Source organism: Netta rufina, assembly GCF_964035555.1.
Source record: "Netta rufina genome assembly, chromosome: 16".
Lineage (NCBI taxonomy): Eukaryota > Metazoa > Chordata > Aves > Anseriformes > Anatidae > Netta > Netta rufina.
Window position 1 is genome coordinate 14374491 of NC_140140.1, and position 142292 is coordinate 14516782.

The window sequence follows — 142292 nt, forward strand, 5'->3', positions numbered from 1 at the left end:
ATGCGAGCCCACCATTGTCACCGCTGGACTCTCAACCAACTATACAGAAAAACGAAGATTAATATTCTCATTAGATCTTATAATTCGGCGTGCGCATAATGGGAACCTCATTGCCCATTAGTTCATGTTTACCAGAAAATAATGGTGCTTATCAGAAGAGACCACTTTGTCCTTAACTGGAAGAGCAAATTATTTCAGCGGAGTTTGCTTTATGTTTCGTACCCCTCCCTCTCTCCTTCGAAGGCACACACATTTACGGGCCCATTATCTTCTTGTTGATGCAGGGCGGTTATGTGTGTAGCTACCATTAACGGTAATGAAAATGGCTCTTGTTAATCTCCCATGCGCTGATAGTAAGATAATGGCCTACTTATTAAGTATGAAGGCCAGAATAGGAGTTGCACCGAAAATGAGCAGCATATAGTCTCCGTGGGATTCATATGTAAATGTTAAAGCCTTGCTCCGGACTGTCTACAGTTGATGATTAAAATGAAATTAGTGATTATTATCTACGTGCTCTCTGGGCACAGGCCTGCAACCATCACAAAGCACTTGCACGTTCCCTTTTCATATCCTCTCATTCCCCATCACCTTCAGAGCATCGCTGGATGGCAACGAAAGGAAATCTTCCTCTGGGAGCGCTCAGCCTTGGGTGCAAGCCCCCAAAACCCCCAACCTTGACAAAATTCACTTGTGTGGCACCCCACGGACCTGCAGCCCCGGTATCGTTTGGGATCTGAGCCCCCAGGTTTTCAATTTAGAAGTAAATGTCCAGAAAAGACTGAAGCCTGTGGACAAGGCTGGGCTTGGTTTTGTTTGGTTGACGCAATTCTGTTTCTCTTCCCTTAGGAAAAGTATAACATAAAATGATAATGTAACATTTTTAAATATTTCCTTTACCAAAAGCAGGATTTGGAAATAAAGAGTCGTGGAGTTTAATTCTGATGAGCAGCTTTTATTTGAAAACACACACACAAAACCTTCACATCAACACAGAAGGCCTGAGGCCAGCCCTCCGAAAAAGACCATTTCCCACTATTTCCTCCAACATTTCTTCTTCCCGTTTTTTTTTCATCCACTTTTCACGTCACGATTTTCACCCCAAGCCCATCGGCGGTTATATTTTTGCCTTAACACCCCAAAACCAGGGCAGGCAGCCTCTCCCATTACCCTAAATCTCAACCCCAGCCCACTCTCCCCACTCCGGCCCAGCAGGACCGGCGGCTGCCCCCTCACACCGGGGCCCCTCGGGGGGCTCCCGGCCCTCAGCCGAGCCGGTCCCCGGCCACCCCGGCCCCATTCCGGGCTGGGTCCCGGTCGTGGTCCCGGTCCCGGTGCCGGCCCGGAGCGGGTTAATGCCGGCGCCCACAATTCCTCGCGGCCCTGCAACGTCGCCGGCCTCGCTGAGGGCAGCGGCTGCGCCGTGAGGCGCCGGGCGGGACCGGGGCTACCGGGGGTGCCGGGGCCGGCTTCCCGGTGCGTTTCCCGGGTCTCCCCCGGGCCCTTTCCACAGCTTTTGGGCCGGCTTCGGGGCTCCGCTCCCCCGGCAGCGAGCGGTGGGCAGGGGCGTGGGTGGGGGGGGCGGCGGGAGCCCGCTGGCGTGGCAGGGGGAGGCGTTGTGGTGCTGGGAGCGGCGTCCGGTTTTCATCTCTTTTATCTCTTTTATTTATTATTATTACTTTTATTTTTTTCTTAGAAAGGAGAAGCCGCCGTGCTGGCGGGGATCCTGGCCATGTTCTGAGGCAGCGCTCCGGGACTCGCCGCGGATCCGGCTAGCTGGGTTCACGGTCAGCCTGAAAATACCCTGCAAATATCCTGTAAATATCCTGTAAATATCCTGAAAATATCCTGCAAATATCCTGCAGATATCGCCAGCCCCTTGGCCTCCGTGAAGCTTAGGGTAAGGTGGCGGTGGGTCTGAGAATACAGGGCTGCAGGCCTCTGGTAACGGATTTACTGCCACGTCAATGCCTATATATGTGAATATATAATATATACTGAAGTGGACTGTTAATATGTAGATAGATATGTGTGAGTGAATTGTGTTTGCTCCATGGAATTTGGTTAAAAACTTCCTTCAGGCAGCAAAGCCCCTGTGGGCTTTTCTCCCTGTGGGACCTGCTGGGATCCCTGCGGCACACGAAGTCACCACAGGCATCGCTTGGTGGGTCACGGAGCTCCTTGCAGGCCAGCTATGTGAATTTGTTGCTGGATCAGAGGAGCAAAGTCCCTTTACAGCTCATTTCAACCTACGTGTATAGTGCCACTCCTGCTTTTCTGCATGCTTTTAGGGAACTAGACACATCGAAGCTCCTATGGTGCATGTCTAGTTTTGCTCTGGAATTGTAGAGTCATTAAGGTTGGAAAAGACCTCCAAGATCATCAGGTCCAACCATAATCAGGTTGTTTGACGGAGAAGTAACAGCATGAGACCAGTCTGTCTGAAGCTGGATGTTTCCACCTTGTAACCCTTAGTTTCAGATACTGACATTTTCAGTGAAAACTTATTCCTAAATTAAACATTTTGTTTACTGCTCATGAGATGGAAATGCTCAGTGCTTATTTAGGCTGTCCATCCAGTTGTTACTTGGACGTTTACTGCCTGAAAGTTAAGCTGCTGTTGAGGGATGATGAGCCCAGTAGGCTACCATGGCTCAGGTCAGCTGTGGTAATTTAATTGCTTATCGTGAAATAAAACTGAAAGTAGACTAGGCTCTAACCCAGTTACATGTTCTTACAAAGCTTAGAGCTTGACTTTTTTTTCACCCCACATCCTCGTCTTTCAATTCCGAATGACTAAGAGGAAGAGAGAAGGGCAAGAAGCTGGTGGCCGTAGTTATCCCCTCCTTTTCATGGATGAAGCGGTCTGGGTGAAGCTCCTGGGGGCTTGGTTAGGGAAGTTGGTGTTCCTGGGGTGGGCATGTGTTCAATCTGAAGTTAGATAAAAGGATTTCATTCAAAAAAGCAGGTATGGCAGCCCAAGGGCAGTTGTTTCCTGTGTCAGTTTGGAGGGTAATTTTACTCATTAACCATTAGTTACAGTAACCTTTTCCATCTAAACTGATCCTTTCACAGTTTATCTGGTTTTGTTTAATGTGAGTTAATTGAAATAGAAAGGCAGCATTATCTAAACTTCAGTGAAAACACTGTCCCTTAAGTTATACAGAATTAAGTGCTTGTCAACAAAATGTTTACAAAGGAATTAGTGCTTCAGATAAAGGCAGGGAGTTCTGCCGCAGATAACTTCCGCTTTTAATTGTATCCATGCGTAGATAAAATTTTGAGGATGTTTCTTTCCAAACCGTGTTGTCTTAGCTGGCGATGCGTATAATTGTATTTGCACTGTTCTGTTGCACTGCTGTGGCTGGGAATCACAGGAAATCTGTTTTGCTTTAGAGATGTCTAATAAATTGCCACTGTCACATTCCATAAATTTAATGGTAGTTTTCGTACTTGTAGGGTTTTACTCTTTTTTTAAAGTCTTCCTTTTCTAAGTAAAGATATTCTCCCTCCTCTGCTGGGTTGCAGTAATTGTTTGCAACACTTCATCATTTACCTTTTAAAATGACTTCACAGTTACCAATCCTTCTTATAATTTGAGGACTTAGGACTTTAGTTAAAAAGCACAGTGAACAAATGCCAAACACTTGCGTAGAAGTGAAGATGCTTCTGCCTCTCAGACCAGGATTTGATAGAAATGCTGTCCTGTTATTTTTTGCATTGTGTCTTGACTGACCAATACGCTTGGCGTTCAGTAGTTGGTGCTGTTTCTAGTTAGCCTGGTGACTTCTGCGTGTTTTATTACATCCTAGAGGGTCCTTTTATGGAGTAGAAATGGAAAAAAAATCAACTGGAAGTGAAAAGGAAGAAGAGATATTTAAAATTAATTTAAATGTTGTACTACTGAATAGCTGGAAACGTGATTTCATTTTTTTATCTTAACTTGCAGTCTTGTGCTGCATCCTACACTGCATTTCTTCCAATCAGGGTTGTTTTGTGTCCTTTGTTTTTTCCAGGCTATATGCTGTGAGTCGCATCTCTTTCTTAATGTGAATTTTATCTGTAGCTTGCTATTGCTCCAGGCTGCTGCATTTCACGCTTTGTAACAAATAGAGTAAGATGATGTGGTCTGCCAGCCAGAGATGACTTTGCTGGAATTAAAATTCTGTTTTGTGTAAGAGACCCCAGTAATTGCCTTATTTTGTCAGAATTTCCTTGATAAGGAAACTCAATACTTATGGTAAATCAAGTTGGTTTTTTTTGTGTGTGTTTGTGTCTTCTAATAGAGTGTTCTTTTAGCACTGTATTCAGCACTATTAAGTGCAAGAGTCTCTGTTATTCTATGCTTAGGTCAGTTTATTTGTATGCATATGAGCCCATGTAATCATGAATGATAAAAAAGCACGTTCAGAAAGGGTGATGGATGGCTCTGGAAGCAGCGTCAGTGTCTGTTTTGGTGGGACATATGCCATAGAAGGAAGAGTTTTCACGTTTATCCTCTCCCTGCCCTCAGCTATGGCTGAATTATAGCTTTCCAGCGAGGTAGGATGACTAAAATTCCCCAAACTGTATGAAGTAAATGGAGAAGTAAGATTGTGGGTTCTTTCTTTTTTTCTTTTTTTTTTTTTCCTATTTTTCCTGTAATTGATTATGATTCAGTGGTTTTGTTTGTAAGCTCTTTTCATCATGCCTGTGTGGTGCTGAACATCTTACCAGTATCATACCCTTTAACGTGACTCACATCTTGTTTTTTTACTTGTAGAATCATGGCAAGTCCAAGAACAAGGAAAGTTCTTAAGGAAGTCAGAGCACAAGATGAGAATAATGTGAGAAAATTATGATCTTTAGTTTCCTATAATTAAATTTTCTTTAAATCTACTCCAGGTGTATGTTGCTGTCCATAAAGGTTAACCCATTTATAGCACTTGTATGTCTAACTAACGGTAACATACAGAGATGTGAATATTTCATATTTGTTAGTTCTAGCAACTTTTATTCATATATGTATTGTAATGCATGGCTGTACATTTGGCACAAGTCTCTCAGAGATTCTAGGAATGCTGTAACCCTTAGTTTCTGAGCAAGTGATGTCTTGGGCATAACTTAATTAAAACTATCTGTTTCAAGTGGCTTGATAATCCCTGCCCACAGACAGGTTCATTTTTGTTTATGTATTAAATTTTGACTGGTGATTGCATTTGTAAGAACTGAGGTTATTGTGGTGTATGAGCAAGAAAGCTATTTAAAAAAAAGCAAACTCCATTCTGATCTGCTATTATCTTGCAATTTACTGCCATGCTGTAGTACCTCTGAATGAATGTTTTGAACTTCAAATGTTTGCATTTTGCGTAGTAAATTTCAAGAACTCAGTTTGGTTAATTTCTTATCCTTCAAAACAGTCTGACTATGATATCAAGATGACTTTTTTTGTGCATTAATTTCAACCCACTTATTTATATTTCCCTACTGCTGTTTGGTACTTGGTAGAGTAATTTTACAGTCCCGTTCGGGTTAAGTTATGAGTTTTTCTTTCCATTCAGCATAAATAAATATTTAAAGAAAGCTTATACTCTAAGGAGAGGTGTTTCCAAACATGAAGAACTCTCCCTTCTGAATATTCCCTGCGTGTGATGTTTTCATGACTTGACTTTTCAAGTTGTACTTTAAAAACTTCACGTGGGCATTGCAAGTTAGAGATGACTTTATTTCCTCTTACAGGTCTGTTTTGAGTGTGGTGCGTTTAACCCCCAGTGGGTGAGCGTGACCTATGGAATTTGGATCTGTCTCGAGTGCTCAGGAAAACACCGAGGCTTGGGAGTTCACCTCAGGTCAGCCGTCAGGCTAAGTTGGGTTACCTTGGGGTGTGCTATGGCTGTGAACAGAACGGGTGGTTTGGGAGGGGTGTAAAATGTCTCAGTTTCAGCATTCCACAGGCAGTTTTGCCTTGTGCTCCTCTCCAAAGTGAGCTTTAGTGTCTGGGCCTTCTCTGTAATTAGTTGGAGCACACCCTGCATTGATGCAGCTGTGTTGTGCCCAGTTCTAGAAAGTATCATCTCCAGCTACGTCTTGTGGGTGTGCTGGTGTGTTTGGCAACATTGCACTAGTCCTCCTTTTTTTTTTTTTTTTAAATTTTGTATAATCTTCATCAGTTAAAACTGAAGTAGTACTAGAGCAGCTTGAGAATTGTGCAAAGAAAGTCACAGCATGGTTGCAGAATGCTTCTGTACTGTATACAAGTGTATAAAATCATTTTGTTCCATTCAAGAGATATTTTTTTGTTAATATAAATGATATATATATATTTTTTTTTCCAAGAAACATGCTTCACTGAGCCTGGATACTGTGGAATAAGAACTGTTAAGTGTTGCAGGGACTCACAATATGTAATAGAGGCAGAACATGGCATAGCTTCCCAAGCAAGAGAGATATCTAAGTCCAATAAGGAGACCACCAAATTAAGGAGGCCATTCAGAATTATGCACTTTGCTTTTCAGGGAGGTGGTCCTGAAGCTAATTAGTGAGTACAAATAGTGTAGGAAATGAGAGTGTGGGACATACTCCATGCATTATATGAAAGAAAATACAAGTTACTGAGACAAAGATATGATGAAGGGTATTTTGGGACAAAAAGAAAAAAATTGGTCAACTTTCCAGTTTCAAAGAGCCTTGTTGAGGAGGATGATTCAATTTTTTTTTTTTCTCTGTGACTTGTATTTAACAGTAGGGCTTTTTTTTTTTTTTTTTTTTTTTTTTTAATATAGTGTAATGAGCAGTAGGTAGCAAAAATTTATGCCCCAAAGCAGAGCTGGGAAGTTAACTGCAGTCATAAATGCCTGGGATGAGGTCATGGTAAATGTTAGCGTAGGCTGTTCGAGACAGCTGAGTTGTCAGTACCTGATGGTTATTATGAGCAGAAGCATGAAATGGGGCAGGAGGTGTTCTTGCAGATTACCTGAGTGTAACTGTGAAAACATGAAAACAGACAGGAAAAGGAAATTTCAGAGTAAAGAAGTCTGGGAGAAGTTTTCTTTTATATAGTGCGCTAGGTTTCCAAGCTTGTTGGAGAAAGTGTTTTTTCTGTTTCTTGCCTTCTCCTGACAGTCTCCTTTAAGTGCCAGAAGTTTATTTTTGTTTATTTCGGTGAGGGTTTGAGCACCTTTTTAAGATGCTTTCTTTCTTTACTTTGAGAGTGTTCTTTTTAACATTTCTGTACACCCAACCGTTGATATAGATTGCAGTGAGCTTTTTTTTTTTTTTTTTTTTTTTTTTTTGTCCCAGCCAATGTAGCAGGAAATTATAACAATCTGTGATTTTTTTTTTTTAAATTGATTTGCAGTTTTGTACGCTCTGTAACTATGGACAAATGGAAGGATATTGAGTTGGAGAAAATGAAGGCTGGAGGTAACAGCAAATTTCGAGAGTTCTTGGAGTCGCAAGATGACTATGATCCCTGCTGGACCATGCAGGAGAAGTACAACAGCAAAGCTGCAGCTCTTTTTAGAGATCAGGTAAGTTCAGAGGTGTGTGTCCTCATCCTGTGCTGTCTGAAAACCTCCAAATATTTTGTCAGCACTTGGTCTTTAAAGGTTGCTGGTAAGTTGTCTTATGTGTGTAGTATATAAAAAACACAAACAAAAAAGACAAGTTGAACTCGTGAGCTTAGAGACTTAGAAGGATACTGCATTTTTATGCTGACCCTGCCACTGAGGTGGTAGGAAGGTACACTCTGTGCTCACAGGGATACTCATACAGCTTTGAGGGAAAAGAAGTGAAGTTTGAGTTTTTTCTTTGAAGGTAGGCATAGAGAGTATTTAAATTCTGCATTAGTGTTTTAGCTTCCCTATAGAAGAGTGTAAATCCACCTTTATCTCCATTATTAGGAGATTAGAGCTTGATGTCTTTGAATTAATTTAGTCTTTGGTTTTCAGACCAAATAGTCCAGTTTGGAAGAAGGTGCTTAAAGTCACCTGAAGTAGAATCAGTGTTCAATTTAACATTGCTAGTCTAACATTAAAAAGAAAAAAATGAGCTTCTCGTGTATATCTCATGAAAATTTGTACCTGGGGTTTTGATTGTTTTCCTGCCCCTTTTAGGTTGCTACAGTAGCTGAAGGCAAGGAGTGGTCCATTGAAACTTCTCCTGCCAGGAACTGGACGCCACCTCAGCCTAAAACGTCTCTCTCTTCCACTCATCGGTATGTATTCTTGCTATTTAATGTTGGCATAGCAACATCAGGATCAAAACCTGATGCTTGAATGTCTGCTGGTTTTATTCTGTTGATAAGTGCTGGCTGTACAAACATTTCTTTGCTTCCTCATATTCCTAAACTTCAACAAGAGCTTTAATTTCTGTAATTCCTCTTCCCTCCACCTTAATCTTAAAATAAATTAAAAAAAAATGTGGCAGAGACAATTGAGTAAGAGAGGAGGACAAGACATGCTGTTTTTCCCTTGACTTGTAGTGCACCTGAGATTCATCATCGTGTCAGTCATGCACAGTGTGTCACAGCCCTACCTTAACTACAGTTCTGCTCCAGTTGGTGATTGAGTGCTGGTGACAAAGAAGCACAGGCTTTTCCTTAAGGTGCTAATTACAAATAAGAGCATCAAAGCTGGACTGCAGTTTTGTTTTTCTGCTTCTGCATGTATGTTACTCCTTGCAGAAGGAATCAAGTTAACTGAAAAAGCAATTATAAATCAGATGGACGAGTGCTTTGTGCCTGGCCATCATCCAGCAGGTTCAGTGGGCTAGCAGTGGTCTGAGTAGCGTAGCCTGTGTTGCTTTATTCATTCAATACTCCAGTGGCTTTTAGTGGTTACATTACAGTTCCCTACGTGATAGACTAAAGAAATAATCAATTTTGCGCCTGTTTTATGATGATCTATGACAAGATGCAGTGCTGAGCTAGTGGTTTTTGCTTTACACAGTTTGATTCTTTTAAATCTTTCATTTCAGTAGTTCTGCTGGACAACCTCAGAACGTGACTGCCTCTTCTGACAAGGCTTTTGAAGACTGGTTAAATGATGATGTCAACTCCTATCAAGGGTAATGCAATATTTATTAACTTTTTGTGTGCCTGGCCCTGTAGTATTACAAAGAGTGGGATGTTACACTGCAGCTGTGCAACTATGATTCTGATTCACTGGGCCATACTACTTGACAGTTCCGTCTTGCTCATGATTAAAAACATTTTGATAGTTTATGATGAGGGGAAAAAAGGAAGGAAGAAGTCTTTTAATGTATTTTTGTAACAAAAATGTTTGGATAGCATTCAAGAAAGAGCTACTAAATCCAAATATTACTGTGGTAGGCTCCAAGCTAGGGCATTCTTAGTTTGTATAGCATCTTACAGTGTTTTGGTTAAAATGAGGATGTTGATAAAGCTGACACTGTTTTCCTCCTCTTCTCGTCCCATTTTCATATATCTTCATTAAGATTTAGTCAGATTTCTGATCTGAGTTGTGTGTTGGAGAAACATTAAGAAGATATTTGCTTGCATATGAGACACCTTAATTTGCAGGGGTTCACCAGTGGATCTTTTCGGGTATTATGTCTCTATGAAGTGGGTGGTTTTGTGTTTTTTGGTGCTAGGTGACTTAGGAATTAAGTGCTCATGCAAATGTAAACGCTACCAGGCTTTTTCTTTCAAGTGTATTTTAAAGTCTGTTAAACAATTATTCTTTTATACTTTTGTTTAGCATACATTCATTAAAATCACTAATGTGGATCCTATTTATTCATTTTCTTACTGTAGTGGCCAAGAGAATCGCTACGTGGGGTTTGGAAACACGGTAACCCCTCCAAAAAAAGAGGATGACTTCCTGAATAATGCTATGTCTTCGCTGTACTCTGTAAGGAAGTGTTTGAAGATTTCTGTGACCTGAAGTAGTATTTCATTCTGTTTCATCCTCTGTTACTGGAATATCAATGGAGAAAAACTAAAGACTGCAAGTAGTTAGAGGAAGGTGTAGAGGACTGGGATTATTCTGAGTGTGAGAAAAATACTGGAGGACTTCAAAAGGTGAAAAGAAGGGAACATTTTGACAAAAGTTAAGCATGTCTGAGATCAGTTCCTTGAAATGAGGATATAGCAATGAATTAGGAACTAATACTCAACAGCCCTGCCCTTGGAGCACAGAAAAACAAATGAATAAAAGATTAACTTGACAGGATAATAGTAGTTGGGGTGGTAACGCTCCAAATAGATGAACTGTATTATGTGCAGTGGAAAACAATTGAAACATTCTGGTATATGGTGCTAGAAGCCCCGAACAGTGATAAAAACGTTTGAAATATTTCGGCAGGGCATGAAGACCTAACAGCATATGGCTGAGCAGTTGTCATGATTAAAGTAGAGATGGTGAGAGATGTATTGTTGAAAGAACATGGGGAATGAAGTCAGGTGCTTTGATGTGCTGGAAGGTAACAGCGCAGGATGAAATTTGGCATTTGCAATCTCTGAAATGTGGGAAGGTTTTCTACCAGGATTAGTGGTCGGTGGTCTTCTGTAGAACATCATCATATGATTTGGATATAGGAAGTCTTGTGTTAACGTGCTTGGAAGTTGTTATGGGTGGTTACTAATCTTTAAATTTGAGCAATTAGGCTTTGGAACAGACTTCTGGTTGTAGTTAACAGTGAGGAAAAAATCAAGATTTTTAAAGATGTATCTGGTAAAACGTAAGGGTTTAGATGCTTGTGACAGGGGACTGAACTACCCACTGGGCACACTACAGTTCTGTCTTCCTCTACAGCTGGGAGGCATGTGAGAAAAATTACTAAATTCTTGTAATTGACACAAAACTTTTAAGTAATTCCCTCAGAAGTCTTGACTAGTGTAGTGGAATACAGTCTGAATATTGAGAGCAGGCTCTACTAGAGAATAACAGAAAAAGGTAATGCCTGAGCCTTTGACCAGTATTCCAGGTGATCCTATAGTATACTTGTATGTCTGCTGAATATTTTCTACTTATGTCATAAACTGGAGGCCAGAGAGTTAAAATTAGGAAGCACATCTTTAATGGATTGCAGATGTGCTAAGACAGCAAGAGTTGGTACTGTGTTGTCTGAGTTACTGTCAACTATTACTTGAATGCATGATCTGATTGAAACTTACGATTAAAATGCCCTCTTGTGACCACAGATGCATACTACAGTGTAATTTTAAGACATACTATACATCCTAGTGATGTGTATAATTATACACATCCTTCTGATGTGTATAATTATTTTTCCCCATGCATACTACATTTACATATATACATTTGTTTTCTACTGCTATTGTATTGGAGCATTTCTGTTTTCTGTGTCCCTAATTCACAATTACTATGCTGTTCAAGTCATTCTGTAACTAACAGACATAATTGCAATTTAGATCTCGTTTGAGGCCCATGTGATTGCGCTTAGTGTAAAAACTACAAGACATTGCCTTGTCTGCAAAGAAAAAATCCTGCTGTTTCTGCATTATTATAAACAAAGAAAACCACAAACATATTAAATATTTGATGGGCAAAACCCAGAAATAAACGTGATTTATTTTCACATGCTTTGCTGGATGGTTTCTGGATGGATGTGTTGCTAACAAAACATGAAATCTAAACAGTTGAGAAATGATTTTTAATGATGTTAAAAAATTAGAATTGTTTTCCTGCTTCATTTTCTTTTAGCTGGCTTCTTAGCATCAGACAGTTGATAGTTAAAAGAAAACTTTTCGTGTTCATTATATAAAAGTCTGCTAAGAAGTGTCCACATCTTGACTGTGGTGGTAGTTTTCAGATCTTCCAAGAACCAAAGAGGCATAATAAAGTTTTGCTTATTTTTAAAGCTAAAGTTTGCAAGAAATGAGCAGTTTGATGCTTTACATGCTGCTTCATATTTTGATTGATTTTAATTCTTTTTTATTATTATTCATTCAGTGCATATTGTTGAAGTGCTAATCTTTGTTTAGTAAGGTTTTAATGTTTTTACATTCTCATACTTTTCTTGAGGCTGGAAGAATTTTTTTCATGTAGTCATTTGTAGCAGAATAACATTGCAAACTCGGGTTTCTTCAAATTGCAGCCATCAGTGTTTTGGCACGAGTAATGGAAGCTTGTTGGTCTGTTACAGACCAGCGTGAGACCACAATTTTTCTTCTCACTAGCAACTAATTCTTACAACCACGGGGCAGGCTGTATTGGAAAATATTTTGGCTTAATTTAGCGTGAAATAGGCAATAACTAAGTGTTCACTATTATTAGTATTCACATACAACTTACTTTCTTTTAAAGGGATGGAGCAGTTTTACAACTGGAGCAAGCAAGATTGCCTCAGCTGCTAAAGAGGGTGTAAGTAAATACAAAACATTTCAGTGTAATTCTTGTAAGCTAAAAGAGGTTCCATTATTGTGATCTGACTTCTATTAGGGATGTATCTTTAAAAATATTACCAAGATATATTAAATTCACCTCTATTTATCTTTGCCTGTGCCGTATGAAATAGCCGCACAGTGAATGCCTAAAATTCATTTCTCATGTTTTTGTATAATCATTTTTCTGAATTGTAAACTTTCCATTCATCTTGGGAAGGATCACAGAGCATTTCAAATGTGTGTGTTTACTAGGAATGAAACCTTTCATTTTAAAATTTGAATGTATTTATTTCTTTTTCACAGGCTACCAGATTCGGATCTCAAGCAAGTCAAAAGGTGATTATAAATATATATATATAAAACTCGGTCTTACTGACAATAATTGGCTTGAGATGTCACGCATTTGCCTGTACCGATTTATTCAGATTTTTGTGTTTAGCCTTCATGGTGCACAGCAATTTTTAGGTTCTTGCTTTTATTTCCATGGGAATTGTAATCAACTACTGTGATCAAATTAAGCAGGCAACAAATGCTGATAGTCTGGTGTATTAGTAGCTGTCAGGTGTATTCAGTAGGCAGTAGAATGAAATGCTTCAGTTCATGTTTGCGGATATGAAATACCCATATTTTTGTGAAGCTTAAATGCTGTCTGTCTTCAAGTAGTTTTCTTCTCTAGGTGGACTAATGTAAAGCAAGCCATTCCTAAATCCTAATAAGATACTACAAATGTGAACTGCTTAATATTGTTAAAGTAACTTGCTTGGGTGCATTTAAAAAAGAATTTCTAAAAATGTTTCCACGTTCAAGCTGAAGTTAAAGCAGAAGCAGCTAGACTTGAATTATGCAGAGCTGCGATATAAGCAAGATCTGTTTGCACAGAAAATATTTAAATTCTAATGGGAAAATCTGGAAAATAATAGGATTCTTAAAATTCCAGTGTTCTGAGAGAGAGGGCTTATATGTATGAATATATTTTATAGGGTAGTACTTTGAACTGTGACTCCCTTACATGTGTAGCCCTAGCCTGGCGTGCTTTCTGATCTGGCTAGGGTGCTATTGTGCAACACGAATGTGAACCTGCAGCTGTTGGTGTTCAAACAGGAGATGTATGCAGTAGGATACCAGTACTCTGCCAAATACGTGCATGTTTTTCAAGATTAACAGAAATGTCTCGTGAATGCACCCAAACTTGATACTTAGAAGCTTCTAAAATATTTGTTGCTTGGCTTACCAAAGAAAAACTGCATTATACAAGTCTGCCTTTTTCACTCCACACAACAGTTTCCCTTTTAGAAAACTGTTCTTCCTTTAGTTTTATTAACATGTAAATAAAATGTTAAGTGTAAAAGCTCATCACATCTACTGACAAGAACCACAGCAATATGGTGCCCTGGAGCCTAAGCCGTGTTATTGAAGCTTAAATTTTGTTCCTGAAACATCTGTTCTATTGCTCTGTAAACAGATTTAACATCTTTTTGATATAATGCATTGATTAGAAGTGTATTTAGTGTGCAGTGACCAAACACGCACTGTTTGTATTGTCAGTAGATGTTAAGTTGAAGAAGATTCATGCTACTTAACTTGTCTAAAAAAGTGCTTCCAATTTTTTGCTAAAAGCTGCTTCTTCTGCCTTCCTTGCTCTTTCTCTTTCGCTGTCTGGGTAAAGTTTTGGGGCTACAAGCAGCAGCCAGAGCCGGTAACGCCCTCACATATGTTCTTGTGCATGAACTCCTTGTCACTGTTCGTGCTGAATATGCTCATTTGCTCTTGAGCTGTCTTTTTTTTTTTTTTTTTTTTTTGCCTTGAGTCAAGTCTGTTTAGAACAATTTTGTGTGTTCCATCTGGTAATGTTTCTTCAAACCTATTTAAAATAGATTAAAATGGATAGAGATGTCCAGGCTCTGCACTCTCAGAAAGCATTCTGTACTTCTTTCCATGCTCCTCATAAACAGCGATTTCAGGATTTCCTTTTGCATGTCTGATCCAGGAATGCAGTATACACAGAACTACTCTGGGGTGTTGCTTGAAGGCAAACTCTTTAATAAATGCACCATTACGTAGTGTTCGTAATGGTTTGTAAGGTGCTATCCTAAATTCAAAAATAGTAAAGATAAATGATTCGGAAGGAAACAACTACCCAAACCTCCCTTTGGTGTATTTGTGAAATTAAGTGGTTGAGTAAATGGGTTTATATGAGAATTCTTCTTGATACTAGCAATCATTTTACTTAGCACAGCTCAACCGTTGGTATGTTATATTCTTTATTCTGTAGCATAAACAGTCAGTTTGGCAGGTTCAGTAGATTCCGAGGGATTTATTATTGTTGAGAAGTCCGATTCAATCCCCTTTGTTTATCTTGAACACTTTCTCAGCCTCACTTGCAACGTAGACGAGCCTTATATGATTTACATTCCCATTTCTTATTAGATAGAAATGGGATTACCTTTTTCCTTTGTCTTCTCAAATAATTTTTGAGCTGGTAAGGACCAGAAGTATTGGAGATAATGATGGTTGGGTAGAAGGGAGATCCCAGCAGTGATGGGGCTAAGGAAAGGGCTTTATAGACACCTGGGAATCGGTGGAGGAAGGAAGTTCGTTGCTGTTCCATCCTGGATAGATGAATACTCACACCCTAATCAATGTTTTTCAGGTATAGGATGTAAACTCATAAGAAATTAAACATTATTAGTCTTTGCTAATGGTTGGGAATGATGTTTGTCTGGCAAGCAAGTTGGCCTTCTTGGACTAATTACTTTAATTGAGAAATTAATCAGCTTAATGTGACAATTCTGAAGAAAACTTTAAATCAATCAAAGGCTTATTATGGTGGTAGGGAAAGGAATGGTTTCAAATGAAACATTTGCAAGCCTTGCTGTCTTTGTCAGTATCATCATTTTGTGACTTGCTCTGTGGGCTCACATTTTATAACATGCCTCTAGAGTGCAACATGCTTGTGCATCATCTTCTGGATTGGAATAGATTTCTGAAGTTCACGGTTTTCTCTCTCTGCATACCTGGAGCCTTAAAAGAGATTTTAAGTCTTTGTCACAACCTTGCCTCTTATGTATTGCTTGGAAACAATTGGGTTGTTACTAATAGATGATGACAGCAGCACTGTGAGACAGAAGAATTGGTGAAAAATGGTCTGAAAAGACCAAATTCTACAAGTAATGTCATGGAGGGGAGTGAGGAAAAAGGCAGCTGAGGTCAGTGCTTCCCAATTCTCAGCAGCAGGCAGAGAAGGGGCCCCTCTTCCAGGCTGTTGCTGGTCGAACCATTGCTTCTGCTTCCAGTGCAAGGTCAGATTTTGCTTGGGCTCTGGGCATCTCCAGCAACCTACTGCCGTGTGCATCTGTGTCTGTTCTCTGCAGCACCGTGCTGTGTGTGCTTTCAGCTCATTCTGCTTGTACAAATCAAAGCTCAAGGCTTCGTGTTCTTTTTGGAGACACTGCTGAGAAACTACCCTGTGGAAAACATTGGCTGTGTTTTTTTTTTTTTTTTTTTTTTTTTAAGGAAAATATAACTGACTGACTTTTTGTTTTTGCTTTTAAATAGGCATCAGAGTTAGGTCAGACATTAAATGAAAATGTTCTCAAACCTGCACAGGAAAAGGTAATTTTGGATCTAGTAAATTACTTACAGAACATGCTTACAATGACTTAGGCAGGGATTGTTTCCTACTGCCACAACTGCCCAAGCTGTGAAGTGTCTTTTTTTTTCTCCATATACTAGCACAGCAGTGAAGGGGAAGCATCAAATAACTCGAAGCTAGTATGTCAGCAAAGAAAAGTTAATGGATGTGTTTTCCCTTGCCAATATTTTCCATGTCCACAAGATTGTTAAATCTTTTATTATTAGATGTTCTTTTTTAGATTTCATGATTTCAAAATGGAAGGTGGGCTAAGATGAAAACACACCCCAAATGGGGAGAGAAATCAGTTTTTTATTATTAATATCTTTGAGTGTTAAGTTCTTAGTATTTTCCCCATCTTCCTATCAGCATTTCTTCACATTCAGCAAAGCATCTTTGAACATCTATAGTTCATCTGGTGCCTCGTGTTTAAGGTGAATGGGGACAGTTTATCAATAGAAATTAAAAATGTTTTTGCAACCTTTAGCATTCATTCAGAATCTTATGGTAGCTAATACCAAGTGTTCATAAGGAAAGCATGGTCTGAAATAAAACCCTCTTTAGTTCTAGTTGTGCTGTTTCTGGGAAACTGAGATAGTCGGAAGAAGTTGTTTTTTTTTTTTTAATCTTCCTCTTACAGTTGTTAGTGATCACGAACATGTAGCTAATAGCACTTCCAACAGCAGTTATGTGGAAAGCACACACACCTGGGGAAATAAAGACTGTCAGTAGTGGGCATATAAAAAAAACACACAGGAAGGTCAGTCCTCATAAGTGACTAGTGATAGCTGATACTGCCATTTTTAATCAAAGATTCACCCTGGTGTCAAATGTTGCCTTCCTGTTTCATATGTTCAAAGAAAAGAAAAAAAAAAAAAGTACATCTTTCCCATTTGTCGTGCATTTGTTCTGTGCTTCTAGAATTTTGGATCAGCTCCAAAATTTTGATGAAGTCGTTTCTGAGAATGTTGTGATCTACTTACCTACGTACCTTTTCCCAAAACGTGTTGTTTGATAAAAACAGATTCATGTTGCATTCATAAGAGAAGTGATGCCACCACTTTAAGATGTGGATCAATTTTGAATTTGAAAAGTATGGTTTAATCATTTAACAAAATAAATTCTATTGCATTACCTTTATTAATTTAATATTCTTTACATAGCATTTAAAATCACAGGAGAACACTCTAATTGGTTTTGTATTCCCTAGAATTTTCCACAATTTATTGCAGAATGTTTAGAAATGGTAATTTTAGGGTGTGTTTTCTTGAGCCGACTTATTTTATAGGACAATTTCATGAGGAACATTGGACTCTACATTTAAAAAAAAAAAAAAAAAAAAGAGGAGTTATTTCCCTTAGGAGGTTGTGCTGCTAGTTTGCAGTGTTACTGTCACTGTCTGAAGTACGTATACAGTAGTTTCTGCCTGACACACGTAGGATTACACAAAGTCACCTGCTTTGGAGCAGCTGCCATTTATTAACTGGTGACAGACACCAGTTATATTCTAGTTAACCAAAATTCAAAGCCCTTTTAGTATTTACACAAGCACGTATAAAAGATTTTGAATAAAATTAATCTAATAGGTTTTTAATCTCTCCAAATTGTGTCCTTTTGTGTAGTAAAACATACTTATAAAATGGCAAGTTGGCAGGTTTTTCGGTGTCTTTTTTATATGCTCAGCGTTAGTGTAATGGTACCTTCCTCAGGTTCAATGTATGTCAGTAATACATTCCCCCAAACTTCAAAGGACTGAGCTTTGCTCCATTGGAGATCAGTGGATTTATGTCACTTTCTTAACCTTGATAGCTTTGACTTAAGTATATTTTGATTCACTTCAGTTGTTTTTGCTTTTTGTTTTGTTTTTAACTCTGTTTTAGCTGTTACCACAAGTAAATTTGTCTTAAGGCTTCAACAGTACTTTGTTTTATGACTAATGACCAACACTTTGATTCGTGTAGGTGAAAGAGGGGAAAATTTTTGAGGAGGTCACCGTGGGGGTGTCACAGTTGGCCAGCAAGGTATGAAGAGGCCTTCTTCCCTTTAAGGAGGCCAGACAGCAAGCCAGTCTCCATATTCTTACGAAGTGTTTTTAGTGAAACAAAACCCCAGCACAGCTTCAGTCTGTACTTGTGTTGAATATAGGTAAATTTGGAAAATGCAACTTTCAACATGTAGTTCAGTATTTTAACAAGTACTACACAGATATGATGCAGTCCTCTCCTTGTAGTGGTTTCACTGAGGATGTGATGTAGAGCTGCAAGACAACCAGCATCCTAAACACAAAGAAATGTCTACTATAGAATATGGAGACAGCTTGCATTACGTTTGGATGGTTAAACTTACTAATGCTCTACCTTTTTTCTTTGTCTTCTTTTGCAATCATTGCTTGGTAACGTGGTAAGTGCTCTGTACAACTGCTAGGTACAGAAGTCCTGCACAATCTAATGCGTGTTTTGATAATTTGTACAATATTACTTAAGAAGATTTGTCTTTCAAGCACTAGAAGCTGTATTGTACAACAGTTCAGTGTCTTGAATGATAGGAATATTTTAATAAAATAAGTTATGTTACCTGTTCTGCTTAGAGCCTGGCAACTTTAAATCTGAATTCTGGGGTTTTCTTCATATCTTTGACTTAGGATAGTGACTTCCATGGATGTCACTTAAGAATTTGTGTTCCTAATCCAAAGCCACTCCAAAATAATAACCCTGAAAGGATTCTCCTGGCAGTCATATTTGTTCTAGAACTCTGCTTTTGGCCCGTTCACATGCCATTAAAATAATGTACGAAGGAAGTTTATAAAACATTAGAAATATAAGCAATAGTTAAATGAAACATCCAAACACCACTACTGTCATTAAATTTAATTTTATGTAACATGTAATTTCAGCGTTTTTGTCAAGAAATTATAGGAGAGAATTGAAAAGCTGACAAAAATGGGTGAAAATGCTGAATTTTTGCTACCTCTCACAACTTCAGCAGCATGGTTCAGTGAAATATGTTCTCTTTACATCAACCATGTAATTATCCATCAAAAATATTAGTAAGTTGAGGGAAATTTATCATGAAATAAGTTATCTTCATCTCAACAAGTAATAGAATGTGTTGTGGCTTTTGCTGTTGGGCTTGGATGTTGGCTTGGTCCAGATGAAAAGTGTGTTCTTCCTCTCTAGGTTCAGGGAGTTGGGAGTAAGGGATGGCGAGATGTCACCACTTTCTTTTCTGGCAAGCCAGATGATCATTCTGAAAGGTATTTCCTTTGTTACTATTTTCTGCATCTCTTCAAACACGTAATTTTATATTTTCTGCAACATAACAGCACTAGGTATTTTTTAAATATGAAGAAATTGTTCTGTCTCTTGGGAAAGCTTTGTACGTAGTCCTTCCATAATGTCATTCAGGGGCACATGAAGCTCTTTTCAGTCTGAGAGCAAAATAGTGCACTGCACTTTGATTTTTAAACTTATGCCAAATGCACCACTGCCTTTGTATTGTAAGCTTTTACCAAAAAATCTGTGAACTCGAATATAAGCTTATGCCATTCTGAACAGTACATCTAGTTCTGCCTTTGTAGTTTTTGTTTGAGCAAAGGGCAGTAGCATTATCGTTTTCCTTGTGGTCATTTCTGTTTCCTGTCATGTTTGTCATAACTAATTTATTTCTCCCTTCCTTTTTGTCTCCGCCCCTGCCAATAAAAGACCAGCTGAGGGAGACAGCTACCAGAACAGTGGAGGGGAGGGCTACCAGAACAATGCTGTAGATCAAAGCTTCTGGGAGACCTTTGGCAACTCAGACCCACCGAAAGCTCATAAATCTCCAAGCACTGAGAGCTGGACCTATGTGGACAATTCCACAGAGAAGAAGAGCTCCGATAGCTGGGACGTGTGGGGCTCAGGAACAGTCTCCAACAACAAGAACAGTAACAGCGACAGTTGGGAAAATTGGGAGACCAACTGGGAAAACACAGGAGGGGAGAGCAAGACCAAAAAACCTCCTAAGGCAACAAAAAAGGCATCTTCGGCTGATGATGGGTGGGATAACCAGAACTGGTAGAACTGTTAACCCTGTTTTGCACAGCTAGGAAAGGGAAACTGTGCTGGCTGATTGAGGGGAGAAAGTTTTACACACAACTGGAGTATCTTGGTTGACCTTACTGATGTGTTATTTTTTGTGCTTTCCATTCATTCTCCTTTCCTTCTATCCCAGTTTAGGGGGAAAAAAAAAAAAAGCGTCTGAATCTTTTATTACATGAAGATGTTTCTTCCAGTTTTAAGGGTAGTGATTAAATATATATTCTCCTTGCACTATTGAAGCTGGGTACACTGACTTTAACAGCAACGTTCAAAAGAAAAAAAAATCAATCAGTGCAAGCACACTTCCATGCCACAACCTTGCATGTGTAAGCTCACAGGTACCCATCCAGTCTTCATATAATTTGAGATGACCTGAGGTGTTTAATGCAAATAAAGGACGGGCTGTATCTTGAAAAGATAGCCCTTAAAGCAGACTGCAGTTGAATAGATCTAGTTCAAATGCCTTATGGATTGCTGTGACAGTGTTAGGTCTGGCAATTCAAAACGGTCTTGAAGATACTTTTTATTGGAGCTTTTTTTTAAACTTTTTGAGATTTTTAGACTTTACCAGTTATTTTCTCCCCTTAGAATTAGTAAGGAGTCTAGAGCTAGATGATTATTTGTGTAAACTCATTGTTCTGACAGCCTATCAAGGGATATTCAGAATGGCTGCTCCTCGCCCTGTGTAAACCCTTACCCCTTAAGCAAGAAGAGCAGCTCTCCTACACAGATAAAATGCAACGGTGTGTGTGCTCCTTCCTTGCCTACACCCGTCCCACAGTTTGAGTATTTTGTAGGGTCTGTCTTTTCTCTTTCTTCCTTCTACCCATCTATTTTATCTATTGTGATAAAAATGAAATCTTCCTGCTGCTCATAGCCTTTTAGACATCTGTTTGGCAACTTGGCAGTGAAATAACTTTATTTAAAAAAAAAAATCTAGTAAGGAAAAAATGCATGGAAAATATGAGACCATTGAGGAGAGAGGCTGGCAGCAAGCCCCCTTCAAGATGAGTAGATGTCTGGATTTAATAGTAAAGCTTAATTTAAGCAGATGTTTTCCAAATTAATCTTTAATATGTCAGACTGTGTCATGTACTTCTCCACGTTTTCTTCCTGGACCTTGTTAAAGAAATACTATTTTGGAAACTTCAGAAACTCCTTGTCAGCATTAAGGGATGGAATAGAAGATTCAGTTGTGTCTCAATTTTGACCCAGCAAACTGCTTTGCATGATACAAATCATAACATTTACGGAAGATCTATGACTCCTTTTAACAATAACGGTGTCCTGTGTATTCCCTTTTATTTTTGGGGGTGGATTGTAAATGTGCACTGCCTGAAAATAATCAACTCACTTGAACTTTAAATCATATCATTACATAGTCTGTATTGGTAGCAGCATGGAGTTCTTTACTGTGGACCTTGTAAATCTTTGTACTTATCCAAAAAGCCTTTCATTTTTTAAATTAGTTTATTGCTCAAGCAGTTGATTGACCCAAGTTGTTGAAATTACCTCAAATGATGTCCCATTTTTTTCCTTGTTACAGAGGTTTTCAATCATATGGTAATACCAGATGCCAAAAAGTAATGATATTCAGCAGTTAAACAACAAGCAAAAAGAGGAAAGAGAAGGAGAATCATGAATCTCTCCCAAAAGCAGCAGCTATTAAAGGCTTGCAGTCTAAGTGTCTGTAGCCTGATTCTGTATTCTTTTAGTATGATCCCTCAGACGGTTAACAAAATATTTTTCTGGTCTTCTCTAGTCCTGTCCCGTTAGGATTATTTTGCTTTCCCCTCTTGCTTCTATTGATGCAGTGGTCTCTGAAGCTCGTGCAGCAGGACGTGGTGCTGCTCATGACCCAGGCACTAGTTTAGGCTGAGCCATGCGAGTTTCCTGAGGCATCCTTGCTGACATGCTGACCCTTTGGGAGCAGAAGAGGCGTGAGAGATCTCAGTTTACAATGCTGCTTGTGGTGCCATTGCAGAAGTTTGCAGCCTTGGCTATAATACAAGGATTTTGTTCAGCTTTTTCTCCCCTTATACCTTTGTTATGACTGAATTGCATGTCAAACCTAACTCAGTATTTTTATTCATATACCTCTGTTGCCTGTTTTTCTCTTGCACAGCACGGATCTGTAATTCATGTCTCTGAGGCGGTGCTGCAGGTCCTGGCTAACAGTCCGATTCTGTGAAATGACAGCAAAATGCATCTGATGGGTTGCGTTGTCTGCCTGCTGCTGTCTGGAGTGATGCGAAGCTGATTCAGCTTCCTGCGTACAAATTCAGTGCAGTTTCTCTTTCATAAAGCTCCTGAAATAGCTCATGGCAGGGCAGGCTTTATTGCAGCCCAGCGGTGTTTATTTCAGTCGGCAGTGGTGTGACGTGTTTGCGTATGTCACAGCCTAGGAGAAAAGTGGTTTATTTATACATCACTTGTAGCTATGATTGGTGTGAGCCTTTGCTTTGTTCTTCTGGATTTATTTCTGTAGTTTTGAGACTTTATCTTCTATGTCAAGGTAAATAGCGAGAGCCCTACTAAGGTATTGCTTTGGGCAGTGATTTTTCTTCCAGTTCAGGAGGCAGTGGCCGACCAGTTGCCTGTTCTTTGCAGTCCAGTAAGAGACACAATACGGTACAGCTCCCAGAAAGGTGGTAGTGGAAGAGACTAAAACCCAATAGAATGGCAGAAAGTGTAACCGCAGCCACAAAACTTATGGACCAAGTGGTTTCAGTTTGATGGGCAAATCGGTATTTTTTTATGACTTGTCTGAATCTGAATGTTTTATGATGTCTTCCAAAGAAGAGGATGAATGAAGGCATTTTCTGTTAGAGAGCCCCTGTTTTACTGGACTTTTTTCTTCTCTTTTTTTTTTTTTTTTTTTTTTTTTTAATGTTTCTGAGTACATGGTTTAGAAGCTTCTGCAATTTGAATTTGTGTATGGAGGGAGCGTTTTTAATGGAACTTTTTAATCCCTTCTCCTCTCCCCAATTGCTTTTGTTCTTTTCTCCCGATTGTGAGCATTGTAAACAGGCAGTGGTTACAGCTTGCTGATGCTGCCTGTCTAACTGAAGATGTAGCTGTTGAATCCGAGTGAGTATGTGGATGGGCAAAGCTTTGGTGTGGCTGTGTGCACCTCACCTTTTTGGTGGGTGAGCAGCCTTGCTTTCCTTTCAATGCCACACCATTGAGTAACAATTGTAAATCGTACGAGCAAATTGCCATGGAGAGAGTGCAGTAGGTGAAATCGATACTGGTACAATTGGACATTGCAAGGTTGGACTTAAATTTCCTAATGTTTCAAATTGTTTTATTCCTTTGTATGGCTTCACCTTTGGAAAATACAGAGCAGCTGGATTCCTGCAGGTAGACTGAAATCAGGGAAACATCAAGACATTCACACTACATGCTGCTTGCAAAGGAGTGAAAGACTTTGGGAGTGTTCCCAACCAGGAACTGGGGCTAATCCTGGGGGTTAGAGATTATTTTAAAATGTTTCACTGGTGTCTTGGTGCCTCATAAGAATCACTATGTTTTCAAGAAGTGCTTGGCCAACTCTTCCTGGTGGTTTAGACTTCAAGGGTAATGCTGCTGCTTTTATTTTCCCAGACTATGTAACATTCCATGGGTTCATAATATATTTATGAGTGTAATGAGCTGTGCAATAACATAACAAATGTAGGTATAACATTTGTTGTTCAATCCAGGATACGCTTAAAGATACAGTGGTCCTCTTTGAAAATTGCAGTCAACCAAGGTATTTCAGTTCTCGCCTTGTTGTGGCGATTTTAAATTCCGCTAATGCTGTCAAGGAAGGCTTGAGCCATCAGTGATTTGAAGAGAAATCAAGAAACATGATGATGCCCGCTACCAGAGTTTGATTGTCATGGTTCACAGTGATCTCTAGTCGTCGAGCCCTTTTTCATTTTCATGCCAGCAGAGACCTGGTCAGTATGGAGTGCTGTATCTTTAATTCTCCTGATGTGTTTTATGTGAAGTTCACAGGAACGGTGATTTCAGTGAACACTAGTCATTGTTCTGTAGAGTGGTACCAGGCTTGTACTGCAGTGTCATCTTTTCAAGAGCATTACAATAAAGCAAAAAGATATGGAGCAGAGTGGTGTTTAGCCCTTTTTCAGGAGACTTCGAGTACTTTTTAAAACCTCAGAAAACTTATCAATTTGCATTATTAATGTAGCTCATGTGGCCTTCTGAATGAAGCAGTTCTCAATATAGTGAGCATCACAAAGTCATTTCAAAACAGGGTGCTTCATCACTAAGACGTCAGCAAAGGATTGCGCCAATATCAGCGTGGAATTGTGTTGGAGAGAATCACTGCTGCCATTCCGCTGGCACGCTGTGTCCGTTCCTGCCCTACTATCCTGTGTTGGGGCTGCTCTGAGTGCTGCATGCAAAGCGTCCAGCAGGGACTAAATCCAACAACAGGGAGTGCTGGTTCTGGAGGGGGGGCTGCTTGGCCCTCTGCTCTGCAAGCGTATGGAGGCTGATTACGTAGAAATGGACAAAACACCAGGAAAAATAATGTGTATTCTAAGCACTGCCAGTAAAAGCTGATGGAAAAGTGGCATCTCTAGACCACAAAATACCATGGTCATTGACCAGAGGGAAAACAGACCCCTCCTGCCGTTACAACATCCAGCTTATTTCCACTGGATAAACTTCTCTGCATCCTTTCCGAGCTGTGCTGTGATCCCAGCAAGGAGCAAATTCAGCTTCAAGCTGTTTTACTGTGATGTAGCTGTTTCTGTACGCTTCCACAGCAGGTGCAGGCTCAGAAAGCAGCTGCCTGGGTTTCCTTGGGTCCATACCTCACTGATTTTAGGGAATCAAACACTTTGCCCTCTGAGGTGCCCAGCAGAGATGTGGCCTGGCCAAAGCCCTCAGCCCTGGTTAACAGCTCTGTGGTCTGGGTTTCCCTTCTCTTTTGCCACAGCTATTCCAGTGGTTTCACCAGCAGGATCTATTTTGAGATGTGCTTTTGGCTCTTCCAGGAGCTGGCTGGGCACCTTTGCCTTCCCCAGGATGTGACCCTAGGGTGAGAGCTGGACGTCCTGTAAGGAAGGTGAAGGGGAGCTGGGCTGTCCCGTTTGGAAGAAGCAAAACCCAAAGCTCCAAAAAGTGCAGCACGATCGTTCTTCATCCGTCAAGTCGCTAACTTGCACGTGGGCCAAGGCACGTTGCGGGGCTGCTTTGGCTCCAGCTGCTGGTGCTTTGTCAGCAAGAAGCTGCCTCCCCTTGGTGGTGTGGGAGAGGAGAGGTTGGCCTCTGCTGACCGATGCTAGCTTTAGGTGATGGATGAAATTTCTACTGTTTTTGTTGTTTGGTTGGTTTTTGTTCTCTTTCTATCCTCAAATGATGCTCCTACTACCAGAACAGCCAGGTTTAAAATGAAATAAACCCCAAGAAGACCACCAAGGAGCAACCTCGTCCTTGCAGGCGCTCAGGGGAAGAGTTGAAGGCTGCCAAGGCTCTGGTTGTGCTGCACCTCACCAGGATCGTGATCGCAGCTCAGGCAGGAAAATCCAGTGCTGTCGGCTCTTGGCAGCTTGTAAAACTGCCGTTGTCTTTCCCTTTAAGCTCTGCCAAGCCGTGCTCCCTCGGGGAGGCTGCTCGGCTCTGCTGAGGCGGCTGAATTTTGCAATAGATAAATCAGCTTCTGCCAGGAAACGCAGAAAGGCTGGAGTGTGTCTTCCTGGAGGAAAAATAATAATAATATAAAAAAAAATGGTTCGTTTCTGATTAAAGTGCCACTGCTTAATATCAGCCGTTCTTTACGGGATTGCTCAAGCTGCCTTAAATATGTGTTCAATTTTGGCTGCACAGGGCAAAAACTGCTTGTGTATAATTTTTCTGCTCTGCTGCTGTGGATGTTTAATATACGTAACTGATGTGGCAGGCAACGTGAGGGATGTTGTGATCAAGGTCAAACCAGGAGGTCTTTTCTTCACAGAAACCTATGTTGCTCCAGAGTATGAGCTTGTTCAGTTGAGAAGCAAATTTAACTCTTCACAGATCTCCTCCTACCACCTTTGGGTTGTACCTCTGTGCAACTTGCTGAATTATCGATATATTCTGTAGCCCACCTGGCCAAGGTTTAAATATTCAACGCTGGCTCCTCGGTGTCACCTCGGTACAAGTCCGGAGAGGCTGAATCTGAAAGCAGGGGCACGTCTCAAGCTTCTTGTCCCAACCAAGTATCTCTCCAAGTTGGTCGTGCACCTCAGTGCAGTGCTCAAATTATATTAAAATGGAATAAACACTTGTTGTGTAGCCCAGGCTGCTGGTGATATCCAAGCCAGTTAGACTGAATGGCTGCAAAATCCTTCTCTGGCTGCTGGGATGGAGAGGGCAATGCCCGACCGGAGGGTGCTGCTGGAGGAGGCTCACCTCTCCTTCCTTCCTCTAGAGGGGATTGTGGCACCAGGCACGGCTTGGGGGAATCCGGATCCAAGGACGCTTCAAACAGCTGGATGCCAGGCTGGAAATTTGTTTCTACTGATCCGCTGTCCCCTCCTCTCCTCCACCTTTGATTTTCATGCTGTGCTGAGCCTACAGGGTGCGAGTTCCTCTTCCCCAACCACAGGTGCTGTGATTTTCCTTCCTGCCTCCCGACTTCGTCTCTCCCTTCTCGCCAGCAGGATGCACCACGCTGGACGCAGCTCGTCCAACCTCAGGCTGTAACAAATACCGGGCTCTAGAATAGAGTCCAAAAAGCACATCGTGCTGCATCCGTCGTGGCCCTGACCTGGATTTTGAAGCCACGCCGGAGAATCGTGGGGTGGCCGTGGCCACAGCCTGGCTGCCGTGGGCAGCTCGTGGAGCTGGAGCAGTTGAGCTGCATCTCGGGGCGGCCAGGGGAGAATTAAAAAACTCATTTGACTTGCTGAGTGTTTTTTCTGTTTTTACGAAAATGTTAATGAGTTCATTACAAAATAAACTATTTGCTGGTGTTTTCATTAAAGCTGCAGGTCCTGAAGCAATGCAATCATGGGAGAATTTTTTCATCATTTTCTTGGTTTCAGTGTGTTTGTGTTATTTGTGTTTGTTTTTCTTAAGGTAAAGCTCCCTTCCTTGTACATTTTACAGGACTATAACTGAGTTATATTCTTCAAAATTTCAGGGGAAACAAAATCCCCCCTCTCTGTTTGCTATTCTGAAGTCAGCCAGGTTTTGTTACTATTTTTTACAAAGTGTGATTGCTTGGGGTCCGTAGTTTTTCTTTTCTGTGGAAAGAAGCATATACATGCCCTAACACCTCCTCATTTATTTTCTGGAACAAAACAAAGGACGCTCAATGTCACAAAAGCTCCAGCTCGGTTTTATAGCTGGCTAATGAGAAACTGTTGAATCACCCGCTCATTTTCTGCCGGTAGAAGGCAATAAATCTTCCCCCACTTCCCAGCCCCCGACAGACCTGCTGTCCGGTCCCATTACTGGTTCCAGCATGGGAACGGAGGCTGGGGCAGAGCCTTTCTACCGCAACGCACCTCCACCGCTTCCTTGGTGCATGCCCAGCTCTGCACCAAGTGCCCCCGCATTTTATTTTATTTTTTATTTTATTTTTTTTTAATTTTATTGTTCGTTTTTCCCTGCCCTTGTGGAGTTTGGAGGTGTTTGCTGTGTGCTGGCCCCCGTCCCCCAGCGGCACAGGCAGCGCTGCAGGAGCGCAGCTCCTTGCAGCAGAGCCCAGCTCCCGGCACCTCCCAGCCCTGCAGGCAAAGGCACCTTGCAGAGAGCTCCCTTTGGCTGCAAACCCCCTTCTTGCAAAGCTGGACTAAAATCAGGGTGGGGTGGAGGGTGGCTGAATGCCAGCTGCTGGCGTCCGTGCCAGCTCGGAGCAGGAAAAGCTGAACCTGCCTGCGGCTGGGCTCTTCTGCCCTGCAGCTGTCCTGCAGAGGACAAAGTTTAGGCAAAAGGCTGACAAAAGCTCCTGGTTGTTGCCAGGGATGCCGGTGACAGCTGGCGGTGTCCCCCTGTGCTCGCTGCTGCAGAGAACTTTGCAAGTTCCTTCCCTTTTGGTGACTGGTGCGTATTTTAAATTTCCAAATGAGCTCATCGAATTTCCTCCTGTGCGTTGCTCAGCTCTGCTTGGGAAAAGGAAAAAGCAAAACAAACAAACAACAACAAAACACACCAAAAATACCAACCAGTGAGTGCTACAGCTTCTGCCAAAGCTGGGAGCTGAAAAGCAGGAGGCCTGGCTGTACCCACAGGATCCTTTCTCTTTTCTGCTCACTTTATGACTCGAGCCACTTCCTGATCTATTGAAACAGAAAAATCAGGCGCTACGGCTCTTTGGGAGAGGAAACCAAACGGGGTGACTCCGCAGCGCTGTGTGCGTATTCGTGGCAGCCTTGACTCCAAAGCCCCTGTGATTAACACCTTTCATCTGTGCACCCAGCTGATAGCTGATTAAATCTAATTAATCCCTGCATCTATGGGGAGTGGGGAAGCCGCATCTAGGGATGGTTTTTCCCAGCCCTGAAATGCTGCAGCCTCCAGGGTGGCGGTAGCTGCAATTTGCTTGCTGGGGGTTCCCTTCAGCAGCACAAAATGCTTGGGGAAAGCACCAAATCTGCAAGGGGAGCCCCGGGGTGTGTCACACCCGGGGCTGTGAGTGTGGGGCACGTGGGGCATCGTTTAACAGCCCCCTCCTGAGCTGGTGAGGTGCTCAGGGCTCCCCCTTGCCCCTCATGCCCAGAAGATTGTGATGTCCAACCTGCTGTGCCAACAGAGAGCTGAAGCTTCTCGGGGCCTGGATCTTTGCTCCAATGCAGGGCAGTGGCAGATGCTGGGAAGGAGCAAAGGAAATGGTGAGCAACCCCTGTATCGACACCGTGTGGCTTCCAGCAACGAAGGCAGCCGCAAGCATCTGGATTTTCCTGTTCAATACCGAGACCTGTCCTGCATGGATGTCCCTAATCCTTTTTTTGAATCCCTTTAGACTTGGAGGCTTAATATCCAGCAGTGACAAATCGTACAGTTTAATTTTATGCTGGTGAAGGGGGAAAAAATATCCTAGTTTTACTCAATGCTGCTGCCTTGTTTCACAAGCCTGGTCCCGGTCATTGCTGGGAGAGTAACTGCTCCGTGGTCACCTTCTCTGCAACCCACACCGAGTACTCTCAGGGCTTGATAAGGGGAGAGAATATATTCTAGTAGCTTCTCTTTGCTGTTTTTGTGGCTTAAATACTAACATTAAGGTCTAATTTAAAGCAGTTTCTCCCCAGTGGAAGAGAAAAATACCAGCTCCAGGAAGAGAGCTAAAGGGGGAACCCCTCCTGTGCGCCCTCGTGGTGAGATGTGTGGTCACAGGAGCCATCAGAGCAGCTCTCCTGGTCAGCACGTGTTTGTGCCCATGCTACAAAGGATGCTGCAGTGTTACTTGCCTTGAGAGCACCTTCCAAGCCCACTGGGGGTCATTTCTAGCCTGGGACAGGCGATGCCGGAGCAGCCATCAGTTGGCCGAGCCTCTCTGTGCGCACAAGGGGAGCCTGTTTTTCCCTGGTGCAGGACAGAGGATGCCCAGGAAAGCATGCACAGAAGCAGCCTTGTTGGTGCTCCCCGGGCTGCAGCCGCTGTTTGGCTTGGACAGGAGCACCGGGGCTGAGACGTGGTCAGTTCCCCCCCCGGCCTCACCTCTGGGCAGGGAGAGATGGAGGAAAACCAGCGTACCTACAGCTGCAGGGAGCCTTTACCCTGTGTCTCCTGCTCCTTCTCGCCCTGCCCTCACCTCTCCATCTGCAGAAATATATTCCCCAACCTGCTCAGACTCAGCTCCCTGCTTGGACAGCTGGAGACGGGCAACGCGCCCTCGTGGTGGTGCCCCTGCAGGGTTCCTGATGCGCACGTGGTGGAACAACTTGTGTTGTGGGGTGGGAAACCTCGAGGGCAGGTCAACTGAGTCCTTCTGCCCTGCTTGGGTGGCTCTGGTGGCCTCTAGATGGCAAAGCAGCAGCACCTGCACCCCCAGCACAGTGCCTCTGCAAACTGCAACCCGAGGAGAGAGCTGCTGGCATGTCCTCAGCCTTGTAGAGGGGGTTTAAGACCCCCTCCAGACTTGGCAAGGATTAGTGGAGCTGTGCCTGTATCCAGAGCTGGGTGTTACGGGATGCTGTGCCCCAGCCTGAAATCCTAAAAGCTTTCAAGACATCTGTGTCCCCCTCCAAAACCCTTCAGCACCCACCTGGTAGGAATCCAGGAATCTGAAATCTCCCCCCTTAGGACTCGGTGACAAAAGGGAAGTGTCTCAGTGTTTGCTTCTGGGAAGGGGTCAGGAAAGGTAAGAAAGACACTGCGGGCACAGAGAGACCTGGGCAGCTCAGCCAGCACAGAGCCTGTCCTGCCTGCATGCGGCCCTACAGCCACAGACAGCGAGCAGGTTTTGGGACACTGAGCTCATTCAGGAATGCCGAGACCGTGTGGTCCCACGTGCCAGCTCGCTGCTCTTTCCAGGAAGGCACCACACAGTTCTCCCTTTGATTTCAGCCCCTGCTGCCTGCTGTGCTGCTCGAAGCGCTGACCTGGGCTTGTTTGATTTACCAATATTGTGGTGTGTGGGGGGAATTTAAACCTGGAAGGCTCTGCTTGTGCTAGTGAGGACGTGGATGCTGCTGCAGAATATGGGGTTTGTGTCCTCCTGGTATTGCAAAAAAAACAGATGTTCCCTTAAGGAACAGACAGAGGAACTGCTGGGTGCTGTGAAGGCAGGGCTGGGAGTGCCCCCGAGTGCCCTGCCTGCTGCAGGGAGCCTGAAGATGTTGTTACTGCTTTGCCCCAAAACTTCCTCCTCGCTGATATCAAGATGACTTTGTACAGAGCTTTGGCACTGACGCAGCAGGGTCAGAGGGATTTAGTGTAAATAAAGCCGTTTCCTGCAGCAGCTAGCACCGACCGCTGCGTCTGGTCCCTGCAGAGTGCTCCGGGCTGGTGGCTGCTGGGGGGGCTCATCCTGCTCCCCCCTGCCCAGGCTGGTGTCGCACTGCTGGAGTGACAAGGGCAGCATCGGGGCGCTGAGAGGTGGCATTGCCAGGTCCCTCTTCATCTTCCACCACGGTACATTCTCTGTTCCGTTCCAGCAATCTCTTGTGGGCTGGGGGAACCGGTGGGGATATTGGCTAAAAGCTCCCTGCTGATAACCTGCTGCTGGAGATGATCTAATTAACGATGGCATCGCCTTTACTGATGCTTTATTACGCTTTGGATTGAAGTAGAGTTTCCTTAATTGATACAATTTCCTTCCCTTCCCTCAAACCCATCTTCTCCACATATTCTTTTGGTAAGGTCCACGTCATGTTCCTTCCCCCCTTCCCCCATTATTTATGTTGCAGGGTTTTTGTCCTCTTCGCCAGCTGCTTTTTCTCCACTTTGCCTTTAACTAATGGAAATATAATTGCACCCGCATCTGATGGCAATGGCAGCTGTAATTAATCACCTCCATATCCCAGTTCCTCTGCCTATTGCTTTACCCAATATTATCACTGTAAGGCCAGCTCTGGCCTGCACGGAAAGATCTCCAATTGAGGAAATATCGGGCAGGAGTGGAGGCAGGTGTCGGTGCCTGGAGGCAGGCACTAATGACCCAAACCAGGAGACCCATCAGCTCCAGCCCTTGCTAATTGCAGGCTGAGCTTCTCCATCCGCCCTCCGTGATGGTTGCAACCACGAGGAAGGACCTGAGCTGCCCAGAGCCCACTTTTCAGCCCACGTTGGCCGTGGTGTGGGATGGAGCCGGGGGAAAAACCCTTGGGGAAGAGGCTGGGACCAGCCTCCGTGCTGGGAGGCAGCAGGAGACCTTCTTGGGAAAGGTGTAACATCAGGATGGGGTCGCTGCGTGGCTTTTCCTCACCGCCAACCTAAAGAGCATCCTCCCCCGACCTAAAGAGCATCCCCCAAGCACAGCAGCATCCCGCACCCTGCAGGTGAGGCCAGCTCCGAGCCTCCTCTGGGCCGGCCTCGAAGGCGGCCTCGGCTGCCGGGAGGCTCCTCCTCCGGCCTCCGGAGAGGGGAGGAGAGGCCGGGATCGGCCCCGGCAGCTCGGGGCTGCCCACCTGAGCCTGGCTCTGCAGCCGCAGGGACCGGGACTTGGACCCGAGCATCCTCCGGCCCCGCAGCCCATGGGGGTCCCGGGGGGATTGCGGAGCTCCTGCCCCGCTCCGGCTGCCTCCCGGCCGGTATGGAGAGCCTGGGCGGCAGCCTGAAGAAAAAAGCCGCGGAGCTGCACTACAGGGCAGAGGTGATGATCGCCGGGGAGCAGCTCAGGTAGGAGGCAGGGCTGGTGGAGGGCTCGGGGGGCTCCCGGCTGCGCCCACCCGGTGCTCGGTTTGCTGAGCAGATCCTTCCCCGTGTCACCCTCTCCAGCACCGGGCAGCTCCGGGTGCTGGAGGATCGCCTGGTGCTTTTGGGTGGCAGCGGGTTTTTGGCTCCTCTGGCATCCTGCACCAAGCCCAGAGCCTGCTGCGGTGCCACCGGCACCCTGGGGACACCGGCACCCGATGGGGACACCGGCACCCTGGGGACACTGGCAGCCTGGCACAGCTCTGCCCATGGGGCTTGGACTTTTGGGCTGATGCAGGAGGGCATCCTGTGGGTGCCGTGTGCCTGAATCCACGCAACCTGAAGGGTCTTGTGAAAGTTGCTTTTGGGAGCTTGTGCTGTTTCGTGGTCCCGGTTCTCGAGCAACTTCTGAGCTTTCTTCTTTTGAAGATAGAAAAAAGTTCTGCTGTGCAGGGAAACCCGTGTGACTGTGAGAGTGTGCTCCTTGTGCATCTTGTGCAGAATCCTAAAATTACCTCTGTGGCACTGTGCTGTCCAGCCTCAGTGTTCATGTTAGCCTCAGCTTTATTAATTTGCATCGTATTAAGGACTGATAATTTCCATTTAAGATTAGGGCTCCATTTTGGAAACACCGCCCATGTCCAAGGTGGCTGGAATGTAAATGCTCTATGATGGTCAGCCACATCTCCGTTGTCTTTCCCAAATATTGCCTGTATCGTGAAGTTTGGAAACTGAGCTTGATTTTCTCATAGAGAAGAGCAGCAGCATATCTAAGAGTGAGTTGCTTCATTTCAGTAACTCATTGCAAGGGACACTAAATTATTGCTTTTTCCATCCCACGGGCAGGGCAGGCTTATTCATATTTATATTTCCAGTGTTTTACTCATCTGGAGTGACTGTGGCCATGGGCACTATAGCCTGGGCCAAGGGAAGGGGTCAGGTATTCAGAAAATAAATTAACTGAGCCATGTGTTAAAACTGCAATGAGTGGGTGTGCAAGGGCAGTGATGTGACTTCCCAGCTCTTTTTGCAGGACAGGAGCATATCAAATCCTGGATCATTTTGACATTTTTAACTATAAAGAGGAGATGAGGACACAATAAATCTATTTGTGAAATGAGCTTTTCTACCATCCTGTGCGCTGCTCTAGTTCTTATAAGCAAGACAAAGACGCAGTGCAAATGGGACATTCTTCTGAAAACCCATAATACCAACGCATTTTTTCCTCCCAATATTTGTCTAGGAGCTTCAGTCCTCGCTGCCAGTGCAAAAGTGCCCTCAGGCTTTAAAAAAAGTGCCATTTAGCTTTAAAAACACAGGACGTAAGTAGTTTGGCGGACAAGGTGTATATACTTTTTGAGACACACATAAAAATATATTTCCCTGTTGCTGGAGTGCCTGGGAGTTTTCTGGTCTGAGTTAGGGAGCTCCTAAAATCCCAGTTTTCAGACCCCTTGCAGCAGGTTGCAGTCCTGATCCAAACCTTGCTTTTCTTGAAGCTCTTGAGGTCTTATAGGACAAATCTTATGGGGAGTGATGGAGGGAGCTGGGGTTCTTTAGCTCGGAGAAAAGGAGGCTCAGGGGAGACCTTATTGTGCTCTACAATTACCTTAAAGGAGTCTGTAGTGATGTGGGGACTGAGCGCTTCTCCCAGTCACAGATAAGACAAGGAAATGGCCTTAAATTGTGCCAGGGGAGGTCTAGGTTGGGAATTAGGAAAATTTTCCTCACTGCAAGGGTTGTGAAGTATTGGAACAGGCTGCCCAGGGAGGCGGTTGAGTCACCATGCCTGGAAGACTTCAGAAAACGTGTAGATGTAGAGCTTAGGGACATGGTTTTATGGTGGACTTGGCAGTGCTAGGTCAAAGCTTGGACCAGATGATTTTAGAGGTCTTTTCAACCTGAATGATTCTGTGATTCTAAGCTCTTTGTGTCCTAGAGGACAGCAGGCAGCTTTCATCCAGCACGACTGCACTGCTCTTCACCTGTGCTTTGCAGGTGATGGGTCTAAATTCTGGTGTGTTGGGCAGAGCAGTCTCATCCTTCTGCCTCGGTCTGGGCAGGAGCTTGTTCCCAGTGCAGAAAGACTGGAGACGGCTGCTGGGCAGGAAGGTGGAGAGCTGGACTCCAGCAACCTGCTGCCCAGTTTGTCCAGCTGAAAGGAGAATTGGGGGACAGCACAGCACGCTGCATGCTTGAGCCACTCTCTTGTACTTTGGGAATCCTCCAGCCTGGCAAGTAAGGAGGATTTAGTGCCATGAATCTTCCCAAAGCCAGTTGGATAGGTGATGAAGGGGAAACAGAGGCACAGAAGCTGGATGACCTTGCTGAGACAAGGACAGGACTAAATGCCTGCATTGTGTTCCCCTGCTTGCCCTTGGATAATAATCATGGCACTGAGTAAGGGAGCCTCACAGACTTCTTCCATGCATACTGTGTAAGTCTTGATCAGCAAATAATGCTGTTGTATCTACAAAAAAAAACTCAAACATTTGTTTTCCCTGTTCTCCGCTTCCTGCCCTGCCTCCTCCTTGCTATTGTATTTAGCCAAACAAACCTTTGTTCTGTCTTTATGGTTCTTTGGCTTCCCAGCAAGTTTGCAAATCCCTCTCGGTTTGCTTTGGCTGGAACGATGAGTCTGCTCAGTGTCACGATGCATTTCCCAGCCAGAAATAGCTGCACAAGTGAGGGGTGAGGAAATGCTTCTTGGGGATGGCCAGGGATGAACTTATCCTAAAGAAATTGGGGGGGGGGGAGACACTGCGTGCTGCGCTTCGGGCCGGCTGCCTGCTGGCTGCCTTCACTTCCACGCAGATGTTGCTTCCTGGTCCGTGGAAGGGGAAGAGAAGTTTGGGTCCCAAGTCTCTCCCCATCAGAAAGACGAAAATATTAATTTCCACTGATATCTCGGTGCTGTGTCAGGCATTCCTCACGTCTCCTGCTGTCGATCTTTTTGTTTCAGCCATGTAATCTTGCATGAAAATCCCACTAGTTTTACTGGGTGTTGAGTGCTCTTGGGTGGCATTCTGTAAGAGAGGCCCAATTAGTCATTTCTAATTGCAACAAATGGCTTATCCGCACAGAAATATTCGGGAACAGCTACTGCACTTTGGATTCACACCCTGCTGTAAGCTGGGTTTCTCAAGTACAGGCAAGTCCTTGTGCACTGCTCCAGGGATTCATCACGGTCAGGTGAACCAGCTGATCTCCAGTAACTCTGCTAAGCTGCATTAATCACTGAGATGTGAAATATACTCAGTAAACTCATACCCAGTCTTGGAAAAAAAAAAAAAGGAAGAAAGGTTTTCTCCTACGAAGAACAAAATTGTGATTCCAACTGCTGTCCAGGACTTTCCGAGGTGGTGTTTTAGTTGGATATTCTGACTGAGACGGTGTTATGCAGTGCTAATACTTTGATGCTTTGAAAATTGGGTTCGCTTCAAGATGTGGAGCTGAACCTGCCCTAGTTTGTATCCCTGGCTGAGATGGTGGGTCCACAGGAGGTGCTTGGTGTGGCAGTCACCAGGTGAACTTCTGGCTGTTATTCGGAAAATCATACAACGTGGTCAGAAAGCCTACTACTATATATATTTATTTATTTTTTTTAGTGCTCGTGAAAGAGAAGACTAAAAATCAGAAATGCTCTTGCTGGAATTGCTTTTTGAGGTTCAAGTTCAAATTTCCAATATGCGCATTTAAATAGAAGGAAAATAAAACACCTCTACCTCTTTGAGTGGGCTGCCACAGTCATGCAAAGCTCTCCCCTCCCTGATGCAATTCTGCTTTTGCAGGTATGGGAGTGCAGCAAGCTGGGTTCTGCAGTGGTAGATTTGTAAGAATGTTCCTCTCCTGCAGCTATTTTGCAGAAGTGCTCTTGTGGCTATTGCTCCCTTTTACTGAGCACTCAGCTTTTTGCTTTTTTTCCCCCTGTAGAGATAGGAAAATAAAAGCTCATTTGGATGATGTATCTTCATGGTCATTCATTTATATCTAATTTCCGTGGGAATGTAAACTTGAGTTAACGTCCTTGAGATCTTCACCTTGGCATTTGGGTTGCTCAAGGCCCGTTTACGAAGGCAGGAGGTGATGGGAAGCAGTGAGCAGCAATTCCCCCACCTCCTGGCGAGGGGTCCTGCTCTGTGCCAACACATGGGGCTCTTGGTGCAGGACAGCTCTTGCTTCAGGGATTTCTCTGGCTGTCCAGCTCTCGTGCCGTAAACCCAGCACCCTTTCCAACACAAGGAAGCCCTCGTGTTGCTGTTTGGCTCTGATTCAGGCTCTTGGTTCCAAACTCTGTGAAACGTGAGCGCAGAGAAGTTATGGAGAGCAGAGCTGCGTGGTTGGCAATGCGCCCCAGCAGTGGGCATCCTTCAGGGCATGGGTAACAACTGGCGGGACTTAAACTCTTGACTCCCTCGAGGGTTTCTCAGAGTTTATTTTCTGTTTGCGCTGCTGCAGGTCAGCCTTTCAACAAGGTCATGCGGAGGGAAGGATGGTGTCTTTTTAGTGACCTTGACAAAGAAACAAGTCAAGAAACACAGCACAGTCTGTCCAAAGCAAGTGGATGTGAAAGCAGTGTGCTGGCTGCCAGACCAGGGACGTTTCATAAGAGTTGGCTGTCGTGTTCCAGCAAGCATTATATCCTTGTATTGTGCCTTTATTTATTTATTTTATGTCCTTTTGAAGAAATATGTACATGGGAAAGGTTTTGGCATGCAGAAAATTTGTAATAGTGCATGACATATGCTTCCTTAACATTTTTATTTTTTTTTCACTTGGAAGCATGGTTATGAAACGGTCACAGCTCCAGTGGCTTTGTTTTTCCAACGTGGTATATAGGCAGGTTTAGGGGGGTGTCAGCCAAGCTGCTCAAAGATGCACTCAATGTTATGCCCTTGTGTGTCTGAAGGACACGATCTGTCACCTCTTAGTTGATGGGAAACACGAGGATGGTGAACAAGACCACAAGGACACTTGAGCTGTGTGTCCTCCACTGCCTTGAGGCTGTGGGCAGCAGGGCAAACTTCTCACAAACTCCAAACAGCACAAAAGATCTAAGGCTCTGCTGCTCCAAGATGTTTAAACCCCACTTTATTCCCGTCCTGACAGTTGTTCACAGTAGAATAGTTTCAAAATAAGAACATATATATATTTAAATCCTAGTTTTTAACAGTACTTCATTCCTGAAAATCTCCTTTTTTTCCCTCCCCTGAAGATCTGTGCATTTCCTGCAGTATTCTGAAATGTGACATTTTTGGTTTGGTTATTTCTGTTGCTTTCTTTGTGTCTCTGCATTGTCAAATCCTGCCATGTTTCTTTGGGTGTTACCTGGAAGGTCTGAGCCTATCTATTACCAATTACGTTGGCTTGTAGTAGCCTGAACCCTAATTGCAGCAATCAGTTACTACGTTTTTATCCAACAAAGGTTTTATCTTAAGTCTTTTGAGACCCTGGCATTTGTTAATCTTATAATGTAGGATAATCCGTTATTATCTGATAGATTTCAGGATATTTAAAATTTCTCATATGGTGCTTGCAACTATTGTTCAACAGGCTGCCATGTATGACGTGGTGTCTACAAAACATCTTCAAAAAGAACAAAGGAACTTGAGGAACTAAACAAAGAAATGTTGCAGTGATTAATGCCTTTGTAAAATACACTGGCTTGAGGCAAAACTCTGAATTGGAATAAATAATTTGGAACCAGAAATGTCCTGAAGTTACAGAGAAGATATTAATTAAACATCTCCTCTCTGAGTCTGCTGCATGCGCAGGGCGTTTTTCAGGGTGAGCGTTTTGAGAACAGCAATGACTACAGGGCAGAAGTCTGGCTGCTGGTCAGATCTCCTGCCGGGCTGGGTTAGCTTTGGTGTGAGCACACAGATTGCTGTGCTTTGTGGCTCGCTCTGTCATTAAAGTCCTTTTAAAAGTCAAAGCCATACCCACCTGAGTGACCTTCACTCGTATGCATCTTTCCATCAGAGCTGCAGACCAGCCACAACTTCAGGGTGCTCTGGGTTGGACGCTTGTACTTCTAGGGAAATCTGTCCCAGTCCATCCCAGTTTGAACCAGAAAAAGTCAGGACTGCTGAAGGACTGAAGGTAGTGCTATCTCTAAGCGAGCTGTCTTTGGCTGGCTCGTGGTTCAGATCAGTTTGCTCATGTTTGCTGTGGATTATTGGTACAGGAGAACACGGATCCGCCTGGCATTCGTGCTTGTTAGAAGAAACAAGGGCATCCATTGATGGTCCCACCCTGAGCTATTGATAAGGCTCCAGCCTTTGTCCTGGTGGCAGCGACGTTCCTGCTCCCATACCTATGGGGAAGGAGAGCTAGACACAACTGTGCCAAGAGGACAAATATATGTGCTATTATTTTATGTGTGTGTTTTGGCCCTTCTTCACAAGCTTCAGTGAGCTGCTGGGTATTTTTCAGGGGCTTGTTTAGAGCAAAAAAGTCCTGTATGGTTCAATGTCTGGTGCAGGCAATTACACAATACACGCAGTGGGAGTAGGGAGCAGGGGATGCTGAAGGGGGGCTTCATCCTTAGGATGGATCTATGCAGTCTAGCAAAGCAAAGAGGTTTGGTTGCACTTGTTAGCCACTGGGTGCTTGCCAGAAGTCCCAAATCAGCAGCGGTTTCCCCAGGCTGGGCAGGTGCTGGGTGCTGGGCTGAAAGCTCCCTGCAACACCAGCTGGGCTCAGCAGCCGTCTTTCTCCCCAGGCTTCGCCTCCACGATGGGAAGCTCATTAAGGACAGGCGCTACCATCTCCGAACCTACCCCAACTGCTTCGTGGCCAAGGAGCTCACGGACTGGCTGATCGACCACAAAGAAGCCCCGGACAGGGAGACGGGCATCCGCCTCATGCAGAAGCTGATGGACCACTACATCATCCACCACGGTGGGTGGGTTTCTCTGCACCCACTGAGCCTCCCCAGGGGGTGGCTGCCCGTCTGCTCACTGTTTGTGGCCATCAGAGGCACGGTCAGGTCCCTTTTTGTGGCCATCCCATGGGTGAATGCTCCAGGAGGAGCTGAGGGTGATGGGCAGGCTGGATGGGTTTCCATCTCCTCAGTTTATCTGTCATAAGCTGAGGAGATGGAAACAGATGCCAGACACACCAAATTCAGCCCTCTCTCCCCCTGTCTTATAGGAGTTGCCTTCGACCAGCGCAATGCACTCCGTTGCCATCTGCTCCTTGCTGTGTTCATGTCCTTTGCATTACTCTGCCTTGGGAAAAAAAAATAAACCCTGCAGTTGTGCTCTATTACAAAAGCATAACACTGAAGCAGTGAGTTCTCAGTTATCCATTAACACCGAAAACTGATTATTTTTCCATCTCTCCAGCCAACAATTTCAAATACAGCCATTAGTTGGCTAAACCTGCTTGGCTGTGGCTGCTGGTGCTGCTTTGATTGCTTATCGTGGGCACGTCCCTCCTGCTCCCGCGGTAATTCCTTGCCGAACACACACGCTGACTTTCCAGCTCACTTTAGGACCATTAATTTTCATTAGTCCTATGGAAATCGGGCTGTCTGCTAACTGCAGCACTGCGCTAAGTGCTTTGCCATCGGCTGCCCAAACTGTTCGCCCTCTTCTCCGCTGGGACCCAGAAGGCAATAATTATCTTGTGCAGATTGCTGCCTGTGCTGCCTGATGTGGTGCGCGCTGGTGCTCTGTTGCATGCTGGAAATGTGTTGGGCTTCACACAGCAAAACACTTTGGCTTCCTAGGGATGCTCTCCCGTAAGATTTTGTGCTCAATTCCCATCTCTCACCCGATGGCAAAGGCATCTAAGGCACCGCTCCTTTCAATTAAGGTGTTCCCAACTTTCACCTTTCAAAACCACCGTCCCAACCTGCCCTCTGCCTGATGAGTCACGGGCTTCGGTGTCCTGATTTCCCAGTGGAATGACAGCTTGGGAGGAATTAGGAACTCAGAATAATCTGACAGGCTTTGGCATTGAGCTCATCACCAAAACGAAGTTTTGCCAGTTTGCTCAGAAGGAGGAACAAGTGTTAAAGTTTTCACAAGGAGTATCTTATATCATTTGGATTTTGCTCTGGTGTATCACACTACTTCAGTGAGGAAATCAGTGTGGCTTTCTCTTTTCTCTGTCTTTCTCTATTCTCTTTGCTCTAGTTTTCTTTGTTTTCCAAGTATATTCTTTACACTGTTTTTATCAGTGAAGCTTTTCCCTTCTTCCTTCAGAAAATGGACCTGAAGCAAGGCAGGCTGATTTATTTGAGAACTGAATTGTGATTTTTTTTTATTATCTTTTTTTTAGTTGTAATCTAGGCGTTTGTTGTAGGCAAGTTTATCTCAGAACTGTATCCCAAATATTTGCCTGCTGAATGTCACATGAATTTAATAACCATACGTTTACAGACTGTGTTCTCAGCCACAAGGTAAATACAAAGCTGGGACTTTTCATAGTGATTGGTTTATTCCAGTTGTGTGCACCTAGCTTTGGAGGAAAAAAAGAAACAGAAAAAACCTCCCTTGAGGTTAGCTTGCCAACAAGTGAATTGGGCAGGGCTGGCAGAAAATGGTGTGGAAAAGTTTTTGCCATTATACCTTGTAATTTGCAAGTAGGTGGTCTGGGATTTTGGATGCGGTGATGTAAGGTTTTTTTCCTCCCCTCTTCCAAGTCTCCATAAACACCGCAGTAGCTTTCTTTAGGAAAAAAAAAAAAAAATTGAGACAATTCTGTTTGTTTTCTTTTAGTCTAAAACCTAAACACCAGCATTTAAAATAAAATCAACAATATCCCCATTCTAACGAAGCAATTTAATGACTGGGTCAAAGCGTGGCCTCAGAGCCAGCCTTTCCCAAGGCCTCTTCCATGGGGCTGACCTCTCCCACAGCCATTTGCAATCCCCTCATTTTGGGGACTGAGCTCGAATGCTGGTTACTGCAGCATGGTCAAGAGGATGAGGGCAGGGCACTGCACAGCCCCTGGAGCTTCTAACCTGGGGATAAAGCTCAGCCTGTTCCCGGTGCCGCTGTCCATCTGTCCCGTATGGACTGACATCCACAACGCTCACCTCCCTGCCCTGCCCTCCTCCTTCCAGTGTGTGATGAGCACTCGGACTACAAGGATGCCAAGCTGCTGTACCGCTTCCGCAAGGACGACGGGACCTTCCCCCTCAACAAGGACGTGAAGGTGTTCGTCAGGGGGCAGAGCCTGTACGAGAAGTGCGTGAGTCCTTCCCCGTCCCGTGGCTCCCGGCGAGGGCTGCGCTCGCTGCTGCTGCTGCTTTGTGGCTGGGACCCGCAGCCACAGCAAGCTTTGCTCTTTCTTTCCTGTTCCCCATGCTGTGGTGTTGGGAAATGATGTTTTCTGAGCTCTGCCACAGGACAATTTTGGGCTCGCAGGGGTGCTGGGCTCTCAATTCACAGCTGCTTTGATGTGGTTCTCGGGGTTGGTAGCAGGGAGCACCAGGAGCCAGGCTGCAGTATGAGCACCCCCAGCAGGGACACGTCCAGTGGCTGTTCCCAGTGCCCTCACAGCCCCAGGCCAGTCACATCCACCAGCCCTGCTCGGCTCTGTCCCAGCAAAATCAGCAGGGCCCAGGAATTTCAGGGCCTTTCTGGACCTGGCTCCTTGTGCCTCACTTAGCCTGTGTGCAACGTTTCTCCTGGAAAAGCTAATTCTCAAACAGCAAAGGCAACTCCCTCCACCTTCAAGTGTTCGGTTTTCTGGGAGTTGATTGTGTCTGGTTCCCAATCTGAATTGTCTTCCTGACACCCGAGGAATCCTTTTGTCAGACTGGGTTCAGCCTCGTACCACCCTCTGGACCCCTTTTCTTTAACAATCTCTTTCTATTTTCTTGATCCTCAAAGCAATCAGCTGCATGAAGTGGCGCAGAGGGAGGTGTCCTTCAGACAACAGGGGGTTTTCTGCTGTCCCCATCCCCTCTGGCCATCGAGCATCGCTTGTGGTTTGCTTTGCTCCCAGCAGCAGCCAGGGCGAGCATCCTGCGTCTCACAGCTGAGGCTGCTGCACCCTCTCGTGGAGGCACTTGTTGTAGCTCTGCCACGCTGCAAAATGAATATGGCCTTACCAAAACTCATCTTCTTCACCAGCTTGGCACCAGCTCTTCGTGCACGCCTTGGGTTGCTTGCTCAGCTTTCCCCGTAGGCTTTAGCCGAAGCCTTAGCCGAACTGATCTCCTTGAATCTGCCTCCACCTCTGCGCTGAGGATTTACAAAATTACCTGACTGCAGCTCTGCCTTTCCCCTTCCCTTCCTGACGCCCCCCAGCAGCGATGTTTTTGGCTGGAGCGCTTTGCCTGCTGCTCTCATCCCTGCCTCGGCCAGCTGCGTGCGGTGACAGGGCCGCGCGGCGTCACGGCGCCTTGTCCCACCTCCGCCAGGCTGGTCGGTGCCGAGGGCTCCATCCTGAAGGTGAGGGAGGAGAACTCGGTCAAGTACCAGAGGACGTTCCTGGGCTGCGAGATGGTCGACTGGCTGGTTCAGGAGGGGGAAGCGGAGAGCCGAAAGGAGGCGGTGGAGCTGGGCCAGGCGCTGCTGGAGCACGGGATCATTCAGCACGGTGAGCGAGGGGAAGGGAAGCAAGCGATGAGCATAGCTGTCGTGCCAGGAACAAATCCCCTTTCATGGCACGCAACAAGTGCTGGTCAAGTGCCCGCTCGGAGATAGCAATGGGCCCTTTCAGTTCTATGTTTGGAGCTGGTGACCTTTGAAGCCCGAGCAAGCTGCCACCACCCGCCGGGGCTTTGAGCTGGAATCCGAGCCCATATTTCTGCGGTTCTTCAAAGCCTCGGCCTGCAGGCCTGGGATCCACCCTGAGTTCTGAGGGCTGGTGCTGAGGATGCAATGTTCAGCTCCACTCGGTCGGAGAGCACACGCATCTGCGGGACTTAAATTTTCCATTTGGAGGGCAGGGAGGCCTCCGAGTGTCTGGGACAGTGGCAGGTGGGGGCTGTGCCTCAGTGCTGTGCTTCTGGGCGATGACATTTTACGGAGAGGTGGCCCTGCTGTTCCTCTTTCCCTGCAGGTAACTTTTTCCAACAGTCAGAAAATCTGAAATATAAAACAGAAGCACCAAATGCAAGTATCCTGGGTCCCTCAGTACATTTTCCATACATTTTTCACACCCCCTCAGCCTCTTCCTCCTCCATTTTTCTCTCCAGTCTCCAACAGGCATCACTTCTTTGACGGTGACCTCCTCTACCAGTTCTGGATCAACTTCCGACGCAGGCGGCGTCTCACCGAGCTGCTCAACGAGAACTCTTCCCGCACCTTGTCTGAGAGCCCAGACAGCCCCTTCTGCCTCCGCAAGCTCAACCCGGACCCCGGCAACACCAGCTTTCTCTCTGGTAACTGTGCTTGTGTTGGCAGAGGGGGGTGAAACCAAGGCTTCCATTGCCAGAGCATCTCCGAGCTGAGGGATTAGCCCCAGCAGAGCATTAGGGATCCTATAAAGGGACTGCCCATCCCATGGGCTGCTTTGTGGTGGAGGTCAGGGTGCAGAAGCAGTCTGTATCACAGCTCGCCATCCCAGGAAAATTATCAGCAGCTCAGCTCAGCTTTTGGTCCTTCTTTAAAGCTAGTTTTGTTCTGTCTAAACTCAAATGTCATATCTGGTGCATGTGTACCCTTCAGACATGGGTCAGGCTGGTGTGGGAACTTTGCCAAACTGGTCTTTTCTTTCTTTGGATAATTATTATCTTTGCCTTTTTTCAGTGCAGCCCAACAAGGAGATCAAAATTGTCTCAGCCGTTCGAAGGAGCAGCATCACTTCCCTCGCTGGAAACTCCAACCCCTACTTCAGCGTTACTCCCACGCTGGTGTTCCCTCCTGTGGCTGAGTGCAACCCCAAATCAGGTCGGGGCTTCTGCACTGCCCTCTTGCTGCTCAGGGTGCGCCTCTTCCCTCTGGGCACGAGCTAGATCAGTCCTCAGGTCTCAAACCCTCCACCTGGTGCTCGGTGACTTGCAGGAGGAGAGGGTCAGCCTCACCTCCAAGGCCTGATTTGAGAAGTTGTGAGGTTATTTTGAAAAATATTAATACAAATGCGGAAATTTCTGGGTTCAGATTCTGATATCTCTTCTCCAGCCCATGAACCCCAAGCTGCCTTATGTTGTGCTTTGCTGCATGAACCCCACAATTCTGATAGGATCTGTCACCTTCTGCCCTAGTGTTAAAGAGACCTGTCACCAACGAAGAGCTCCTGTCCCCCGGGGCTCCCTATGTCAAGAAGACGCTAACCGTAAGTGACCGTAGTGAATGGTGTCACTAATCTGATGGTATTGAGCTCCCCGGCTGCTCTTTGATCACTTTCTGCCTGCTGCTCTGACCTCTGCATGCTAAAACTTTGATTGCATGTCACTTCATCCCAGCTCTCCTTCCTGGTGCCTCCCGGCGGGTCGATGTCTTCAGGTGTTCTTCTGGCTGAAAGTGGCGGTGACCGCTGCAGCCTCGGCTTTAATGCATATCAAAGGGGAAAGAGAACGTTTCCTGGACAGGAAAAATCAGATTTGTTTCATCCAGCTCCATGCAAACTGTAGATTCAGTCAAGTCTCGTGACAGCCGAGATGTTGACGCTCATCCTGTCTGCCACAGAAATGTCACCTTTATGCGCTGCTTTATTTAACTCACTTTGGGTTCCTGGTCCAGAACAGATACACCAAGGCACTCCGTCACTTGCTGATGGAGAAGAATTGAACAGGGAGCAATCAGGGACCACCATTCCCTTATTATGATCGGCTTTTTTCATGGACAAAATGAGCACACCACCAAATCTCTGTGATTCTGCAGACAGACAGAGTTTGGGGCTTTTGCTTTTCAAATTATTTCTGAAGCTGTAGGACCAGATGGCTGCAGCTGGCCAAGGCAGCTCTGCCTTGAGTGCTGGCTGTGAATGCCACAGCTCCTGCCCAGGGATCCTAATGTGCTGTTATTTTTGGGTAAATATCAGCCCTTCCCTGCTCACCTCCACAAGGGGAACCTGTGGTGGGCAGCAGGGAAGCGTGCTGGGTCTCCACGTACTGGTTTGATGCAAGTGGGCTTACAGAAGGGCTGAGGATCTGGTCCCCAAGGTAACTGAGCTGTAGAAACTGGTGGGAAGGAAAAAGGAAAATAAAGCAGGTGATTAGTGTGGCATGTATGAGGACATGCCATTTATTCTCCTCCTGAATGTTCTTGCCCTGCCCTTCAACTCTGCCAGCCGGGGCCTTTCATGGCTCGTTTCCTTCTGCTTAGCTGTGCAGTTGCTGTTATTTATTTATATGGTTAATGTGCAAAGTCCTTTGGGAATTCCTTTTCCCCTTCAGTCACATCAAATGGCCACAGCATTAGAGCACACTGCTTTGACAGGCTGAGATCAGAGTGGGAACAGTTAAAAGGGCGGCTGCTTCCGTCCTGGAAATGCTTTTTGGTGCCAGCAAATGGGCACAGCATGCACGCGCTTTGGAAGTGCCCTCAGTGTGCTCCTGGTTCACACCTTGTCCTGGCTTCATGCTGTCATTAACTATACCTGCAGACAGAGAAATAAATAGTCCAGGAGGGCAGGGGCCTCTGGCATGCTGGACTTTCAGGTGATGCCTGTTCAAAACCCTTTCATAAATTTAGAGTGGAAACCTGAAGCTAATCTCTGAGCATGGGGGGAATGGGGAGAATGGGAGGGATGTGTCATTGCCAAGTGTGTGCTGAGAGACACTTGTACACTGAGCACAGGTGAATGAAAAGGTCTGCCAGAATTAAAGCAGAGAGAGAAACGGGCTGCCCTTGACACCAATCTTTCCAAGAGCAATTAGTCCCCAGCTGCCATCCAGGGAGCTGGAGGAAATTCTTAGCTGATACGGAAAACTCCCTGGTGCCCAAGGATGTTCTCCTCCCATCCGGGAGGCTGAGAAAAAGTCATCAGGTGACAACAAATATTGCTAATGTAACTGAAGACAAAAAAATGAAGGTCTTTCTTAGTGGTTTGAAGTAATGAAGGTTTTTTCTTACTGGTGTCAGAGGAGCCTTGGGGCAAACCCTGCTTTCCTTCCCTACCCACAATAGAGACAAGGATCATGAGCAGAGCTCTCTGCATCAGTTGGAAGTTTAACATCTCCTCTATCGAGCCCATTCCTTTGTATTTAAAACCTTTTCATTCTGCTTGTAGATTGTGGGCGATGCTGTGGGCTGGGGGTTTGTGGTCCGAGGAGGAAGACCTTGCCACATCCAGGCGGTGGACCCGGGAGGACCCGCTGCTGCTGCGGGCATGAAGGTACTTTGCTCGTGGTGACTTGACATGAGGCAGGATTTGTGTCCTGCTAGAGACTGTCAGGCTGAATGCATCCCCTGTGATATTCACACCTCCTGCAGCAGAGATGGAGCCTGCAGAGTGTTCTGGCCATGCTGTGAGAGGCCTTGGGAAGGATGCTGTCCACAGGCAGAGCGCAGCACCTTGCTGCACGCAGCCAAAGTGAGCAGGGAAGGACTTACCTGCTGCTCTCACAGCTCCCGAGATGTACTGCTCTTTGTGTCTATCTGCTGTTAACACCACAGTTCTGCATCGAACTATTTTCCGTGTTTGTGAAAGATGAATAACTTTAGACTGATACCTTGATTTGATTTGTCAGGTAATTCCCAGTATTTGCAGCTCAGGTGAAACGATCTGAGGTCCTGAAAATCATCTTAGACCTGCTATTCAAGCATGAGTGGGTTTTGTGCGGAGGCCTGGTTTTAGGAATGAATGAAATAAATGAGTTTCAGATTTCCCCTACAAGAACCCCAGCAGTGAGGGAGCAGTTTCTGCAGGCTGGTACAACTCTACAGCCACGTGGATATTGGAAATAATGGGATTCTTCAGAGGCAGCGTGCGACTCCGTGTTTGCTTCAGGCAGGGTTGGAAGGAGGTGGCTGAATACATTTCATTTGCTCCAGAGCCCAGTTCATTTCTCCTCACCTAATCTCATTTGCTACCAAATTACTAAATGTTATTACTGTGCCTCATTTCCATTTGTGAAATGAACCACTGCTCACAAATGAGTCTCTTCTCTCTCTGTTAGCTCAGTCTAAATCCCTTTGGCCCCTTTTTTCATGATACAGTGATTATGGCCCAGTGATTATCAGCGTGGCTTACAGAGTGACAACGCTTCAGGGTTTGAAGCATTTTGTAGCAAGTTATTTGCAGCGCAGCCCCTGGCTCCAGCCGGGCACGAGCAGAAGTTTCTGTGACTGCAGTGGCTGCAGGTAACCAGCCCTTCCTTTCCCTGCAGGTGTGCCAGTTCGTGTTCTCAGTGAATGGCATGTATGTTTTGCACCTGGACTATCAGACCATCAGCAGCCTCATCATGACAGGACCACGAACGCTCGTCATGGAAGTTATGGAAGCTGTTGAATGAGCAAAGGAGCCTCGTGCCACTGCTGGGTGGAGAAGCAGGACACTTTGCATAGCAAGGACGGACTGTGGGGAGGGACCAAGCTTGATCTTTCAGCCTGAAGTGTTAGGTGTTCTAACATATTTTCAAATAAATACATTGTAAAGGACAAGTCTTGGATTTGGTTGATGTTGAAATATGTGGCTCTGCCTGCTCTTGAGAGGGTCTGAGCTCCTGCAGCCCCTTTCTGACACTGGTGGGAGAGCTCAGCACACCACGAAGCCAAGCCTTCAACCAAGCCATCCACACAGCGAACTGCGAGGCGAGTTTACCAAGAGCATAACGTGCTTTCCAGATGGCCCCATAAGCTGTGCCATCATCTGTGTTCAGAAAATAAGGAAACACTGCAGGGATGTGCACTGCCTCGTAAAGAAAGACCAAGCGCCCTGCAACACTTTTGGTGTAGGCACGCAGCCAGGACTGGTTGCTCTTCCCAGCTGGGTTTCTTGTAAAGGTGAGACTTCTGCAGGAGCTCTTTCTGTGCCCCTAATTCCCAGTGATGCTTAAATTAATTAACCAGTGTCATCTCGGCATGGAGCAGGGCAGAGGTCCCAGAGGTCTTAGGCTGCCACCAACCTGGTGACAGGAGGCAGAGGGGGAGAAGAGAGACCTGGAGCAGGGTCAGCCTGCTCCCAGCTCTCAGAGGGAAGGGAAATGAGTGAAAGCCACCAAAATCCATGGCTCCTGAGCCCTGCTGCTCCCAGGATGACTTCACTTGTAGACAATGTGGAATATTCATATGCTGCCTACTGGGAAAGTGAACCAAACGTAGACTAACAGGTAATAACAAGAATCTGGGCAGGTTTCTTGCTTTCCAGTTCACAGAGCATCCTGCTCGTATGGATGATTTCCAGCAGTCCTGCTTAGGGCAGGTCCCTCAGTGCAGATCTGACCTCCACCCAAGCCAAACAACCAAACAAAAAGCAAAAACACCTGGTTATTGATCACTTTAATTTGTCTCTGAATGGGAGCTGACTTTCTTGGAAAATCTGCTGCCAGCCATGTGTTAGGTATTGCAGTACTGCTGGCTGCCTTTTTCCTGTTTGGTGTAAAGGGATGTGTGCTTCCTTACTGCTGGTGGTGAGGAATAGGACTACTTACAGCTCAGTCTTCCTGGAGCATGGTCCAAGCAAGGTGTCTCTCCAGACCATAGGTAAAAGCAGTCTTTTAAGCCTTTTGTCAACCTGCTCTGAGTTGTTCCACCTAGCCATACTGTGCACAAAGCAGCATCCCTCTGCCTTTTAATTTTTTAAATTAGGTTTTGTATTGCTGTTTAAAGAGGTGCTGGGCACTTGTGATGGCCACAAGGTTTTATCCAGAGTGACAGGGCGTGAAGTAAAGGAAGACAAAGCCAGAAGACTCTGGCATTGCATGGGCAACTTGGAAAAGGAGGCTAGAAAAGAACAACACATATGTAAGCACAGGAAGCAGCTTTAGTTTTTTGCTGTCATAAACAGCATAAATTTTGGCTCTAGGTTTGAATTTCCCTGAAAGTGACGTGCAGGAGGTGTGTGCTCTTTCCTTTCTCACCTCCTTCTAGCTTTGTAGTAAACTGTCACCAGTCTGAGCAGCTGCTGAAATCCGGTAGGAATCACAGCAGAGGTAATTCATGGTATTTACATGTAGGGCTGTGCCAGTTCTGTGTTCACAGGCTCCTGTACCAGGTGCTCTATGTTTTGTTTTAAAAAGTCTTGAGTGCTTTTTTTTTTTAGTGTTTAAAAGAAGAGTTAAAAGTTTAATGTCTTTTATAGAACCCTTTGTCTTCTATATTCTGATACTTTCAAATATTTAGTATTTTAAATTTAAATCTATTTAAATTATTTTAGGTTATAAAACCAAACTTCAACAAAGTACTAAATAATTGTTTAATGTATAAAAATATCTTAAAACGGTGATTTTTTTCCATCTGACACTTTCAAAGCTGCCTGAGTTTCCACGAGAACGGGTGATACACGTCTCCTGCAGCGCACTGCTGCAGTGTGAGGCCGATGCTGTCAGTCCCCAGGGACCCAGCTGTAAATCTGGTCTCCAGTCGTAAGGAGAAACACCACTGTCAGTTGTTCCATTCCTAGCAGCGGGGAGAAAATCTTTTTGGACCAAGCCTTGGCACGGAGCTGGGCGGCTCTCCTGGGGCAGGAGCGCGCGTGCTGCCGGAGGTCAGGGCTGTGAGCACAGCTGGAGCACCAGCTCGTGATTCAGGCCCTGGGCTTGCAAAGCCTCCAGATGTGCTTAATTTCCTCAGCCAAACGCCAGACAATTAGCCTTCAGTGCAAAGGCCGGGCTCTCAGAAGTATTTAATGGGATGTGAATGTGGCTGGGCTGACTTCATCCCCGCGAGCATGACAGTGGGTGGGAGCCCCGACTTGTTGCTGAGCTCTAGGAAATCAGTGCGCGGCTTCCTAGATGGAGATTTAGCATGTAGTTAGCAAAAACACTGCGAGCCGTTTGCTGATTTTCGCAGAAACAGGCTCTTGCTTCCCGGGCGTGCTTTATTTAGCTGCGTGTCCGGGCTGCTGCTCTGCCGCGTGGTGCAGGGAGGTGGGGGAATCGCTACCCCACTCCCTCCCCTTTCCTTCTTCCCTTGCTGGCCTGACGTCTGGGGCTGAGATCTCCCTCACCATGCCGAGAAGCAGCCAAAGCACCGGGGCTGCTTCTCCCAGGACCTGAGGATGTAGCAGGATCCGTCCCGCCTGCGGCTGCCTGCAGGAGAGCCGTGCTGCCGCACACAGGTCTGTGGCTTGCTTGGTGTGCGGGGACGGGGGCGCAGGAGGGGCTGCCTTGTTTTGGGGTCGGTATTGGTGGAGCAGGGAACTTCAGCAGGGTTTCCAGCTGTGGGAAGGTTGGAGCAATGCAGCACGGCTGCCCTGAGGGATGGCAGCAGCCCTGATGACCTCAGGTCTCCTGTTTGCTGCAGGCCAGGTCTGAATATCACCAGGACTGCTTTATAGAGAACACTCGGTTCTTTTAGAGTGTGAGACATGCAGCCAATTTGTCTTTTTTTTTTTTTTTTTTTTTTCCTTTTTGTGGGTTGTGTGGCTTGCAGGATTTTATTTATTTATTTATTTATTTATTTATTTATTTATTTATTGCCAAAAGGACAGTGCTTGGAAGGGTTTGCTGGCAATGGCAGCTCTAGGTGCATTTCTCCCACCTGTGGGCATGGTGTGGGTTTGCACCAAGCCAAAGTTTCTAAGCCTACCTGGGCTGTGGGGACCTGCAAGGCTCTGCCTTGAAGCAGGCATCGTCCCTTACACTTTGGGACTGGTGCTGGGGTAACTGAGGGCTTTTGTTCACTAGTGGAACTGAAATGCAGATTTCCAGGAGAGAACAGAAGGGGTTTGATGAACGGTGGGTTTCTTAGTCTGTTTTAGGTCCTTTAACTAGCAAAGTTCCTAGGGAGCATGGGACAGGTTTGCTCCCTGCAGTGGGTGCAGTGGGCAGGTGCCTGTCTGCTGCAGGACGGTCCCTGCTGCTGCCCTTGGGTGTGGGCTTTGAGGTGACATTGCAGAGACCTGGAGGCATCCTCTGGGATAAGGAAGGGCAGAATTGTCCCTAAACCATGAGCCAGCTTCTGGGGCTGTGGAGGACACAAATAATTCGCACTACCCCAAAGTTTCCAATTCCAGCTGTGCTGATTTAAAAACACCGCAGGGATGTTTTTGCTTAGAAATTATTATTATTTTTTCTTTAATTAAAGTGACTATTTAAAAAATTTCCTGTACAAATAAGGGGATCTCAGACTGCCTTAACTTCCAAATCCCCTCCGAGCACGCAGCTGGGACAAACGGGAAGTGGTGCGTGTCCCCCTCCCATTTTCCAGGCCCTGGAAATACTCACCACATGCTCCATGTGTTGCTGTCTCCAAATTCCTTCCCTGAGCGAGTAAGAGGAGAGAGGCATCAGCATGCCGGAGGCTCCCTGCACTCCACCAGGCTGAGATCACCGTGGTCCCCCCCCCCCCTTTCTGGGGACCACAGCTTGGCTTGGGTGGTGGTGGCACCAGCAAGGGCAGGAATGAATGGGAAGGGGCTACAGGATGCAGGTGGGGTCTTGGTGCCCAGCAAGTAACCCTGCTGGGCAATGAAAATCCTTTTCTCATCTTCTACCATCTCAAACAGGTTATTTGTTACACCTGATTGATTGGTAGGAAAATGGAACTTGAAGAAGAGGCAAAGCACGGATGGTTTTGAAGTTCTGTGTTAATACAGAATTCATCCTTACTGGCACAGCAGGGTGGAAGCTCCTGGCTGGCTGTGACCTTGCAGGAGCCCAGCTCAGTGCATGTTGCAGATGCACACATGCTTATTTCACTGCCCTTTGGATCTCGTATAGCCCTGGTTAGCACAAAAATCCTGCCCAGCCCACTGCTTTTGCTGGGGGCTGGCTCCCTGTTTGCCAGCAGAGCCACAGGGAAGTGGCATGGAAGTGAAGAGCAGTTTGGTGGCATTGCAAGATGTCTGCATTTTTGACAAACACCCTGACTGAAAGGCTCATTTGTGCTGTCTCTCCTGCCTGGTGCACGTACCTCTGCAGCAAGGGCAGGCTTTGCTCTCCAGAAGAGCACAGCCAGATTCCTGAAAGCCACCTGTAATCTGCTTCTCTTTGAGCAATGACTTCACTTTATTAGCTGGGGAAAAAAAAAAAAAAAAAAAAAAAAAAAAAAGAGTATTTCCCATGGCTAAGGGCTTCAGTTACATGGCAGTTGTTCCATATAACCTGATCTTCAATCAAAAAAAATATATATATATCACAGATTGCATGAGCGTGTGTGCAGGGGGAGCGTGGTTAACATCTCTCTGTTACAACTTGCATATTTTTCCATTCATTCTTACAATTTAGAACTGATTTAAAATGCAGGAGATCATGGCTAGGTCACCCATGTGCATATTCATTTTTCCTTGAAATCCCTAAAAAGCTGACGTATTGGAGGAGAAATAGGCATTTGCAAGGAGCCTGTAAATACCTGTCCGTCAGAATGAAGAGAAGTGAAAAGTCACTGCAGATGGCAGTGGGGGAAACTTGTGTGTGTGGTCTGATTGTGCCAAAAGCAATGAGGCTGAATTGTGCAGCACGAAAATGACAGATGCCAACAACGCACTGCAAAAGGCCAACGTGTTTTAAATCTGGTATATATTGAGGCTGAGGCCAGGGAGAGTCTCCATGTCCATATGTTAGGGTGGTTTTGTGCTGGTCTGACTTTACTGACCCATACTGAACAAACCCTATATCCAGGCCAGCAAAGACAAGGTCCTTGAGGTCCATGAGCTGTAGGGTGAGTGCTGAGGAGTGGCTGTCCTCAGCCAGCCAGCTCTGGGAGCACTGCAGAGGTTATTTCTAAGGCAAACTGATCCTCTGACGTGATAATGTCCATAACCAGCAGCAAAATTCAGTATGTCCTTCTTTATCCACCCTCTTAGTGCTGTCAGTGCTGTATGCCTCAGATTGTGGGCCCTTCACTGGGGACTGCAAGAGAAAATAGACACTCCTGCCCCAAAATAAAAGAATAATAATAAATAAATAAATAAATAAAACAATAAAAATAAAAATCACAGCAACAGGCTTCAGTTCCCAGGGCCATAGGAAAGCCCAGGTGGTTACTACATGGGGGATAGGTAAGCAGAGGGGATTCCAGGGTGGAAGAATTCATGCAGGTGAGGTTTGATGTGGTGAAATGTCCCTTGCTCTCCTCCTTCCTGACCTTTGCCATCTCGCAGGTCCTGGTCACCATGCTGATTCGCACTTGTTTCCTTTTTGCCTGCCTGCCCGTGGCGAGCCACGTCTGGGGACGAGGGGGCCAAGGTAAGGAGCCGTCCGCCCTTGCTCTGGGGGGAGCGCTGGGGGCATCCTGTGGGGTCCGGCTGCCCCCTGGGTGAAGCTCAGCCCCAGCCCTTGTGGTGGTGAAGCTCCAAGCAGCCCATTCCTATGTATAAAGAGCGATGGGAGATCAGGGGGCCCTCTGGGGGAGGATCCCCATCCCACCCACCCTGCAGTGCCTGTTCTCATTGCTGGCAGCAGTTCAGCGCGCCGCTCCCTTGCACCGGGGATGCATTTCAGCCTGTGTAAGGAGTGAGGGATGCTTATGCGGTCTGCAATTGGAGCTTGAGAACTGGGGAGAAAAAGTGGTGGTTTGTTAGCTGCCACATCTGTCCTGCTCTCTGAAACTACTGCTGTGGAGCTGTATGGTGACACCTGGTGCAACATTTAGGTAAGAGAGCACGCAAGGTGCAATCCTCCTGTACCATGCAGCGCTCCCACAGTGCCATAAATGAGCAGAAAATACCTATAGCATCTCACCATATCCTGTCCACCTTTATATTTCATATAAACCTCTGTGGAAGGGATCAGTACAAGGTGGTGAGTGCACATCAAAGCCAGGACAGACATATCTCCACGCCATGCATCTCCCAGATGTGTCTGGGCTTAGTTTCCTGTCCGCCGGAGAGCAAGGTTACAGCATCAAACAGCTCACATCCAACACGGGGCAGAGAAACAGTGGAGCTTTCATGGCACCGGGGTTCATTTGCATCCAGCACATAATGGCGCCTCAGAGGATGCTGTCCTTTCACATCTGTCTGGGGACATTCTTGCCTTTTTGCTGGGCTTCTAGAGCAACGGCCGAGGAGCTGGACCATGCTCATCCAGAAGGAGACAGCTCCATGTTTCATCTGACTATGAATCCCCCTCATTGTTCCCTGATCTTTTACCACTTCTCTTAGGCGTGACTCTGGGATTTGGTTTTGCCCCTCTTCCCTCTTCCCCATGTTTTCTTTCTTCCCCTTCATATTCGCCTGGGGTGACGTGTGAATCTGAGCTTTGTTCCCCCCGGAGAGTTATGTGCTTGTTGGGCAGCCCGCAGGAAGTCTCCGCAAGGAAATATTAGGGCACGGACACAGGGCTGGGACAAGCAAGTCCTCGCTGCCAGCTCTCACTGCTTTCCTGGGCTCTGAATTCATGGCAAAGCTGTCAGGAGATGGCTGGCATCATGCAAAACCAGATTAGGGACCTGAGGAGTCCTGTGCAGCACAAATGGTTTGCCAGTACTGAGCAGGATGCTCCGGGTCACCTTAAGCTTTTTTATTTTATTTTTTTATTTTATTTTTTATTTATGAGTAATGATGAAGGGAAAGAGATTGGTAACAACTGCAGACGAGGTGGGCAATTGAGTGCAGATGTTTCAACCATGCAGGCAAAGGATGTGCTCACTCATGGCACATTAGGGCAGCCTGCTGGAAAGGCAGATGTAGACGCAGGACCAGGGAGGAAGGGAAGTAAATTTGCTGAGTTGCCATCCTATAGCCAGTGAAGTGAAAAAGCTTCATATGGCGACATTTGTGTGACAGCACGGCTGCATTTCACCAAGGAATCACTGACTCAAAGTGACACATGGGCTGAGACATTTAGCTGGGCTTTAACAGATCTCTGCCAAATCTGGAGCTGATAACAGAATACGCTCTTTCTTTGTTTTACCTCCTTGTCCTGTACTATTTTTTTCATCAGAATTTGCCATTTTAGTTTGCTGCTTCCTACAAATTGGCACAAGCTGGTGCCTGTGAGTTATGGTCCTGCCAGGAGCTGTTATTTGCACTTTATCAAGTTTTCTTTGCTCCTTTCTCCTGCCTTTTTTTTTTTTTTTTTTTTTTCTTCCTCTCTACCATTCCCTCTTTCTAGACTGGAGCTGCACCTGAAATAATCTTTTTGCAGGATGGGATCCATCACCTGGGGAATTCCTGTATTTTTTAGCAGCCTGAGCCCATTGAGGAGCCTCGTGTGTCCCTTTTATCTATTTCCTGCCCTTCCATTTCAGACATCTGCACTAATACACTCTCTGAAACCAAACACACTGCATGAAAGCTCCCAGTGGTGTCTTCCAGGGTGAGAGAGGTGCAGAGAAGCCCTCACCTCCCGCTGGGCTGCTTTTCCTGGTGGCAGCAGAGCTCAGTGAGGTCTCACGTGGTGGCCCCTGGTGGGTTTCCTGGCAGAGGGGTGTCAGGGGATGCTGAGCACTCAGATGGGATGGTGAAGGTCCCCTCTGAACGGCAGCAGACCCCAAATCCTCAGAGAAGGCAGCGTGCGGGGTGTTTTGTGCGGGTGTGTGCAGAGGGAGGAATCACATCCCTAACAGCACGGACACCCAGGGGCTCCTCCTCCCCAGGGTCAGGCCGCCTGAAACTCACGGTCCTCTCAGAAGACAGGCTCCAGATGAAATGGAAAGAGACCGAGGGGAACATCAACGGCTACAAAGTGCGGGTGAAACCCATGGCAGGTATGTGCGAGCACGTGGGATGTCGGACCCAGACAATTGATCTGGGCATAAGGGACCGAGACAGTAGGACTGGGGGGGTCTAAATAGTGCTGGTGCTTGGGGTGAGATAAGGCAGAGGGAATTACCTGTTGGCTGGTTTGGTTTTGAGTGCTGATTACCTGCTCGTGCAGGGTGGACAAGGAGCCTTTCTGGCCACCACGGACTCAATCTGTAGTGCGTGTTCAGAGAGAGGAGAAATTCAGCCCCGTTCCCCCTGGGGGAAAGTGGAGCAGAAAACAGAAAGATTCATGGTGCTATGGTTATAACTGGCACTGCTGCAGTGTCTGCCCTCATCAGGGTCTTGCTGGCCTTATTAGGGGGCTCCCTGCTCTCCACCAAGGATAGGATGTCCTTGACCCCATAGAGGGGCTGCTCAGCCTTCTGGCTCCCTGCCCCAACCAAGCTCCTGCTCCCCCCAGCTTCTGGCGGTGGTGCTGGAAGGACACCACGTCCCTTGGTGTCTGGAGGCAACCCTAGCCTCGTCTGGCATTTATTTTCCAGTCACAGCCACTTCCCCAGCTGGGTGGGGAGAGCAGGGCCAGCAATGCTCGTGTTCAGCCGCCTGCTTTTAGCTCAGCCCCCACCTGTTTGCCCAGCCGGAGCTGGAGGTTTCTCATTCCTTCCCTGCCCTGCTCCTCCTCGGGCCTCAGCACGGCGGCGGGGAGTGATGAGCATCCCGGGAACGTGGGGAATCCCCCAGCCTGCACATGCCTGAGGCTTTCCCTCTGCGTGGGCTGGGGAGCTCCGTTTCCAGCCCTGGGGACGGTGGGGTCAGAAATGCATCCATCTGCACGATTAAAGGCTCGTAGATCTTTCTTGAACAGGCTTTTAGGGAGCTGCTTTGCCCTCCCTCGCTTTGTTTTGTTGCTGTGGTCCCAAAGATTCCCCGCAGACGTAGCGCAGCGTTTGGCTGCTGCTTTGCAGAGCTGCCTCGCTCCATCTGCTCGCTGCCATGCCAAGGCAGAAATGTCACAGTTTCCAGCTGCATCGCAGCCCCAGGACAAGGCTCACGGCAATGAGGCATGGCTGGAAGACCCCCTGCAGCAGGAGGGGTCTGGAGGTAGTGCTGGTCCCAAAAATGATCCCTCTCCCCACAGAGGACAGCTTCTTTTAGGGAGACATGGGACTTGCAGAGAGAGCAGAGCAAGAGCAGCTGGAATAAGTAAAAATGAGTCCCAGGTGCCACTTGGGACCTCCAGAGATGTCAGACCACTTCCTCACCCTGCCACACATGACATCAAGCACATCTCTTGGCTGGATGTTTTCCTAGGTGGTGGTGGCTCAACCTTTGCCCTTTGAGGACTGGGTTTTCAGGCAGCACCTCCTTGGGAAGTCAGTGGGAGTTACGCTAATGCTGGGTGGGAACTGGTTTTCCATTTTGGGCATGTAGCAGGGATTTAAAAAAGTTTTTCTCAGCTCTGGATGGGGGAAAAAAGATTCAAAATCAGAGATCCGCAGAATTAAAAAATAAATTAGAGTTGACTGAGGTCCCCAGCCAGACATTCTCAGCATTTTAGCGGCGCTTTTTCTACTGTCAGCTTAAATTTAAGCTCTAGCAATTTCTGAGCTGTGGCTTCATCCCACCTCAGGCGACTCGGAGCAAGAAGTCATGCTGAAAACCAAGACTCCCAAAGCCACCGTGGGGGGGCTGAGCCCTACCAAGGAATACACGCTGCAGGTCTACGTGCTCAACGGCTCCCAGGAAGCCTTGTTTGCCAAGAGGAAATTTGTGAGTAAGTAGGAAGAGCTACATTTTACCATTCAGAGAGCTCTTGGAGGTACGGCTCTGGCATATGCCATGTAGAATATGCCACAAAATTGAGCCTTTTGGTATTTTGGTTGCAAGCTTGAACAGGGGGATGGTGGAGACCCAGGGGATGAGGGATGGACCATGGTTCACGGAACTGACTGGAGTGACTTCTTATTTTTGTTCTTCCCACAGTAGAGGACCTCAAAAATGCATCCCAGGCTAGAAACAACCGAAGGAACGCGGGAGCTGCGTTGGGAAAGAATCTCACCTCCGTGGGGAGCCCAGCAGCTGAGCACAGCGGGGGCGCAGAGCCCACCCCTCCACCCCCAAACGCTGTCTTGGTGCAGCCAGGTGGGTGCCCAGACCGTCCTGCAGTCACAGAGGATGGATTTTGAGCCTTTGCCATGCTGCTAGTGAGCAGAAGATATGGAAGCTTTCAGGGGTTTTGCTCTGTCAGGGACATTCTTTCAGTAAGACACAGGTTGCATGGGGATAACACAAGGGAAAATTTTTTATTTTTATTTTTTTTCTTCTATTTGGAGCACAGCAAAGGACAGAGCTGAGAAGAAAAGGCAGAAGGGGGCTCAGCCCAAGGGCTCAGGAGAAGCCACGAGAAGCCAGCCCCATGCAGAGGCCGGTGTGACACAAACACCACCACCAGCCCCAAAATCATCCCAGCGCACTCCTGCAAGCTCGGAGCGAGAGTCTCTAGGAAAAGAAAAACCCACAAAGGATTCACTGAGGAGAGGTGAGAGGGGTTTCAGACATGTCCTGCTTCTTCTTCCCCACTGTTTTCTCCAATGATTGTTAAATACGAGCCACCAACCTCCAGCCCTCTCTCTGTCACCAAGATTTTAGGAGTACAGGTGCTGCTGCTACCACTCCGATTTGTTAAGCCATACATCGGGGAACTGCCAGGGATTGCTGCAAAAGTTTGGAGTTCTGCAAAACATCACAGATTTAAAGGCAAACTGCAGCTAGGAGAAAAATTCCTCTGAGAGGGTTTAACTTATTTTCCTCTATTTGCTCTATTCACGTTGCCACCTCTCCCTGCTTCAGACAGACCCATGCAAGTTTTTGTTCTCCAACAGACCCCAAGCCACGGCCCCTTCCATGCCTTCAGCAGGGAGAAGCACGTGGAGGTGCTCCTTACCCAACCCACTCCACCTCCTGGTCTCATCCTTCACATTTCCCAGCTAACCAATCCATGCTGAACCTTCAGATGCACCAGCTGAGGATGTGGCAGGGCAGATGGCTCACAGCACTTTTGAAGTGGTAGATAAGACATTGAGCAGAGCATCCCCATTTGGTCCCTTGAGAGCAGCAGGAATTCATGGCCATGAGATGAGAGGAGAGTAACCCCTTGCCATCCAGATGCAGCAGGTTGCAGTTATCCATTTCTCTCTACCAAAGATGGAAAAAAAAAATCTGAAAAATACTCAGGGAAGATGCAGTCGATCAGCAACATGCCCTATCTTATCCTCTGTTAAGCTGCAGGCCTGGGGTGGGGAGAAAGGCAGGGCTGGAGGAGCTGTGATGCCAGCGGGTTTTTACGGAGAGATGGGATTTAATATAAAGCCACAAAATAATTACAGCCCACAGGGGATCTCACGATGGAATGGAATTAAGCAATCACCTGCAGTTCTTGGAGACTTAGGCTAGATAGAAGGGAAGCAAGGGCTGGGGCTGAGATGTAATGGAGCTGACAGCTTGCAGAGAGCAGAGCTTGGGCAAGGCACGCTCTTCCTGGCAGGCTTAACCCTTTCTTTGAGGAAATGGAGCTGCTCACCACTCAACTTCTTGGTACTGAGGTGGTTGCCCTTAGCCAAGGGTATTTTTCCAAGGTGCTGGGATGTGTCGGGCTGGCAGATGGTCCAATCTGCCATCCAGACAAGGTCTTATGCTGCAGGTTTGCTTCGTATCTTAAAACTGAAGTGTTTTTCCTCCTTTACAATTCTTCTCTCAATGTCATATGTTATTCCCCTGCAGGTTCCCAGTTTCAGTGTGACACATCTGCAATGACTGACATCGTCCTGCTTGTGGATGGATCGTGGAGCATCGGACGCAGCAACTTCAAGCTCATTAAGGAGTTCCTGAGCACTTTAATTTCCCCATTCAGCATTGCCCAAGACAAGATAAGAGTAGGTAGGACACTTCCCTGTTTCCTGACCTTAGGAAATCCCTCCAGAAATACAGTCTGTGTTTGAAGGGAGCTTGCTTTCCATTCCTGTGTTATTGTGCTGTCCTGAGGAGCTTTTATTCCTTTGGGCTGGGGTCCTGCATGCTTCTCTTGACACTTTCTCACCCAGTAGCATGCAAGAAACAGCTGTGCAATGAGCAGAAGAAATGCTGCATGGGCAGCACCCGGTCGGGTGCTGAGGGAGGGCTTGATGCTGAGATACATTTGGGGTCTGCTGCCTGTCTCTGATGGGATGCTCAACCTACAGAGCATGGCACAGAAGGATGTGGTGGCAATGCCACAGTGGAGATGCTGTGGGCTCAGCTGGGAATGGTGCCGCTTCCAGTTCTGAGGGATGCTAAACCCAGTGGATGGCACTGCCCAGGCTGTGTGTGAAACTGAGCAGTGTAAATCCTTCCTGCTGGCTAGTTTGACCCTGAATAACACTGAAGCCTTATCAAATGCTTCAGAGCAGCACCACGAGGGTTAAGTACCACCATGGAGAGACGTGGAGCTAGTAGCCAGGTCTGCTCACCCCAGTCCAGTTTTTATTTTGTGTCACCCTACCATGCCAAACTGACTCCTCCTACCCAAAACAGGAGCTTATCTTGTCTTGCATGATGCCAATAGCTCTTTCCTTCCCCAGGGCTCTCCCAGTACAGCAGCGATCCCCGCACGGAGTGGGACCTGGGTGCTTACACCACGAGGGAGCAGGTGCTGGAGGCAGTGAGGAATTTGCGGTACAAAGGTGGCAACACTTTTACAGGTAACCCCATCTCTCAGATCTCTGCTAGATGGGATGGCATCTTCCATGGGGAACAAGGCAACTGAGGGCAGGGAGAAGAATAAGGGCTGGGGGTTGTCTGTCAGGCTGTGGCACCCCATCCCTCTGTCCTCCTCCCCAGGTCTGGCGCTGACCCACGTCCTGGAACAAAACCTGAAACCAGATGCTGGCGCCCGGCTGGAGGCCGAGAAACTGGTAATCCTCCTGACTGACGGAAAATCCCAGGATGATGCCAATCTGGCTGCTCAGACCTTGAAAAACATGGGCATAGAGATATTTGCCATCGGTAAGATAACAGCCATTGATCGGCCATGGGACAGAACCAACCCGCTTCCACTCTTCTTCTTGCTGAGGGCTATGTTCCCTCAGCTTGGATAAGAGCATCCTGAAGTTGTGAAGGTAGTAAGTAGGACCATGTTACATCGTGTCTGAGAGAAGAAAATTAAGCCGTTTATTCAGCACAGGCAGTGTCTTCAAAGGGGCTTTAGTTAAGAAAACAAGAAAACAAAGTTGTTCACATGAGAGATTTTTCACCTCCAATCTGTAAGGACTTCTGCCAGTCTCAGAAACATGTGCCATGAGAACAATGTTCTCAGCTGTGGAATTAGGCAAGAGAACATTGTATTGGGGAGGACAGGAGAGCTCCTTTGTAATTACTGCCTCTCAAACTTCCCATTTCTCTGAATAATAATGTTATCTGCTCTTCACTAGCTGGCGGTAATAATGAGACAGAAAATGGTCTTTGAGCAGCTCTGTCCTTGAAGACTAAAGTCTGCTAAAGAGTAATATGTAGACAATAAACTTACATAGAAAACTCTCCTAAAATTGCAATCCCCAATACTTTACGTGCTCATTTAAGTTGGGAACACAGAAGCAAGGGTTTATTACATGGGGCTATATACCTAAATGGCTGGCACTGGGATTTCTTTCATGGACCAAGTGTAGCTGCTGAGCCTCAGCTGTGTCGGGCAGCATGATGGATTAACAGCTGAAATCTCTTTTGGAGGTCTGGTCCTGTCTGGGTTCTGTGCTTTTCCTCTCTGGCTAGAGGAAAAAACATTGTTTTGTCCTTAGACATCAGGACTTGCAGTGCTTTTGAGATAACTCAGGATCAAAGGGGGGAAGGGGATGATCAGAGCTGTTAAGGTTTGGACTCAGACAAGCAGGTGGATCCCTGGGCAATGCTCAGATGACCTTGACACTAGCAGTGGAAAGCAAACTCAGCTGTCTGCTGCAGGCCAGGGGCAGGAGGTGCTCCCGGCTGAGGCCTGTGCTCAGCGTGGTGCTGTGCTCCGCTCGCAGGGGTGAAGAACGCGGACGAGGCCGAGCTGAAGCAGGTGGCCTCGGAGCCGCTGGAGCTCACAGTGTACAACGTGCTGGATTTCCCCCTGCTCAGCAACCTGGTCGGCAGGCTCACCCGGGTCCTGTGCGCCAGGATCAAGGAGAAGAGCAAGGAAAATGCAGGTGAAGTGAAACCTCTCAGCAAGGGCTGAGCTTTCTCCCTGTTGCCAGCCTCACTCCTTGCTCGATCCTCTCATACCTATCCATCCATGAGCTCCACCACCTTCTCAGCACCATCTAGCTCTTCTCCTCCTATGCTGATCCCCCTTCTCTGCCCTATTGCTGCCTGGGAATGGTCCCTGCCATGTCAGCATGTTGGCCATTATCTTTTACAAGACCCTCTGGACGCAGCTCTTCCAATAACTAGCAATAATTAGCACTGTAGGGAAGAGGGGGCTTCTATTCAGTCCCAATTATCCTACTGTGTGATAAATATATTGTGACCATGTTCTTCCCCAAGTTTCTTCCAACTAACAGGAGGAAGAAAAAGCAAAGGGGCTAATATTAGGGAGAGTATGTGGAGGAAATAGGAAGAGGAGATAGCAAAATATCTAACTATATTTTTCCCACCCTTTAAGTAATCTCCAAGGAATCTTCAAGTTAAAACCAGTCTATTATTATTTTATTATTATTTCTTTTTTTTCTGGAGGGCAGCTTGTGTGATGAACAGGGGAGTGAAGAGCTACTCCAGATGTTAGCTTAGATTCCTCAGAAGGAATATCATGTACATATTTCCATCTCTCTCTGCTCTAAGATTTGCCTAAGGAGAGCAAGAAAGCCAAACTTTCAAGCAGACTTTTATTTTAACACTCTGGAGATTAATAAAAATAATTACGTTCGTTCTTATTAATTTGAACTTGTTAGATGTTTTTTTGAAAATACGTTTTGACATATTTTCACAAATGCAGGTTAGCCTAAAGAAAGATGTGTTGCATTAAAAAAAAAAATCAAGATAGTCTTATATTTAATTTTAACAGACCTTTATAATTGAAAAATCGTCTTTTGAATACATGCAAAAATACAGATTTCTGTTGAAAAAATATTGCCAGCTCCCAGCAAAATGCACAGCCTGTTCTCTGTGGAGTATTTATGTTCCGGGTGCCCAGTTTTAAAATATTTATTTAACAGCAGTTTGGAACTGTTTCTGTGCTCTGTAGGAAAGGGGACTGCAACTTGGTTTGAAAAATGTTACTCGTATTTATGAGCTAGGAAGTATGCTTGGTATGAGAAGTCTGAATATGAGAAAGTAATTGTGTTTTTAATCACTAGGTAGTACTGTGAAAGATATCCCCACAGATATGGGTCTCCAGCTGAGCCCCACTGACCTTAAAATATCAGCTGTGACCTCTAAGAGCATGCACTTGACCTGGAGTCCTCCTCTGAGACCACCAAAGAAATACCGGATTGTGTATTACCCATCGAAGGGTGGCACCCCCAAGGAGGTGAGGGGCCTTTTTGGCCATCCGAGGCTGCGGTGCCTTCCAGGCAGTGGCTGGGGGTTTTGGTAGGCTTGAGTAGATGGAGAGATGAGGGTAGGAGTGCAGTTATCATAGGGCATCAGTGAAAAACAGATGAAATTAAACAAGCACTGAATGCATAAGTAAAAAGCTGAGAGGATGGCAAGACAGAGGAGGAAAAGGGATGGACATCATGTTGCTGAAACTACTGCAAGCCATGCTGATGTGGAGTTTTCTCTTGCACAGCATTATCCCCTCCCTAAAGCATCTGTTTTGACTCAGGATACATGGGAACACAGATTTGTCCAAGGACGCTGATCTGTGAAGGATATAAAAATTTGGAAAAGCAAATCCAAATACTTGATGGATTGCCCTTAGTAATATACTTTAATTTTTGTTTAGGCCTGATGTGATAAGACAATTGGTCTTGATTAGATTTGTAGGTCCCTTCCAACTGAACTGTTCCATTCATTTCTGAGCATGTTTAGGGGCTTGTGCTTGATGTTTGTACAGATCCACTCCTTAGAGGACAGAAAAGTTCACAGCCTCCAATCTCCTCATTTTGGGGAGGGCAAGAGAGCTTCCCCAGAGATACGAGCTGTCAGAAAATTTAGAGGGCAATCAGACTCCGTGTTTCTGGGTGCAGATGTGCTACAAATAAGCCATGCTAGCCCAGGAAGGCTGTTCTGCTGCTAGAGGGCAGCTGACACCGCCCTGTCCTGACAGCCCTCCTTTGTGCTTTCAGGTGATTTTAGATGGAGCAGTCTCCTCTCTGAGGCTTTCCAACTTGACCTCGCACACGGAGTATCTGGTGTCGGTGTTTCCTATTTATGACACCGCTGTTGGGGATGGGCTGAGAGGCGTCACCTCCACACGTAGGTCGTGAGTAGGGAGGATCACTCCAATGCATGGTTGTGGTAGGTGAGCAAAGCTCTGTCTTTGCAACCACCTCAGTCTGGAGCCTGGCATTGTATTTCCCCCCTCCCTGTAGTTCAGATGGTCCATCTACAGCTATCTCCATCCTTGGAGATGTTCAGAGTTTGACTGGACAAGGCCCTGAGCATCCTTCTGTAATCTGGCCCTGCTTTGAGCAGCAGAGTTGGGCCCACAGACCTTCAGGGGTCCCTTTCCACCCATGTCATTCTGCACCACCATTCACCACCGCAGTGCTCAGCTCACCCTGTCACAGCAGTAACACATCATGCTAAAAACATCTTGCTCCTTTGCCATCACTGGGCTGCAAATGAAATAACCCTATTCCTTGCAAAGTGATCATCCCACTGTGTTAGACATGGGATGGGTGTCCACCAGCTTGCAGTAGCTGCTGTAAACCCAACTCCCCTGCAGGGTTTGAGCTCAGACCTCGCACACTGAAGCTGCTTTTTCTCTTCCCCCAGTGCCTCTGTCTTCCCCCCGCTCCCTGCGCGTCTCTGAGCTGAGCCACAACAGCATGAGGCTGAGCTGGAAGGCAGCCCCGGGAGCCACGCAGTACCTGGTGCTCTGCTCTGCAGCCCCTGATGGAGCAGAGGACTATACGATGGAGGTAGGGCTCATGAGAATAACAACAATATTGGTTTTGCTCTGTCTGGACTCTTCTCAGTTACTTTAGGCCAAAATGAAACCCTGCCTCTCCATGTGGGATTTAAGTAGTGACCATTTTATATAGAGAGCAGACCTGAAACACAGAAATCTTTGGGGCTCCAGGGACAGAGCTCATATCTGTGCAGTTCCCAGAGTAATTTCTGTATCCTTGAGGCTGTAGAGAAATGCTTTTGTTTTGTTTATCTTAAAATATTAATTAAAATTTTGTTAGGGCAATTTTCACTGACCTTTAGAGAGTGAACTATGACACCATATAAAAGCAAAACAATGCTCAGAGAGTGGAAAATTGTTTAAAAACTTCTAAGGTCCCTTTTGTCACATTGCATTTTAATAAGTTGTCTGGAGTACCTGTGCAAATGTGCATCACCTCTTTGACTCAGATTCCGCTCCTGATGGCACAGCAATAGCTGCAATTAAGGCTTGTACTCTGCTTTAAGTGTACAATTACATTTTTTTTGAAACATTCAGAACATTTGAAAAGAAAACAACATTTACATTTTTATTTGAGCATATAGAGCATTTTTTTCCGGTTGCCTACCTATGGGATGCCTGATAAACCAGCATTAAAATGTTCCCAGCCTTTTATAAATCTGTGCAGATTTCTGTTAAGTCCCCAAGGTGGATTTCTGCAGCGAGCAGGCTGTGGCTGTGCGGTGTTAGCGGCAGGTGGCAGCAACCCAGCCGCTATCGCCCTGCTTGCAGCAGGCAGCTCCTCTGCAAGCCTGGCTTCCCAGGCCCCCGAGGAAAATGGGATTCTCATCTCTCACTTAAAACCTCAAGTTCTTTGCTCTGCTTCCATCCTCTCTGTGTGACTCAGGGATGTTGGTGTCCCAGTGTCCCCAGGGCTGGGCTTTGTCCTGGGGGGTGTCACTGCAGGATGTCTGCAAACAGAAATCTATGCTAGCTTCCTGCTATGTTGCCTTCCTTCTGGGGGAGACTTTCACTAAGAATAGGGGTTTGGGATACTCCAAACTTAATATTTTCAGTGATGAAAGCTGTTCTGCTTTCTACTTTCCGGTTCGTTCTGATTTAGTGAATTTCCCAGGAAAATCACAGTGAGATTTGTCCTTAGAAGCAACAAATCACTTCCTGCTCGCTTCAGATAACTCCAGATCCACCAAAGCAGTAACATCTCTGTATAAGACATTGATACCTCAGCAAACGATGGTGGGAGAAAGTGATGTGACCCCCAGATGTGCTTGGTGTCCCTTGGGAAGGGAAGCAGAGATGCCCTGAGCACTATGAAGCACCTCTCCGAGTGTGCAAGCATCACTAGTGATACAAAAAGGACCTTGGTCTGTGCCTCTGTAAGGTTTTGCTCTGCTGATGGTGTCAGAGGGTGCCCCCAGAGCAGAAGGGTGCCCCAAAGTGGCTCTCTGTTGGCAGGTGAAGGTGGCCCAGCCTGAGGTCCTGCTGGATGGGCTGTTGCCCAGCACAGAGTACTCTGTCGCTGTGTATGCGATGTACGGGGAAGATGCAAGTGATCCAGCCAGCATCCAGGAAACCACCTGTAAGTGCTGCTGCTTATTAAGCTGTTATTAAACCCTTCAGGCAGGATGGATCTGTTACAGGAGGTACTTCTCATATTGGGCATGTGGCTCGTAAACCCTGCCTTATATTATGCAAATATCAGTCCCTGAAGGGACCTCTAATCCCTTGTTGAGCTGTGAAAAGGCATGATTTTCCCCTGGTAAAAGAGGACTCCTGAAAGAGCTGTTCCCCGAGGTCTTTTTGTTGGGGGGAGAAAAGGGGAATTACTTTACCATTTCTCCACCTAAAACCTTTCATGACACACCAGAGGCACCTACAGCAGTGGCATGAAGAGAATATTTTCCTCCATGGTGAATGAGTTTTTTGCAGTGCCCTTGAGTCCCCCCCGATACCTGAGCTTCTCCGAGCTCAGCCACGCGTCCGTCCGTGTCAGCTGGGAGGCTGCATCTCAGGCGGTGAAGGCTCACCACGTCACCTACGAGGCGAGCGGAGGGAGCAACACTGGGGAGGTGAGTGCCCACTATGGGATGCCAGACACTGCCCTCTTCTCAGGGAGCAGTCTGCTGGCAGGATTTTAACTCCAAAACGGGCGTTTTTGAGGCAGTTGTCAGCCTTGTGCCCTCTGCAGCTGCCTCCACGCTTCTCTCCTAACTCCTCCTCCTCCTCTTTTGCAGGTTGAGGTTCCTGGCACTGCAACATCCACCGTCCTGAGGCCTTTGTCCTCCCTTACCCAGTACTTCATCAGTGTCAGGTCTACGTATGATGAAGGCGACTCCTTCCCGATTACTGGCAACGTTACCACCTGTAAGTAGGGAATGGAAATGGGTTTTGTCCTGTTTACAGGTGGCACAATTGGCTTGTGTGTCTAAACTGGGATGCTTTCAAGACTGGTCCCAGCAGGTTATGACCCAAAGCCTTGCACAAAACCCAAATGTCTGATTCTTTGTGTGGTACATGCCCAGCTCTGTTATGTTTAAAATGGGGTGGAAGGAGTAAACGAAGGAAGCAGAAGAGGGAAAAGCACTGTGTGTTGCTAACCTCCACGTCCTTGGGAGCGTTCTCCTCTTTACAGTACCAGAGCGACACATGTCCTCCCCACAAATGAAATAATCCTCCTTAATTAGGGTTTTAAAAGTGATTTACCCCTCTCTGTCCTGATGGCTGTTGTCATTTGGGCCTGAAGAAGCGAAAGACAGGCTGGGCTCGGACATCTGCTCGGTTGATGTGTTGCTCCCTGACCATCTGCTCCCCACCTTGGCTCTGATGAGGCGCTGTCAGCGCTTCAGCTCCATTTCCTTCTGTGTCCCTCAGTAAAGGTCCCCCCGCCGCGGGCACTGAAGGTGACCGAGCTCTCCGGGAACAGCCTGCGGCTGCAGTGGGAAGCTGTTGCTGCCTCTGACGTGGTTGTCTATCAGATCAAATGGAGCACAGCCGCTGGGGAGAAGCCTCAGGAGGTACGGACCCGCAAACAGCTGGGGAGGATGGGTTGGATTTGGGTCTGCTTGATGGCTCCGTGCTCACCTGCAGGAGTGGCAAGGAGAGATGCAAATATTTTGGGGTTAATGGGCTCAGGAAATTCAGCAGGTCACCACCACTGCCTATGCAGTAAAGATGGGGTCTGGCCTGGGCCCTGCTCTGCACATTGCAGTCGTCACCTTGAGTGCTGGAAGCAGGAGCGGCAGGGTCAGAGTCCTCCAGGCTCTTTGAAGATTGCAGAAGTGTTCTGGAAAAAACCTCAAGGATGAAATTCAATAGGGACAAGCAGAAAGTATTAAGCTTAGGCAGGAATAATTAACTACAGGTATACAGGATGTCGAATAAACCGCTAAGAAGCAGTTCTGTAGGAAAAGATCTGGGGTTGCAGAATATTACCAGCCCACAATGTCAAGTTGTTGTGGAGAAGACAAAGATAATACTCAAGTATTTATGGTGGTGATAAGCAGTGACTGCTTTGGGGATACTGCTCCTCAAGAAGGATGAGGACATCTGAGGAGCATACAGAGGAGAACGACCAGACCCAGAGCTGATGCAGCAGGGGAAGGGATGGACCAGGTGGCGTCTTTCATCTCAAGCCCTTATTTTCAGTATGAGTGCAAACAGCAGTTGAAGTGGATCAAATATGCATGAGTCTCCCATAAAAGGCTTCACATTTGGGCTGGAACAGGGGTATACTGGGGCTTCTGTCCCCAGTACAGCTAAAGGATGGAAACTGAGCAGATGGATTTCATGCTCATGGCAGGTTGACTACCGTTTGTTAGAGCACTGTCCCATGGTATTGATATAGCTGTTAAATATAACTGGCCAGCAATGCATGGGCATCTACCCTGCATTAGTTAGGGCTGGAACTTTGCTTTTGCTTAGATTTGTACAACCCACAAGAGTTGACTTTATCCCCAAAGCCCTGTGCTAACTCGTTTGTGCCTGAAGGCAGTCTGTGAGCCAGACCTTTGGATGGCACGAACTAGCTTGGGGAAGCCTGGGGATTCAACTGACTCATTTCTTGCCTTGCCGTAGCTCTCCATCGCTGGAAATGTGGCAACTGCCATCCTGCCAGGCTTGCAGAAGAACACAGACTACAAAATATCCATCTGGGCCTACTACAAAGATGGTGCTCGAAGTGACACGGTCTCTATTCAGCACAGGACCAGTAAGTGATCGATGTTTGGTATCCACAGCCCAGGAATAACAATAAGGGCATGGGATCCCTCAGACCCAAGCACAGACCAGCAGCTCAGATCTGTTCTTCTGCAGCTCTTAAAACCCAAACCTGAATGTCTAAAAGTGGCTACAGATATTTAGGTTCCCATCTGAGCATTCTGAATTTCTCCTGAGAAAAATAGGCTGGGCAAGCATGAGCTGGCTGATCCATTTCTTTCCCCTTCTGTATGGTGTATTGATGAAAATGCATTGGCTTTCTGTAGGGTGCTCAGCTGAATGTGTTGCCTAATGAATGTTTCCTGTTAGTAAAATATTATCTGCTAAGGAGGGTGAGGACTTCTTTAACTACATCATTGCTGAGCTATGCATCATCTGAGGGCACTTAAAAAATGAGAGAGAATCCTGTAGGCAGACTCAGCATGGAAGCATTATCTAAATCTCACTTTGTACTGGCTGGATATGAGGTTTAAAAAGTGGTATTCCCAGAGGTCCTCTTAATTAATATTGCCTGTATAATGGCTTTGTTGGCAGTGAATGGAATACAATTCATTCAGCAGCAGCAGTTCTCTCCTCCATCTCTCAGCTCTCAACCTCTTTTGCAGAATAAAGTCTTTTAGGCTGGTGTTGAGCTGATGAAGCTCAGAGTAAATGGCAATCCTGGAATAAGAAGCTCAGGTTTTATTAATAATGAATAACAATAGCATTTGTTTACAGAAAGCTAACCTCAGGCAAGTACCTGGGAGCTGCATGTCAACAAGAAAAAAATAATAACGAAAGCATCCCACAGCTCTATAAGAAAAAAGGGAATATTAGAGCTGTTTAGAGGCTTCAGAAAAGCGAATGACTATTTTAAAGCACAATTTGCAAAATGTTAAAGGAGCTTCCTCAGCCCACTGCAAATGACACGTGATGGTGCTCTTCTAGGTGCATTTGGGCAAGCAGTCCTTGCTTGGACCCGGGATTCCTCCTGTGGAGGAGCAGGGTGCAGAGGCTCAGGAGGCGAGTGAAAAGCACAGATGGTGTCCTCTGTGCCAGAGGTGCTTCCTTCCTCATGGGCAGCTTCAGGAGCTGACCTTTCCCCTGGCTGTCAGATCCATGCCATCAATTCTGCAGGGCCTGTGGGCTTTCCAGAATAAACCCGACTTATAAGAGTTTAGTTAACTTTCCTTTTGTTCACTTAAACAGAGCCTCCACTTACGTCAGCTGAATGAAATAGCCAATGCAGGCAGCAGAGATGCAGAGGTATAGCACAGCACTAATAATAGCGTCGTTGAAGTGACTTTTCCTCCCACACTTGTTTTCTTCTCCGCTTTACCTTGCGGTGATGCACAGCAACAGCCTCCAGCCTGATTCAGCTCCCAGCAAAACTTGGTTCAGCTTCAGGAAAAGTAGGCTCATTTTGTCCAGAAAAAGGGAAGGAGGATCAATGAAGATGCAAATAATCTTTGTTCAACGTGTGCTCTAAGGTCACCTCAGACTTTGCTGGGTGGGCAGAAGAGCTTGTTTGCACTGCAGGTAAAACTGCAGAATAGAAACTTCATAGCCTGTGTGTGTGTCCTTGGCTGTCTTTAGGGCTCACTCATCATTTTTAGTTTCTTCTGGGGAAAAAAAAAGTTCATTTTTCTCTTTCCAAGACTTCTTTGTCTTCATATCAGTGTGGGTTTAAGGCCAGAAGTTTGTACAGACCAAGAAACTGCTTGGAAACAAACTCCTGGAGTAGGTGACCCCATGCTCTTGAGTCCTGTGTTTGAGCAGTGGATGGATTTAGCCCCCTCTGTCTTTCCCTTACTGACCCCCAGCCCCTGCCCAGAGAAATCCCTCCAGCATAACAGCCTCTGTTGCCAGATCCAGTTCACTACACAGTGGGACCCCAGGGAAAAAAATGCCTTTACATAATTAAAAGCTGCTCAGCTTTCATCTCTGGCAAATCCTGTTCTTGCTGACCATGTCTCAGCCCATCACCCATTTGGGATACATCCACATGTTGTGGTGCAGGGCCAGGAAAAGGGGAGTAGCTCAAGCTTTGTACATGGGTCCCCCCCCTGAGGCTGTGGGTGGTGGTGTGAGAAGAGCTAGGCAAAAGTGCTGTGTGCTGGATACTTTTTTTTTTTTTTTTTTTTAAGAATTATTTTAAAACAAAGGAAAAGCCGAGAAATAGTAGAAATGATGATACACGAGCTTTGATCCAGGCTTAACCAGCAATCAAGCTATTTTTACACTATTTCCAGATCTTTGCTGAAATACAAGTACAGTTTTGTCTTTGTGGAGGCTGTTCTTTGGTGTTTGCCCACGATACATACAAAGAATCTCTTTTCCTTGTGTTTCCGGAACTCTTCTCCCCATCAAAGATGTATTTATTTATTTATTTTCTTTTTCTGGTCCCAGGCTTTGAATTTCTGAATGCTTGAGTTGTACCATGTTGTACTCGGGCAATCCTCATCCCTCCAGGCTCCGTTTCCTCCCCTGCCTGGTCCCTGAGGTGACTGCTTCTGCTTCGAGCCCTGGTCAGGAGCAGGGCAGTGAAACGTTCAGGAAGGGACCTGGAAGCACACGAGGCTGGTCCCATTTACATGCACCGCTACCAGACTTTCACACTGCTCACCTTTAATCCCTGGCACAGATTCCCGGAGCCCACCCACCAACCTCTTCATCGACTCCGAGAGCCCCACCAGCCTCCAGGTCCACTGGAAGCCCCCCGAGGGCCGTGTACAGCACTACAAGATCACCTACAGCCCTGTCTCTGATACCGGTGCTCAGCAAACAGTAAGACTCCAGCTCCTTTGCAGGGGACAGGCACCAGAGCAGAGGGACACGGGGACAATTTCACACCCAAGGGAGCCCTGCTCACTCCAGTAGGATGTGCCCTAAGTATAAGTGGTTTGCAGGAGTACAAACCCAAATCTCTTCCCTTTACTTGCTGGCATGGTGTTTTGTGAAGAAGACTTCCAGGTTTCCTTGTGATTGTTACCTTTTTTGTCCGTCAAAACTGCTAAAATAACTGCTTTCTTCTCTCCCTGAACCAGGGAGGGGAATTCTCCAAGGCAGTGTTAGAGGATCTAACAGTCTGTTGTCCCTCTGACTTGAGGAGGTTAAACTTGAACCTTTTAAAATGCACATTTGCAGACAGGTTACTGTGTTATAAGGATCTTTTGACCCATCTGCAAGGAGAATATTGGGGCATTTACATATTTACATAGGGAAATGCTCTTCCCATGGACACAACTGATCTGATGGCAATGTATAGCCAAGCTTCCTTGGTTTACTTTTACCGTTGCCTGAACAAAGTGGGGATGATGCCCTGAGCATGTCTGTTCTGGCACACTGCTAGAAACGCTCAGTGTAACTCCAGGGTTTGAATAAGAGTTAAAATGGGAAACCTGCCCAAACGCTGAGCTCTTTTTTCCACTCTATTGTAGATCATGGCTTCTGGGAAAAGCAGCAGCGTGACCTTGCAGTCGCTGCTGCCTGACCGAGCCTACAAGGTCATCGTTTCAGCTGTCCACTACACGGGGGAGAGTGAGAGCACGTCTGCAACGGGCCGGACAGGTGAGTGAACCCATCAGCACATGTATCTTCATTGCCTTTCCTCTATCAGGTCTGAGGTAATCTCTACAGGGGCAGTGATGTCCTTGCTTGCACTGGGCTATGGCTGGGGCCATGGTTTTGCTCAGCAGGGTGGACTGCTAACCTGGGAAAGGGAAAATCCTCCCCCAATTTCTGCAATCTATTTGCAATTCAAGGATGAGCAGGAAGGGCTGGTGGCCATGCAGATCTTGAGCCAAGTGTCACGGTTCTGAACAAGAGAGCTCACGCGTACGTTGCTTTCTCTTTCAGCTCCTGTGATGTCTAAACTGCCTTCGATACGAGGATTCGTCCCATCTAAAACAGAAGGTAAGTCACCCATAAAGGCTGGCTTCGGTATTTTATTTATTTATTTATTTCCCTGTAACACATCACACAGCATGGGTCCTTCAGGACAGGCAGGAGCTGGTGTGGCACTTCTTGACAGACATCCCTAGGGACTGTGAATCTGTCCAAGGAGAGGCTGGAACCACATAACCTTAAAAGCAGGCTCACCCAGTAAAGAAACTGATGGGGGTATTTAAAGGGTTTCTGCACAACTAGACCAAAATGGAGCAAGGAGAATGATGACATGTTTTAAATTAAAGTTCCTTGTAAGTCCCTTATTAAATTTAATGAGCATATGTTCTCCTCGTTGATATAAAGCAAACTTTGAAGCGGACTAGTTGTTGAATTAACAAGGTTATAAAAAGCTGTTAAGAAGGAAATACTGGAATACAGATATTGTGGCATTAACGCTTTTTCCTGTCTATTTGAAATTATTCTAAACAAAACTGCAGCTTTAAAACTTACTGAGGGAAGCCAAGAAGCAGATTAGATGAGTAAATTTTAGTTTGCACCCAACAAAGAAAAGAAAACTAGACTTGGTTTTCAAGTGGCTTATTGAGGAACTGTGCAGGTGTTCAGATCACAGAGGAAAATGCTGTGAACTTTCAAGTAGAAAACAATTATCCCCTAATGTTGGTGTAAAATTTATTACAGCATGTATGGCTATGATCACTGGAAAGATCACAGGAGAAAGACTAAATTGTGTAATTTATCAAATAATTACTCTTTGAAGAAGTGGAGATAATATATAATAATTTTGGCAAGTCTGTTGGATGTGCAGTAAAAGACTCAAACACTGATATATAACCAAGTTACTGAGAGAAATGGTCTGACATTGGTGCAGGGGTGGATATTTGTTGTACAGTGACTGCATTCGGCTGGGGTTTGGGGAGAAAAACAAAAAAACAAAGAGAACAACAAGACAGCAGGAATCCTAGGCTGGGAGTCAATGAAAAATCTTCAAAGCAGAAGTGCACACTGTCAGTGCCAAGGTTCCTTTACCCTGACTCTGATGTGCTTTGTCTGAGCTGAGCATTGCCAGATCAAAGAGCTGTGAGCAACTCAAGTGCTGGAAGGAGGTGAGGACCCCCAGGGCACCAGCGAGACGGACACTGGGGTCTGGGCGAGGGTCAGAAGGAGCTGCCTGACCCCCAGGCAAGGCAGGCAGATACCTGGTAAATGGGCAAGACCACAGCCTGTTTATATGGGTTTGAAGGGAAGCTTATTTTTCTTCATCTTGCTTCAACTCTGAGCAGTGGTTTGCATTTGGAAAGCTGTTTGGTTTCTGTAAAGAGCAGGTGTGTGGCTTGTAGACGTGTGGGACTGTCCTGCATGCAGGACATTGCTCCACAACCAGGGGCTGTTCGAGTTCAAAAAGGTTGTTTTGAGGCTTAAGCTTCAGTAACTGATTTCTTAATGTTTCTATAGATTCCTTTAATGGTTTTATACCCAACTCTATGGGAATTATGGTATACGTATGTAAACCTATGTATTAGGTCAGATAACGGAGGTCATGGGATCTTGTTAGCCTTTGTGTTTTAACTCTTGGATTCAGCAGTCCCGCAAACATCAAAGTCATTTCTATATTTTCCCTTTCTTTTTGTGTTTGATTATGACTTGATTATGAATAATTACATTGAACCTCCTGTGGACTTAGGAAGCTCATGTGCCATGGGGAGGATGGGACACCACCTTTACATTTTTAGATCTTTTAAACAAAATTAGGTATGGACAATTGGAAGCCTTGCATTTTTGATGAGGTGTGAAATGGCATGGATGTAAAAATAGCAATATAAAGGTTATAATGGAGCCCTAATATAATGATCTGCTAGATTCTATTATACAGATGACCTAGAAAATCACTTATGAAATAACCCATCTTGTCAAGTGTCCTTGATTTTCAGGGATGTTTCTCATTTTGCATCAAGCATTCCCTTTGTCCCAGCTCCATCTGGCATCCATGGCCTGGGATTTAAATGGCAGCAGATAACTGAAAGTAGCATTCGTGCACTGGTTCCTAAAACACTCCCTTACCAAACCATTTATATGGAGAGTGCTCGTAACTGCGGTGCCTCACGTTACAGCCTGTTCTCCCCAGCATCCTCGGATTTTGCTTTCTGCCCTGTGGCATATTAGAGGATTTATCAAGTGAGTTTCTGAAAGGGGACCTGCAAAACTTTGCCAGAACTCTTCGTGTTTCTCAAACATGAAGAAGAGCAAAAAATTAGGCATACTATAAGGATCCATGTAATTGGAGTGTGCGATGACACCAAGCTGTGCCTTATACCATGTCAAAGTGCATGTGCAGCACTGCATCTTTCCTCCCTTCCTGGCTATTATTAAAGCAAAAAAAAGCAGGTTGATGCCTGAATTTTTACTAAGTGTATTTTGAGTTTCTGGTATAACATTTGGAACTGACGATATGTTTATTTTACAGCGTCGCTAATATGCATGTTTAAGTAAAAGAACTATTAAAAAATTTAAGTGTTTTGATGTCTGTTTTAAAAAGAAGCTTGCAGAACATAATGCTCTCTTTTATTTCATATTGCGAAGTGCTAGGTGTTTTAGTCAAGAGAAAGTGATCATGAAGATGTTTGATGATGAAAGACGATCCTTTTTTTTTTTGTTTGTTGTGATGAACAAGGCAAGGAAGAACCTATATGTCTGCATAAACATAAATTTTGTACCTGTCTCCATATATCTAAACAAGGTTCAAGGTCAGACTCTGAATTAAGCCGTGTAATATTGTGATATTCACCGTTTTTTGCTGTGTCTTCCATTACTCAGCCCAGACGAATTGTATTTGTTTTGCTTTAGTAATCCCCTACTCTCTTTTCCCCTAATTTTTTCCTTTTTATTTTCTTTCCACAGCCTGCCCCACCATCAGTTCTGCTGCAGGTTCCATACGAGGTACGGTGTCATACCAAGACCACACAGTGCTGGGCTGTAAATGTTCAAACAATATCTAACAATATCTTGCTTTTTGAGAAATATGCAAGAGCTGATGGGGGGGGAATGGTTTTCCTGCCCTGAGGGAAAGGGGAGGACTCTGTGAATGAAACAGGAAAACAGCCTTTATCAGGTGAGACCTGAGCCCCTTCAAATGCTGACAGTGAAGACCACTTTTCAATCTGAGGGCCAGGAAAGAGACAGATCCTGCCCAAATCTGAATGGCTGAGTGTGTTTATAGAATATGGAAGACATGGGTTAAATTGCTGAGCTGCCAGGGACTTGACCCTTGTTCTCATCTGCATCCAGGATGATTGCTCTTCCCATCAGGGTCTGGGCTATTATTTCACAAGTCTGTCTTTGTTGCTCAAACAATCTGGCTTTATATGAATAATTATTATTCATTGGGTGCAAGACAGAATTAATGTGTTGCTTAAGGCTTGTACCTGAGGTGTGGGACAGCCTGCTCCTTTTCTTGCTCTAGTGAACACACAAAGTTAAATGTATGCAGTGGGGTGGGACCAAAACAGGGAGAGAGCAAAAAGAAATGGCTGAAATCATTGCATGGCAGATTCACATTATATTAATAACATGATCATGTTACAATATGGTTATAATTGTGCATTGAGCTTTGTTTTGCATCTTTGCACTACTGTGTTTCATGCGTGTTTTAATGCAACTCCAGTGCCACGAGCCCTGTATCAGAAACAATGATATTTATTGATCAAGTAATGATAATGATTAAGTAGACCATTTATTTTAGAAAACACCCTCGTAATGTTATAGGGGAAAAAAAGTACAACCTGGAGCAACTTCCAAAAACAAAATAACTCAAACCAAGCAACTGCAGGAGACAGTAAATAGTGAAAGGGTGAGGGAATCCAGACTGAAAAGCTCACGTTGTAATGAAGTTGTAGCCCTTCCATTTGCAAGAGAATGAGCTATCTCCTTCATCCCACCCTGCTGCAAACTCAGATAAACTAAAAAAAGAATCCCAATTGCAAGATCTTGTCTTACAGAACAGAAAACTGAAATGAGAAAATGACTCAGAGCTTTAATGATGAGCCAGGGAAGTGAGATGAAGCTGCTTGAGCTGGAGAGGCGATGTCAGAGATGTCAGGAGAGAACCTCTGTAGGCTGCATAAGGCAGGTCACCCCTGGGTGCCTCATGAAAATAGAGAGGAATGGAAATGCTCATGTTTTAAAGTTCTTTTCCTTTTTCTGTGACTCTTACATATACAGCATTTCAGAGCAGAAATAATTCACTCTTCCTGCCAGCAATTACTGGACTGGTTCCACGTCTTTTGAAGATAATATTTTTGCATCTATTTGAAATGGAGAATTTTTTTTTAATTTTTTTTGAGTAATTTCTCACTTGTTTTTCATTCGGGAGATTTGAAAACAAAATCATGGCAGTCTCCATCTTTAGTAGATCCTTCTCCAAGAGGCAATTACAGCAAATGTATGCAGAGGGTACAGACACAAACTGTTTTCCTTGGCTGCCACTTGTGGAACATGCTCCAGGTTTCTAGTGAGTCTGTCCAGCCTTGCTGATGTCTGCTGCTGTGGCCTTTTCTCCTGTTGCTAGCCAGAAGCTCATTCTACCTGCTTTACCATCACACTTATTTTTTGTCCACTCTTTTCTAACCACTTAATTTTCTCCTTTTCTCTGTTCCAGGGTTTGATATGATGGAAGTGTTTGGCTTAGTAGAGAAGGAATATTCCTCCGTTAAAGGTGTAGCCATGGAGCCGTTCATATTCAGCGGATCCCGCACCTTCACACTGTTCAGGGACACTCAGCTCACCCAGAGGACCAGGTGGGAGCAGAGCTGCGACCAGCATTGTGCTCGCTGTTGGGCTCATGCATACACATTAGCTGTGCTCAGGGCAAGGGGAGATCACTGATCTGTGTATGAGTGATGAAGCCCCACCGGCAACTTCAAAATTAAATTGTAAAGATGATGAGCTAAACTTTTCATTGTCTGGAAAGAATGTCAGATGTTTTTCCATAATACGTGAAGAAATTAACCTTGGACTTGCCTCAAGATGAGTACAGGATACATCCTGCAGAAGTTAAGAGGACACAACATGGGTATTCATTATTCATTTCTGTGCAGCCCAAAATTTTCAATTTCCATTTTACAGAGTCACTGATTTTGCAGCGTTAGTTGCTGCGATGGACATAAGGCTTATGTCGCGTACAGGCACTGCACAGTCCTTCAGGCATTCTGCCCACAACCACGCACACTTCAGTGATGGCATTTTGAGGTCAGGTTTTCATCTTCAGTCCCTCCTCCCAGCATCTCTGGTCTGCAGGCAGAGCTTCGCTTTAGAAAATATTTGTCTCCTGGCTGCTCTCGGTAGCTTGATCTTTACTGCTGAGAAGGAATAACCACCGAGGGTTGTGGCTTGACCCTGTTTGCTGTGTACAAGGCCACTCCACAGAGTCCCGGGGGCCAGGCAGCTCCCATGACCTCACTCATTTTTAATAATAATAAATCAGGAATGCTCTGACTCCTGACATTCAGTGCTACTTTGTTTAAAGCCTAATTACTGAGGCACTGGCTCAGCCTAATCTTAGTTAAAGAAGCAAAGCTTCTTAGAGTACACAGGATGGGGGAGATCCAGAGAGCTCTTTGGTGTAAATACTTGGAAAATCATGGGCAAATCCTTTTCTTCAGCTGGTATGCACGCCTCTCCAAGGATATTACACCGTCAGAAGCAGAGAGAGAATAAGAAGCTGACATTACTTATGAATCAGTCCTGAAAAGATGCTTGATGAGTTGTGTATGCCCATGCAAATGCATCTTGTTTCAGATTACAGATGTATTTCAGGCATAACCAATTTGACCTTCTTCGCCTCCCTGCAGTTCTGCCCAGCGCTCCCTGACGAGCTCGGCAGCGGCTGCAGAGGAAGCCAGGCCCTGCCAGCAGCTGCTGATGGGCTTTGCTGCATGCTCATGAGTTCCAGAGCTGAGCCCAAATTCTGCAGCTGGGATGTGGGGACACAGGGGACGCCTTCTGGGGGCTCTGTGCTTATCCTTCCAGGGCATTTCTATCGATTTCTGATCAGACTTAAAACTATACCTAGTGGTACATGATCACCGTTCTTCCTCTTTTTTGAAGGGGATGCTTGGGCAAGAGTTTTGGAGCCTGACAGGTTGTCTGATATTTTGTAAGCTCTATTTTGACAAGCATTAAATCTGCACTTGCTGTGTCTTTGGCGCTCCCTGGGGCAGCTCTGGCAGTGATGGACTGACACTGACTGCTCCACCTGGGTCTCCCCATGGCACCAGGGGAAGCTCCTCGAGGACCTCACAGTGTGTGCCCAGCACTCAGCTCAGGCTTTGACAGCCTGAGAGGGATGCACAAAACAGGGCCAGGCTCTCTTGTGGCATATCACATTCAAGTCCCATGGCTGAAGCTTTTCTAAGCTGTCCTGCTGAAGAAACATGACAGGTGAACCTTGTCTGTGAAGGATGTTGTCTGCTGGCTTTTTACTGCTTTAAGGAACTAATTCTTGTCTCATTTCAGCGACGTCCACCTCTTTGCAATCCCACCTGAGCACACCATCAGCTTCCTCCTGCGCCTCCTGCCCGAGACCCCCAAGGAGCCCTTTGCCATGTGGCAAATAACAGACGAGGACTTCCAGCCCCTCCTCGGTGTTAACCTTGACCGTAAGGTTTCATGTTGAATACGTTAACTCCAGGTATTTGCATACCTTTCTGCAGGCAGCAGAACTCATTTGGGTATTCACTTGGAAATTTGGGGGGATTATTTTTTTTTAATTTTTTATACAGCAGCAGTTTTCAGGAAGCTTTGTTGTTGCTGGCAACATCACATTTTAAATGCTTCCCTGTGCAATTAAAAGGTGTATTTTCATCTGTATTCTACTTGTAATATATCCTTCATTTTTACCTGTTATCTTTATTTTCCATTGTTTAGAAATATCTGATTATAACATTAAATCTTTCACAATGTTTCTGTTTATTTACTTATTATTGTTCAGTATGCGAGTGAAATCAAATTCTCTTTTAATTCTAAGTTCTTATTTGTCCTATTTTTCCCTGTAGCCAGTAAGAAATCCTTGACCTATTTCAACCATGACTACAAGGCTGACTTGCAGGAAGTCTCCTTTGACCAACAGGAAGTGAAGAAGATATTCTATGGGAGCTTTCATAAGGTTCTTATCAAAAAAGGGAGAAATGTAGCTCACTATCTCGTTCCTCTGACAGTATTATGCCATCAACGTGTATTGTGCAAAGTGAGGAGTCATTATAAGCACTTTGCATCCAGATTGCTAGGGAACCAGCAAACCTATTCGATGTGCTCAAGTTTATGATGGTAGGGAGTTTAGGTTCATCCCATGTGCAAAATGCAATTTTATTGATTGCTTCTCAAAATGCATTGCACATTGACTCATTTTTTAAATGCTAATGGGAATGGGTTAATTATAACCACACATAATGGCCATCATTTTTGCATGTAATATATGGTAATAACACAAAATGGCATAGGAATAAAATACACAGTGTATATTAAATTAATTCCTTGTAAAAGGCATGCATTTGCCATTTTGGTATTTATTTGTATAGAACGTATTTTCAAATATATGCTTTACTAAGGAGTCTGTGGAAGAGGTGTCAGAAATGCCTGAGAGGGGGCAGCCAGGGCAGTGACGAGCTCTGTCCAGAAGCAGCAGGGAATGAAGGGCTCTTTGGCGACCCGTGGGTCACTGCTATTTTCAGGTTCATTGGCCACAAAATGTTTATTGTCTCTGCAGATGCTTCCTTTTTCCAAGTCTAGTGCCCATCCACCAGGGCTGCCTGTTGAAGAGGCTGTGACTTCCCATGGGGATGGCTGGCTGGTCCCTTGTTTTTACCAGGACTCTTGCTTAAATTTCCAACTCTGGGAATGGGGCAGAAGGCGTTAGTGTGTTGAAAAGTCTCTGTGTTGCATTGCTGAAGTCCAGCCTGGTTCTTTCCACCCAGGTGCACGTGGCAGTGAGCCGCTTCAAGATCAAACTCTATCTGGACTGTAAGAAAATAGCAGAGAAACCCATCAACACTGTTGGCAGCATCTCTACGGCTGGCTTCATCATGCTGGGAAAAGTGACAAGGACCAGAGGGCCCAGGAGCGGGTCAGCATCGGTGAGTCCCAGGAGGGGCACACTGTGAACTGGGAACTGGGGCTTAAATCTGGAGCTGGCTGGGGTGGGCAGATGGAGAGGCGTGCAATCGCACGTCGTGCTGGCTCTGAATTCCTCCAAAGGCTGCTGTGACGCAGGACTGTGTCCTGATCCTGCTGATCTCCATGATTTAATGAGCTTTCCTGGTGCAGTGTTTCTCTTCCTCTGCCCTCCTGCCTCTGTTTGAGGTCTGTGAGCAGAGGCAGCAGCGCCAGCGGGTCCCAACGCTGCATCCTCTGGGATGGAGCAGTGCAAACCCAACCCAGCAGGCTCCTGTGGACAGGAGGGGCAGTAAATCGCTTCTGAAAGGGAAGGTTGTGACATCTGCCCCTGAGTGGCACTGGGCAATGCCAGTGACTGAGGGCAACAGGTCCGGAGGGGCCTCGATCTCCGTCGTGCTTGGGCTTGGGTCTCTGCATGCAAACGATGTGAAAACCATCTTCAGGATAGAGGCTTTTTGTCAGCAGTGATTTGAATTAAAATAACCCCAATGCCCAGTGCCAGCCTGCAGGCATGTCCTTATGGCATTGCAGAGCCCCCAGAGAGCCTGCTCCCTACAAGAGGACAGAACAAGGGGAAGTTTTGGGCTCACTGTCGTGCCCTGCAACAGCCCCATGCGTTGTCCAAAGGCAAAACCAGCCATGTGTGCCATTGCCTGGGAGTCTGTTGCTGTATTTACCCCACAAAACAGGAATGTTAGATGTGCAGAATTAGGGGGAACTGCTCAGGGGGACTGTAGGAAGTTATTCATGGCTGTGAAGATTTTGCTCCTTGGCTCTGCATTTAGCTCTAGGAATTTAGGGGAAAACAGCACGTCAGTTGGTCTGCAACTTCCCTTGCTTCAAAGAAAAGAACAGTTTGTCCCATGTGCATCCCCACCTGCCTCCTTGCAAAGAGGGAAGCAGAGGTCTAGGATGTACCAGGGAACAAGTGGACGTTCAAGTTCCCTGTAAGATATGGGATCAACCATATAACAAGACAGGAGACAATGGGATTCAAGCAGTATTTACTTATTTCCTAAATAAGTGTTAGCAGCTTTAGACTGATCACATGCCTGTCAAACAGCAGCCAAGGGGGCAGGAGTCTGTGCTCTCCCTGCCCCTCCTAAATTCCCCTGGCTAACAGCTAGCTAGCGAGGTGTAGCTGACTAACAAACAGCTCCATGCCATCTCTGCTCCCGGTGCTTTTCAAGCCCAGCAAAGCTTCTCATCTTCCACAGCTCTGATGCCCTTGAGAAGACAGAGTGTCTCATTACTGGTTGTTGTGGAACTTTGTTTTATTTAAGATATCTTTTAATGCTGCTGATCTGTGGGGTTCACCTGTCTGTCTGCTGTGTGCCATGCTCCCTCAGCTGTACAGCTTGTTCGCTGTTAAATGCATGGAGTGGAAGGAAAAACGGATGAGAAATTGAGTTAAGGAAATTAAAAAATCCTCTCTGCCTCATTATTTGTTGTTTAGCTCTCTGCAGTGCATGCCCCTGCGTTAATCACTATGGGAAGATGTGGCAGTTGTGAGGGATGTGGTGAGAGAGACAGGACAGGGTTCCTGGGAGGGGAGCACCTCTCTCCTGGGAGCTGCTGTCGTTGTGTTATATCTATTCCCCTGAAGGGAGTGAAGAGAAGCTTGTTTTCACATTTTGGCAATGCTGACACCCAATTACTTGGGGACCTGCCTGCTGCTGTGGGTTTGTGTGAAAAATCAGAAACTTGGCTTTTGCTTGGTGACTGGCTTAGTGGAGACCTGAAGGCTGGTAAATAGCTCAGTGGCCAGGGCTACTTCTTTTGGTATGGCTTTTGGGGCACAATTACTGTTGGGACCATGTGGTGGAGTCTGTCAAACCATCGCTGAAGATTATTTCTAGCACTTGGACATCATGAGGTTTGGGGATGAATCCCGTGTGCCACTGTTACCTTCTTGTCACCTCTCTTTTCTCCCCCCCAGTTCCAGCTGCAGTCTTTGCAGATTGCGTGCAACAGCTCAGGGGCAGAGGAGGACAGATGCTGTGATCTTCCTGCACTGGTAAGACAAGAGGGATGGCTCTGCTAGCTGAGATGGGGCTGGGGATGATGGAACGCTCCCGTGGCACTGGAATGACACTGCAAATGATTTTGGCAGACACACGAAGTGTCTTTTATACATCACTTTTGCCTCATTTCTTGGAAATATCAACAGGATGTGTCTTGGTGCAGTGAACAAAGGTGTTTGCTTCAAAAAGCAAGATGACTGAGTCCCAAGGCAGTGCATATCCCTCCTGTCATGAGCCCATCTATGACAGCACCTTGACAATCCTAAGGTTTTGCTGCCAGCCCTCGGGCACAACATCCCCTGCTCTTCCCTTCAAATCCCTGGCACAGAAGGCTGCTTTGTGGGGCGTGTGAATACTTAGCAAGGAGCAAATTATCTTTCTGAATGTCATGCAAATTTCAGGCAGGGCTGGTTCATATACACATACAGGTATACAGTCTAAACGTGCTATTTGATAGAAAAATAAGGCATTGGAAGTTTTACAAAAAATTCTTTGTGGTAGAGAAAATTTGTGTTTTTCTCCACTGGAAAGATTGACTTTTGAAATACTGAAAATGTTACCTGTCATCCATCCCACTTCTGCTGCATAGCTGCTCACATCACCTTGGTTTTCTTTCCTTTCAGAGAGACGAGGAGACCTGCCCGACCTTAGCTCCTGCCTGCTCTTGCACTTCTGGCCGCCCAGGCTTGCCAGGACCTCCAGGGCCCCCTGTAAGTTCACCCTGCCACATGTTCCTCCAAAGCAGTCTATATTGCATATAACTTGTTTCATGCTGCTCAGGCACCCCAGGCTTGAGGATAATACTCCTGGGGCTCCATGAGACCTTATGCTCCATCTCCTGTCCTCGTCCCAGGTTAAAGCAGAGGGCAGCTCTTTGCTGCCCAGCACAGACCCCAGAGCTTTGTTTCTCTGTGCACGTTGCAGCATTTTGGGAGTGCAACAGCTGCACTGGGAGCAGGCTGAGCATTTCCTTGTGCCACGTTAATCCTCTTAGGAGAGGGAGACAGGCTACCCTCGGTGCGTGTGCATGCAGAGATTTCGTGGATCACCAGCTCTGAAATTCTTTGTAAATGCCAAAACAAAAAGACAAAACAGAAAGCAACAACAACAACAACAAAAAAACCCTTCCTATGTAGATTCTCTGTTAAGTGGGAGCCTGATGAGTGTCTGCACTTATGGGCAGCGTAGAGAGAAAGGGGAGACTTGGCAGTCCTGCCTGTCCCCAGGGCTCACTCTCTTCACAGTGAGCATGACCTGCAAGGAAACCAGGGAGAAAACTGGGAAAGTGATGTCTTTAAGTATGCAGTGTGTTCCAGGAAACAGTCTAAACAGATGCTAGGAAATGGTTATCAAAATAAAAATATAAATCTGCATTTTATAAGTTTCAGGGAAACCGTTTTATATGTGCACAGCAGCCAGAACCTGACAGCCTGACCTGGGGACCCGATTTTGGCCACTCCAGGTGCTTTTCTCATGGAAAGCAACCATGAAACTACAGCCTCCTTGCTCACCTGGTGAGGCTTTAGATCACCCCTCACATTGCTGTGGTTTCACTGTGACTTCAGCTCCTTTGCAAAGAACAACTCCTCGATGCAGTAATTACACGCTCATTCCAGTGGAAGTTTAATTACTCAGCACACTCCGCTATCGCAGTGTGCTTCAATATCATAAGTGCATAATTACCATCTCGCATGGCCCTGTGGTTTAAACATCTCTGCAGTACGACTCTTTAAAGAGCAGGATTCTTTTAAGCATTAGGGAAAATACAGTTTTGACACACAACCTTATTCTCACACCATCAAGCCCTTGATAATTTGCTGCAGTTACAAGAGCACTCGCTGCTACATTTAAAACTCTTTTTGCTCAAAGCCAGCAAGGCTGTGTCCCACCTTGGGTGTGTCACTGTCCTTTATTTATTTATTTATTTATTTATTTATTTATTTATTTATTTATTTATTTATTTTGAACAGGCCCTGCTGACTTCTGAAATGAGCTTCTGGGTGCTTCTGAAAACACTTTTTGCAAAGCTGCCTGCTTGTATTCCTTAATCCAAATCCATTGTTTTTTTTTCAGATTCAAGAATAGAAACTTTCAGATTAAGTTCACGTTATTTTAAGGTTCACATGGTATGGTTCATGCCAGAGATTAGTTTCCTGTTTGATCCAGCAGTTCTGAGGATGCAGAGCTGAGCTGGGTCTCCCCAGTGCCAGATATTGTCCCTGATCTTAGCGTCTGTCTCTTGGGATGATGTTACAAACACCAGCCTAATCCCAAAGGGCTGCAGGCATGATCCCCTTTTTATTTCTTCCCCAGCACCTTCCCATCTTCACGTGTGAGCCCTTCTCCATTTATTGCATGGATTTGCTTGGGGGTTGGAGGGAGGAGGTTGAAGAGGTTAAAGCTTCAGCTCTCCTTGCTGGTGGTGAGTGCGGTGTAGCCACTGCCTGGCACCCAGGGCTGTGTTGTCCTTTCTCCTCCTCTTCCACGTTTGCTGGATGACTCAAATTATTTTTTTCTTGTCCCCATTTTGTGAGATCTCTCTGGGTCAGGAATGATCTTACATCATTTGTATATAGCAAAATGCGCCAACTCCCATCCCGTAGGCTTTTGTTCACACTGCTGTAAGGATTACGATATTATTAACAAAAACTTTGTGTTTTACTGGCAGGGCAGCCCTGGGAGGAGAGGACCGCAAGGTGAGCAGGGGGATCCAGGGCCCAAGGTGAGTCCTGGTGCTCAGCACCACTACTGGCCTCATTTGCAGTGTATCAGAGGCAGGATGCGCAGCTGGGTGTGCTCGGTCCTGGTGTGAGCTTGATTCCCTGGGCTGGGAGCTGCCACACTGCAGCACAGAGCCTTAGAAAGTGATGCACTGAGGAGGACGGGATCACATTATTAATTAAATGCTCAGTTGGGCTATGGAAATTGAGGTGATGGGCCTGATGGTGTTGAATTAATGCAAAGTATGTGGTCAGCAATTTTCTTAGAAAGCAGCTTTGCTGGAGAACGGTCAGGTTTGTGCTGTGCTTGAGCTGCAGCTCTCTCATTTTCTTCTGTGGAAGATGCACCAAAACCTTGCACCTAAAAGGCAAAGGCAGCTGAGGTTACTGAGGACTCCTTCACTGCCCTGACTTCATCTTGAATCCTGTGGATAGTTCGTGCTGACCCAGGTCATGCAGCACAACCCATGTGGAGAGCAGGAGCTAATTGCTTGCTTTCTTTGATTTCATGTCTTTGGCTTTAGGGTGAACCAGGCCCACCCGGAAAAGTGGGGCCAGCAGGCCCCAGTGGCCAGCAAGGCTCTCCAGGCTCCCAGGGAATCACGATTCAGGGTCCTGTGGTATGTCATCTCTTCCACTGCCTTTTTCTGTCTCCTGCTCTTTGCAGTTAGAACATGCCCCAGAAATCAGTGTCCCAATAATCCTCCCCTCCTCCCACCCAAAACCTGGCCTATGTATTGACATCATCCTTATTAACAGCTAGACAGCTGCGCTAGAGAGAGGTGGTGATCGTTTCCTTCATGCTGATGAGGCCCGGGATTTAGTCATTCTGGCAAAAAACCTGCTTCTGTCCAGACTCTCTCCCTAGCGTGCCTTTAATGAAAACAAGCCCAGAGCAGAATTCAGGCATTTCTCTTCGCAGCGATCGTCATCGCTTGGCAAGGAGCAGAGGTGGAGGCTGCTGCGTGCGTGTCTCGGACAGCAGAATCCCCACGAACGTGCTGTGGTTGCAAAGCTCCCCGTAGCATCACCCAGGAGCAATGCAGGATGTGGATGTGTAGCAGCAGGATGCTGCTTCTCCTAAAGGATGTTACAGCATGCTTAACCACATGCTTTTATTTTAATTCAAAGGGACCACCAGGTATAAAAGGAGAGAAAGGAGACACTGGAAGTCCTGGCGTGCAGGTAATGGCAGACACCATTCTGTTTAATTATCTCAAAGATTTGCCCATTTTCTCCATTAACTAATTAAAACAAGGCTGAAAAGCTGTAGAGTTGTACCTGCTGTCTGCTTGGAAACTGTTTCATTGTGGAGTGTCATCAGCACTGTCCCAAGGGAAACTGAGTCAGCTGCTGGGAAAAGGAAAGACCTGTCTGGAAGCTAGAGATAATGCAATTAATGGTGGGGTGACCGTGACTGCTCTGTTTCATGAATAACTCTGTTTCTTCTTCCATCTTTTTCTTATTTCCCTTGTTACAAGATGAAGTAGGGCAATGATAACCTGATGCCAACTTTACCCAGCAATTCTGATTTACAGGGCATTCCTGGCGTGCAGGGAGCTCCCGGCAGGGATGGTCTTCAAGGTGCAAAGGTAAAATACCTCATCTTTCAGTTTTTGTTCATGGGCACCTAAAGTCCAGCTTTGAGTGTACCTCAGACATCCAGCTCTGTGATTATGCACCAAGCCAGAGGGATTGGAGTAAAAAAAGAAATACTGGGTAATCTTAGGTTTAGTAAAATTTTTGTGACTGACCAGGTGCCAACACTCCTGCCTTCTTGGTAGATGTTTTTCACCCATTTCTGGCAAGCTCCTGGTAAAAGCATCACAGGGAGAAACCACCTCACTGCTTACTGTGTCTCTTTGAGTCCTCTTGGAAATGCTTGACTGGATTTGGTTTTGCAGGGGGTGAGGGGACTAGAAGGCACTGCTGGGCCTCCAGGACCTCCTGGACCAAGGGTGAGTACATGGGCCATGCAGATCTGTTTGGGATTTCTTCGTCAGCAGGAGCTTGAGGTTTCTGTTGTCCAGCTGCCATCCAAGGGTGTCAGGGCAAAAACCAGGAGCTTAAACATAACAGCTGGAAAAAAAATAAATGAAAGTATATCTAGTGTTTTTTTTCCTCTCCTTATTTTTTTTCTTCCCTTTAGAGGCTCCAAAGGACACAGAAACTTCATAAATAGGAGAGGACCAAGTGATGCTCACTTCCCACCCTCTAACCTGCAGTTATTGTTGTAAAGTTTTAAAGGCAAACACAGGTTTTAAAGGGAAAAAAAAAAAAAAAAAAGGGAAAAAAGAAAAAAAGCCAGCAGCATGGTATTAGCAGTCTGAAGAAAAGGGTTATGCTCTAGGCTGTCTCTAAATCTGAATATGTAATGAAGGAGCTAAAGCCTGTAGGGTAAAAAAACACGTTGCAGTTTATTGGTAAAACTCAGCTTTGCTGGCCTGACTGTAGTTGAAATACTAATAGGAGATGATGTGAGGATGACTCACACATGATACACTCTTGGCATTGCCCTCGTGGCTGGATGAGGTATTCACAAAAACCTTCAGGTTACAATGCTCTTGCTGGAGTCCTCCAAACTCAAGCTGCTGGTGGCCCTGGAGCTGTAAGGAGATGTCAGCCTTGAAGAGAAAGCAAAAGAAATTTAGGAAGTGTCTGGACTTTAATCCACATCTTGTAATTATTGTCTGCAGGGTTTCCAAGGAGTAACAGGCTCCCGAGGCAGCAGTGGTGAGAAGGGACCTCCGGGTGACGTCGGGCCAACAGTAAGTTTCTGCTTGGGGGTCTCAGGGAAGGCCAAGTCGTGAAAACACCAAGTGCAAGCAAGCTGTTCCCATGGCAGCTCTCCCTCAGTGTCTAAAAAAGATTTTTAATTCACAATCACTATGTTTACAGCTACACAAAATTCAGCATCTAAACCCTAACAGCACTGGGCTTTTAGGGGCAACCTTGTGTTTAGATGTCAGACGTTTATTCTCAGAAGTTAAAAACCACCCGCTATGTTAGGAAACCTCTTCTAAATTTCTATCTATGGGATTTCTGCATCCCCATCGATGGTGCATGGCACCACTGCTCCAGCTACTGCTTTGTTATTCTTTTCCTTAAAAAAAGAAACCTAAGTATTCCTGTAAGCTCAAAGCTCTTTTAGTCAATGTCATCAGGTCAAGGAAATTATGAGTGTGTGGTACACAGACCTGGTGCTTTATGTCTGTGTGTGGTACACAGACCTGGTGCTGATGTAACCTGCACCCACATCAATCTTTTATTTTCTTCTCCTCCTCTTCCTAGACATTGACTTTTTTGCTTTCCTTGTAGGGACTGCCGGGTCCAAAAGGAGAAAGAGGAGAGAAAGTAAGTTTTTCTGCTACTGGGCAGCTGCACAGCTACATCCTACACTCAAAAGAGTGGATGTGGTAATTTGCTTTGTGCTTACAGCATGTAAAGACCTTTTTAGTGCCAAATAGCCTAACATACCTGTAGCTTGTGGCTTTCCACTCACCTGCACTGGCTCTTCTGATGGGATATAAATAATAAACAGCTGCTTAGTGCCAATTGTAGTAGCAACGAAGAAAAGCCAATTGCAAATCTATTCTTTGCTGAGATGTTAAAACCAAAACCACTAGATTTCACTGTGTTTTTGTTTTTTCTTCTTTTTTTTCTGTACTGGGGGCTCATTTGTCACAAACCCCTGGCATTCTCTAGCACAGAGCCTTTGAGGTCAGGAGAGCCACACTGCCTTTTAAGGTTTCTTTCTTTTATTGTGAGAGGAAGCTTTGCTCATCCTGACCTATGGTTAAAAAGAAATCCTGTTTCTGTCTAGGATACCAAGTCTCATTGCAAAGATTGACTTAGGTGAATTAAGCTTCAGGCAGGAGCAAGCTACTTTTGACAGACAGCTTTTGTTTCAAGTTAATTCCTCAGAACTGTAATTTTAATATCATTCTCCTTCCATTCCCACCAGCTTTTCCTTTTCTATACTTCTCCACCCCAGTGAAACTTTGCTTGTTACCTCCCATGGGTGTTTTGCGAAGCTTTTGTCTAATTCTGTGTAATTTGCATGGCAGTCCAGCCAGAGATATATATTTTAGAAATGGTTCCAGAAATTTTCAATGTGTTAGCTATGAATTTTCAGAAATAGAGTCAATGTTCATTTTAAAGCAGCTTTTTACATTTTTATTACTTCTCCCTGCGTTACTAAAACTTTACAAAGAAACCATCAGATATAACTTATTCAGAATACAGGAAGAGCAAGAATCAATATTCATAAAAGATTTAGACAATGATAGGACATTGTAATATCTGATCATGTTTAAAGTTTTACATATCACAGAATATTAAGTTAGTGTCTTATCAGTTTTGATGAAATCTGAGAGAAATTTACTCTCCCTCTTTTGGTACCTTCGGTTATCATAGCGATTCAGTCTGTTTTTCTGTGCTTTTCTGTGTGGGAGAAAAGCAATTATTGATGCTTTCCAATCACAATTTCACGGCTTCAGAACTTTGTGATAAATAAATAAAGGCACATTTTATAGTGATTAATATCTCTGTTACTCAAGCTGACAAAATAATAGGCAGAAAGCTATCCTGCGTTATGATATCGATCCTTTCTAAAACATATTAATAAAATATGTTAATACTTGTTTTATTTGTTTTTTAATATATATATGTTGCTTCATTTTAGGGCGAACCACAGTCCTTGGCCACAATTTACCAGCTCGTCACCCAGGCTTGTGAGCGGATGATTCAGAGTGAGTATAACCAACCTGACTCCCAGGTTTGTCAAAGCCTCTCCAGCAGCAGTGAACAAAACCACACTGGAAGATGGCACGAAGCTGTAGTGATCCTGGGATCTCCTGTGTCCTGTGCCATGCTGAGCATCATGCATAGCAGATGTCCCACCACAGGCTCTCAATGCTACTTAGGTTTATTTGGTGGTATTAGCGCAAAGATTCATGAAATATTTTTTTTAGGAAAACCCCTTTTTTCCTTGCAAACGTTCCTTTTCTCTCAAAAGGTAGAGGTTCAGTTATGAAAGAAATGATTCTTCCAGTGATTTGTGCGGATTCCTCTTGAGATGAGTCAGTTTTGGTAAAGCTCCTGTGCTGTGATGCACAAAGAGAAGTGGTAGTTTGCCCAAGGTCAGACAGCAAAACAATGACTCAGCTGTCCATCCTCCTCCTCAGCTTCTGGCTTTCTCAGCTTGAGCTGATAACGTTTTCACACTAAATGGTAGTTTTTAGGAACTTTTTAGGCAACATCCTCAGATTTAGTCTCTTTCCTGAATTCCCCAGGCAAGCAAACTTTCGTTTTCTGTCTTGCCTTCTCAGCTCATGTGTTGAAGTTTGACTCATTCATTCATGAACATGCAAGGAAACCAGTTCCTGTTTGGGAAGAAAGATTAAAGCCAGGAGAACCAGGACCACCAGGTCCTCCAGGTCCCCCTGGGAGCAATGGAGAAAGAGGAGAAAATGGCATCCCTGGCCAGCCAGGAAAAGATGGGTATCCTGGAGAACGAGGTATGGACAGAAGTGTGTATAAGGTTTCTAGCACGGTATGAGCAACAAGAGCCTTGCATAGGACTAAAAAAAAATGGATTAATATAATCTCAAGAAGGGATGCCAGTTATTGCACAAGATTGTGAATGTTTGAAATATATTTTGTTTGGATTTGCAGACATTTACCTGTCAAAATAAAATAAATCTTGGTTTCAGCAGTGACCTAACACCTCTAAGTAACTAAAGACACACTGTTTCACTCCATGGCAATATTCAGATATAGCTGGGATTTGTGGAGCTTATCAAAATGACGCTGAATAGAAAAGGAAAGTAACAACCTGCAGATGTTTCCAGCCTGCTGAGTGAGGAGATGGCAGAAGACAGATCTCACTGAGAAACAATCTTAAGGACAGAGCTGATCAAAATATTTTCATTTTAAAAATAACAAAATAATGGTATTTTGTCAAAATGTACCTTTTCTATTGAGATGTACTGCTTTTGCTAGCAATTTCATGAGAAAACAGTGAAACAGCCTGACTTACTAGTATGTGGTCAATGAGATGATTCATGAGCAATGAATCATGAATTACATGAGAGTGGACCTCATACTCAGCCCAGTGCAGTAACAGTAGTGTTTTGATTTTTTCTGTGAAAATCTCCTTTTTCAGCTACTTAAGGCTGCAAATCAATGCTGGATAGAGTACTGTTTGTCGTGGACAATTGTTTGCTCTGCAAAAGAGAGTAGGTACATTGAGAAAATTCAAAGAAATGTGTATTTCTGTTACACAAGAGGTTGTGACCTTCTTTCACTTCAACTTCTTGGAAGAGCCTTGTGGGGAGGCCGTGGGAGCATTAACTAAGGATGAAATGCAAAATGTAGTGAAGTGCCACTTCTTCGTTTTCTGTGATTAGGTGCCCCAGGACCTAAGGGAGAAAAAGGGATGTCTGGAGTTAACGAGGAAGGGATTCAAGGACCCAGAGGTAGAACAGGTAAATGCAACCTCTCTGCCTTGACCCCAAGGAGCCATTGGAGCTCACTGGCTGCCAGATTTAGATCATCATCAGCCTTAGGACCACTGTGGTGGGACTGATCAACCTTCCCACCGCAGCATCCTCGCTGGTTCCTCTCTGCTAAGACACGAGACTGTTCCAGGCAGCCTCCTTCCTTTGGTACCAATTCTTATGTAATGATGTATTTTAAGGACCTGAAGCACATCCAGGGAGTTTTACTTTTACTGCCTTTATGCATACAAGAACAGATGTTCAAGGGATAGAATCTCTTTGAAAATTCAGCTTGTGAAACACAAGGGTTTCTAAGTAATCTGTTAGGATTTGGTGTGCTCCTCCGTCCTGATCCTTGTTACTTGAAATCAAGGTGGGGTTTACCACTGACTTAACAAAACAGGCACTGATAAGAGAGTGTGGTCAAACATATTCTTCTGTATTTAAATTTTTATAGTTGAGATATAAAGTTACAAAAACTGTGACTCTGAGATGGATCCTGGAGTTAAGGTGACTTTCTGCATTGATGTTTAAGTGAGCTTTCTTTAGATTCTCATAACCAGGCTTTGTTTTCAGCCAAGGTGGGCACCTTTAAGGTCAAGGATAAGACCTCTGGTTACTGGGATTCAGAAGAGGCCCAACTTTTTCCCCTAAATGAGGAAACAATATTCAGAAAAGTGGGATGAGGAAAGTATAGAAGGGGTGTTACACCAAAGCAGTGGATGTGCTATGGCTTACTGTGGTTCTCCTTCTTTAGGCCCACCAGGAGAAGTCGTGTTGGGAAAACCAGGTCCAAAGGGTTACCCTGGGAACACGGGTCCTCAAGGTTTTCCTGGTGTCAGGGGACAGCCTGGCCAGTCGGGATATCCAGGTGGTTGTGATATCTCTGGATGTTACGGAGCAGATAGAAGAGGTAAGTCTTGACTATCTAAATGCAAAAGTTATGATTTTGGAACTGGTTACTTCTCTTAACTCAAACAAGGCAGAGACCTTTGTTCATCCTTCAGGCAATGTCAGTCCTGCAAGAGCCTCCTTTGCAATCAGAATGATTCATGTGCAATTAGTCTATTAATATGGATAAAAGCCAGCTCAGTCGGCTACTCCTCGGCTATCCATCATAGATTAACACATAATTGCAGTAGTAGTTGAGCAGGTGGAGTGATCTTGAGGTGTCTTCTATTCTTAATGTCCCTGACAGTGTTTCCATATTGGATAGAGAGTAAAAAATACCTCGGTGCCTACAAATATATTTCATGGAGGCTCAGTTGTACAAAGTCCTGGAAAATGAATTAAACCACTGGCACTAGGTGAAAGATTTACAAGGGAAAATAATTAATTCTGCACCATTCCTTCTCAGTATGTGATGCTGATTTATTCTCTCGCTCAGTGGCCTCATCTCGTTTCCCCACACAGATTTCATCCCCTGATGGCTGATGCAGAGGCAGCTGAGGACAGTTCTCTTCCCTGGAAACCTCTGGGTGAAAGCACCACATGGTCTAAGAGCAGCAGCAACCTGAACACCAAATGCCTTGTTTGTTTTTTTAATGTCTTGTCATTTCTTTAAGGACATGTCAATCAAACACTGCACCAGCAAACCAGCCTGCGTATGGATGAGTCCCAGGCATCTTGCTCTGTTTTTCAACACTGGATGACTGCAGTGCTCAAACTCACATGGCATGTCCAACAGCAAGGCAAACACAGCCAGAGGTGCAGGATGACAGACTTGTAAGAAAAAGAAATAATGTATTGAATGATTCTGATTCTACAAAATGCTCAGAAATAACAGATTTTTTTCCCCATTTGTCTGTCTGTGGTTTATTTTTGTCACTTGTTATTCTGGGTCCCCAGTGCAGAGAAAAACAGCACCTCATGCCTGAAGATGCAAAACATCCACCGAAGCAAAACTGAGTTGTGTGTTGGTTGACAAGGTAACAAAATCTAGTGCCATTTGGGCTGTTTCTGCTCCTGACAAATGGCTGATGGCTTCCTTGCAGTGGTGTTACGTGCACGAGTGCTGCAGACAGGGTGATAACCTTCCCGTTATGTGACAAACCCAAGCATTTAGCCTCATTCTCTGGGGCTTGATAACTGTCAAGCAAAGCTTTCGATCAGGCCTGCTTGTACACAGCCATGTACAGCAAGGAGCTGGAGATTAACCTACTGGCTTTTTCCACCTGTGCCTCCCGCAATCGGAGTAGCTACTTTACATTTTATCAGGTAGAATATTGACTAGCTCTGAGTCAGACTTCTATCTATATGACATGGAGGTAATTGCAATGTTACACCTCTTTCCTTGCATGAGCCAGAGTCTAACGTGGATCCACAACAAACTGTACAGATGCAGATAGAAATGTACATCCTTTGCAATCACTGCATGAGGATGTGCTCTGTTACACCGGTTGTGAACTGCTCCTGCTGCCAAACAACTGCTCCTGAACTGGGATCTACACCTGGAGGAACACAATATTTCGTGTTTCTAAAATTAAAAGAGCACAACCTATCAGCATAATTTTTTTTAAAAGATGCTAAGAGGCAAAATATAGAGTGTGATGCATATTCCTCTGCACCTGATTTGGATGTGCAATTTGTTGCAGCTACATGCAGCTGGGTATTCATATAGCAGTAGCCAGCCTTCAAAAACTTAAACACATTTATATTTAGAAACAGAATTGTCAGATAAATACTGAAGAGGTTTGCCTTAAGAAAATGAAGCTGTTTAGATACTGATTCCAAATGTTGCTTCTTGACATTGTGGAAAAATCCTGTAGAATTTAGAAATTTTGCTAAAGAAGTATTTGAACATATCAAATGCGTATAGGATTTACCCTAAAACAAAAGACACATAAAGATACTACTTTAAATACTTACAGAATGCAGTAATTGTTCTTGGCTTAATTTATGTTAATTCTCTAGCAACTCCCAAGAATTAATATTTTCACTATGACATATGGTACCTTTGGGAAATATAGGAAAAAACAGAGAACTACCACGCTGATAGAATTAACATTTCTGTTCACTTTGGAGCTTTCCAGACTTGCATTGAAATATAAAATAAAAATCTTCCCAGCTTATGCTAGATCTTACCACTGGCAAAGCTCCAGCCAGAAGAAAAAGGAGAGATCGGAGGAGCTGAAGCATACAGCACGTTGTGAAAGCAGTGCTGCGAGGAGCTGCATTTATTGGGATAGACACCTTGTGTGCCTGTTGTGGAGTTGTAGGTGTTTCCATTTACAGAGGTCAAAGAGCTTTTGACTTGTGCTTCTCCCATTCTTTGAAAAAAATTAAGATACTCTGAAAATAGACCTATGAAGCCTGCATTAAGCTGCATGCAGAATGCTTCTGTGTTTGTGTCTGGATATCAGACCTAACACCTGTGGAAATGGAAGAACAAAGTAATGGGCAGGAAAGGCAAGGAGGCAAAAGGGGTACCCTGCATGGCAGAACCTAAACCTGGTCCCAAAAAACACCCACAAACTGGAGAAAACAAATGGTTCGGTGTGCAACATGTGTTTTGCAGATAATTACGCTTTTGATGTAAATTAGGGCAGCCAAACTCCCAGTTCTGATCTTGTATTTCTGTCAGCTCAAACCTACTAACTGGAGGTGATTTGTCACAGGGCTCCTTCATTTTGCTTGATCAATTAGCTCTGAAAGCGACTAACATCATCTCACTGGACACCTTGCCCAGCCCAAATTGCACTTCCCTCCTCTGCCAGTGAATACAGAAACCAGCTGTTTGTGGATATTAATGTTCCCTTAGCTCTTTGCTAAATACAACCTGTTGCTTTCCCTGTTGTGCTGTTCCTTGGTATGCTTCAGACTTTTCTGGCCCAATTTATCACTTTTAATGCAAGCTGCAGTTAAAAACAGTGGCATGCATAGCAATGAAGTACTAAAAACTCCCTTGCAGACTTTTTCCTTAGTAGGGACTTCATTCTCAAAGCTTTTATCACTACAGATAAAAGTTTGGATATTAGTTTTTCTGGATTTAATCCTGTTTTCTGGACAACTCTGATTTAATCTCAGTGCATAAATTTAGCATGTCTCTGCAAAATCCCACCAGTTCCTACTCTTTCCTCACCTTTGCAAACTGGTGCCTGTTTACCAACCTTTCTGTTCAGTCATTAAGGAAAGATTTTGTGCTGATTTGCTCATTCTTAGTACTGCCCTTACATTATCTGTTATACAAACTTTCTTTTCCACACAGTGTGTAGTGTGATATCACATCCTCAGAGTTTCTTACATCTTTAAAGCTTCCATCCTCCTGCCCTTAAGATACATTTGGATTTTTTTTTATCCTTACTGCAGAATTTGACCTACCTGGTGAAACTGGATTCTGGCAGAGGCTCAGGACCTTTCAGAGACAGATTATTTTGCCACAAGCATCATAATAAGGCATTAAACCAGCCTCAGGGGTAGGATGAGATAAGCACAGAGGACTCACTAGCAGTACTGCTAACAAGCAGCTCCAAGAAAGCTTTCTCCAGGACTCAGGAGTTTGGCTTGCCCAAATTTAAAGGGCTGGAGACCAAAAAGGTTTTATGGGTGGAGACAAAATACCTTACAAAAAGGCATCACTGCAGCAAGGCAGAGCCCATAGGGGCTATCAAGGCAGGTGGGGCTGTCACAGGAGGTTTTCCTTAGCACTGGGTGTGTTTTCCATCTCGCAGGTGTGTCTGTCTGTCTCTGCACAACTGGCTTTGAGTCTAGTTTCTAGAGAAATGTCTGGAGAGAAGCTTATGCAAAAGGGATGTGCTATAGGTTATGTGAATTAGCTCACTGGAGAATGAGGTGATATCGTGGACGACAGCCCTGAAAACAGCTGGGGAAGTGGGAATTACATAGCTCATCCTACCAGCCAGCTGCAGATGAAATATCCTGAGTGCCTTATGGCTGGGAAGATGACCCAGACAAAGTGAATATTTGGCAACCAGAAGGAAGGGGATGGAAGGGAAATCAAAAACAAACAAACAAAAGGTTGTAACTGAGGTGATTGCAGACAGGTTTTTGTGCCTTTGGTCTTCTTCCACTTGTGGTCAGTGGAGCTGTACTAGTGGGAAAGCATGAACCACAATGGTGAGGATATGAGCACAATAGCAATCAGCCTCCGTGTTTGTTTTTTTGTGGTATCTTTAGGGTCTTTAGTTTTGCATTTTCTGGTCCTAAAAATCAGGTACTTTGCTCCAGGTTTTGCCCAAGACAGCTGTAGAGTTCCTGTTGTATCCATCTTGCTTCCTCACTCTTCTGAAGTCAGCTTGGTCAGTCAAGTCTTGGGGATCAGTTCTGAGCTGGGAATGTTACAAAACAGCCTGGCTATGCACTTTTTTATTTTTTTTATATATTTTTATCTTTTTTTTTTTTTTTTTTCCCTGGAGCCTTTCATATGTTAAAATCTCTTGTTCTGTTTCATGGATTTTGAATAGCAGAATTATTCATTTTTCTATAGTTATAGTCTGATTCATGTCCCAGTTTTATTCCAGTTTCTGATCATTGAATCCTACGGAGGGATACCATCCTCTTTAGTAACCTCCAGGATGGAATAATCTGTCCAAGAGAGAGAGCTGGGGCTTGGTTCTTATTTCCCTCCTTGAATGTTACTAACAGGCACGTCAGAAGCAGAAAGCAAGACTTTATTTGAACTTTAAACTGGGGGAATATTAAAGGTGAGAAGAAATGGAGTTGCCAGTGTATGATAAGTGTTACGATGTTAGCAACACCAGTGGAAACCAGTGACCTGTATTATCCGAGCTTCTTCCCAAATGCCAGCAACGTCTTTGTAACCGGTTTCAGCTGTCACTTCTCATCTTGTTCTGCCAAATGCTGTGATCCCGCAGCAGCACTGAGTCTTCAGGGACGCAGCCCCATCCTTAGCATCCCTAATCACACCTGGTATGCTGGTGTGCTAATAGAGCGGATGTGTGTGGGCAGCCCAGTGCGGCAGGGCTGTTCTGCCAGGCTCTGAATTACGTTTTTGTGCCTTTGCCAGGCTGTCCTGCTCCTCTGCTGTCACAGTGCAGTGCCACCCTGGAGATGCTACTGTTTGCATGGTGTGCACTGGTAATAAGAAGGTTTTGTTGTGTTTGTTTGTTTCAGAAAAGGTAGTGATTTGAGCTGGCCGCTTTGCTGTGAACAACATGCAGCTTATACCTTCTCCCACTGAATTTCACAACATGCCACCCTAAATATTTGGCTCTTATATCTGCCCTTAAACCTTTATCAGCTCTACTGCTACCCCCAAACCCTTCCTCTCTGCTAGGCAGGGACCTACCACAGCTCTTGCCATGCAGCCACCATCACCCCTGCATCCACAAGAGCAGGGACCCAAGCTGCTGCCCACTCTCCATCCTCTCTCAGGCAGCCTGGGTGGTTTTATTGCTACAGGTGTGCGTGCACAGCCAAGCCTCCCACCTGCACCAGTGTCACTGCTGCTCGGGGGCTGGAGGAGGAGGCTGCACAGCGAGCTCTGAGCAGCTATGGTGGGCACAGCAGTGCCCAGGGTCAGAAATCCTCCCACTTTCCCTGATTATTTCATCCGTGCACTTGAACTGTAAGCTCAGGCCGCCTGTGCAAGAGCAGCTTGTCTGCCTACAGACCGCAGCGCGTCCCCCTCCGCATGCTGCCGCCTCCACGCCGGCTGCAGCTGCATTTGTACATGGATGCACTAGACCTTGAAGATGTTTGACTGTTTGTTTTCCTTTCCTTGCCATAAGCAAGCTCGCTGACTGTGAAAAGGGATAAATTAGCATCTCCACAAAGAGCGAGTCTCTTTATTTTTCTGAAAACAAGCAAAGAGCCAGCAGGCTCGCTGGCTGCTGTACCAGCACAGCTCCTGGGGAACTTGCCCTCGCCAGGGCTGGGCTGTGTTGGGATCGCAAGCTGAGGCTGTGAACAAGGAGGTCAGCTGCAGCTTCTGCCACAAAAAAAGCATGCGGGGTCAGCAGGCCAAGCAGCCTGATCACTTTGATGGCTGCTTTGATTTCTAGCTTGTACTGCGTGCGGTGTCTTGTGTTTGAAAGAATCTCCTTAGGGCATTTTATTCCCATTCCAGTGCTTCTGTCCCAAGCCAGCACAGCTCTGAGTGTGAGCAAGCCTCATGTCACACCCTCCTGTGTTGGGGTGCCATGAGCCCCCCACCCCAGGCTCTGACTTGTACCAGGACCTGCAGAGGGTCTGCTGCACTGGGCTTTTGGCTTGAAAAATTAAATTGATCTGGAATAAGCAGCTGCTAGGAGAGTTCAGCAGCAGGGTGAAATAGTGCCACTCTGTTAGTAGCAGTCAGCCCATGCCTGCTGGCTTTCTTATGCTGTTTTATTTAACTGGCTGGTTAAAATCTGATCAGTCAAGGAGACATTCGGACTGACTAACTGATTTTAAAGCCCAAATTTCTGTAATTTCTGCGAAGTGCCATTCTGAATTCCCTAGTGCTGGTGCCTGTCCTGTTCAGGTTTCCACAAGGAACAGCCCATTTTTTGTTACACTAACACCCTGTCCTGGATTTCTGCCGTGCCTTCCCCATCTCTTGTGTAACACCGAACACTTTCCCTACCCACAGTAAGGATTTCACAGCCCAGGGCGATTCCCAGCTATTCAGCAGCAGCCCGAACTGAGATCCAGGAAATTTCCCATAAAAGCACCGTCCACCTGTGCCAGCTGACCCCTGAACGCACAGCACACACCCTGCACAGGGATCCTGAATTTGGAGCTTTATTTATCAAAGGACTCGTACAGGGACACGCGGTCCTGAACCATTCAGCTGGACGGGGCAAGGCTACGAGGCAGGGCACGCGGAGAGCTCTGAAGACGAGCGGAGCTGATCTGCCAGGGGCTGCTTTGGATACACGAAGCCGCTGTTGGTGCTGCTTTAGGGAGCAAGCTTGTGGGCTTACAGTGCTGAGTATATGCCAATGAATACCACCATGCTATGTACAATCTTTAATGAGAACTTTTCCCCTAAATTAGATGGAGGAGATGAAAATGGCTCGGCAAAACGATGTGACCTTGGAAAGTGTTCCCAGAGTGCTCTGGAACAACTCATGCGCAGACACGCAGTAAATTATTCAAAGGGCTGGCTCTGTTTCTCTGCTCATCTCCTTCCAGGTGAACAAAAATCCACAGGGCAGGATAGATTTTCTCCTTTCTGTGGCCGTGCTTAAATCATTCCTGCCAGCCACGGCGGGAGGAAGAGCCCGACAGTTCCCAGCAAACACACAATGATGAACATCCAGAGGAAGATCCTGTCAATGACCATGGCAACGTACTTCCAGTCTTCCTTCACCTGGCAAGACAGAGATGAAAGGCCAATTATTGAGGCTTAATTGAGATGAATAGCATTTAAAGATTAATAGTGCTTTATTCCTGAAGGCAATATTTTAATTTAAGTCCTGAGATAGGAGGGAAGGGTCTTGCTTACATACAATGGCCATGTACAATGGCAAAGGTTTGCTTTATTGCCTGTGTGGGAGACATTCCCAGGCTGCGTGGGTGTGCTCGTGCGATTGCAAACCCTCTGCAGAGCTCCCCAGGGATGACGTATGCCTGTGGATAATTCAGCTTGTCTACACACTCCCGATCCCATTTTCCATGAGCAACAGCTGTAACTGGGTGTGTAAATGAGGCTGAGATTCAAGCTGAGGGAGGAAAAGGCATTGCTCGTTTCTTCGTGCTAGTAAACAGATTTGCTTACAGATTAATGAAGCCAAACTCATTCTGTGAAGGGATTTACAGATTTGGCTGAGTAAGCAGTGAAAATGAACCAGCAAATAAAAGAAACAGTTTTCCTCATCCTTCTTTTTCTCCACTTTTGTCTTGCTGTGGGAGGATTTTCCAGCAATTCCTCCCTGGGGAAATCTAGTACTTATTAATACCAGCAGGCAAGACCTGTTGTAAATGGATATTTCATCAAGTAAGAAACCACATACATATGAAAACTTCTTTTATGCCATTGCTGTTATTAATTTCTTTCCCAGGAAGAGGACTGATTAGATGGTGAAACTTTATTTGATACGGCTGTAGCCATTATAATTCCCTACAATGTACCACTCGGTGATTAATAGCCCTGATGTCGCCTTGAGCTCTGGGCTGAAGTTTGGCAGGCTGCCTTGCTCCTTAGGGAAAACAGCTCAGTGGGAGCTAGCTCAAACCTCTTCAGTGGTCGTTGCTGCAGAAAATCAGGAGCGTGGTGGTAAGGAGAAGGAGAGAGCAAAGCCTCTCTCTAATGTGCTCAGCAGGGGATGCTTTACTGAACCCACCTGTCTGAGCAAACAGAGCTTCGCTGTGCCCAAAGCTGCTTCATGTATTGGGCTGTAGCACTCATGAAAAATGCAGATCAATAATAATATAATGCTAATGGTGTGGGCCTTTTCATTCTCAAAGTTTGTTTTAAACCCAGTTAATAAGTGAGTAACCTTGAACATTTATTTTTTTTTGTAAGAGACCTTGTTGTGTATATATATATATATATATATATATAAAGGACTTGATGATAATGCTGAATAATCATTTTAGTAGAGGAAGCAGTCCAAATCTCACTGAAATAGCCATTTGCAGGAGATTATATTTTCACAGGTATAGTGGCAACTTCTGTCCTGAAATATTATGATCTGCCAGCATCAAACAAGCAAGCTCTAAGCACATCACAGCCTCTGTAAACTCACCTAAACTCACCTCGAGTCTTTCCTTTCTTCATCAGTCATGGATGCACCACTAAAGTTTATCTTACACCTTGTGGGTGGTACAGAGGAATCACGATGGGTCAGAGGGAGAGAATACGCAGCCCTGGCTTCTGGGACAAATGTGATGATTTGTTGTGCTAAGAAAAGTATTCTTTGCAGATAAAGTATGTGAATTTTCCTCATTTTGGCTTTCTGAGCCCTTCATAAACTGGTCGTGAATCATGCAGTGTATTTGCAAAGGACTCTGCACCTCAACAGTGACAGCGCTCAACTGAAGCAATGCCAACAGCGAGCCCTGTAACTGCTCCCTCATTACTTGCCTTGTGAACTCCCTTTAAGGATTACGGTATTGCTCTAGCTCCTTGGCTCAGGACACAGAGACATGCTATTTATGAGAGACATGCAAACCGTCTGGGTTTTGTTTTGTGTTCTGACAGCTCTGTAGCATTTCCCTGTGACAAACTCTCCAGCATCCCACGTGGAGCGTGATCCACAGAGGCCTCTCTGGCAGCATCTCTGCAGCTGCCAGCATCTGCCGTCCCAGCTCCTGAGCTGTGCTCTGATTAGTTTTTAAGAGGCTCACTCAAAACTGTTTTTGGGAAAGGATCAGGGGCAGGAACCAGCTGACTTCTCCACCCCCAAATTCCTGCATGTTCAGGGAATTTGTGGCTCTTTCTTGGTCCAGCCCCCTACAGGTCCAAGCAGTGGGATAAGGCCCTGGGTCCTGGAGTATGAGTGAAGGGTTGAGGTGCTTTGGGGACCCCCAAATGACATCTGATCCTCAGGACCCAGAGCCTCTAACACAGATTAGAGCAGTCCTAAGGGGTTTTATTGTACTTTGTTAAAAATAACCCGGTGAGATTATCCTGTGTTCCCTCCCCCTCAGCTATTTTATCTCCTATTTTATTTTTTAAGCTGTCTTCAAAGATTTCTTATTAGAGTAGTCCTGAGACGCACATAGCCACGAGGACAATGAGGCTTTCCAGACGGTGTCTGCTTATTTTGGCTTGTGTGTGACATGCAACTTGTTTTGCTTCTCAGCCTGCAATTAATTTCTAATGGCATTTCTATCATATGCTAGGACAATTCCATCTTGCATTTCCCCCAGCAAGCTGTTGTGCTTGTGCTGTTTGCAGATACCTTTTTGTAACAAACAACTGCCTCCTGCATTTCCCATTTTCTCTTTGCTGAAGCACTTAATTAAATGAGCTATTTACTTTTAATTTAGAAACACTGCCCCTGTGGCAATGGTGCTTTAGAAAAGAGAAAGTTTTAAAGAAGCTCTGTTCCCATTCTGCGAAGGTACTTGTCTCCAAAAATATCACACGAGGAGCAGCGAGCTGTGTCTCAGGGCTGCAGCTGCATGAGAGGTGTCTGCTGAGGGGTTTCTTGGAGACCTCTGTCCCTGCTAGAAATGCCACAATTTGATTTTAAGATGATAGCAAACTTTTGAGTCTTTTTTTTTTTTTTCCCTCAATAAATTCTTATTTTATTAGATCAGCTCCGCTCCCTACAGTAATTTTCAGTTCCATGAGAGCATATTTCCTCCAGAAAAGGAAAAAAGTCAGGGCCACAATTATTCTCCCAGAGCTGAAAATCCAACCTCTGCCTATCATGCAGACCACATTTGCTAGGAAAGAACAGAAAGCTGTGGCAGGGAGCCCACTCTTCCAGGGAGCCTGGGATATCAACCGTGCCAGGGTGACCCTTCCTCACTCACTGCTGTTGGTGCTCATGGTGCCTTTGCTCGCAGGCTGCCCTGGCAGTAGGTCTGCTTAGAGCCTGAAGAATTACCCCTTTTCTTCTGCTTTTTATGTCTAATAGCTTTCTCCTCAGGTTAATTGTCTCAGTTCAAGAGGCAAGAGTAGTAGAAGGTGTAAGACTATGGAGGCCGTTTTCATTTTGAAGAAAGTTGCAATGATGGATTAAAAGGAAAGAACACACGATATTCATCGACCTAGTGCTTGTTGATATCAACAAGCTTAGCAGAAAGAGAATCAATCACAAGGAGAAGTATTGTTGATGTATTATTCTTTCATTTGCACCACGGGGAAATATGTGAGTTAAAATCAATTGACTTCCATGGGTTTACTTGTTATTATTACCAGTCGGAGAGAGCAGAGTTTAATTCCTACAGTCCTAATGTGCTTGCAGAATATTTTAGCCCACAAAAGGGAGCCAGGCTGTCAAGTGATGAAGGAGGGGATTCACAGCACTTCTCTGCCAGAAATTTTCTTCTACGACCTTGAACAGGTCATCTCATCCCTGTGGTTTGGCTGTCACTCCTCAAAATGAGGGGTAAACAGCCGCTTCCTCAAAGGGATGTTGTGGAGCGAAATACATTAAAGAGCAGAGGCCTCTCAAACTGTGGCACCAAGGAGCACAGCAATGGACAGCAGCACTTAATCCTTTGTTGCTGCTGCTAAGTGCTCAGTGCTGTGAAAAATGCAAATATAAAGACACGCTTCAAGCCCAGGAAGTCTTGCGTAAAAGCACTGCGACTTGCTTCGACTGTAAATCTGGAGACAATCGAACTGTAAGAACAGCTGAAAGGGTACTGCTGCTGCCTGATACCTCTCAGAAACCCAGATAATGCCTTCTTTAGGAAAAAGCTTGTGGCTTCCTTCAGTATTATGGCCATAATTAGCTCGCATGCTGTATCCATAGTATTGTAGGGGCAGAGCTATGAGGTGTAATAAGATGTGGCATTTGTATGTGCATCACCGTCTCCATTAAAATAAATTCTTTCAGCCTCTACTTCTATTTGTAGCCATATTTACCCCCTGAGAGTAAGTGTGAAGTTTGTCTGCCCATCTGCCCACCCACCTTCCTCCAGACAGAGCCAACTGCTCCATGGAAGTTCACTAATGAGGAAAGGCAGCATGCAGAGCTAAACATACCCTGCATCATCCCCACGCTACTACGCGCTTCCCACAGCCTAAGCCTATTTTGGGAATTTGCTTTCCCAGGCTCAGTAACCGCAGTTGATGCTGAACAGAAAACCGAGTGTGAATTCTCTGTCTGTCAGAGGCTTAGCTATAAGGAAGCCTGCTACGTTCCCATCAGATCACTGCTTTTCTGTTCTCTCTCTCCATCTTAGCTGCTTCCTATTGATAAAGGGCTTTCTGCTCCCAGGTAGTAGCTGTGGGTGTGGGTTTTTATGCAGTGCAATGTGAAGGGGCTGTTCCACTGAGGTCCTGAGTTCCCTGACCTCTCACGAAGGTCAGAACATCCTGCAGGAGACATCTCCCACTTGGTGGAGGCACAGGTCAGAGTCCGACCAGCTCAGGAAAGATCAGCATGCACAGCTGCCTTCCAGGGAGGATTCTGTTTTCTCTCTACCTCATTATTTGTTTTTTGACTTTTATCTGCAAAAAAAAACCTGAAAGCATAATTCAGAGCTGTGATGTGACCCCCTGTGCACAGAGCAGGGCTGTGAACTGCTGAACTACCAAGGCAGGGATGCTAGGGTAATGCTCTCATAACCAACACCAAAGTACACTCACTGATACTGTTCTCAGGAATGGGACAACAACAAATTACGCTGGCACCTCCTCTGGCTGTTCCCTGTAGAAGAACTGCTGCATGGAGCCCAACTCAGCAAGGTGCCCTCTGGCCTCAATTAAAATCACATCCTTGGCTGCAATTAGAGGTGTTTTAAAATGGTTCAGGCTTTAGAGTACCAAAGGATTTATTTTTTTCTAGCTACATTTGATCCCTTAAAAAAGAAAACAAATTAAATCCCCTCCTACACAGCCTAGAAAAGAAGAAGGGTTGGGGGGAGGATTACTATTCTCTTTTACAACTAGTCCTACTTGACAACAACTTTACTCCTCTTTACTGCTGGAGATCCTTATTGCTCTAGAGCAGCCCAGAGCATGGCTTGGCCCACATGCCTGCCAAGACCCCAAGGAGAAGCTCTCTGTTCATATCTATAGCGCTGGTGTGTCCAGGAACCATGATGATTGTACTTGTTGAGTACACTTTGATAGCCCTTGTGTTTAGAGGGGCTTCCTTAGCAGATGATTTTTGGCTTACCCAAGGAGTGCATACTCACCGAGAAATCTGCATCTTCTGCTCGCAGGTGGTCTGCAATGTAGTGAACCCCTTCCACTGCCAGCTTCAGGGCTGGGGACATCAAGACGAGATGTTCTCCTTTGCTGCTGTGAGTCTTGCTTCCCTGAGCCGGCGTGCCAGCCGCCTCGCTCTTTTTGCACTTGCACTTGCACTGGTGGGGCTTGTGCTGGGGCTGCTCCTCGTTTAGTTGGCAGCGCTGGGATGCTGGCGAGGCACTGGACTGGCCATTGGTCTGGGAAGAGTCCTCCTGCAGGTAACAGTACTGGATGCTTCGGGACCGACAGCGGATGCTCCCTTCCTCTGCCTTGTTGGGGCTGTACATCTGCTGAACACTCAGCGACCTGCCTTTGGAGATTGACGTGGTCTGGGTGTCGCTCAGGAGGTGGCGTGAGGGTTGTGGAGAGGAGCAGGTCACCTGTACAGGCTCTGGGTGCAGCACGGAGTACTGCCCAGAAGGAGATTTGCAGATAGGCTGGGGTTTGGCTGGCTCCTTGAGGTGGGCACAGAAGGAAGATGTGGGCGACGGCTCGTTGCTCTGGGGGCTGGGGGAAGATGAGGTAGTGAAGTTGGGCTCCATGTCGGTCTCGGACCAAAGTCTCGGTGAGTTGGTTATTTTGTGCATAGATTCAATGAGCTTCTTGCAATTGTCCTTCACCGTGGAGGGACGTTTCATGAAGAGGAGACGTGGGACTATGTCGAGGAAGATCCTCCTCACCCAGTCAGGCATCGTGTGGGTGCGCGGGGAGCGATGGTGCACGTTGAGCACAAAGACAGTGATGATGATGGACAAGGTGACAAAGATCATGGTGAAGAGCAGGTACTCCCCAATCAGGGGGATGACCAAGGAGGTAGAAGGGATGATCTCCGTGATGAGCAGCAGGAACACAGTGAGGGACAGCAGCACGGAGATGCACAAAGTTATCTTTTCTCCACACTCAGAGGGCAGGTAGAAGACCAGGACAGTCAGGCAGGAGATAAGCAGGCAGGGGATGATCAGGTTGATTGTGTAGAAGAGTGGCAGCCTCCGGATAATGAAGGAGTAAGTTATATCGGGGTAGATCTCTGTGCAGCATTCATATTTCTTGCTGTTGTAATTGCCCACAGCATTAATGATGACCCATTCCCCACTCTCCCAGTAGTCCAGCTGGTCCACATGGCTATGCATGCTCACCAAGTCTATCTTGGCTTTGTCATACGTCCAGGAGCCAAATTTCATTGTACAGTTCTGCTGGTCAAAGGGGAAGAAGGTAACATCAATGCTGCAGGAGCTTTTATAGATAGCAGGTGGCATCCATTTAATTCTCCCATCGTAGAAGAGGTGAGCCTTGGTCAGGTGGGTGACCGCAAAGTCACCATCAGCACTGAGGAGAGAGAGAAGAAAAAAAGAGACTACAGTTGTCTGGGACTTCTCAGTTCTAAAGAAATAGGATATTTAGTGCTTGGCTTCCAAAACTGCACTCAGGGCACCTGGGAGATGCAAGATGTACATCATGCCCTAACACTGGATCCGTCCACCCTACCCAGTGCTTTTTGAACTCTGTTGGCTTATGCAAGCACTGGATTTGCATACAGATGTCAGGCCTTGCCTTGTATAAGCCATGCCCTGAAGGTAAATAAACACAAGTTTTCCTCGAAGGTCTCCCATAAATGTCCTGGAGAGGACTGAGTTTCCTTTGCTTTGGAGGTGGGAAGAACCAGGCCATGTGGCTGTGAGCTGGGTAGAATTAATTGTGACAGCCACTATAAATAAGAGTGTTGGGTAATCATTCAGCCTCTTACATGGAAAACAGTAAGAAAGTTGTATCAATAGGAATAATAGCACTTAGTCTCCTATTTCCCAGTCAGGGAGGGAGCTGCCATTTTCAGTGTCTTTTTACAGGGACTCTCAGCTGAGAACTGTGTGCTGGTATCAGACGCATGGATAACAAAACAAGATTTTATATCAGGAAACTTCAGAGACAGAGAAAAGAGGGAGACTAAGGAACTCTAAGTCCTGGTGCTGGGACCTCAGGGACAGCTTGTATCATTTGGAGAAAGATTGGCAGGATCTGGCCCTTAACGAGCTGTCTGACTCAATACCCAGGCAGGGATGGAAATGCCCCTGATCCCCAGGATCACAGCCCAGGTAACTGTTTCTTGAAACAATTTTCCAGTTTGCTTGAATTCATGGAAAAATAAACCCAGAATAATTGTGTGATGGTGAACTAGATTTTTTAACTCAAGTCTTGCTGCTATAATAAAAAATGTTTGCTTTTTGCTGCAAGTTTTAGAAAAACAAAAGAATAGAAAAGAACCCAGTGCTTTTTGACCTTCAGATTGAACATTTTCTAAAGCCTTAACATTTTATATTTTCTTTGACAGAAGAGCTATAAATATGTACAAACCCAGACTGCTGTCCCAAAGGTGTCAAGGCAAAACCACCATTATCTTTTGTTCTATATGTTGTACCATGCACCTAACTCCTTTCTTGACTCTTCTTTTTCATATCTAATTTACACTCATGGACTGCTTTCTCTGGCTGAAAACCATCTAGTTTCCTCCTGGGTTTTGCCTGCCCTGTAAATCCAGATTGAGACACGAAACATGCACAGCAAGAGACGCTCCAGCATTTGCTGTTCTTGGTGGTTTTCTTTCTAAATCTCAATAGGAATTTGGAATCCAATTCAGCATTTAATGAGATCTCAGAGGCATGATTAAATTGTTCATTAATGGAACAATATGTTTATAATTGGACTTATATTACAGCAAAGGGATAATGAACATTCACCATGGTTTCTTTCTCAGGTAGCACACTATGTAAGTGGCTGGGTAAACAACACGGGTCCCTCTTTATCCTTTTTAATGCTGTCGGAAAAGGGCATGAACCTCTTGCTAAAAGCTCACCCAGGAACGATAACAATTCCCATATGTATCGTGTAGCTGGTTTGCACAGACATCGTGTTTCATTCCCACAAATGTCGTGTCTGGCAATTTTGCCATCTTCCAGTGCCTACCCACATGCCTCTCTTCAGTCGGCATAGCTGTGACCAGAGGGATGCTGCAGAGCTTGTATTCCAATTATTTCAGCACCAGAGCTGCTTCTTTGATAAAGAAGACTTTTTTTTTTTTTTTTTTCATTGTCTGCCCAACAACCCAGGCTCAGCCTGGGTCCTCAGCTCACACACTGTTGTAGACAACCATGGTCCTGCTGTCCATGCTGGATTTTGCCTGCAGTGCCATGGTGGGAATGAACCCTAGAGAATTGTGCCTTGCAACTGGGAGTCAGCTAATTACTCTGAGGGGCCATGAAATGTCCTGGAGTCCTCCTGTTTTTTTCTGAGCCACCTAACAAGGCTGTGAAGTAATTCCTGACCTCAGATGGGTTTTAATGGGGATGTTTGGGCTTCTCACTGCAGTTCAGTATAGAGATACCTGAGCAATTTTTAAGAAGCTGCTGTGGATAGAGGGTATCCAAGCTGGCTATATTGTGCAAAGGTGGTGTTAGCTGTTGTCTTAACCCCTTGTGTTTATATATATATATATATATATATATATTTGCCTATTTTCCCAGACTTGCCACCCACGCTGGACCTTCAAGCATATGCTTACTGAGTTGGGAGCTGTGCCTGCTGGCGTGCTGCCGATGCAGGCTTCTCATTCTGCTTACCTTGATGTGAGAGAAGGAGCAAACAAGGTCACCCATCTGTTGACAGTCTCCCAAAGCCTTTCCTCAATCACTCCAAGGTATCAAGCTGAGAAAACTATCTGTAAATGAAATCTGCACTTATGAGATCGGGGAAACCCTCTTTTCTTGTGGAAAGCTTTGCTGCACCGTTCTTGGCCAAGCTGTGCCAAGTTTCACTGCATAACGTGAGTGATTCCTTAGACAGGTAGGTGGGAGATCTGCAGGGAAAATCTTCAGTCACTCCTTTATAGAGGTAGCACATTTTCCTCATTTAGTCTACACCACTATGTTGTGACTGTTGTCATGAAAAGCCATTTGGAAGCAGAAGCAAGCACAAGGTACACATCACAACAAGAACTTGAGAATTAAGATAGTCAGGCTCTCCCATTTACCCTGACCTGACAGCTTGAAAAAAAATCTGTCAGTTATAAAGTGCTGGAGCTCTTGTATTTTCATGTCAAATACAACAGTGCACACCAATATAGAGAAGAGAGTTGCTTGCTCCTTTTCTGATGGAAATGGTGCTGCTGTGTTCTGCAGCCTTTGATTCCTCATTTCTGGAATAAAGGCTGCTCTTTTAAAATCTTCTGAGTTTCTAAGGGTTCAAGGATGGTTTTGTTTTACTGGCAGCCATCAACCGCATTTCATTAAAAAGCTCTGCTGATGGAGATTTTTTTGCCAGTTTCTATTTTCCCTGCATTTGGGAGAAACATCGTCTCACAAAATTAAATGTTTTCAGAATGCATGTAAATGAGGCACACATTTATTTTAATTTCTGATGATACAATTTAAATCCAAACAGAGCTTTAAAAGCTTGAAAATTAGCTATATCCATGTATGGCTATAGCTAGAATGTCCTCATTTAAAGCATTTTTCATCCAACAACAGTAACCAAGAAAAAAAGGGGTTTCAAGACCCCATTAAAATATCAACTCTGCACCCTTTTTGTAGATATTAAACAGATGCATCTGTAATGTTCAGATTAAAATGCTCCAAAGGCAAATGAAAGAATTTTTGAATGTTCAGCAATTATTTTTCACTAGCAAAACGATTGCTCTGAACTCACAGGTTGGTAAGAGCCTCTGGAGAAGATCAAATTCCCTCATCAAAGCAGGGTCAGCTACAAGAGCATGCTCAGGACCTTGTCCTGTTGGATTTTGAATATATCCAGGCTCTTGGCACCTTAAGTACAAAACAGATGTGCCAATGCAGGTCTTGGGTGTATAGATGGAGGTGTCTGTGCCGATGTCAGCTTCTGCAGGTCTCATCCCAACATATGCTTGCCTCAGGTGTTGAGAAATCATTGGTAACAGAAATTTCAATAATTCCTCAGTAAATAAGCATCTGTCCCAGAACTGGTTGTGCTACACTGATGAAATAGGCTCAAGTTTCTCAGAAGGCTGTAAGATGTGCTTTTGCTTCCAATATTCCCTTTGCCAAGCATCCTTATCAGCATTCTGGAGGTAAAACTCTGGCTCCATCCTGAATGTTATGACAGAAGAAAGCCTTAGATGCTAACTCAGCAACAGCCCATGAGAGAGGCTCCTCTCGGAGATTTCTATCAGTTCCTGTATTACAGGAAAGAGCTTGGTGGCAAATCTCAAAGACATCTACAGAGATAATTCCTCTCTAAAAATATTTCAAATTCCCAGGAGAATCAGGAAAGCTTAAGTGTGAAGCAGCAATTATGGGCCTATTATAAGTACAATCTGGTGCAAAATGACAAGATCTGGGCAAGCATGCACACAAATGAAGAAAAATATCAAGAATGTTTCCAACATTTGTAAGGTTAGTCTAGGGCACTTTTTGGCATTTTTCTTTCAAACAGCTTTGAGATGAGTCAGGGAGCCAGTGTTACTCCATAAGCCTCACTAGTTGCAAACATCATAGTACAGTTCAAAAGAACAAGCCACTACAGAGTAGTTCAAAGAACTCTTTGCTTTCTCATGATTTTCAAAAGCCGCCTGCCAGATGAACTTCTAACCCGGTACAATAATCCTTTTTGTCCATATTATCACTGGGTGAGTTCCTCAAGATATTTCCTCCTCTTAATTGTTGAAATATTTATTTGCATTCACATCATGCATGATCCTGTCTCTCTCTCTCTCTTTTTTTTTTTTTTTCTTTTTTTTTTTTTTTTGTGACTATGTAGACTAAGGCAGGGATTTTCTTTTTGGAACAGCTAACACCGGAAAGTATTGAGAAAAAGTAAATGATGAGGTCTGAATGTTTCCAATAGCCTTTTCCCAGGTTTTACAATCACCAGGGTTGAGAAAATAAATGTTACAATGCTATCCTGTGTAACTACTTGAAAATTAGCCAGTGAAGCTCACATTTCAAGTTCTCTGTCTACCCATTAGGCTCAAGGACATGTTCTTGTATTCCTCTTTAGCAGCTGGACCACTGGCTGCAAACCTCCTGTTTCTGGGTTTTCTCCTATGAAGTTTCAATGATGTACAATGGTGGAGCAGTGCAAAAATCAAAATGCAGCCCCAAGGGCTGGTTAGACCCCCCAAAATATTTTTTTACTTCAAATTTACACAGGAAAACAAAAGTGTGTTTTAAGTATGTTCACGAATGGGAAACAAAGTCGATGCAGAAGATTAGATAATCAATTTGTAAATGATTTGGTGGCATCTGAAGAGCCTTTACAGCCTCAGACAGAGAACAGCTGGCCTTCTTGGCAGAGAAGAAGAGAGGCTTTGTCATTTCACTATTAACTCATATTCCTCTGTTATACATATGTTTTGTCACATCTAGTAGAGACTATTTACAGAGTCTTGGAACTTGTCTTATCAAGCCTGAAAATCCAACAGCATATTAATTTCCCTGTAGGATATTAATTTGGTTTTAGATTCCTTATGAATGTTGACAACTACATACACTCTCTAGGCCAAACCGGCTGAGTTTCCTGATTTAATTTGAGCCTCCAGAGTGGATAAATGGAAGTTTTTGATAATAATGAGCTTAGATATGAGAATAATTCACAACAAGGGGTTAGATTTCCCTAACAATGTAAATCTCAAATCAATTTAAGTTTTTCCATTTCTATATATTCACCCACATGGAAACAGGAGAGGCATTCATGTAATCTCCTGTCCAGAAAATCTCTTTTCCAAAGGATATCATCCCAAACAGAAACATTATAATTCTGCCAGAGTACGTGGTAAACAGTTAATAACTCATATTGGAAAGCTTGAAGAGTACAAAAGGCCAATGTGGCCACTCTCTCTCTTCCACCAAGGTCCATGCAGACATTTCTGTTGGTGTTAGTCATACAGAATTATCTGTATGACTTTAAATTGCCTCTAAACAATACACAAAATATGTGAGGAAAGCCTCATCTGTATTACCCATGACTATTCACTATCTTTGCAAAACCTTCCTTCCTGAAACATTTCTAGCTGAAATGAGAAACATAAAAAAGAGAAGCATGGTGGGGTTAAGCAGTTGGTGAGGCGCCATGCAGAAGAATCTCATCCTGATGTCCCCTCAGGCTACGTGTTTAGCCTTGCCTGCACCACGTTTGCCCTGCCTTGCCCTCGCCCTGCAACCCCTAAAAACTGTGAAAGCCAGTCATCAAAGTAGTGCAACTAAGATGATGATTGCAGCTTCAGATGTGTTTGGTAAGAAGCCAGATAGAAAAGTACATCCAGGGCAGAAAGCAGGCTACATGAGACGTGTTTGACACTATATGAAAGAGCATGGGCAAATATATCAGTAAAGAGCTACAGAATTAATGGAAAACCATTACTGACTGGCGAGTGGTTGGCGTCTACAGCCATGTTTAATTCATGGATAAAGAAAACAATTAAAAATGTATGATAGACTCATGACAACCATCGGGAGAATGCATGGTTATTAATGATAAGTATGGATAAAGGGAGAGTTGTAGCCTCACTTTAGGTGTTTGGGGCACTACATCGACTTGCTACCTACCATAGGAATGCAGCAGGATGCTGAGGTTTTGTTCTTTAGTGCTAGGGCACCCCTTGCATGGCCCATGTTCTGTCAGCCACAGTAAGCATGCTGAGCCAAGGGGGTAGGGACCATGAGGGTCCCACAGACAAGGAGATTTGTTAATCTATATAATTGTCAATAATTAGACAATGAGAAGGAGAAAGCTTTTTTTTTCCTCTTTTTTTTTTTTTTTTTTCCATTGGTAACTGTGAACACCTTTCTTGGCTGCAACATGAGGCACTTGTCATACCATATTTGTACTTGTTCCTGTAGGACAGGAAGGTCCAAGTGACTAGGAACTAGTAATTTCCAGTGGTCTAATCTCTAGTGATTTCCAAAAGTTTTGCAATTACCACACCACTAAGGATCAGAGGCAAGCTGACGGAAAAGATAACAATTTCAGTAGTCTCCAAAGCTCGCAATACCCCAGACAGATTTCTCCTTCAGTGCTTGTTTTTTTTTTAATTATTTATTTATTTATTTAAAACAAAAGCAAACTTATATCAGAACCAGGCAACTGTTTATTAGAAATGAGCCTGGCTTCTGTTCTGAGCTTTTTCTCTGTGTGTTAGCCATGTACAAAAATTGGTTTATTTGATGCTCGCAGCAAGTGTTTTCTCTGGAGCCCATGCAGGGAAGCAGCCTGGGGTATCCTGCACCCTAGGAGATGGAGAACTCTGCTGTGATAAGCAAAGGTGAAATCAGTCCTGGCACTTGGACACTCTTTCTAAGAATATCAGCAGGCTGCAAAAGAAAGGAAGAAAATGACCACTTGCTCCCTGCAAGGTGTCCATACGAGAGAGAGATTTCAAGCATTTGGAACCAGGAGAAAATACCTATTTAGGAATAATTCTAGAATTGTATTGGGCTGACCTGAAACCTGTATTTGTAGACATGCAAGTCTGACATTTTTTGGGCATATTTGCCTTATTTAAGCCCTTCTTGGTAATTGGTTTTTCCAGTTGCTGGTGATGAATGAGGGGAGAGCTCCTTGGTGAAATGAAGCTGAAAGGGACTGAAAGCTCCTATCCAGATTAATTGTCTCTCCAACATGTGAAGAGAAAACAGTACCTGGCATCCCCCACATAACTCACTGTTAGAGAAAGCATCATTAGGAGAACAAAGCCCTTGTGATGAATGTTAGTCATGGTATTTACGGCACATCTGGGACAGATAAAGTGAGAACGTAGGACAGATATTATGAGACTCAACATAGACCTCGACCAAAGAGAATTAAATAAGGAGGGACAATTGGAAGAAGCTCCTTGATGCCATGGACAGAGAAAATTTGCAAGGATGGGTTTGCCTTCTGGCCACAGCGCTCACACTCACTTGTTGTAGAGGACAATGTCCGGCCTCCAGATGAGCTCCGAGGGGATTCGGATGGATGTGACATTTTCATATTCCTGGGGGTCCCAGCGCAGCTTGTAGTCATGCCACTCCTGCCAAAAACAGGGTGGTTACAAACCTGGGAGAGCTCAGATTGAAAAACTGAAATGGAACATGGAAAAGCACATATTTTGGTACACCCACCTGCTTCACCCACACGTTCGTGGTCATCATTTGGTTCTTCTCATCCTGAAATGCAAGATCAGATATCGGTTACAGGAGCAGGGGAAGTGCCTCAAGGAACAAATTGCGTTTCTCTTAATTGTACTTCATTTCTGTAATTCTAAATCACCTCTGCAACACATATAAGTTCCATCTTGGAAATAAAGAGCAGATGTTTCTGTCATTTAACATGGGACAGGGCACAGCTGTCTGATACCACTGAACAGCTGAGCCTGCACCAGAGCATTCTTGCGAGCAGACTGACTTGAATTTACTGGGATTTTCCTGGGTGCTGATGGGTTCAGCCTAGGATGACGAGGACTGGTAGAGGCTGTGTCCTGAGCACTGACGGAAGAGGATGATGGGCATTTTTATCTTCAGTCATGTATACATGGCTTACAATTCTTGGTTTCATTGGCAAGTAGTGCTTAGGATTTCTGTGTAACATTATCAGTGAGCACAGTTTTGGAAACATGAAGCTCAGTGGTGTTTCTTCTTCTACAAAACATGAACTTAGAGCACCATGGATTGAAGTTTGTGAACAAACTGAGCTACTCTGCTGACACATAACCCTTTGACAGCCTGGTGTACACCCATGCTGTCAGTTTGTAGGCTTTTTCCCACCTTTAAATAGAAATACAATGAGAAGGTGGAACTACAAATACACTTTTAAATAGCGTAAGGCAGACACAATGCTGGCAGCACCATAGTAGAATTATTTGCTTCTTGCCTTGCATGCAAGTTACAAACCCTGTGTAAATAACCAGGATGAATTACGTGGGGCAGAGTTTAGTCCGAGAGCTCAGAGCTTATTTGTGTGTTTGTTTCTTTTCTCTCTCTTTGTTCTGGCAACAAGACCAACTCAGTTGACAGGGCTCATTTGGCAGCAAGCTGCTCATCATTAACCTTGCTCTTGTGCCAGTTCAGAATTAATTTGAGCACTAAAAGCTGGGAGATTCACGAGGCTGTGCCTCCCCCTCACTGAGCCTCCTCACCGCGGTTGTGGCACCAAGGGCAAACCCCAACTGGAGATACCCTCATCCAGGGGTTGGGGACCAGGAACATGTGGAGGAAGGAGGAATACAAAACACATTCAAGTGAGCAACAAAGGAAAGAAAAAAATCCAAGTACTTCCTTGGGTGGGAGATTAGGATTGTCACTTGTGCGGGCTGCCATGCCCTGCTGTTTCTCCTAGCACTGCGAGCCAGGTGCCCAAGGGTCTCCACCACGTTCCTTGCACTGGGAATCCCGGTCTCATAGGTGCTACCTGTTACTGGTTGAGTGCTGATCCCTGTGGCAATTCCCTTTTTTTCCACCTCCAGACTGCACCCAAGGGCTCTGCCATCCTGACCCCAGCAAAAGGTGGCTCTAGTCCTGTGGGTTCCTCTTCCAGGGGGTTGCAGGGTTCAGTCATGGTGGAGCTGCACAGCCTGGCCTCTTTCCTCAAGGTGAACACAGCACACAAAGCCCCACAGGGACATGATCTGAGGAGCCCAGGTGTGTTTTTCAGAGGTTGCTCCCAGACACATGCTTGAGCCCCTACAACCTCATCTCAGAAAACCCCCAGTGCAATGGGGTGAGCTGAGGACATGTGGGACTGTCAAGTTTCACATCGATTTTTGTTCCCATCCCAGCTCTTGTCAGCAGGAGCTGGCATTTGAATACAGCTCTGATTTCTCTTTCAGACTTCTTGGTGTTGGGAGCTGCACTCTGGGTCTAACCATTGCACCGGGGTTTGCACCAGAACTGTCACTGCTGGGAAGGGGCACAGACAGCCAAAGTGCTGAGGTGACAGGGGTGTCACTTGTCCCCAGCGTCGGAGGGGTTGAGACCTCTCCTCTCGGCAGCTCTGGCACAAGCCTGCCTGCTGGTTGCCTTTCTAACCACCGACATGATTTTAAGAAGATTAATTCTCCTCCAGTAGGCTGGGAAAAGCACCACAAAGCAGGTGTATCGATCCCACCCCTCCGCGATTCTGCAGCTGCATAATGGAAAGCCTCTCTCATGCCTTTACAGTCACTAATGTCTCATCTTCAACCTTATCAATTATTCAGATGAGAACTGAACTTCAACATTAGCAACTGCAAACAGCTCCGGATCCCTCAGGCTGACGTAAGGGAGGGGAGGACCACAGGGCCCTTTCTGTGCTGCAGAGCTGGGAGTTGGTGTCTTGGGCACGAGGACACGCAGCTCTCCAGCAACTGGTGGCTTGATTTCCCACCTCCTGCACCTCCTTAACTGCATTTCTTCTGCATCTAAGATCTAAAGCTCTGCAGACAGGGGCTTGCTGCATTTTTCATTCATGACTCGCTGCCTGTTGTGTTTGGACTAGTTCTCATAGCGGTGTAGCAGCCTCAAGTTCTTCTTTCCCCTGCAAAAATCTGTCTGTTTTTCACATAAAACTACAACGCTGAAAGGCTCTATGGACCAATGACAGTATTCAGCCTGAATATTTTGGGAGTCATTGAGAATGAAGGTCGTAATGCCACACCATTGAGAAAGAGGCTTTGACTGTCTCAGGAGGGCTCCTGTAGCCAGGAGGAAATGGGCAGGCTGCAGCAGCACTAAGTATGGAAAAGGTATCAAGGATGATTTATGATTTCTGTTTATTGCCTTGGCTATTTCAGCCATTCATGGATGAGATGTAGATACTATGTAATCTCATCTTCTTTAAGAGAACTTCTAAAAGTTTTTTTTCCTCCAGTTTCATGACTCTTATCTCAAAAGGCAAAGTGTAGAGAGTCACCTGCTGTGATCAGCCTGCATCAGCAATGCCCTTCATTTCCATCATACTTTCCTTTATCACCACATTTTCATCTGCCACAGGAATACAGTAAAAAGTGACAGAGAGAGCCTCTGAAGGCATGACCAACACCTGTGCAAGAGATGTGCAAGGGCACCAACAGAATTGTGCCAACTGTGTGCAGACAGGGACTGAGAGAAGCACACAGGAGCAAGACGTGCACAGCTAGATGTGTGTGTGTGTGCTTCCCTCGTCCTGCAGGGATCGCCTCTGTTTATGACACTTGATCCCAACACACTGTAAGAGATTAATCCTTTAAATACCATTTCAGTACATATCAGCTCAGAATGCAGACCACACTGTTTTGTACACAGCACACACCGTTTGCACGTGTGACTTCTATTTAAGCAAACATTCAGGAATAATTGTTGTAAGTATCTGTCAGAGCAGCTAACAACTTGCATTTGCAGAAAGCTCCTCAGGCCAGCTATCTTCCAGAGAATAATAAAATACAATTCTTCTTATCTCGTGTCAATTAGTGTTAACAATTATGGCTTAAATTCTAAATCAGCTGTTTGTTAGCCAAGACCCTCTGGCAGTTCTACCAGCAGCTCCACTGCTCTGCTATGATCAGTCCTACTGGTTTTGGTAAGGAATTTGGGATTTTGGCTACAGCCAATGAAGAACAAAGGATCCAGTTTGATGACCGGCTACTCTGAGAAGTCTCAGAGCTCTCAGAGCTGTCTGTGTGGTAACTTTCCTGTCAAGAGCACAAGCTTCCCAACCTGACCCTGAACCAGCAAAACCCACATACACCAGGAGCATCTCCCCCCAGCCCCGACCTGGTTAATCCTGTCTGCTCCTTGCACGAATGGATTGCACTTACAACATCGATGAGCTGGGCGATGGACAAGCCGAAGCGAACCAGGACCACGTCAGAAATGTTGGCGACGGGGCGGGACCACTTGTTATACCCGGAGAAGAGTTTCTTCAGGAGACGCTCCTCCGCATGGGCGCGGGTTTCCACGTGGCCAAAGGCTGCAGGGATGGCACGGGCAGGGCAGGGTGAGGCACGGGAGCTGCTGTGCACCCCAGGGTGAGGTGCAGGATCCCCCCAGCCCACCCCCAGTCACAGCAGGGAGCAGAGCCTCCTCCTGCAAGGACCCCGGGGATGTCCCCAAGTCGGGATACACAGGAGGGTAATGCCACCCTGGGGACCTGCCTGCCTGTTCCCTGAGACATTGCCATATATTTCTTCCTCCATTCACCCACCGTGGCCAAATCCTGTGGGGCATCACTAAAATGATTTTAAAACCACCACACGGGCCATTTTCCCCTGAAGCTGCTTTAGTTTTTCCAGCCACTTTGTGGTAAGCTTCTGGTAGTGAAATCTGCAAGCAATAAAGGGGGATACGTGGAGGGTAAGACAAAAAGGAGAAAGCAGCCTTGTTAGTCAAACACTGCTGGGGGGTAGGGACCTTGGAACAGATTTACACATGAAAACTGGCATCCAATGCATCAGAAAAAAAAAATAATAATAAAGGATAGGCTGAAAATCAGCTCTTCAAACTGAGCTTCATAGCTGTTTTTTCACAAAAACAGTAGGTGAAGGAAGAGGAAGGGGGAGAGCACAAATTGCACAGGAGTGCAGTTTCCCTCAATAATACTTTAAAAGTTGGATGCTGCAAGGAACAGCCCTGGCCGTGCACGTTCACTACAGGAGCTGTCAGTGGTGCCTGCTGGTTACTAAAAAAGAAATCCTCCCTTCTTCAGGGGGCTGTGCCCCTCTGCAGGATGCGTGCTCACGCATCCCTCCACCAAGGACGGAGGGGAGAGGGAGCGGGGTCTCTCCCCACGTCCCTCGTGGAATATGGCTCCTACTTAGTCTTTAGCCTGCCCTGGATTATACAAAGGGAAGCATTAGCTGAGAGCTGGCTGCGCTCTCCCCAGCCACAGCTATCGCCCCGAGACACATTAACACACTTCACCCAGGGAGGAAAGCCCAGGCAAGAAGCAGAGGCTGAGCCCCTCTGTGTCCTCCCCCCATCCCCTTCCACACTGAGCTTTAACCCTTTTCCCATCTGTTCAGGCAAAGAGCAGAAAATAAAAGCCAAGCACTGCTCAGCAGAGCAATATTTTTAGGTGAACTGCTACGATGGGGCAGGGGGATGCAGGAGCAGGGGAAATTCCTCACTGAAAGGGACTGGGCTTTGCAGCATGCCTTTGAGAGGGCTAAGGGAGAAAAGAGCTAAAGAGCAGAGCAGGGGAAGAAAAGCCTCTCAAACTTACCGGGGAAGGTGCTGGCACACAGCAGGAGGAGGAGGTTTCCCTTAGCCACAAGAAATCCCATTGTGGAGCAGAGCTCAGGCTCTAGCACGCAGAGGCTCCCGTCAGGGCAACTTTTCCTCTCCCAGTCTCTGGATCCTCCAGCTTCATCCCCCTGAACTCCTTTCTCTCCCTCTCTCACCTCTCTCCGGGAGGCAGGAATAGCTGATTTACAACCTTCCCATTCTCTTCTGCCTGATTTCCAGCTCTCCCTCCTAGAAAGACGCTCTTCCCCGGGATGCAGATGTACACGTGCTCGCAAGGGATGCGTGAGGGCTGCAGCGAGCTCCTGTAAAGAAGCACGAAATGCTCAGCCTGCCTGGGCTCTCCTCTCCCCTCTGCTACAGGGCGCTTTGGCTGCTCCGTTTGCTCATTGCTGTTGCTGCTGCTGCTGCTTTCTCCCTTCCCCCAGCCCTTTCGGCAGCCTTCACTCAGATTTTGCTGCTGATGGACCACCGATGCCAACGCTGGCTCTCGATGAAGCAACAAAGGAGCACGATGTGTTTGTATATTTAATGTGCTTAGACCTGCCCACCTCCTGCCGAGGAGGAGGAGGGAGTCTGGGCACTCCAGCAAACGGGCTGCAGGGAGGGAAAACTTTCAGCACGAGAAATAAAAAGGGAGATCCAGACCCCAGCTGCAGCCAGAAGCGGTGGACTTGGGGCCATCTGGGATCTTTACAGCACCTGAACCCCAAACAGTTCTTAATTAATAATAGCTATTCATTTAATTTTGCCCAAGTGCCTTTCAAAATTTCTCTTGTATATTAACAAGGTAATTAGCCTGATAGGTATTTCTGGCCCTGCATGTAGCTTTGCTGTCGACAATTATTGAGCCCAAAGAACCTGCCCATGGGTCTCTGCTGTGCCTGGTGCTGGGCAAAGACAGAGCAAAAACACTAACATTAGTCTTTGCCCAGAAACAACATGCAAATCAAAGGTGAGGCTGAGGCAGGAGCTTACATGAATTTATCTGTATATGTGACTGTACCTTAAATATACCACAAATAACCCTGCTAAAGTCTTGAAGACTTTCTGTGGAAGAAAGTGTTGGCAAGGAACTAGCACTCAGCCCTTCATCATGCAGCCCTGATTCCTCGCACGGAAGGCACGGAGTGGAGCCCTCTTCATTTCATTTTAAAACCAGCTTTGATATTAACACAATTACTTCCACACGGGCAGTAAATGGATTTCTTTTTTCAGGCAGGGGTAATTTTGCCAGCTGCAAAATTAATCAAAGTCTGTTCTAATGATACGAGCTACATATTTTATGTATAATAATTTCCCTACTCTGAAAGCATCTCAAGTGTCTTCCAATATAATAGATTGCTGGCTGAAAGTGGGGAGGATTAAAGCAACAAGAGAAATTAAGTCTGTAGGGATATTATAAATAATAGCAACATAGCACCAAACTCATTTTTTTTGTTCCTTCTTATCCCATCTTTTCCTCAACAGTTGTCAGCCTTTTGGGATGAGAAAACCCCACCTTTTTTTTTTTTTTTTTTTTTTCTGCTGGGTGCGTAGACTCTTGCATGGTTTGCTTTCCTTCCTTTTGGTGGCCTGCCCCTCACTGCAGCACCTGAGGTGACGTGGCATCAAAACCCACAGAGCTTGTTCCAGGGAACTATCCAGCATTAATTCGATAAGCAGCAGATGCGAGACCAAATGAGCTTCAAGTTGCCCTGCAGGTTGCATCCTGACAGCCAGCTCCTGCGTGGCACTGAGCACCCCTTTGCCCCATCCATCACTGGGGGAGCAGATGGGCACTCACTCCTCCCTGGGGTAAGAACGAGGACACTCAGTCTCGTGTCGTATGCTGCACGTCGCCTCGAGCATCGCATGTGAGTGCAGCAGCATCACCCTGTGTCTGCAGCAGCTCCCCAGGGCTGCAGACAGAGCAAGTGAGGAGCCCTCCTGCCAACACCACGGGCTTTCTGCAGCCGGATCAGTCTTTAGGGATGTGGGTAGGGGCAGAAGACGACCTGGAGGTTGTGGTTCCCAAGCTCTGAATGTGCCATGCAAGGGCTTCAGGGTTTGGGTAGTGGAGACAAGTCTTCCCTGGCTCCTTGACCATTTCTCAGCCAAAATATTGTTGTTAGTGCTTGAAACAGCAGTGAGCCTGCCTGGAGGAGGTGTAGGCTGAGGCACAGGGTGACCACAGATTCCCAGACAGCCACACAGTACCAGGAAAACCCATTCCCTTACATCCTTTTGCTCCATGAAAGCCGGAGGGAGAAAGATGTCACCTGAGTTTCCACGCTCCTCTGCTACTCTCTGGGTCCAACACTGTGCCAACAGCATTAAATGGTGAAATCACAAGATCAGAGAATCATCTAGGTGGGAGAGACCTTCAGGATCATCAAGTCCAACCATCACCCTGACCTTCCCAGTCCCATCACTAAACCATGTCCCGTGCCCTTGTTTTCAGCCCTTCTAGTTCCAACAACAAGCACCGGAAAAGACAAGTCTTAGAAATTCCCAAAGGGGCACGGTGGGAGATGGGATTTGCAAAAGCCATTTTTCAAGGGGCTGGTCCTCTGCACAGGTCACACGTTGGACGACTTAGCCCAAGGGATCCAAGATGAGTTTTTCCCTTTTGAAAATCTTGACCATAAATAATACAGGTATCCTTGACTACAGGCCTTCTTGCACAGAACTGATTCAAATCCCATGGACATACCCCATCCGTCTTCTCCTTGCCTTGTTTTCTGTGCTGGTGTGTAAGGAAGCTGGCTAGCAAATACCACCTTTAGATTAACCCTATAAATAATTTTGATTAAAAAAGAGTTTTCTTCTTTCGGAAATTAATCATAAATCATCATTTCCAATAAATGAAAGGTTTATCCCTCACCTCCCTGGCTCTGCTTTTATATGATGTGGAGGAAGAACATATTTTACAGAGGTTTCTGTGCCTTGAAGTGACCTTGTTAAATATCACTGCTGGTTTCTTTCTGCATCATTGGGCCATAACAAAATTTCCATCAGCTCCTGTATGTAGTTGGAAGGCAATGTTTTCCACTGGTACTCGTGCAAGGGACTCAGTCTGACTTGGACAAAAGATGCCATTTAAGGGTTTTAATGATTTTTTAGTGTGGGAGAAAGCTGTAACTCCAGCCTGATTCCCAGGCACCCAGCTCTGAGTCTCCTCATTATTATTATCTTCTTTTGTCTGGATTTGGGTAATCCAGATGTTCACAAAAACTGCATGCAAACATCCCAGCCACTGAAGACTGCAGACTTAACTAAACATAATTAAGGCAGTGTTTCCCCCAAAGTTTTCAGTGAAATCTCAGACTTGTCCTTGGAATAAGGACAAACCAGTAATGGACACTTGAGCTCAAGTGTTTGGGGTCATTTTGTAGAATTCTATAAATTTGCAAGGACTCAATAACTCTTGAATCCACTAGCTTGTTATCTACAGTCCTGTAAATATCTCCCTCCTTTTAGCCCTTTCTAAAACTATTTTTAGCCTGTAAAATGCTCTGAAAGGTGGGGGCTGGGGGTCCCTGTGAGTTGGGTACTTGTTTATAAACTGTGCCTGAGACCCCCCTCCTGCCATCACTGGTTTAATACAGTAAAATTTCAACTGCCCTAGGAACAGGGGCATGAACAGGGAATCCTAGGACTAGCTGTTTGCTTTGAATGTGCCCAGTCTCCTTTGGATGTTACTGTCAGCTCCCCAGGGCAAACCCTTGGCCTCTGTTCATTTTGTAAAATGTCATCTGCTTGTTTAAATGTTCAGAGATTTAATAATAATAATAAATACCTCCTTATTCCTTCCCTGTTTGTTTGAGCTTCACACAGCGGATGAAGCCAGTTAATGGGATGCTTGAGAAATATCACCTTTGTATTCAAAGCTGATATGAATTATTTGCCTTGTCTCCATTTCTTCAATAAAGAAGATTTCTCTCTCCCTTTCCTTACTGGCTTGTCATCAAACACAGGCTTCAGCTGAAACAAAAGCAGTTGAAAGAAACTCAACACTAAAAGGGCGAGAGATCTTTCTTTTTCAGTGAACTGCACACTGAAATGAGCAGAGCAGAGAGACGTGCGAAGCTGTTTCTCAGAAGAACAGGCTCAATCTGCCTCTGGGGAAATCTGCAAGGTACTGCTGGCCTCACAGGAGTGACTCTGATTTATCCAGATTTATTTCAGATTCGCTATGAAGTGCCAGAAGACTTTGAAAGACATTTTGAACTAAATCAAACATGTTTACTGCATAGGAGACTTTTGGCCATGCAGGCAAGCTAAGACACCTGCATGGGAGCAAAAACAACAGAGAAAAAGCAAGCGTAGTGATGTTTATTTCCAATGCATTTATTAGGGTTATGAAGCTCAGGCTTCTCCCAGTTTTCTTCCTTTCTTAGAAGCTGGTCGTGGAGTGCGTTGGTCTCCAATCCTATGAAAATTCTGGAGCTCCTGACTTCCACCAGCATCCTCATGGCTGCGATCAGACTCTAGGGGCAAGGGCTGTGTCACGGCTCTACAACAACAACCAGAGTGAGAAAACAGCCTTCCATGAGCAGTGCCTCTGATGTGAGGTGCTCCAGAGATGCCTCACCCACGTGATTCCTTTCTAGACGTGTTTCCATCACATGCAGGGAGCAAACAGAGCTGGCAGCCCCTTGCCCTGGAGCCCAGCCCTGGGTGCTTGGAACCACCCCAGGCTCTGGTCCTGCCCACAGCAGTGCTGACCCCAGCAGCCCCAGGGTCCCAGCCATGCGGAGATGCTCAATGGGGCGTGCAGCGGATAATAAATACACTTCACAGCAGAGCATGATTGCTAATGCAACCTCTCTCCCTCCTCTCTGCGAGCTGATTAAGATTTGAATCCAAGCACACGAGCCCTAATGCAGTAACCTCTTGTGTTCCCTTAAAACCCTGATGTTTTACTGAGCTGGGAGTTACTGGAGCTCAGTGTCTTGCAGGGTTAGCTTTTTACAAAACTCTGGGATGCATCCTGTTGTATTTACCTCTAGACCTCTGGGGAGCATCCAGTTATATTTACCTCTAGACAGGCTGTGCTGGTGGAGAGCAGGGGGAATTTTCTTGCTACCTTTGTCTCCTGGCTGGTTCCCACCTCGCTCTCCTACACGGCTGTGTAACATGCTGCTGGTCTTTGACCAGTGAGTACCAGTGACAACAAAATGCACTAATCTAGATATCTCATCCTTTCTGTTCTCCTCCTCCAGTCACCCAGAGGTACCTTGGGAATTCCCAAAGTTCGTTATTAACAAAGCAACCAGGGGATCTGTGATTCTGTCTATGTTAAAACAAACCAACGAGCGAAGTGAGCCAACCACTGAAAATGGAAAGGCAGCAACACAGCAGATCATGGCCTCATTAAGGTCTCCAGCTCTCCAGCTATTAGAGGAGACTTGTAGCAGATCAGATGAACCTCAACATCTCATTTGTAAACGCCACACTTCATTGTAAGGAACATATAGGCAGTGTTAGCTTCTCTTGAGATTCAAGGAGATGGATTTTTAAATTAGAGAACAGAAGCATGTCTCTCTGGACAAGTTTGTTCTCCAAGAATAGCTTTGGTTTCACTGCCTAGCCTTGTAGATCTAAATTAGGATCTTGTCCTTCCTCACCAAAGGGCAAAAACTGCCTGATTTATCCACTAAAGAAATCTGGAGTCGACCGATTGACAAATCCTTTCCCCTTTCTCCCCATAATCAGCACTAGCTACAGATCTCATCTTCCCAACCAGTACAAGTCTGTCTGAGAGCCTCAGTGCACGCTAAAAACAAGGCAGAGCCCAATCCAAGCCACAGTGTAATTAGGCAGGTGTGGTGGCTGAAAAAGTTACAACCTCCCCTGAGCTCCTGGCCTGATATTTTAGGAAAAAGGGAGATAAATCGGTGTGACCCCCCAAGCTATGAGGGTCAGGGGCTCAGGGGTGCGTGAAGTGACTGGTCTGCTGGAGAGCAGGAGCTGGGAGCATCTTCAGCCCCAATAGGGAATTGGTGGAGATAGGAGGTGCCACCTTCATCTGAAGCCTTCAGTCCTGGTGCACAGACTCAGCCTAGGACAGCACTCGTGCATGAGCAGAGAGCATTTTAGCCAGGCATGAAGAGCAGAGCAGAGCAATTCAAGTCTTTTGGTGTCTACTTCAGGTGTTCCCACTGAGGCTGCAGTGAAGACTAGGACGAGATTTTGCAGAGACAGACCTTCACCCTGCTCCAGGCTCTCCTTGGTGGCTCCAGGCTTTGGCTTCACGATCACACCAACATGGATGTGATCTGTGTCCTCTGTGCAAAAATCAGCCCTAAAAAACGCTACAAACTTGGTCATAAATATTGTGCTTGGCACAAAGCTCTGGCCATAAATATTTCCTTGGTTAACCAATAGGAAATGATAGCTCTTAAGTCTCAATTACAGTTGAGTAGCAACTGGCTCGCGCTCATTGGCACTGGGGCTCTGCCTTGCTTGGGCAGGAAATAAGGGCAGCTTTCCTGCATCTTCTTTGCCTCTTACAAGGAACTCTGAAATGCTGATTTCTGGTGATTCCTGGAATTCAACAGCATTTTGTCCTTCTTGAGTTTAGAATGGATAGGGCGAAATATTTATGTAAATATATTTCATCATCTTTTTGTGGCTGCCAGATGAGCCGTGGCCATGCGTGTTGTGCAGGCACCAGATACAAGTGCTGCTTCCCTCCAGTGTGCACCTAAGCGGGGGAAAACAGGCAGTCCAAGAGCTCATCACCCAGAAAAAGATGCCACATTAATCTGAATTCAGGTCAAAGATCCTTTACAGACCCCAGCACATCTCTTTTTGAGCAACAGAGAAAGAAGTCTTTCAATAACCAGGGAAGGTAGCACCTGGTTTGTTTGCATCCCTCTCCCACGTTGCTGGTACCTTCAGGCTCACATCTTATTTCTCCTCGTTAAAACACAGGCGTGCATTATTTTGCTGCTGACTGGCCTACATGAAAAGAAACATCAGCCATCTGTTACACCCACTGTTTTCTGGATCACCAGGGTTTTGTTGATTAAGGAGGAAGTTTTTTTTTAAAAAGGCGACCATCTCCCACCGATTTCCAAAAACTTTACCATCCTTCCCTAAAATTACAGCTTCTTTTCCTGCTTTCAAAGCAGAAGCTCTGCATATTAATAACACCCAGGCCTTTACTTGCGTCCAGATTCACATACAGTGTGTGGTTTTGCACTGCAGTTATTTCCAGCATTACTCACTGTTCTGTCTGAGTGGAGGAACACAAACACTTGACTTCAAGTGCCTGAATATCTTTGGGTATCTGGACTGTGCCTATTCAAGTATTGTCTGCAATCCACAGAAATCTCTTGCTACATAAGAACTCAGTTATTTTTTTTCCACTTCTATACAAAAATATTTTATCTCAATGTCTTTAGGTCTCATCCTGCCACTCTAAATATCAGAAATGTTGGTATATTTATACCTGTGCTGCTCCTGATTTTGCCAACAAAAACGCTGAGGCTGGAATGACGACAGTAAGTCCCCTCCCATCACGTCGACTATAGAGCTTGAAAATAGGCTAAAGATACTTTGATGTATTTAATTCCCGATGCAATTCTTCTCCATTTGGCATGGACTAACGTCCCATATGGCCTATTGTTGGACCCTGCACCAGCTGAAGGGAAAGCATGTTTGATTGACACTTGAAAATACCAAGTTGTGCCTTTGGGCTGGCTCAGGCTAAAAATGCTCTTGGCAAATGGAAATAGGCATGTCATTTTTATTCCACTGTTCAACAGGAAGAAGACTTTTCTACACTGAGCAATAGACATAAAAGTTTTTTTCTCTAAGGGGATAAAATAGTCCTCTTTTGATCTGCTCTACTATACCTCCAACTGGGAACGAGTTTCCAATCAGCCATTCAGCTCTGAACGGAACTTGGAAATGGAAATCAATTCCCACCTCTGACCTCCAGATGTAAAAATCAAATGTTTCCTTTACAGAACCAACCCCTTAGCCACAACAGGAATTTGAAACACTTGTGGGGGATATCCACACCCAAGGTACACAAGATCTAGTACCTTCTGTCATCACAGATGATGGAAATTCAAAGAAACTCTTAAGAATGAGCCAATGATAGAGATTTGGAGGAAAGTACACTCTAATATCCATTTTTATATACCATCTCCAAAACCACAGTGACATGTCCCTACTTACTTTCTTTGAAGTCCTCAGGACTACCACACCATCAGGAGCAAAATGCCATCCATTCTTTCAAATTCTGTTATTATGAACAATGAGAAAAATGGAAAACTCCCCAGTTTATTTCACACAGAGATAATTGTGGATAAACAAGCTGTAAATAACAACAACAACAAAGCCTTGTTAGTAGCAAGCCTTGTGTTAATGCTAATGTTTGGGTTTTTTTTGCTTGTTTGTATTTTTTTTTTTCCTTATAATCCTGATGAAAGCATTTCAGTGCAGGCAGAGAGGAGCTGACTAATTTGTGGGCTGCATCAAGAAGTACAGTTTGTAAAGGAAGAAAAGACAGGGGAACCTCGTTGCCTTTCCAGGAAGTGCTCACAACAGAAAATTTGCAATATTTACGTCTTCTTGGTCATAATCCTGCTTCTGGCAGTGGAACCAAGTCAGGCACTTGGAAGAGGAGAATGCTGAAATTACAAATTATGTCCATGTTGTGGGATGAAGATGTTGATGGATGCAGAGCTGTTCCCAAGTGTCGAGTTGGATCCTATGGCCTGGGTACGTATAGCACAACACACAAAAACTCCTAGAGCAACAAGAAGCTTTTAAACTGAAAGCAGACAGCTCCACACAGCACAGAGTGAAAAATCAATCAGCTATAATAGGAATTTTAAAAGGCCATGCCGCCAGGAGCTAAAAGCAGTTTTCCTCTCTGTACTCAAACATCTCCAGCAGAAGAGGTTCCTGCCATGTGTTCTCTCTGCCAGAGACATCTCACATCTTCGTCCTTAATGAAGGCTCAAACCATTGAGCTGAGCTTTGCTTTCTGTGAATGAGAAAGTCCTGACCATTTAATGTAGAAACAAAAGTGCCTAAAAACGTGAGTCAGACTCCAGAAAGCAGGAGGTTTTCTTACTAATCACAGAATAAGATGTGTATTTGAGGTTCTTTTCAATGTTAATCTGTCTCTATCCTACAAGAAGCATAAGCTTTTTTTTTTCTTTTTTTTTTTTCTTGCTTTTTTTTTTTTTTTTCCCCTCTGCTGGGGCTGGGGACCAGCAGCGCTTTGCTCAGCTCTGCTCACAGGGGCAGATCTGTTCTTCATGCCCATTCACCAGGCTGCTGTGTCTTTTTGGTGGAGAAACTTAGAAAGCCAAATCTCTGACCACGTTTCAGCATGGCTTGTTCCAGTCTGGCGAGCATTATTTGGTAGAACAGGAGAAAACTTTCTCGACTTGAGAACCCATGTAGCTACCCACGTAGCATTGTTTTGTTGCTGGGATTTGCAATCTTTTTATTTTCCTCTCCCTCAGTTTTGCAATTCATGAAAGTGTTTCGTTGAGGGATATTTGCTTCAAAGGACTGTCTCTGTGAGCAGACCCAGGCACTGTTTGCTCTTTTATTCACTGAAGGCAAACAAAAATGTATAATTTACACAAGCAAAAATCAATGAGGCTTCTAAAGGGGGATTCACTGAAACTGGTTTGTAGGCAGAGAGCTGCTCGGCTCTGCTACAACCAGTGACTCATAAGTACCTATCACACCAGCCTTTCAGTTTATTAAAAATCAAGTCAGGTCCCATGCTGAAATGATGTTATTCTAATATCGCAATCATTTCAGCAAGGTGTAAATTGCTAGCTTGCAAGGAATGATGTTGCCTGAGGCAAGCTATCGGTTTTGTGGAGGGGGTAGGAGATCACATAGTGGAAGAGACAGCATGAGAAGAGTCATGGGGCTGCCTGAGTATCACCTTCAGGAGCCCAACTGTAGCAAGTAAAGCTTCGGTAAAGACAATCATTGCTAGGATACAGGAAAATCTGTCCACAGCCATAGCAACTACTTATTGAGAGCAATTCCCCAAATATTTGAGAGGATGTTCATTCTCGATCAGCACCTCAACTTCTGGGTGTTTATCCAAGATGTAAGCATCTCTACCCAAAAAAACAAGCTGGCAGCCATGAAATTAATTAACTGGGCAAGCAGACACCTGCAGAAATGGTCCTGAGAAGATCTGTTTAAGTGAGACCCCAGCAATGTTGATCCCAACATGGGAGTTTGGAGCTGGGCAGACCCTTTTCCTCTGTGTACTGCAAGCTGTGCAGCCCTGGCAAGGCTCTCCTTGCCCTTCAGACAGCATCGCTGCTTTTGGCTGCTACTTGGAAACTTTAGCCACATTTAGGGAAACACTGCACCAAAATTTAAACCATCATCCAGTGAAGCTGTTGGCTCTTTAATGCAATCAAAGTTAGAGCTGGCCCTTAGCTGGCTAGGAGCATCCCTCGCAGGGTAGATGGGGTAGGAGCTGTGCCAGCAGATCCTGCTGCATGGCAGCAATGATCTCCTCTTGGCTTGCAGCATCAGCAGCTAATAAATGCCAAGGCCCTAGTGCAGTGAAAGCACACCGGAGGCAGAGCCAGAAGAAATCAATTGCAGAAAAAGACATTTTCTTAGAAATCCTTTCCTTTTACCACCTCCGGAGACCCAGCCAAGCTTTCCAATACCATTTTTGACCTGTCTTTTTAAGTGCTGCTCTTTGCTACCTCCTTTCTTTGTTTTCTGAAGCTAAGTTCCCACCAGAGCAGCCCGGAGCAGTACCTGGCATTGTTATCTGTATATGTTATCCTTTATCAGTATGGGAGCACGAAGCAAGGTGTCCACCACGGGACAGTATCAATGGTCAACATATCTCAATTTGGTCAACATATCTCAAAGGTCAGCCCTGAGCACAGGTGAGCCCGGGATGAAGTCGGGCTGGTGGTGCTTTGAGACAAGGCAAGGGAACCAAACACTTCTGAAGATCCTCATCCAAAGGCTGCAGGGCTGGAGTCGCAGCAGTAAATAGAGCTGGGAACAGAGGCTGTGGGAATAGGGACAGGGCTGCAAGCACTTGCCCAGAGATGCTTTCCTAGGTTTATTTTATGTCTAAAAGCTTTTCTTGCTAAGGAAGGCTGGCGCATTATCCACAGGACTCCCTCTAGCTCCTTTGAAAGCTCCCAGCCTGAGTCTTTTTAAAAAGCATCCTTTAAAGTCAAATTCAGTGATGCAAGTGATTCAGCGAGAGGCAAAGTCAAGGAGAAAGATGACTACTGTAGAAATTCAAACCTGGCTCAAAAAAGTGATGAAGTCTCAGAGAGACACAGAGATCCCACCCCTGTCAAGGCCAGCAGCATCGCTGGCCCTTGGGAGCAAGATGCTCGACCTGACTCTGGGACTTCTGTAGGGTGCCTCCTGCCTGGCTCCAGGCATTGGCACTGCTTCCATTAGCAGCCAGTTTTGTTATTATTTTGTTTTTTTTTTTTGCCCCAAGGCTGTCAGCCCTTCATTAATCACATAGTGGCAGGTAACGTTGCCATCACTGTGTTGGGCTTTGACTAATTGCATCACGTTGAAGGCCCGGGAAGGCTAATTGCCCTGCATGAAAGCCACAGGGAAATGCCTCTGGTGGTGGCTGATGCAGGAAGAAATTACTGCCAGGGTCTGGTTCCCAGAAAACCCGGGACATTGGTTGGGCCACAGCCCTCCCAGATGGAGCTCAGCTCAGAGTGTGAACGGCACAGGGAGCTGGCCTTTAGGGGAGGAAAAAAATGATAACCAGAAAAGTCTGAGTTAGATAAGTGGGCACAAGGGAGCCTCTGTAAGCCTAATTAAAGATAATTAGAAATCCTCCAAAGCCATTCACCAAAGCCCTGCTGAATATTTATTGCCCTATTAGGGACTGTCCGCAGGTATTCTCCAAGTGGTAGTTTTTAGGGGGAGAGAGTGATATATAGCATTAAAGCAATTCATTCCTGAATTGTAGCATGCTGCGACACTTAAACAATGTTCTTATCTTTTTTTTTTTCCTTCTTTTTTTTTTTTTTTTTTCATCCCACAGGAAAGGACACTGACTTTCCTGAGCTTAACGGACACCACTTTTCACCTGCTATTTCTACAAGGATTTGGACCTACACTGAGGAACTGTGTTTGTAACCTGGGCTGTGCAGGCAATATCATGCAGGCTCCAGTCTCTCAGGAAGGAGCCAGAGCATGCAAGTCAGCAAAGCAACACACATCGCACAGTCACAGCTGCTGCAGGTTTAATGATGCCTACAAGTTTGGGATGAAACCTACAGAAGAGAGAAGGCAAGGCTGGGTTGCTGGCATTTGGTCTGGGCTATCAGGGCCAGGTTTTGAAGGTCTTCAGTGATACCTGCATTTCACCTGCAGAAAAAACACTGCTCTCATACATAAACCTTCCTGAGTCCAATATCAGACTCAGCCAATACTCACAGTCTTGCCATGAGCCTTGCTTTTGAGATGCCCTTCCTCTAAAATTACAGGTAGCGGAGCCAGGAGATCTCTCTCTCTCTTTTTTTTTTTTTTTTTTTTTAGTGTGAATTTGTAAATCTGATATTTGCAGAGAAAATCCTGCAGCGAAAGTCAAAAAGAGGTTCAAAACCAACAAGCAAATCAAGCATGAAAACATATCAGCATTTTAAAATTTTCTTGGGGTTTTGGGGGGCCTGACACATGGCTTTGGTGACAAGGCATGATGCGCAAGCCATTTGTCCCTCTTCCACCCACCCAGCAGCATTTGCTGCCCCCAGTAAAGGTGTAACTGCCCTATCTGTGCTGGAAACCAGCACATAAATTCCCACGTTGGAAAGACTGAACACGTAGCATGGGCAAGGAGGAGATTAAGGGAAGAAGAAAGTCAACATCCCCAAATCCAGGCAAGAATTAAAGTTGCTGCAGGGCATGTGCTATGCAGAGGGATGTGGTGGGATTTCAGTGATTTTTGTACTTTATTTTAAACACAGTGGATGTGATTTGGAAGTAAAGATCAGTTACCAAAGTTGTTTTTCATGCTCCTGATGCAAATACCAGCAGAGCTCATGTGTGATGCTCAGTCTGCACATGCAACAGCTTCACTGCTGTGATTTCAGCATTAATAGGTTTGACACATCTCACTGAGCAACTGCAGCTAAAATTATGAGATTCCTATCTCTGAAACCATGCAGTTATTCTGAATATTCAGGATCCATGCCAAAACTGATGGCACAGACCTTTCCACAGCACCTATCCTTTCAGGGAGATGAGCCAAAAAGCTTCTGCATGCTTGTGGTTGCATAACTTGAAAATCAAACCTCCTTTCTACATGCATCTCTGGAAGACACACAAGATAAATATAGAGAAGGCACAATCTCAGCTAATTAGGCTCTCACAAAGGTGAACGGCTGAAAGTTTAATCAGCTGAGGCACAGCTCCCTGATGTGCCTTCTGCAAGGGTGTTTAAATCAAAGTCAGCCTCATCTGGATCCAATTTGCAGGACACAGGATTCCGGAGGAGTGACCAGACCTTCACCTTTTGTTGGAAATGGCACATCAGCTCAAGCACAGGGACCATGTGCTGACATCATCAGGGCTCCCCTGGGCAAGGCGTCACATTTTTCTGTTAAAATTATTAACCTGTTATTTAGCTTAACGTTGCAGCTATTTTTATTGAAGAAGGCCAGCTCAGAAATCCTGTTCCTCCATTCACTTCAAGTTTCCATGTTGGCTTGGCAGGAAAATACTTACAGAGGGGCAGCACGGGGCCACAGACCATGGGAGACTCTTTCCTAGGGGATCATAACACCACATTGGAGCCAACCAAAGGCTGGCTGAGCTGATTTGCTTCCAGACTTCACAAAGGATTCTCCAAAGAAACAACTGAATGAACATGGAAAGGGAACAAACAAACAAATAAAAACAACAACTCACCCCCCATTATAACTATTAAAATTAGCAAATTATGTTCTTCTCTTGCTGTGTTAAAGCTTTCTTCTCTCAAAAGCCTAAATGCTGGGATGGGAACAGCTGGGATGTCCCCTGCTGGCACCAAGTTCCCTCTCTCCATCACCTCTCGTCCCACAGAGCTCTGGGCAGCCTGGGCCAGGCCCTCAGCACCCTCAGAGGGAAGAATTTCTTCCTTGTATCTCACCTAAATCTGCCCTCTTTCAGGTTTAAGCCATTACCCCTTGCCCTGAATGGATTGATTTCAATATATGGCAGTAAAAACAAAGATCTCTTCCCTCCCCTCCTCCTTAGATTTAAAATGAAATGTTATCTTAATTCTGTCTCTCTCTGTCTGAACACAGCAGCTGTTCTGGTCTACCCATATGTGAGCCCTTACTCCACAGTAAGTGAGAGCTAATTGGAAATGATTTTAAATCATCCGTGACAAAATATTTTTTTTTTGAAAAGCAAACCTTGAGAGTCTGAGGTCAGCCTGGGCTTGAGTAATTAATATAATGTTTCTCTCCCTCTAATTTAATATCTTATCTACAGACACTTATTCCCACCAGTATCAACAAAATCAGTATTTATTTTTTATGCCTTTTTTTTTTTTTAAATTTAAAATGAGCAGAAGGTAAGGTTTCTAAAAAAGAAAAAAAAAAAAAAAGAGAGAGAGACAAATAGAATATGCCAGTAGAGAGGAATTACATAGTGCCTGGAAGAGAACAATTAATATCCTTTGCAAAGTTGAATAAGAGCCACAAAACTCAGTTAATTTGTGTCCTAACAGGATTTTCCTTTTTTAAGCAAAACTTGAAATATAAATTAGCGATTGACATTTCTCCTTGGAGAGTAAGAGCAAAAGAGTGACATGTGACAGATGGCAGAAAAGTGACATTACACTTTGCAGAGATGTTCAGATCATTTGTTGACAAGGAGAGTTTAAAAGCTCGAATAAAATGAGATATTTCTGCTCATACATTTAGTCAGTCAGTGTTTAACCGCTTTAGTGATGAAGGCAGAAAAATGCTATTTAAAGTTTATGAAGATTTAAGGAAATAGCATATGGATGATCATTTTTTTTTTTAAGTCCAAGTTGTGAAAAAATGATAATGCACTGGCATAACATTTTCTCTGGGATAGGACTTGAAAGCCAGCACAGGAAATAGGTAAAGAAACATAACTTTACTGTCATAAAAAATTATGGGTTTGTATTTCCCCCAAAAGATTTTTTTTTTTCTTTTTAAGCAGGCAGTATAAACTCTTTAAAGTTTGACTTCAAAAAAAAAAAAATATATATATATATATACACACACACATAAAATGCATATGGTATTTTCACTCACTGAGTTCTTCCATAAAGTTCCCTGCAGGCTCCACTATTGCATGCAAAGAAAAAAAAAAAAAAAACAATCAGTACGATGGTTTTAAGCAGGACTCTGGGGTATTTTTTTGTGCCTGTTCAGGAGCTTTGACTCCTGTCAGCTCTGCATGAGCAGGGCTATAAGCAGATGGTTTGAGCAGAGCTGATCATGCCTGAGGGTAGGTGAGAGGACTCCTAAAGTCCAGACGAGTGTGTCCTTCTCCCTGCTCATGCAGCAGGTGCTTCCTGGCAAATGCAGACAACTGTACATAAGCCCCCCCCTTGATGAGCATCTTCCCATCCGATTTCTTTTTTCCATCTTCTCATCTTCCCCTCCCCAATAGGGAGGATCTCCCATCCCTCTCAGTCACCTCACACACCACTAGGTGTAGGGTAGCAACATTTCAACCAGATCACGGGGAATAAAACTTCCAGCAAAGACTGCCAGCTACTGATACTAACCCACATTATCACCTCTAACCTTTCTCTATGATGAATATATATCATTGCACACTAATTGGACCTTAGAGAGCAAAAAGTAACTTACCAACGAACTAGAGAGTGTAAACTCCTGCTAGGAAACTGGAGCAATTTCTTACTCTTGATGCCTAAGTCAACTCTGAGCCACTGATCTGAGTGAAACCTTTGCCCCAAACTATGCAGAGAAAAGTAGCAAAGTCAGGATAAGTGCTCGGGATTTCTTCTGGCCATATTCAGACCTACTTCGGAAAGCAACCCATTGTAAAACATATTTGGGGGAACAAATCATAAGAACAACAGGGAAAAAAAAAAGATCTTTGTTGTATTATGCTAATGTCTCAGTCCTTTCCAAAAGCCCGGCATGCTGTGATAGCTTTAAAGAGAATTCTCTTCTTGATAATTGTTAAATCTGTCTGAGATCTGTCAGAATTGGTTTTTGGCATTGGAAGCCCATCTTACCCACCCAGCTTATTTAATAGGTGCAAAACGGGGATAATAACCTCATTGTTTCGTTCTTTTCTTTCTGAATGAAAGCCTCAAAAAATCGTTTAAATGAAGTTGGATGACATAACCCACCAGATCCCTCACTTAGGAAAGGTTTTTGAACAAACCCTCAGATGTATCCGTTGCCATTCATCAGCCTCATGCTTGCTATGAAACATTAGGTTTTATTTTTGTGGAAGTCTTGGCTTTAAACCATGTGTCCATTATCTCTTTGCTGCGATTTAGCAAGGAAAAAATAGGAAAGCCAAACCCAAATTTTCAAGAGGGTTTGGGCAGCAACAGATAAAAGTAGTTCCTATAGCCAGTAACCACATTTCTGGCTGATCTCCTTTGGCAATCCAAAACACCGAAGCTCTTTGCGAAGCATCTAATTATTTAACCCACAGTTTGTCAGAGCCCGGGCCTTAAATTTCAGTCAGTTGCCAGAAATAGATTAAGGCTGGCTCTGATGGATTGGTTGATCCATTCCACAGGCTCAGCACTAAAAACAGGAGGTGATGGATGGAAACCGGTTCAGCTGCTCCCCTCCTCATGAAATTTAAAATTTCAAATCACAAGTGACCAAGAGCAGACTCCAAAAAGAACATTTCCCAGCTGTCAGCACAGGTCTTCTGCGCTCTTCACATAGAAGAGAAAAATATTTTATCTGGATACTTTAGGTATAATGTGCTGTGAGCTAGAAGTACTCAGACAGGACAGGGTCAGTGAAATGAGCACATGGAGACCAGAAATTAGTGTTTTTTCCCTTGACAGCTGCATGACCAATTTCCTTGGCTTTTGCAGCATGATCCAAGTCTAAAATCTAGACATTTAAACAAATAATAATGACGATAACCTCTGTTCTCTTATTTTTTTCCATTAGGGAAAGGAAAAAAAAAGGAGGGGGGGGGGGAAGGGCAAGACTGGAGAACAAAATTTTCATGGGGAACAACATCTCTGATGGCATGAAGTGAAGGCAGAGAAAACCTGAAAAGATGAAATCTAATGCTGTAGAAATTGTATTCCCCTCCCTGAAACCCTTGTAGGTAGCTCACCAACTCGGCTCGGCGCCAATAAGTGCTGAAAGGAAAGGAAAAGGAAAGAGTAAAGAGACTGGGGGATGGAGGAGGGACAGGCACCAAGGAGAGAGCACTTCAGCTACTAGCAATGGGCGGCACTCAAGAAAATAGGTCATACTTGAAAGAAATGGGTGAATTTATGGCAGGAAAGAACAGACGTTTAGCCCCCGTGCTTGTGGTTTGGCATGAGGTTACGATAGGGGTTTCTAACACCGATGGAAAATTACCATTGTGTTCTCTGTGTCTCGTCAAGGTGACAAACATCAGCTTGCTTCTGAGCAGCACCATCAGAGGGAAAAAGTTGGGAGCCTCTCTCAGCCCCGACAGCCTGCTGCAGGCTCTGCCTGTGTTTACTGCAGGGATAATGACTCCTTGTCAGGACTGATTCTGCAAGGGAGTGACAACCATTTAGGGGCTGAGTGGTGTCATTAGACGTGGCTTGCACTCTCTCCAAGCTGCTTTTGCTCGCAATTTGTGCCATGTTGGCTTTCAAGATGTGCAGGAGAGGATGGGAGCTGAGGGGGGAGAAGAGGGGGAGCAGTGGGTTATCTATTCCCAAACCTCTCTAACATTTTTTGGGCAGTGCCAGGTTGCTACAGACTTGAGGATTCACGTGGGGAGGCATGGATAGAAGAAGCATACACACGAGGAATGAGGAAGAAACCCCCAGATGTGTTCTTCATTTCAGTGTGAAGGTCCCAGAGCTCCCCCGTGTTCTTCTGAGCATCTGCAGGTGTCAGTGGGCATCTGCTCCCGGTGGGCAGCGAGCTCTCTTCCTGCACAGCAGCACATAGGATTTCTCACACACTCAGCTAGCTGCTGGTTCCCTATCTGCCTGTCACTCCTGTGCTAATTTTTTACAACTAGCAGTACCAATTTGTACAGGGTTTCCCTCACCGTGTTTGTTTTTATTTTATTTTATTTTATTTTATTTTATTTTATTTTATTTTATTTTATTTTATTTTATTTTATTTTATTTTATTTTTTATATATATTTTTTAATTTTATTTTATTTATTTATTTATTTATTTTTATTATCAGGCAGTTCACATTACAGACACCTGAAAACTCCAGCCAATATCTCCAGGCAATTTCCCAGGGACTTGCAGCACCACTTTGGAGGTGTGCAGTCTGCTTGCATGCATGTAATGGTTTCTTTTCAAGTTGTTTAAGGCTCTGAAGGCATTGTTTGCCTTGAAGGATGTCATCCAGTGGGTCTGTCTTGCAAGACAAGCAGAACACCACGGAGTCGCCTGCCTGCACAAGGCCACTCTGGTAGGGATTACTGAGAAACCTTTACTCCATGTGGCATAATGAGGTCTCACAAGAGGAGCCATGCTGGTTGTTTATGCAGGGGAATGGCAGAGGGGCACTGGTAAGCTCGTTGCAAACACGTTTTTTGACTGACAGCTTAAAAAAAAACCATATATTCTGAAGTAAACTGACCCTGGTCAAAAGTTCTTCACTTATCATTACTCACCTTGGAAAATAAAGACTGCGCTAGTTCTCAGGTCCTCATGTCTCAATGCTTAGCAGGAGGGTATTTTTTTCTCAAAAAGAGCTTGACTTTGATCAAGAGCAAATAAAATAGGGAAGCAGAGCAAGCTAGAAAAGCTGGAAATGCAGTTACAGTTTCAATTTTTTGGGCCCAAATTTTGTCTCTTGCTCTGAAACAGCATATCAGCGTGGGGTCTGCTGGAACGAGTCTTCCCCTGTCATCTGGACTGGCACAAGCCTTGCTCATGTCATCTTGTCAGTGAGATAACAAGGCTTGTTCTTCCTGCAGACAGAAGGAAAACAAGGTAAGGAAAGAGGTGGAAAGGGTAAAACTCAACCAGACCCCAAGGCAGCCTGAGCAGCACCTCCTTGGCTTTCAAGCCAAGAAAAGTCTTTTCAAGACAAGAAAAGTCTTTCAAGCAATGCTCACCACAGGTTGGCATCGCCGTCAAAAATCCACATGGTCCCAGCAGTTGGAGAGTTGGCCATGCCCTGACCGCAGGTGTTGCACAGCATCAATGCCCAATTGAGTCTTTGCCATCTACTGGGCAGCTAATTAGTTCTGACAATAAATGAAGATGTCTCTTCCTCTTCCCCCATGGTTAGCCAGTCCTTAAAATACGAGTGTGTGTGGCTTATTTTATTTTTTTCCAACTGTCATGCTGAAAAGTGGCTAAAATGAGATGACTGAATTGATTTGGGGAAGCTGGTTAATCATATTTAATTGTATGACACGTTTAAGCCTTGGTGCAGTGATATGGTCGTATGAATCATGTTCCCCTGGGATATGAAAGAGTGGCACCAATTTTATATAGCAACATGCATTTGGACAATACATCCCCCTTGTTCTTTACCTGGCTGGCTCTAAAAATTCTTGTAAAGACTACATGCTGATTTTTTTTTTTATTATTTTTATTTTTGGATTCATTTGCAGATACAATTAGTGTGGCTGGTGTCAACAGGAACTATTCTTAGCAGAGGGCAGGCAGGCAGGTGTTTTAAATAACTACACATATGTTAGACAGAATTCATGTCAATCAAACGTTTCAGCTCTAGTCTTGGCAAAAAAAAAAAAAACAAGAGGCAGCAGCAGATCATTATTATTTTTTTAGTTGGTAGATGAAAGTTAAAGCTGTGCAGTACTGAAGGTAAATGGTAGAAGAGAGACTCTGGGCTGTCTCAGCAGCCCTGAATTCTCCCCTGGCAGAAATAATTTATGGTGCTGACATGCTGTGGACAGAAACCTGAGGGCGAGTCAGTCGTGCGAGGGGAAGGACGTGTCCGAGGGATGTGAAATGCAACGTCCACGACACCATGGGTGCTGATGTCTGTGATGGATGGGTGAGAGGCTCAAGGAAGTGTAAAGACGGATTATGAAAGCTGTCCCGGCTGTGGGTAGAAGCATGCCCAGATGCTGAAAGGAGAAACATCCAGGGTGCCACGGGGAATGAAACCCTTTGTTTGTGTCACTGGAACCAGGCCAGACGGCTGTGCTCAGGATCGGCGTGTCAGGGAGGCTCTGCGCTGTCCAATTCCTTTTCTGCCTCTCGGATGGTGATTGATTTACTGACCTTGAGTCTAACTCCTCGCCTTGTAAGCGCCGTACATCTTTCCTCGTTCCCGTGTTCTTCGTGCATGCTCTTGCCTTTAAGATCTCTTTTCGTGCATAATCCAGGAACCTCATTTTAATTCAGTACAAAATAACCATTTTATGCCACTACATAATGTACGAAGGGCTGAGGCAGGTGGCAGGCCTATTGCAGGGTACTTGGGAATGTGCAGGCAGGGGAGAACCAACTCTAGTCATTTATTTATGTCTCAAGAGCTGAAAGACAGGGCTAGGCACCATGAAAACACACAGGGGGAAAGTCTCTGGTATAAAATAAGCCTGCTGCTACCTCAGAGGCACACAGGGCTCAGCTGCCCCAGGGGGCTTGCTTCCAGCCCTGCCTGGCTCATTTGCAGGAGGGATTCCTATAAAGCCTTCCTCCACCTCCAGGTCTGGCCTCCTGCATGAGGCATATGGATGGGGATGGAGGCACTTTTGGACCGTCTGGTTTCCCCAGAGATCTTGCCACAGACCTATAGCAGAAATAATGCAGAAAACAGTTGTTGCCCTGGCTCTGCCTATAGGCCAGGCCAGGCTAGGCCTCAATGGAAGTCATCCTCACCCAGACGTACTCACTGGGCTCTGTCCCCTGAAATGCTGGGTCCTCTCCTCCCCCTGAACACAGCCTTTCACCTGGCTGCTCTTAATCACTCTGCAAATTCATCTTCCTTTGCCTGTCTGCTCCTCCGCCTTTCCTTCCCTCTTTTTTTTCCCCTCTGCCCCCACATTTTTCCTTCTCTTTCGTCTCTTCTTCACAGAATCACAGAATTTTCTAGGTTGGAAGAGACCTCAAGGTCATCGAGTCCAACCTCTGACCTAACGCTAACAGTCCCCACTAAACCATTTCCCTAAGCTCTTCCCTCTCCCCATCTCCGATCGTCCTTCCTTTCATATCCCGGTCGCTCTAAATCCTTTCTGACGTCTGAGCTTTTGTTCTGCCTTCCTCCTCACCCCTGCTGGGACCAGCGCTGCCTTTTCTGTTTACACGCATGTCTATACAAATCCTGTGTCTGACAAAGCGTAGAAAAATGCCCCTCCGAGACCCATTTTCCTTTTGCAGAACAGACTGTCCTTTATGGCGAAATAATGACTCAGCACAGCCGGGGGAGAAGGGCCGTATTCACTCCTGGAGTGAGAGAGGGCTGCAGATGAGCCGCCCAGGCTTTGGATGGATCCTGCCTACAAGACAGCCTGATGCGAGCCAGCAAAACCAGCAGCGAGTCAGGGAGATGAGGAGGAGGGAAAATGATCTGGCAACATAAAATTGAACTTTTTGTTTT

General features: G+C 45.4%; 4 protein-coding genes across 5 annotated transcripts; 3 read left to right on the plus strand and 1 right to left on the minus strand.

The window, feature by feature from the left end:
• The first annotated feature begins 1412 nt into the window (after nucleotides 1–1412).
• Nucleotides 1413–24170, plus strand: ARFGAP1 (ARF GTPase activating protein 1). 2 transcript variants are annotated; one of them, XM_084296934.1, is made up of 14 exons: nucleotides 1413–1476; nucleotides 1697–1900; nucleotides 4763–4826; nucleotides 5719–5828; nucleotides 7337–7508; nucleotides 8094–8194; nucleotides 8956–9045; nucleotides 9755–9851; nucleotides 12270–12326; nucleotides 12653–12685; nucleotides 15905–15961; nucleotides 17942–18001; nucleotides 19157–19233; nucleotides 19682–24170. In XM_084296934.1, the coding sequence occupies exons 3-14, from the start codon at nucleotides 4767–4769 to the stop codon at nucleotides 20034–20036; spliced, it is 1269 nt and encodes a 422-aa protein (XP_084153060.1). In that variant the 5' UTR covers nucleotides 1413–1476; nucleotides 1697–1900; nucleotides 4763–4766; the 3' UTR covers nucleotides 20037–24170. The 2 variants fall into 2 exon arrangements, with proteins under 2 accessions (XP_084153060.1, XP_084153061.1); XM_084296935.1 differs by having other exon boundaries at nucleotides 1697–1817.
• An 8079-nt stretch (nucleotides 24171–32249) lies between these two features.
• On the plus strand, nucleotides 32250–47714 carry LOC311215423 (DEP domain-containing mTOR-interacting protein-like; the record flags this gene model as incomplete). The annotated part of the gene is made up of 9 exons (XM_084296564.1): nucleotides 32250–32335; nucleotides 39075–39253; nucleotides 41427–41550; nucleotides 42732–42910; nucleotides 43512–43697; nucleotides 44065–44205; nucleotides 44520–44590; nucleotides 46490–46594; nucleotides 47589–47714. 9 exons carry the CDS (start codon nucleotides 32250–32252, stop codon nucleotides 47712–47714), a joined length of 1197 nt encoding a protein of 398 aa, XP_084152690.1.
• A 5762-nt stretch (nucleotides 47715–53476) lies between these two features.
• On the plus strand, nucleotides 53477–94033 carry COL20A1 (collagen type XX alpha 1 chain; the record flags this gene model as incomplete). Its single annotated transcript, XM_084296387.1, has 39 exons — nucleotides 53477–53549; nucleotides 55903–56013; nucleotides 57642–57785; nucleotides 57995–58153; nucleotides 58350–58550; nucleotides 59792–59947; nucleotides 60628–60747; nucleotides 60887–61051; nucleotides 62068–62229; nucleotides 63376–63548; nucleotides 64309–64438; nucleotides 64961–65106; nucleotides 66552–66675; nucleotides 67026–67165; nucleotides 67331–67460; nucleotides 67968–68110; nucleotides 69171–69303; nucleotides 71935–72077; nucleotides 72731–72860; nucleotides 73149–73205; nucleotides 76095–76133; nucleotides 77851–77989; nucleotides 79707–79849; nucleotides 80246–80355; nucleotides 81164–81322; nucleotides 83302–83379; nucleotides 84010–84096; nucleotides 86055–86108; nucleotides 86631–86726; nucleotides 87238–87291; nucleotides 87645–87698; nucleotides 88011–88064; nucleotides 88803–88874; nucleotides 89425–89460; nucleotides 90791–90857; nucleotides 91437–91625; nucleotides 92517–92594; nucleotides 93364–93519; nucleotides 94020–94033. The coding sequence occupies 39 exons, from the start codon at nucleotides 53477–53479 to the stop codon at nucleotides 94031–94033; spliced, it is 4419 nt and encodes a 1472-aa protein (XP_084152513.1).
• Nucleotides 94034–100755: 6722 nt separating this feature from the next.
• CHRNA4 (cholinergic receptor nicotinic alpha 4 subunit) lies at nucleotides 100756–120622 on the minus strand (the record flags this gene model as incomplete). Its single annotated transcript, XM_084296739.1, has 6 exons — nucleotides 100756–100881; nucleotides 106335–107715; nucleotides 115311–115420; nucleotides 115512–115556; nucleotides 119159–119310; nucleotides 120562–120622. 6 exons carry the CDS (start codon nucleotides 120620–120622, stop codon nucleotides 100756–100758), a joined length of 1875 nt encoding a protein of 624 aa, XP_084152865.1.
• Nucleotides 120623–142292: the final 21670 nt, after the last annotated feature.

Excerpts from the sequence above, each read along its gene's own strand:
- ARFGAP1 (XM_084296934.1), top strand. The coding sequence starts at position 4,767 with ATGGCAAGTCCAAGAACAAGGAAAGTTCTTAAGGAAGTCAGAGCACAA. Across the intron at positions 7,509-8,093 it reads CAGCTCTTTTTAGAGATCAG|GTTGCTACAGTAGCTGAAGG; the intron begins GTAAGTTCAGAG and ends TGCCCCTTTTAG. Across the intron at positions 9,046-9,754 it reads GATGTCAACTCCTATCAAGG|TGGCCAAGAGAATCGCTACG; the intron begins GTAATGCAATAT and ends TTCTTACTGTAG.